We start from the raw sequence: 140,216 nt of genomic DNA on the forward strand, positions 1-140,216 counted from the left end.
TCAACTAGAGCAAGTAACCTCGAGTTTGGGCCAGACACATATTCTGGATTTACTTGAACATCTAATAATTTTTTAGCCACCAGACCAAAGATTTTAAAAAAATCTATCAAAGTTTTTCTCTATACGGGCGAAGAGGTTAGTCCTCCATCATCTCTCTTTCTTGATTTTTTTTGTTTTTTCTCTAATCTTTTATGATATCAACGTTTTTTGATACCCAACATATTCAGTGAAGTTGGTCAATCTGATTTTTTTTGTTTTTTAATTGTGATACTTAGAACCTTAATATCAATAAAAATGATTTATGAAACCCTAAAATCCAAATATTGTGGTCTACCCCTAAAACCTTTGATAGTGTTGCTATGAAATACAAGATTGTGTCATATTAATTATTATTGGATCATAATTCATATATATATATATATATATATATATATATTAGTGCACTAAAACATGGAAATTACTATTCTAAAAGTCCAATTTATTGTTGACTAATCAAATTCTGTGTTTTCTAGAAAATCTTGAAAAGAAGAGGAAAAAGTGAAATTCGGGTGAATTTTTCATGCACCACCACTTTCAACGGCACAAGTATTTCGTGAAACAATCCCAGAAAAATAGGAGCTTAAATGGAGCAACAAAGGCATTAGCCATAAAGTACAGATGCTAAGGATGCAGTTTGATAATTCCTTAAGCCGAAAATTACAAGGGAAGTCTACGGAAATCGTTGTGCAAAACAGTTGCTGCAAAGCAGAAAACTGCAGTTCAGAATCAGCTTATCAGGAACAGTATTGGAGAGCTTTTCATACAACCTTCCAAGTGGACTCTTCCAGAAAGGGTTAGCATTCCTTAAAGACATAATGTTGTAGTACAATATGAGCCCAAAAGCTAGTCAGAAACGTCATCAAGACAGCGGGAGTTAATGCTCAAATTAGGCTTCCCGAGATGGCAGAAACTATCAGCTTTTCATGAAGCTTTTTAGGAGATCTTTTCCAGCGACTTACTTGGAGTTTTTCTTGAAAGTTGTTGATCATTCTAGAAGAAATGATGTCACATAGTATGTATGAGTCGAGAACTATCAGGAAACATGGGAATAGTAAGTCAAACCCAGTCTAAGAATGAAGCTTCAGAAGCAGAAAACAAATCATAGTCAAATAAGGGTAACTTGGCCGAGAATCTTTTTTGGGAGGCTTCGCTATGTGTTTTTTTATGGTTCATGATGCAATTATGTAGGAGAGTCCTGGAACAATCTTACAAGATTATGTCAAGATTAATCCATCATATTATCTTTTGCATAATAGGCATCTCTATGCACACTTCTCTCCCATGCTTGTCACCTTAACTTTGATGACCCAAAACCACTCCAACACTCTTCATTTTCATCCTTCCCATGCACAATAAAGAGACCTAGCTGCTTCTTTCTTCTCACTTAGCCATATTTTTCTACTCTACTCTCTTTAATAGCTCATTATTACTTCCTTCTTTTTACTCCATCTCTTCCATATATTTTTCCCTTGTTTTTGGGATCTATTACCACTCTCATACTTCACCTTCATGCTTCCTACAAGGCTATGACTGTTTTCTTTGACTTCTAATTACCATTTCACATCTCTTTCTTCATTTGTTTAAGCACTTTTTCTCACAAGAAAGAGGGCATCACCCATACCACTCCATTCCTCAACCATGTTTTTCTACTCTACTCTCTTTAATAGCTCATCATTACTTCCCTCTTTTTACTCCATCTCTTCCATACCATTTTTCCCTTGTTTTTGGGATCTATTATCACTCTCATACTCCACCTCCATGCTTCTCACAAGGCTATGACTGTTTTCTTTGACTTCTAATCACCATTTCACACCTCTCTCTTCATTTATTTAAGCACCTCTTCTCACAAGGAAGAGGGCATCACCTATACCACTCCATGTGATGCCCTCTTTCTTGTGAGAAGAGGTGCTTAAATAAATGAAGAAAGAGGTGTGAAATGGTGATTAGAAGTAAAAAAAAAAACAAAACAAAACAAAACAAAAAAAAAACAGATATAGTTTTATAAGAAGCATGGAGGTGGAGTAATAGAGTGGTAATAGATTCAAAAAATAAGGAAAAATGATATGGAAGAAATGGAGTAAAAAGAGGGAAGTAATGATGAGCTAGTAAAGAGAGTAGAGTAGAAAAATATGGCTAAGGGAGGAGAGGAGCAGCTAGCTCTCTTTATTGTGAATGAAGCATGAAAATGAAGAGTGTTGGAGTGGTTTTGGGTCACCAAAGTCCAGGTGACAAGCATGGGAGAGAAGTGTGCATAGGGATGCCTATTATCCAAAAGATAATATGATGGATTAATCTTGATATAATCTTGTATGATTCTTCTAGGACTCTCCTTTATAATTGCAGCATAATAAACCTTCCAAAAACGCACAGCAAATCCGTCCAAAAAGGATTCTAGGCCAAGTTACCCTTATTTGAGTAGGATTCGTTTTCTGCTTCTGAAGCTTCCTTCTTGGACTAGATTTGACTTGCTATTGCCAAGTTTTTGGATAGTTCTTGACTCCTACATATCATGTGACATCATTTATTATAGAATGATCAACAACCTTCGAGAGAAAATCCAAGTAAGTTGCCGGAAAAGATCTCCCAAAAAACTTCATGAAAAGCTGACAGTTTCTGTCTTCTCGAGAAGCCTAATTTGAGCATTAATTCCCGTTGTCTTGATGACGTTTGTGACCCGATCTTGGGCTCATGTTATACTAAAACATCATGTCTTTAAAAAATGCTAGCCCTTTCTGGAAGAGTCCACTTGGAAGATTGTAAGAAAAGCTCTCCAAAAACGTTCCAGATAAGCTGTTCTGAACTGCAGTTTTCTGCTTTGCAACATGATACGCTTAAAAGCAAGCGCGCAATTTAACCCTGAAAAAAGTCATCGTTAGTATATGGTAAATAGGAATTGTTCTAACCGGGGATTGAGGGTACACCTGTAATTGTAAAAACAAATAAAGAATTAATAAAAGTATAAAGTATAATATTTACAAAAATATATACAAGTAACGAAACAAGGGGGATTTTAGATAGAATTTCGAAAATTAAAATAAATAAAAGAAAGAAAATGTAAAAACACATGTACAAGAATGAAACGTAAGAAACAAAGATAAAAACCAATTCTATGTAATCAAATTCGATTCAAACCCTATAATTGATCATCTAAGTCATGAGAAAGAAGTTGATCATGTGAAACATTTGAAATAAATGATTTCCCATATTTTACTTTCCTTTACTAATTAATCTAAGTGAAAGCACCTAGATCAATCCTATTAAACATGCAATCAAAGTCTAGAAAGCTAGCTAATCAACACATGTTCAACGCAAGAAGCATAGAGAAAAGTTATCAACTTAAGTGCACAACCTAGTATGAATAAGTTCACCTACTTGCAATCCCCTTCAATTGAATTCGACATTTGTCCAAAGCCTTTACTACTTGTGATTTAGGTTCACAAAACTATTAGGTGAATCGTTTACCTAAATCTAGCACCAATTACATGCAAATTCTATAAGTGTCGACCCAAATAAGATAAACATATAAAAGTTTTCTGTCAAGCAAATTCAATCGAACAGACTTACATAAGCAACTTAGAATCACAATTATAGAATTCGAAAACTTTATTTAAACATAGAAATTGGGCTTAAACTTTGCCCTGAACGTTATTGTTAACTAGAAACAAATTCCTACGAAATCAAACAAGGAAATCAAAAGATTACAAGGAAAAAGAATGAATTACACCGTGAGTTGGAGATGGAGATGGAGAACTTGAACGTTGGATCTTGAATCTTGGAAGCAAGCCTTCAAGGTGGATGATGGAGGATATGATCTTCACGGCTCCTTCTTCTTCTTCCTCTCCTTGCTTAAAAACGCAGAACTTGCAACTAGAGAGTGGAGAGAGAGAGAGAGAGAGCTTATGACGTTATGGAGGATTTTCTGAATGAAAGTGTGTTGTCAAACGTCTAGCATAGGGGGGTTTATATAGGGGAACGGCCAAGCTTCATGATCCTTCTTTTAATTTCCCAAGGAATTAATCTGATAATGCCACACAGCTTCGACCAATCACTTAGCAGCACGTCAGCTCTGTTGTGTCATCCAACCAATCAAAAAGCTCCAAAATAAGTCCATAATATATTGTTGCCGAATTTTTAAGAATTATTTCTGATTTGATTCATAAATTTCGGCCAAATATCTAGGCATGAACCTAGACAATGTATCTGGACGCATTTTGGACATTTTCTCCCTTAAATCTCTCCATGGCTTTATCCTTAATGTCCTCCCCTTGATTTTCTCTTGATTTTCACATTAATACTGCAGATTTTAATTCCTTAATTTCGGCCAACATATCTTGAGGGAATTGAGGAACGAATCTGGACTTGTTTTGAACCTTATCTTGGTGTACACACTTCACCCTTCCTTGAAATTCTCCGTTGATAGTCTCCAACGTAATCTTTTTTATCATCCTTTGATTTTCACGTTGTCTTTGTGATCTTCTCTTGATAATTCACGGCAATTAAGGATTTATTCTCCAAAAATCCCTCTTTGATGTCCACAAAACCCTAAATCCAATGGGCTTCCTCCATTTGCCGAAAATCCAAATTAATCCATAAGATTCTTGGGCCTCCATGTGTCATCTTCAAGACATAAGGTCTCCTAGTGCATCTAGGAATCTTCTCCCAACGCCCTCTAGTACTTTTTCTTTCTTTTTTTGAGCTCATTTCAGCTTGTTTGCTCCATAGGACCTGAAAATAGAAACTATTACTAAAAATAGAAACTTCCTAATAATAGTAATTTTCCTAAACAAGAAGGATTCATTTAAGGAAATAACTACGTAAATATGAGGAAATAACACTTAAAACGTCGCATTAAAATGCTCATATCACAACAACTGTTTTGCACAACGATTTTCGTGGACTTCCCTTGTAACTTCAGGCCTTCATTCATCTTAGCATCTGTACTTTATGGTTAATGCCTTCGTTGCTCCATTTAAACTCCTATTTTTCGGGGATTGCTTCACAAAGTACTTGTGCCGCCAAATGTGGTGGTGCATGGAAAATACGCCGAAAATTCATTTTTTCTCCTCTTGTCAAGATTTTCTATAAAACATGGAATTAGATGAGTCAACACTAAATTGTACTTTTAGAACAAGTAATTTTCATAGTGCGGCTGGGATGCTTGGATTATATGCCAATTTCAAGCCCAAAAAAGCTTTCTTTATGGGCCAATTTAAATTTCTTGAGTTATTGCTCCTGGTTTATCAGGAAGTGGGGATGTAGGATTATATTTGATCAATTGATCCTGATTTCCAGTAGCCTTTTCATATATCTCAAGCAATTCTCAATTATGGTACTGAATGGATGGCTGCTAATGCCAAGCATAGCAATCCGAGAAATCTTTATCTTGGTACAAACCTGCAAGTGGATACTGTAAGCCTCAATGTTGATGGTTCAAAATCTGGAATGATGCCAATGGAGCTGGGGGTGTAATTAGATCATTAGAGATACTTCTAGCGTATGGTTGGTGGATTCATGTTGAACATTGGCACTGGAGAAGTGTTGCAGGCAGAAGCTTGGAGCCTCGACCATTACAATTAGCTGTGGGATTGATATTTCTCATTTGGAGATTGAATCTGATTATGTAGTTCTCGTTAACCTGCTCTTGATGGATAATTTTAACATGCATTTTCTCGGTACCATTCTTATGAATTGTAAACAGCTTATGGCCAACTTTCGATCAGCTCGCATTTGCCACATTCACAGGGAGCGTAATGTGGTCGCAGAGCAAAAAAACAGTGTTCATAATGCTGCTGGTCTTTGCACTTTACATGAGCGTCCTGTACTGGTAACTGAAGCTCTTCTGGATGACATCATGGGAATTTCTAGACTGCGTAGGGAAATATATGCTGTGAACAGTAGGGTGACAACAAGCATCCATATCTGGACCGTAGAAAGGTCCACACACCGTCTTCAACATTGACCTTAATTAGTTTAAAACTCGGTGATTTTGTTGTTTGATAGACGAAGTGAAAATTGGCTAAAGCATGATAGACCTTTTTAAGGCACATGGACAATAAAAGGATGTTTTCTATTTCTTGTAAGAAAACTTGGCGGTGTAAGCTATAAAATGAGTCCATTTCTCTATTTACCTTCTCTGTCAATGTCATACGACGACAACACTATAGTTGTGCAACTCGGTCAAGAACTCCTTTCCTATTTTCCCACCAATCCAGACCATTTCAGCTGTTGCCATCCACAATCTCAACTGTGTAATCTACAACCGAAAGCAACAGCGCTTCCAGAAAAAGGAGAAGCAGATCGTATTTACAACTAAAAACTCATTGAGCATAAATATGCTTCATACCATTTCTCATAACTACTCGACTGTAAAACTCGTTGAGCATAAATATGCTTCATACCATTTGTCATAACTACTTGACCACATTACAAAAGTATATCCACCGGTCAGTCATTTCTCTTCTAGCATCCTCACAGAACAGTCTGTGGTATATTAACATTCAAGTTCAGACAGTCACTAACTTAAAAGCAAAATGCTCGAGGGGTTTGGGCTCCACATGTAAAGTTAAAATAGGTCTCACTGGTTTGGTAGTTGGAATGGATTTTCAGGCATCAGCTTGTAAACACTATACAAAGTCTAAATCTTCTGGTGCTAGTCTAAAGTGAACTAAGGCCCTTCTAGAACTTGTAACATGGATAATAGTCCATAATCAGATTCCCATCTTCTGGCAGCTGAAGGGCTGGAGTAGATACTTTTGATGTTTGCTTGATGGCACTCACAGAATTTGATAACTCAGTCATTTTCTGCTCCATTTGAGATTTCCAGCTAAACAACTCCTGAAACATTTCCTGTCAAGAAAGGAGCTTTTCAGTGGGGATATATAAAGTTATCCAATAAAACTTGGGATTCAGCAGTGTATGCCAGATACGCAAATCAAACTTGCCCATTTATTGTAAACATCACCTGAAACAAATGCAGGTTATCAACATCTGACTTCGAACTTGCAGTAGCAGAAGAATTAGGAGTCACATTAGCTTGATGTTCAGTCTGCTTCTCCCATTCCAGCCTAGGCACATCTCTCGTTCTGGTAGCAGAGTGAGAGCACATTTCAGCTTTATGATAATAAGGTATCAGTTGTGTTTTATCTTGTTTATTTCATTACCTCTCCAATTCAACCATTTCCTCCGCTGTGAAAATAGGGTCCTGTGATGAGCTATCACCAGTCTTTGATCCATCTGGTGGGGCTGACTGGGGATCTTGGATTATAACTTCCTCTTCATTGTTCACTGGAGTGGTATTCTCAAACCAAGGTACAAGTTCATTTCCCTGGAAATTATCCACATTGCCGCTCTCCAACCAATCTTCCCATTGCTCAGAAGCTAAAAGGTTGGTAGCAGTGTATTGCTTTTCTACTTGCATATTACTCATGACATTTGTAAATTCCACCAGCTGTTGCTCAACAGAAGCTTTCCATGTCATGAACTCACCCAACTTGTCCTGTAACCAAAAAAAAAAGTTTCAATTTAGCCAATTTAACAGAAACAAATCACCCACTCACATATTCTTCCCATCCAATATAGAGTTCAGAGGCAAAAACATATCAAAGATTTATTAACTTAAAAAAAAAAAAATTACTAGACTTTGAATAAGAGATGATAATTTATTGTTGACATACCTGCATACCCTTCCAAGAACCTAAAGCAAGTTTCAACCTTTCCTCAGTTTGAGCTTTCCATTTCACCAAATCCTCCAGCATATTGGTTTGATCTTTCTCTTGCTTCTTGGATACCAGCAGCTCCTGCATATCACTTTTAACACAAGCAAAAAAAAAAAAGTACATATACATTAGACACGCGTTTCATGATTCACATATTTGTTTATGAAGTATATATCCACCTTTTCATTTTATCCACTTCTGCCTTGAGTAGCCTCAGTTCTCCAGGAGAATCATAATGCTCGGAGGCACCACAACCTGGAAACCAATAAGGATGATGCCCAGCCTCTTTCCGAATGTCAGCCAGTTCCGCACTCTCCAACCAATATTCCATTATTCCATTGTGGTTGAACCACCGCCGAAACCGCTTGCTCCCACATGGTGTAACTGTGCCATCAATGTGCTTCAGTAGGTGGTCAATCAGCCCAGTGTCACCAATTTTTCCTCGAGCTGTCAATCTCAGATCTGTCCTGCTAACTGGGTTGGCAAAAGTTGCCTCTTTAGCCTCCAAAACATCCAACAGACTTTGCTCTGCTTTCTTATACCTGCACATATACTTGATTTGTCAGCATATATCAGAAAACACTACTAGCCGAGACAAGAACAAATTGTTTTTACAGATTTTACCTCTCAACATTCCATCTTCCTCCTATGATCTCATTTCTCTCCATTGGCCTAAACCCATGCTGCCTTTTCTTAGCACGCAATGCTGCCTGCACATCTTTAGATCTGCGGTCAAGGCACTTCCTCCTTTTGGGTTCTGGCATCTCTAGAGGTTCAGTTTTCACAGCTCTTAAAACTCCATCTTTTGAATCCTCTACCACAGCTCTTAAAACTTCATCTTTGGAATCTTCTACCTCTTCTTCCTTAGTGATGCTGGATGCAACTTGAGGATTATTTTCTTTAAGGAACACAACTCTCCGACGAACACCCCACTGTGCCATCCAGGTTAGTTAACTGAAACCGGCAGAATCTTTTTATGCTTCCCCAGTCGCCCACAACTTCAGTGCATGAGAAAGCAGATGCAAAGAGAAAGAAAATTCAGAAACTTGAAAACTCCAATCAAATTTCAAAATCAATGTCCTAACCATGAATCCACTCACTATTCAACTGCATCTAGGCAAATAATTAGGCAATCAGTCTATGCAATTGATCTCATAACCTAAACCTTCATTTACAACTCCAAAATATGATACATTTTTTTTTTTGTTATGGAATAGGATGGGGAAGCCACTGAATTACTACATTTAGCTCAGTGAACGTGCCTGAATTTGAATAGTTGCCAACAATTTGCCAATAGTTTAGGACACAGTCATCATCATATTGAAGAACAAAGTTGATTTCATTAGTCCAAAGACATTCATTTCTCGACTCAAGTCTTAAGCTCAATGGCTTTCATTGTTGACGAACACCAGCGCTATCAAACAAGACCAATCGAATTGCCAGTGACATTCATCAATTCTAATATTCTACACAAACCAAACACCGAAAACAAATCATTCAATGAAACAGACTACTCATCACTAGCTTCTGCCCCAACACAATAACGACACTAGCCTTAGACAACACCTATTTTTTGGGTAATCCACAACAGTTTTCAGCTTGCTTCCATCTTTTCTCAGCCGAGATTCAGTCATATAAATTTTCATAGACACAGAAAAATCCTTTTTTTTTTTTTTTGCGGAACATGAGACAGACAATTTTCTTAAATTCCGCTAATTTGTCTACGTTTTTGTTTTTGTTTTCTCGTTTTCGACACACAAAAACAACACAGGGACTCGACCTTTGAGTATCGACAACGTTACCAAAACGCAACATAGGGTTAAATCACACCCACATTTCCAAAATTTTCAGGCATCTCTTATTCTCGGAAAGCCAGAACGGCACCGTTTAGACCGGTGAGAGCATGAACAGACAGAGAACCCAAACAAACATAACGAAATTGGGGTACCGACCAAAATTCGTAGATGGAATGAAAAAGACATAAACAAGAAGCGGATGGTTTTCGTTTACCTGGTGAGTTTGGTCGGAGCAGAAATCGGAGGAGACGGAGTTGAGATGAAGCGAGTGAGAGTGAGAGCGAGAGTCTCAGTCTGAGGTCACCGAAAAGAAAATGGAATTATGGAAATCCTCTCTGTCTCTCTCTCTCTCTCTCTCTCCCCTAAAACCCTAACCGCCAAATTCCATTCTATTTGGTTTTTGTTTTTTTAGCTTTTTACCCCTAAATCCATTCTCATCCAAGGCCCTACTCATTCATTAGTCATTACTGACTTTGGTCTCTCTTTCCTATAATAACTTGAGGTGGAGGATAAAGTTGCAAAAAGAATTTGGGTCTAAAACACTATTAGTTCTCAAAAATAAATAAGCTGAAAAATCGATACCTAATTTCTTCTTCAAAATTTGAGGATTGCTTCATAGAGAGGGGGTTGTACATCATTCTCATTGGTGGAATCTAGCGGCGACGGACCATGACAATCACTTGGATTAACCTCAAACCCTACAAAACCCGATAACACTCTCATATTTGAATTGGAGCATAACTGTCACTCCTGGAGATAACTCAAAGTCAAAACGCGAGTAAGCTTGTTTCACTGGACTTTAGTGAGAAAATTAGTGAAAAATATAAAATTCACGACTCTTTTTATATTTAGATAGCCAAAAAAAAATTATATTTTTTATGAGAGGAGGTGAGAATATTAAGGGCAGTATTACACATGATGTCACACCATCGTTAGGGAAAGACAATAAGATGCATCACCTAAGTAACTTCACATATTCTCTAACGCATCAAGTACAAAAATTACAAGCCGTGAATGTGTGGGAGTATTGCTCCCAAAGTATTGAACTCTGATTTTGCGTGCAACATAGCTTTGGACATGAGGTCTTTGTAGGATGCATAGGGTGGTTCTGAGTTCAGTATGTATAGAAAGTTGCCTTTTTGAAGACATGTCTTGAACACTACCATATATTGTTGAGGCTCCGGCACCGTGATGTGGTTATACGCCAATGGTTAACGGATGACCAAAGCATTTTATTTTCACCTTGAAATATTTTGAATAGCTGGCTTGTGGTATGGTATTCATCTATCATCAAGACAAATTAAGACAAGAAAGCTTCAGATAGTATGCTGGACAAAGTTTGAAGAACCAACATCATAGCTTCTCCGCAAGTGTCTCCTAGAACATGTGGCACAAGGTTTCCTTATCATATCCTTTGCCTGTTGTTGCTAGTATGAAACCATCATCATGGAGAAAGGTATCCAAATGGCTTGTAGAATTCTCCTCATCAATGGCCCGGCGCATGCAATGAATAACGGTTTTGTTGTTGGAGCAGGAGATTGAGTCTCCTCTTGTTGGATTCTCTCTTCTAGTTGCTGCATTCATTGTAGGAGCAATATGGTGGCATTGATCGTTAGTTGGGGTTGCCCGCAGCTGAAAGATTTTGGTTTTTTTTTTCTTTTTAAATTTTTTTCGTATTTAAGGAGGATTAAAGGATTTCACTCCTACCCCCATGTGACTCGAACCCATGACCTGGATCTTAGGTAATGGGTGCTCTAACCACTGAGCTAACACCACTTCGTCAAAAAAAGCAGAGCCAGAGCAGTGGGTTATTTGGATCTTAGGTAGTGGGTTAATGCCAGAGCAGGTCATTTATTTGGGCTCTAGCACGCTAACAGGGTTTGGTGCTAGGCCCAAAGGATTCAGCGAACATCCCATTTGAATCACTGGTCGCTCTAGTGTAGTGCTCTGAAACTGATTGTTGGGGGCTGGTCATGGGTTGCTTTGAAAACATATATTCCAAAAGGCCTCTCAACATTGAAGTATATTATCCTGGTCCAAAATTTTAATTGAGGTTAGCCTTAAAAATTTTAGAGCTAAATGATAATAAATTAGGGGGGGGGGGGGGGGGAATACTATGATAACATTTATATATAAAAAAAATTTAAAAAGTGCAAATTTTTATATTTAAAAAAGGACTAAATACTTGTTCCCTAAAACAGTTCGGTCTCTCACCTTTTTTTTTTTTTTTTTTTAAAGGGGTTTGGAACCCAGCCAAGCTGGGAGGCTCAGCCCCACGCCTGACTTATTATATTAGGATAAGTAACATGCATCGAGGGGGACATAAAACCTTGACCTCGAGCATCATTACATGAATCTTCATAGAGTATATCCCGAATAATAACAGGTGACTCATCTAACCAAACATTAGAAAGCAAACTAAAGCTAGCAAGATGCGCTAATCTATTGGCCGCACCATTTGCTTCACTGAAAATATGTTTAACCTGAAAAGGGTGAAAATATGTCAAATATGACTTACAATCATCCATAATGCGCCCAATCTCAGATCTATCCTCCACGTTTTGTTGTAGAGCCGCAACAACTAGGGAGCAATCACTCTCTAACTCAAGAGCAGTCATGTTCTGATGGATATCAAACAACAAACCTGCCCGACATGCCTCCGCCTTCATGTGTAGAGCGGAAGAAGTATGCGGAAAGTAGAGTGCCAAAGCTGCCAAACAAACGCCATGTTCATCACGAATTACTACCCCCACACCACCGTCACCATGGTCAGCCCTATAACTGCCATCAATGTTCACCTTCAATCGCCCACTAGGGGGGTTCTACCATTTCGTCTTTACCCTCCTTACCTTAGTACCTCCAGCGATGTGGACTGAATGGTACTCCTCGAGGAGCTTGCCCACCCACTGAGCTTTTAAATTAAACAGTTTAGTTCTTATTATTATACATACATCTAAAGACCGTGAGCTGTTCCTAAGTACTGTTCATTAGGCTTGAAGTGAAGTGGCGCTTTTGCCCTTCGTTTTAGTATCAATTACAATTTGGTATTGTTTGATGGGGTTGCTGTGCAATGGATTTTTGCTGTTTTGGTTTCTTGAGTTTCTTCAATTATAGATCTTTCAAAACGCACTCTTGCGAAAGGTGATTTCACTCTTTCAGTTTGACGGTTTGGCTTTTTGTTAATCATTGGTGAGTTTTTCTTTCTTCTTAATCGTTTGTTTGGATGATTGATTGTTGATTATTGATTGTTTGTTTTGTTGTTTTAAATCTGGTTGTAGAAAACAGAAGAAGTCTTGCTTAGTTTGGGATTTGAGTGATTGATTGGGAGAGGTTGAAGGTAAGGTTTTGATTTTCGGTGTCTACCAAAGTGGTTGAGATTTGAACAAAGATAAAACAAGCTGAAAGAATCAAACTGAAATTGACAAAGGTTTTGATTTTCAATTGTTAACTGTAGCCATTCTTAAAGATAATGATAAAATTGACAGCAACATGATAATTCAGGTAAAACTAATTCAAAGAACGAATGATTCTTATAGATCTGAGTTTCGTTTGGAGAGTAAGGATTGGAGTTTTGGAAATCCGTGTTTTTGCTGTTATGTTCTTTTTTTGTTAGTTTTGTTTCTGCTGGTACATATACTAAAACTGATCGCCTGCTTCTACTATTACTAAGCCGTGTATCGGCTCGAGCCGAGCTGGTTCTTTCAAGGAATTGCCCCTATTTTTCTTTTGAAATTAGAACCTTGCCATTTGCCCGTCAACAACGAGGGTCTAAGTTTTTTTCCCTCCCTCTCCTCCCTTTCCAGTACGCAGATATTGGGTCTGATGGTGAAAGGATCTAGTTTCAAACTGCCTTCAGCGCCATTTTAAGCCTAAACGCTTCCGCTGCTAAGCAACCATCTTCTCTCTGTTGGTCTCTCTTGCTCTCGGACTCGCAATCACTACAATGAAGGACTTCTTGAATTTTTGAAGTCGCTGCTTTGAATTCGTAATTCCCACTCGATTTTGGCCTTAACTTCATAGCCTAAGGTAGAAAATCGAGTTCTTCTGAGGTAAATTAGTATGAGGCAGTTGGCGTTAATGTTCTATTCGTTATTCAAACTTTTTAGCCTAGCTATTCTGCACTACTTGCAACTTAATCTGAATCCAAGTTTGTTTCAAAGGAAAAAAAAAATTGAATTTTCCAAGGAATTTAGGGCCCTCCACTTCCAACTCAAAACAAATAAAAAGGGAATCCTATCAATTTTTTGTAGAAGGTCCACAAACGTGTTCGGACATAGGATTAGTAATTTCAATTTTTATGACTATTATCTGCTCAATAGAATTTACTGATTAGGAAAAATAATTGATTTTCTGTGATGACTGAGTCTCCGTTAATTATGGTGTTGATGAACACATTTTTATTGCACAGTAAGCATTTTCTGTTAAGTCTTTTTTAGTAAAGCCACGGGGGCGAAATAATATATTCATCACAAGCCAGAATATGTCGTTACATACCCTTCCGCTGTCATTTAGAGACAGACAAGAAGCTAGTGGTAGTACCCACAAGTGGTACGTACATATAGTCCTACTCATTGTACATTCAAATACGTAGAGATAGCGGATATCCTCCTTCGGTACTACTCCAGAGACACTAAAGAGACATTGGGTGCACAATAGTGCTTAGGTTTCTAAATACAATGAATTTATTGTAATTAGATAAAACTAAAAACATAGGGATGGGCCTAGGGCAAACACCCCAGCCCACCATAGAAGCCCAACAAATGCAGCCCAGAGAGGAGTGACCAACCAAGGCCCATCAAGGCAGCCTTGACTTGACCCGACAACCACCGCCGTTCCTGAAGCCCTGCTGCACCGAAGCATTTTCTGTTAAGTTTTGAAAAGGATTGCTCTTTGTTTAGTTTATGATGGTTGATGAGAATTGTTCTGTCTATTTCTTTCTAGACCAGTATGTGGATTCAATATTTCTCAATTAGTTGTTGAATTAGGGAATTGCAAGATTATTTACCAAGGATTTGTTCTATTTTGTAATGCAGAGAATCTTTGTTTTATTGATTGAATGTTTTGGTCTGGTTTTGTTCATTGTTTGATTCCTTTATCGTGACTATGCCTTTTCATATGGTTTTTCAGGTTTTGAACAAATATACCTTATAAGGAAACTGATCCTTGGAGAACCATTCATGGTACGTCTAACATATTCATACGTTTTGACTAAGGAAGATCATTTCTGACATTTATTGTTCTGTAATTCTGATTATTGGAACTTCCTTGGACTATATTAATGCAGGCTAGTAAGGAAAGCACTAGACTTCTAGGTTATGAGTTATGACAATGAAGAGCTAACAAGGAAACCAATAAATTGAAAAAGGTTATCATGAAAAAGAATTGAGACTGTAATTGTACAAAATTTTGAGTGGTAGAGTTTTTTTAAAATTTTTTATTATTACTTATTTTACCTCAGTTTGTACATTGTATCTTGAAATATAGGAAATTAGTAAATTTGATTTTCTCTGTTTTGTAGTTTAGCATTTAGTTTAACTTTTCAATTGCTTATATGCAATGATATGCAAGTATACGTTTTCCTTATGAAGACCTCAAAAGAACACTCATAATCTATCCTATGTATTATTCTACCATATGTATCAAAGGATGTCTATTTTAAGTTGCACACACAATGCGTGTGCGTTGGTTGCTAGTTCTCTCTAATTCTCGTGTAGTAGATCTAAAATGTCTATTATACCCCACACTTCCTCTTTTTTTTTTCCTCTCATTTTTTATTTTTCTAGCCCCTCTCTCTCTCAACTCTCCAACTTCTGCACTCTCTCTCTCATGGAGTCCATAGCGAACCTTTAGCAATCCTCGTCCTCGGTGGCAGAAGAGATGATGGAGATGGAGACCAAGCCATCATTCCCGACAAGGAGAACACTGCCAACAACTTCACATGTGGTCATTACACCGTCGGCAAAGAGATCGTCGATCTCGACCTTGATCTTTCCTGGACGTCCACAACTACTCCAACCAGAACTTTGAGCACGATTCTAATGCCTTCACTGCCGCCAAGTAGATCGAAACCCTATCGTTTCCTTCATTTTACCACCTTCACCTATCCTGCTCACCATCCCCGAGTCGGACCACTCAACTCGGACCAAGTCACCGTTGGCCCCGAAACGCGTTTCACCATTTCTCGAAAATCCAGACCTCTAATTCAATCTCTCTGACCCCGCCTTGCAGGCATGGCTAGGGTTTACGACAAACTACGGGCCGCCAGTTCTGATCCAGGCCCTGATCTCAGTGGCTGCGAGCAGAAATCGGTAATTGATATCTAATGAAATCATGTTTTCTACCTTTTTTTTTTGTCAAAGGAGGGAAAATCCATTAATAAACGGACAACTAGCCCAGAGAGATACAAACAATCCCACAAGGGGTACACATACAACAGAAACAATGGGTCCAAACATGGCCCAGTAAACAACCTAGAAAAAAAGGGCCCAGCTCAGGTCGGTGGTAACCGAAAACCACACAGAACACGTCTTCGCCATTAGGGAATACGCCGCCGTCGGAGGGCTTGATATGGATCCTTCACCGTCTTCCTTCTCCTACTTGGTAGCATGAAGCTGCAAACCTTCTATCCAACACCCATGGTGGAATCTCGGTCGATCTCCCTACACACTTGTCCCTCGAAGAGACTGGGTTATTCTAGAGTCCATAGCGTCGTACGATTTCGAGGATTTTTTTCTAGCAAAATAGAAGGTATGAGACTTGTTGCGGTTGGCCAAGGAAGGAGGAACGATTTCTGGATGTGGGTAGGGTGGGTTGAAGAAAAATAAGAAAAGGGATGGGAGGAGGATTGAGGTGATGATTCCGGTAGTGATCTTCATGGATCAGACTGGACCTCTGTGGTTGGGTTGGGAAACAAGCGGCGAAACAAGAAAACTAGACACCGGGGCTAGCTGTCCGAACTGCGAACGCACTCCCCCTACTCTCTAGCCGGCAATCAAGATCCAAAGAGATCCAGATCTAAGCCAGAGAGAAGGGGGAGGAGAGGACGAGATCTACTTTCTCTCTCTAGTTTTTAGAGAGAAGGAAGAGAGACGGGATCTACTTTCTCTCTCTAGTTTTCAGACCTGTTTTGGCACATGCCCAGATTGTTGTTTGTATTTAATTGCTTAAAGTTGAAGTCTTCAATCCTTTTAAGCCAGTTTGATGTTTTCAGTTAGAGGTGTCAATTGGGTTTTGGTGATTGTTTTCTTTGATTTTGGTACTTATTGTATCTGCCTTGATGTGGGTTTGTATCTTGGTAATGGAAAATGGCTTCCTTTTGATCATTTATGAGCTACTTTAGTGGTATTTGCAATGGAAAATAGCTTATTGTGTGATTTGTGATTCTGGGTTTTGGTTAGTATTGATTGCAGAATTGATTCAAAGTTGAAACTTACTGTGGTTGCTATGCTCCATTCTAAACAAAACTATTGTTCTTTTCTGTGTTAAAGTTTGTTTTTGTTCATGTGAATGTCAGATTGGAAGCATTAGTTTTGAATTGTAAATTTCATTTATAGTTTTGTTTTCTGCTCTTAACATTCATCAAGATTGTGTGGTAGTAAGCCCAGGTTTATAGATGTTCTTAACTGTAGATGATACCGTGATATAATTGTTTATGGATATAGTGTTTGGTTTTTAACTTTAGACCCTCTTACACGCATGATTTCTGGCTTCCAATTATGTCACTAGAATTTTGTTCTTATGTCCAATAACTGTGCTCTTTAAAGAGGTAATAGCCTACTAAACTGGACTTAAAGATGGTCACATTCAGGTCCATTTTTAAAAATAAAAATAAAGGGCTGGTGCGGCTACCCTCAAGCCTTGATTAATGAAACTGTCGAATACAAGGGGGGAAATTGAGCCTAAACCCCTGATTACAATAAGCATATAGAGAACATCCTGAAATAATAACAAGAGTCTCGACCAAATAAATGTATTCAACCAGGCATCAACTAGCAAAAAGTACTCCACTAGCTACTCTATTTGCTTTAACATAGCGGTGACATAACGGAAAGATAACTTGATATGTAACTCGATTATAACGTAGCATAATTACTATAAGCACAGCTTTCCCATTATGTTGCCGCCGGAGAGGAAACCCGACGACACTTAGTTTCATCCTGCCACTAAGAGGTTGAGACCATTTAATAATGGATCGTCGCCCCACTAGAACAGACAAGGCATATAGAGTGCACACACAGGCATTTAGCCCGACTAGCCTTACATGATACTTGCAGGGACTTATTACATGCCAAAAGCGAGACAACAGTAACCATCTATAATAAATAAAGTGAAAAACATAAAAAAAACCCACCAGCCCAAGCCGGGCCCAAGCTCAAGCAGCAATCCAGGTCCCAAGCATATCACAAGTTGCCAGCCAAGCATGGCCCAATCCCACCACCGACAGCCACTATTGCCGGATCGCCGCCCACCTCGCTCCATCCTCGCACGGAGAAACGCTGCCCTTTCCACCCATTTCCTTCCCCATGTCAAAGTCAAACGCCATGACCCAAAACAGACAGTTCCAATTGGATCCAAACCAGATCGGATCAGTCTGATCCGAGCCTTGATTAGCCGCCACGATCTCATCCTCTTCAGTCTGCCTCCGAACCTGCGACACCGCACCTCGCCGATCCTAACTCCAGCTAGCAATAGAGGAACTACGACCTGCCAGCCTCCTCGATCTCCCTTACTATCTCCTCCGATCCCTTGTGAACCAGATCGAAGGTGCTAACACAGTCAACAAACCCAAGGCCAACAAGTCCCGTCCGACGACAGCGTCACCAGACGCTCCGCCAGACGGAGAGAAGAAATTTTTTTTTGAAAACCTAGCGCTCTCGCCCTTGGATGGCTATACTATGTTCTTTTTTTCTTTTATCAGGTCCATTTTTTAGTCTTTTGAGTTTGTCTAAAAAGAGAGGTTGGTCTTAAGTAGAAACCTGCATTATCAAAAACATTTGCACCAAAATATTGATCATAACATCTATTATAAAATATCTATTCACATTAGTTCCAATCGTATTACCTCCATAAGAGATGAGATTAGTGATTTGATTATGCGTCTAATAATACTCAAAATTCATAAGCACACAATTAAAGCACCCTGTTTCCTGTGGGACGACGAAAGCTAAGGGAGGATATTTTTTGCATTTGAGAGTTGAGACTCATTGGAATATTGAAATGATTATATATTTTGGGTGATTTACCCTTTTGTTTATTATAATTTGCCATTGCTATTCTATTCGAGTACTGTGTGAATGCATTTAATGTGCTTTAACTTTCTTTCCCTTTGCTTTTTTTGATCTGAATGTTTTTCTATTATTTTTCTCTTGGGGCTCAGATGCTCTTCTTCCTTTTCACTTTCTTTTGTTTAAAGGGTCCTTGACTCAAAGCACCAAAATTCACTAAAATTATCTCACTTACCTCAGCAACAGATTTTTATTCCCAAAATAAAATCACAATTTTATCCTCAATCTAATTAATAAACTACAGCCACTACCACTCATCTCTCTCTCTCTCCTCTTTCTTTCTCTCTGCCATCTCTCTCTCTCTCTCTCTCTCTCTCTCTCTCTCTCTCTCTCTCTCTCTCTCTCTCTCTCTCTCTCTCTCTCACGATCTCGGCCAAATCCCCGCCGACTGTCCTCGTCGGCGTGGTCGCCAGTCATCTAAAACGAAGACGACAGCGAGATCGTACCTCCGATCCTTGACTCGATCTTTCACCGATTCAACAACGAGTCGTTCCAGGCGAATATTCTCCGATCGGTCTTCTTCCTTTGATTATTTCGCGAGCAAGGTAGCCAAAGCTAGGACTGTCAATTTCGACACGACCCGATAACACGACTCGAAACCCACACGAAATAAAGCGGGTTGAACCCGCACGATTAAAAAGCGGGTTGGTGGTGGGTCAACCCGCCATGACCCATTTAATAAATGGGTCGGCCACGGGTCAACTCACCAACACGAAGTGAACCCGTACAACCCGATTGTGCTATGTTTCTTCTTGAAATTTTGGACGTTCGGAGTATTTGATCATAGAATTAGATAATTTGAAATATTTCGCTTTTTAATTATTGGATTTAATTATTTATGAATTATATATAATTATTTATATTGTTCGTCTTGTGGAGTTTTTAGTAAATTTAATCAATTTATGTATTTTTTTAATTAAATGGGTTCCATTGTTAACTTTTAAATGAGTCATTTTATCTAACAAGACACGACCTATTTATTAAGTGTGTTAAGCGGGTTAGAAACGGGTAACCCGTTTAATAAATAGGTTGAGTTTGAGTTTAAATTTTTGACACGATTATTAAATGGGTTGGGTTTGAGTTTATATCTTGTGACACGACAAATACATTGACCCGACACGACCCATTGACAGCCCTAGCCAAAGCAGCAATCTACTGAACCGATCGATTGAGAGAGAGTTCATGAACAATTCGATGCTAAAAGCGTCGGCTTTTGTTTTTTTGGTTGTCTTCCTTGAACTGTTTCTCACATAATTGAAAGTTTGAATTGCCATGCGGCACCAACGTACAGTTTGAATTGCAATCCATGGCTGAACGAAGACAACAACACTAAATTGTTTTTGTTTTTTGGGAAATGAAGCTATTAAACAGTGGCCTAAATGGGCCACAAGCACGCATGGTTAGTTGACTTAGTTCTACTTTTTTCTAAGCTTTTGGCACGATGGCACTCATAGTTGCTTTTGTAAAGTATTTTTTTACCATAATTTTTTTGTTGGCACTCATGGGCAATAAAGACTCATGGGTAATACAGCTTTTATTTGTAAATTCTAGTCGCCGAGTCTTTTTTTTTTTTTTTTGGTAAACTATGGGCAGAAGTAGGGGTGGGCGCGGTGCGGTTTGGTTCGGTTTGAGGCCTAAACCGCAACTAAACCGCTTTTTTCGGTTGGCCTATATATCAAACCGCAACCGCATTACAAAAGGGCTAAACCGATTATTTCGGTTACACCATTTTTCGGTGCGGTGCGGGTCGGTTTCGGTTTGGAGCGATTTATTAATTTTAACTAGAAAGAGAGGGCCAAAATCAGGCTTATTTTTACCTAACAATTTCAATAAGGCATAAATAAATTTTGAATGCATTTAGAGTCCACACAAATCGGTAAATGTCACCCAAATATCAAGTAACTTGCAGAAAGACCATAGCAACTTATTACACACACACACCCATATATATATATATATATATATATATATATATATATATATATATATATATATATATCAATGATCAAGCAAACATAGCAACTTATTACAAACTGAAAACCTAATCAAAAATGAATTTCTTATATATTGAAAACCAACATTTCCATCAATAGAGAAATAATAAATAAATAAAATGTAATTAAAATAAATTTGGTGTGGATCGGTTTTAATCGGGCGGTTTATGACCGGAAACCGCAACCGAACCGCTTTTATACGGTTCGGTGCGGTGTGATCATAAAACGACACTGTTTTAGTTCGGTGCGGTTCGGGTCGGTAACCGTATTTTCGGTACAAGATGTCCACCCCTAGGCAGAAGGCATAGAAGGAAAAAAAAAAGTTTTATTATCTCTTAATAAATGTCTATTGGGGGGCAATAAACGTCTATTGGGGAGCAATGAATGCTTTGAATTGATGTAATCTCCTCGTTTTTTTTTTCTTTAATCAAAGTTTTATTTGTTTAATTTTTGGGAGATTAGTTCTCATTCTGGCGACCGAAAGTTCTATTGAGGGACAATAGACGTCTATTGGGGGGCAATAAACGTTTTGAATTGATGTAATCTCCTCGTTTTTTTCTTTAATCAAAGTTTATTTGTCTAAATTTAGGGAGATTAGTTCATATTCCGGTGACCAAAAGTTCTATTGGGGGGGGGGGGGGGGGGCAATAAACATCTATTGAGGGGCAATAGAGGGCTATTGGGAGACAATAAACATTTCCGGCGACCTATGAGATCTCTGACGACTTCTTTGGGGACATCCGGCGAGGTTTTCAGAGAAGTCCGGTGGACGGCGGCCGGTGACCGGAATCCGGCGACCGGCTCTGGCTCCGGCGAAGTCTCCTATGGTTTCTCTCTCTTTCACTCTCTCTATCTAAGTAACAAAGGGGTGAGGGTAAAATGATATTAAAAAAAAATAAAAAATAAAATAAAAAATCTTAATGGGGTATTAGAGAAGACCTCCTTAGAGTGTTTTGGGTAAAAGAGAATTAAAAAAACTTAATGGGGTAAGTGGAAAAAAAATCTCTAGAAATGGGGTAAATGGACAAAAACCCTTGTTTAAAAATGCTTTTGTTTCTCTTTGAAGTGTTTTTGTAAAGTTTGTTTATCAGCATTCATATAAATTTGAAGTTTGATTTGTCTATTTGCAATGATATGCTACTCAATAGATATTATGTGGAAACCATATAGTTCATTCTCTGACTATTTATTTCTCTTTTATATTAGACTGCAGTTTTGAAATTCCTTCCTGTAGCTTTAACTCTATTATCTCTTTTTTAAACTGATAGGCAAACCAAACATGGAATAACAACATCATCATTATCAGCACCATATTTTGTGCAACTACAACTAGAGTAATCACTTTTTTGAACAAGCTCCAGCATCAACTTTTGCTAGATTAACTTATAACCCTTTTGTAAAACTAGTATTTTTGCACCAGCTCCAATTGATTAGACTTCAACTAAAATGTTAAATGTATAAAAACTCTTTCACTATTTTAAATATATGTAATTATTTTCATTTTGTATTTCATCGTTCTAATTTGTTCACAAGAACAAATTTCACAAATTCCGTAGCAAAGCGCGGATAAAATTTATAGTCCAATAGGATCATTTAGAAGAAAAAAAAAAACAAAACCCAACACAAACATTTTACCAAAACAAATAGAATACCTTTTGTGGCCAGCAGGTTTTAGGGACAGAGGAACTTTCAAGTTCATGCACATTCAGAGTAATGTCTGCTCTACTCTCGTGGACCTCGGTTCAAATACTGACTGAGTAAGTATGTTACTAACTCGTTAACGTAATTAAGATGACTTGCTACCTTACTCTCGATTAAATAAATAAAATAAAAATAATTTAAAAATAAACCTGAGAGTGAAGAAGAAGAACCGAATGCCAAAAGAGAGGTAGAAAAGGGGACAAACACAATGTATTACTTAACCTTAATATGGTAGGAGTTTGTGAGCACACTACCTTAATGGTCGGAACTTTGGATCCTTATTTATTTGCATATCTGCAAGGGAAAGTGCTCAACAACTCTCAGAAATCAGATTGTATCCTGTGATGGTGTAGGTACTATGGTTAATCCATTTGACCGAATCTTAATGTAATTAATTAGATAGTAATATGGGTGGTTTGAAATAATTCAGTCATATATGAACATCAACAATCAAAATCAAAATCTGGCAAAGCTAAGCAACCCTAAAAAATAAAAATAAAAAACAAAAGGATTAGTCAAAAAAGGAAAGACAAAAACATGCTTTAGGCAAAAAGGATGCAGAGAACAGCAGAGAGAATTTGAGAGCATGAATTGTGCTTTCGTTGATAATATAAAATGCTATATAGAGGATTACAAGCAAAGAATCAGAGTCTTACAAGGAAACATAATCGTATAATAATTAAGATATCTGCGAACATATCTGTAAGACTAACCTTATTACAATTCGGACAAATAACTAGATCAGTTTGGGCCAGACACGTAATCTAATCTAGATGTCCTTAAACAAAACACTGATTTCCGGGTTTGGATATGTGCCCCGTTTTCGTCGGACCGGGTGGGTTGGGAACGGCAAACCATTCACGGAAACAAGGCCCACTGCTTTTATGAGGTCAGGTGACCTTTCCCCAGTCCAACTACAAACTACCCTCTGCCTCTGGGTTTCATTTTCAATCATCATCAGGATCACACGTCACGCTTCACGTCACGCTTTTTTGATAGGTTGGTATCGATAAGCTCCTATTTGTTGAGTCGGACAAAAGATCGTTCCAATTTTCGAGAAACGAAATTCTTCTTGTGACTCTTTTTCTCCTCCAGAGTTTTCGTCTCACTTTCACTCTTGTGCGTTTTCGCTGATCTTCTTCTTCGTCGTCTTCTTCTTCTTCTTCGTCTTCTTCTTCTCAGCATTCTGTTCGCAACAGGTACTTGTTCCTCCTCGCTTCTCTTGGTTTCTGATTTTGGGAATTTCGGATTGAATTTAGGGTTTAATTGAGGTTTCAATTTAGGGTTTCGATAGAGGATTCCAATGGTTTGTGGTTCGCGTATATACTACTGTAAGTTAGCTTTAGGCTTTTTTTTTGCGTCGCGTATACAGTTTGGTTTGACTGTTAGAGTTTCCGTTAATGCAACATGTAAAAGTGAATGCATCACATTTCGTCTGATCAACTGTAAAAATCTTCTGCCTTATGCTTGCCATGTTGATTTGGGAAAATTTGTAAGAAGCAACAATGAAACCTTTGCCTAGCGTTCAGGAAATCCTTGCCAGTGGCTATGTTCGAATCTCGAATCTTTCCGTTTCTTGTTCTAACCATCTTGATTCTCGTACTGCTCTACTTTTCCTGCCTTATTGCTGGTGTGTGGAGTCTGGTAGTATTAGTTCCTGGTTGTTTGTTTGAGAGCCTGGGAATAACAATTTTCTTTCTGGTTGTTAAGTCTCTGTTGGTGTGTTGAGCCTAGGTTTTAAATGGATTAAACTTTCAGTTGTAACTATGGTGCTGCTCTTGTTTACTCGATTACGTCTTAAATTCTAAGTGGTTGTTAATTTAGTTGGCTGATAGTACATGGTCAGTATATAGATCAACAATTTTGTGGCAGAGGCATTGATATAATACCAATTGCTTGCTCAAATTGGGTAACAAATAATACCAATTTTGCCCTCTGATTAGTTGAAATTTAGTGCGTATTGAACATAAAAAAGGGGTAGGTCCATAGTCTATACCACCATAAAGGATATAAAGATTGGATTTGTCTGTCCCCTAAGTTGCAGTTATTCTTTCTTGTTACAGTGTTTCTAATAACCTGAGCTTGTGACTGTATGAGGTCCCCACTTTAATAGTTTGCTTCTTATACAAATGTTCTGGGCTAAGCCTTCTTTATGTTAGATTCTTGTTAATTGTGCTGTATGTGTTTTCTTCTCTCAGATTTGGCATCTAAGTCTATCATTGCCTTAGTCACAAATTTCAATTGCAGCCAGTTTCTTGTTAATCCTGAATGACGATGTGAAAAGGGGGGAAAAGAGAACAAGAAATAAAATGAAAAAGGTGTTATTGATATCGGTCCCTGGGAGAACTAAAGAATGAAGAGGTAGAATCACAGGAAGAACCAAAAGCCTGTTGCTTGTAAATCTGGTTGACTGGTGAACCATGCCTTCGCTTCAGCTGTTGCAATTAACTGAGCATGGTCGGAGTTTCATTGCATCAAGGAGGTATTGATCCATCTCTGTTTACATTTTTAAGTATTGAGCGGGTTTGGAGTCTCTATAAGTCAAATCATTGGCCTCTGTGGTGCTTGCATGTATGAAACATTAATAAATTTGAACTAAAATATGGTTTCTTGCAGTAGTTTTCTTGTGCTCTTCTTCAATTGACATAAATTGTAGTTGAGGTTAGATAAGATACAAAATTGTTTGGTATCAAAACTTTGGATTAAAGGCTTAAAATAATGTTGATATTTGTATTCAATGTATTGTTGTTTCATATTAAAAATAAAAATGCATTTATAAGCTGTATCACTACATCAATTTGGCAAAGTGGTCATAATCCGTACCAAAGAAGTGCTAAAGAAGGGTGTTGCTGCATGTTTCATCCAATAGATTCTCATCTTGTAGAGACCTTTTTGATAGAGACTGGAATTACCAGGCTGGTCCATATGTACAGCGAGGGGTGTTTTATTTGCATGGCTAGCTTCATTTTGTCCAGTAATCCTGAATCCAAACACTAGTCTCTATGAGATAAAAAGGATGTAGCATAGTGTGCTGATAGAACAACTCTTCCTAGCCCTTCGCCAGCTTAGTCTCTATGCGTTGGTCTCCATAAGACCGGAAAGAGAATAGCTGTGCTTCATTGGATATGAAGTATTCAAGTATTCTACATTTGATAATTTAAGTAATAAGCTGAAGGCACTTGAAATGAAGGAATTTGGCATTGGGTATTCTAGAAGCATATTCAATTGCATCTTCTGCTGGTCATGCATTTTACAATTCTCTTCCTTTTTTGATTCCATTCCCTGCACAAAGTGTAGACTTTAGTTGCTTTTTGTTAGGGTAGACGGTGCATCCTTTGTCCATACATAAACAGTCCATCCAAGCCAAAATAAAGTAATATATACAATAGGGATGGATATGCTCACTGCATCACCACGAGAGAGGAACAAAAGAAAAAGAAAACAGAACTGCAGAGAAAAAGTTAATACTATCTGGACTACGGTAACGTTCCATTGAGTTATCTTCAATTGCCTGCAGTTGGTAGAGGAGACTGATTTGAAAATATTGGTAGAGACAGATTTGAAAAAGAGTGTTACTTATTTAGTAAAGTGACAGTATAATGCATTCAAAATATTTGCTAATTACTATAGTAGGCCAAGTTTATTTTAGTTACAACATGCTTATTTTCAACTTCTGCTCAGTGTTTGTCCATCATGCTAATATTATTACTGCACAGGAAAACCTTGCTTCTTGCTACTGGTATTGTAGTTGCTGGTGGGGCTGCTGCATATGTTCAATCGAGATTAACCCATAAAAAGCACAATTCTTTTGGTCAATATAATGGGCTGAATGAAAATAAAGTGACAGAGAATGTCGTGGCGAATGATCATAAGAAAAAGAAACTTCCACAAAAGAGAGGGGGATTGAAGTCTCTTCAAGTCCTTGCTGCAATTCTTTTGTCTGAAATGGGCCAAATGGGTGCGAGGGACCTCTTATCTTTGGTCGGAATAGTGGTAAGCTTCTGAGTTTTTTTATATTGGCCTGATCTAGGTTTTTACTTTTGATTTGCTCTTTCTAGTTTGTTGGTGTGTATTAGTGTCTATTAATCTAAATCCTGAGTATGCAAAATCTATAATAATCTTGATATTCCATGTAGGAATTGCTGTGGGCATTCCTTCTTAAAATCATATTTTGCATGCGAAGGAAATCTCAAAGATTGATCCTCATTAATACAGCATATTCGAATGTATGACTTTTGGAAATTCTAAATATCCAAAAGCAGGGTTTAATAAGTCTTGAAAGTTCTCACGTGTTGTCCACTTCATCAACACGATACCAGATACAGGGGTCAATTTCATTAATATAGTTTTATACCTACATGCGTTCATACAAGCATGCCTACATGTACATGCACACCTCTCACACAACCTTGCCCTTTTACAACCTAATACCATGTACCTGAACTTTTACACAAAGCCAGTGTGCACATGGAATGATGGAAGTGGAAAATCAATAAAAAGGTGCAAACGAAGATTTCATGCATTTGTTGATCTTATAAGAAGAAAAATACGAAGTTAGCTAAATCCAACAATTCTTTAGTTCATTGGTGCTATGGAACCCAGAATTTGGGCACATTGGATCAATCTTCTATCAGCTGTATTAACTGAAGTTCAACTGCTTGTAGGTGTTGCGAACTGCTTTGAGTAACAGACTTGCAAAAGTCCAAGGGTTTTTATTCCGTGCAGCTTTTCTTCGACGTGTTCCATTATTTGTCCGGCTGATTTCTGAGAATATTCTATTATGTTTCCTTGCCTCAACTATGCATTCAACTTCACAGTACATAACAGGGACCTTAAGTCTGCGGTTCAGAAAAATATTGACAAAACGTATCCATTCCCATTATTTTGAGGTAGTTGTTTTTACTATAACCGAGAAGAATATTAAGTCTTACTTATAGTTTGATTTGTACTTGATGCTGTGTTGTGTTTTTTCTTTCCCCTTTCAGTTGCTTTCTGTATATATTTTGTTTTCAAATGGCTATGTTTCCTTGTACGAAACGGATACAGCAACCATACAGTTTTTTATGTTTTAGTAAATATTTCGAGTCACCTGGTTTTCACTCTACTATATGTGTTGCAAGTAATATGATGGAGTTCTTGGTAGTGTTTGTTTTCATTGATGTTGTATCAATGTTGTATGGGGAGTCTAAAAGAGCTGGCTGTCTTGTCATTTATTGTGATCTGGGGACTAAGAGTCTTCAATGTTGGTTGGGTGGTTCAAAACGTCTCTCTAGAAAAATCTAGTATTGTTGTATTTAAAAGGAATTAGCCCATGCCTGTAGAAACTGAATTCCTAGACATTTTTTCATCAAAGTGTCAGATTCATACTTGCTGGGTTATTTTATCTGTCGGTGCCATTTACATCAATATGGTATCAGTAGTCCACTAGAACATTGACAAACAAAAAAAAAATTATAAATAATTTATGTAAGGACAATGCTACATCTACCACATTTGTTCGACATTTAAACCACATAATGTGGTAGTTCATATGGCATTTAAACTCCCATTGTACCAAAATAAAAAAATTAATATGTGGCATTTAAACATTGGTCTAACACCATTTAGCCTTGTCCAATATTTGAATGCCACATCAACTGCTACACATTTGGTTTGAAGTATGGTACAAGAAAATGCAGTTTATTTTGCATTATTCTATCGAGAATGAGACTTCTGAATGATTTCATTACTGTTAAGACATTCTTTCCTTACAGCTGGTTCGTCGTAAGGAAACTAAAGTTGCTCTCTGAAGTAAACTAAAGTTGAGTTACAGTGTCTAAGGAATTTTTGGTGCTTGTCATTGTAGTGTTCCTTATTATCTTGATTTGGATCCTAAGGAGGTGAAGTCCAGGGGTTGTTTTTGGTTCTAAAGATGGATTATTTGTTGAGATAGAAATAGATTTTCAGATGCTTTTCTGTACCTTGAAGTTGACATCGCCTGTTATCCTGTAGTATATATTTAGGATTGTAATCAAAATATCCCTTAAACATGCAATTTTTTTGTATTGTGATTAAGGATAAACATTTTTAAATGGAAAACGAAAATGAAAAAGTAGTGACGATATGACTTTTGTATGAGTTTGATTGCTATTATTCCTTCATTTTCATTTGAAATTAGATGGGATCTTTTATTTCTTCTATATTTTAGTCAAACAGATAATGACGCTCTGTTTGACTATGATCATGCAAATGAAAGGAAATATTTACTCTTGACCCTTTTAGTGGACCAAGAAAATAGTGCTTTGTTCTCGGTCGGCATACTGAATGTATTATATTGTTTGCCTTGCCAGGTACTTTACATTATGCTTATTTTTAATCCTGTGTTTTAATTTTACTTAATGTCAGAATATTGCATACTACAAAATGTCACACGTTGATGGTCGGATAACTAATCCGGAACAGCGAATTGCAAGTGATGTACCAAGGTTCTGTTCAGAGTTGAGTGAAATCGTACAAGATGATTTAACAGCTGTTACTGATGGTCTCCTTTACTCTTGGCGGCTGTGTTCCTACACCAGTCCTAAATATATATTCTGGATATTGGTAATTCTCTTTATTGATTGCACTATTATGTGAATCTTTAAAAGTAGTAAATAATTCATATGTGGCTGTTGCGATTGTTTGGATTCCTTTTTTATTTTATTTTCTTTTATGAACCAAATGGCATGAGGTTACTATAAAGGGTGCACGATATCGACAAAAGAGATAAGCAGTATAAATTTATATAAAAAAAAAGGAAAAAAAGAAAACACCTGGAAGAAAAAAAGAAACGAAAAGAACCCTCTGCATTCCAATCTAGCATAGAACAACAGAATCTATAGTTTGACAGTAAAAAGGCCGAGGTTCTATGGGGTTGTAGCATTGCTAGCAGTCATTTCGGTGCTTTGAATGGAAAGAAATAGAAGAATTTGAAGACTACAGAGGTGTAAGGTCGGAGGAACTTTGGTTTAGAAAGAAGTACTTGACAGCTTTATGGGCTTCTGTTTCAGCGGAATTTAGAGATTATATCACTTCTTTAATCATGAACGACTGGAGGGCAGCTGTAGTCTAGGCTTAGTTTCTTTGGGGTCCTTATTTGTATCAATAAAGAGTTTATAGTGATCTTCTTTCTAGTCTTTGGTGTTTCTTCCTTGTTGCTTGTGGACCTCCTGTCCACTCCTATTGTATCATTCTGTTGATTGATCAATAAATTTGTTTCTTTCAGAAAAAGAATTAGGCGAACAAAATTTTACCCTCCCATGTGCCACCAACTAGCCTTAGTCCTTGACTTTCGGAGGAACCATTGGAATCTAACTATCTTATTGATGTCTGTATTAATTATTAATTTTTGTAGTTTGCTAGCTAAATCTATTATATTATCTTTCAGGCATATGTATTGGGAGCAGGGGGGATGATAAGAAAGTTCTCTCCTCCTTTTGGGAAATTAATGTCCAAAGAACAACAATTGGAAGGGGAGTACCGACAGCTTCATTCACGATTAAGAACCCATGCAGAAAGTGTGGCATTCTATGGTGGAGAAAGTAGAGAGGAATCTCATATTCAGAAGAAGTTTAACACACTGGTTGGGCATCTGCGTGTTGTCCTTCATGATCATTGGTGGTTTGGCATGATTCAAGACTTCCTGTTGAAGTATCTTGGTGCCACAGTTGCTGTTATATTGATTATTGAGCCCTTCTTTTCGGGCAGTCTGAGGCCCGACACTTCAACTTTAGGCCGCGCAGAGATGTTAAGCAACTTAAGATATCATACCAGTGTCATAATTTCACTTTTCCAGTCTATGGGAACTCTCGCTTCAAGTTCGAGAAAACTCAATCGTCTCAGGTGATTTTCCCACTGCTTTTTGAAAGGGAGAAATTTGAAGTATTACTATATGAATTGCATACACAAATTTTTTGGTGTGTATGTGTATCATCATTGAGCAGTCCTGTGCCCAACTGCTTGTAATTTTTTATCCATTTTCTTTCTTTATAGTGGTTACGCTGATCGCATTCATGAATTAATGGTCATATCAAGAGAGCTAAGTGCTGTTGATGACAAATCTTCTGGGAGTAAAAATTGCTCTAGTGAGGCTGATTACATTGAATTTGCTGGGGTCAAGGTATCTATAAGTGATTAACCATCCTACCTGTTGGTTGTAGCATATTGCTGTTCCATTTGTTCTTAAAGTGATGCTTTTTTCCAGGTTGTTACCCCCACGGGTAATGTTTTGGTGGATAAATTGTCACTTAGGGTTGAACCAGGATCTAATCTTTTGATTACAGGTAACCAATTTACTCTTAAGAGTATATTTAGTTGATGTTGATTTTGTTTATTTGTTGTCATGTACTTTCAAAGTGGGTTTCTCCAATAGAGTTTTCTTTTTAAAAACAAAAGTTATATCTTATTCTTCTCTAGGCGTAGAGGACTTCGTCAAGAGTAGTGATGTTTTTGACAATGTATTGTCTTTTTAGGTGGACAATGAGCTTGCTCTTTGGTATCATTTGAATGCTTCAATAAAACACAACTTGGGACAAAATAATCCATATGGCTGACCACTGTCACCTCCCATGTGGTCTTTGGCCTTGGGATTTTGCCCCTCTATTGTCTTGAGCACTTGCTTATAGGGATTTACAGTCGCTAATTAATTTCTAGGTCAAATTTGATTTATGTCTATGGAAATCGTAGATGATACAATTTTAATTATTTCAATTTATTTACTGGTGAAATAAAAGTGCAAAGTGCATTTGTTTTTTAAACGATTCATGCATGCGTTATATGTGTGCCTTCTGCATACTTCTTCTTTGTAATTGTCTTCTTTAAAATTTGCTTGCCTCTGGGCTCAAGGTATCTGCTATTATGACATTGAACATTTTACTTAAATCTTTGTTGATGAGTACACTGATCCTGTAATTATGACATTGAAGATTTAACTTGTATTTTTGTTGATGAGTACACTGATACTGTAATATATTAAAATCTTCTGAAGGTCCAAATGGCAGTGGAAAGAGCTCGCTTTTCCGAGTTTTAGGAGGCCTGTGGCCCTTGGTATCTGGCCATATTGTGAAACCTGGTGTTGGAACTGATCTCAACAAAGAAATTTTCTATGTTCCACAAAGACCATACACAGCTGTCGGAACACTTCGAGACCAGTTGATTTATCCTCTTACTGCAGATCAAGAGGTCAAACCACTTACACGTGGAGAAATGGCGGAGCTATTGAGAAATGTGAGTTTCCCATTTTTTCTTCTTAACCTGGTCTTTTCTCTATGCGTATGCCTGTATAGAAATTTGATGGTTCTTTTGAAATGTTGTTTTGAACATAATTGTGTTCTGCTTTGAAGGTTGATCTTCAGTATTTATTAGACCGTTATCCACCTGAGGAAGAGATAAATTGGGGTGATGAATTATCTCTTGGTGAGCAACAAAGATTGGGGATGGCTAGACTTTTCTATCATAAGCCCAAATTTGCAATTCTTGATGAGTGCACAAGTGCTGTCACAACTGACATGGAGGAACGATTCTGTGCTAAAGTTCGAGCAATGGGAACATCATGCATTACTATCTCGCATCGCCCAGCACTAGTTGCATTTCATGATATAGTGCTGTCCTTGGATGGTGAAGGCGGTTGGAGTGTTCATGAGAAAAGGTTTGAATGCAAGCTTTGCTTTCTTGCATTGGAGTCATCTGTTAATAATTTTTATATTGAAAGTTGTAAATATTTGGTTATTACAATTTTTTCACTTAATAAATCCAGGGAGGATTCTCTAGTACGTAATGAAGGTGGGAGAAGTATGTTGAAGCTTTCTGAAACGAACCGGCAGAGTGATGCAATGACAGTTCAGCGAGCATTCGCCTCGACCAAAAAGGTCTGAATATATTTTATCTTGGCTCTTGATATATGGCTGTTTTTTTTTTTTTTTAAATTAACTTTGTAGTCTGTTAATTCTAGGATTCCGCAATCTCAAACTCAAAGTCCCAGTCATACATTGCTGAGGTGATAGCAGTTTCTCCCTCTGCCAAGCATAATGTTACAGTTCCGTCTTTCCCACATCTCCAAAGTGCTCCCGCAGCACTGCCATTGAGAGCATCTGCCATGGTCAAAGTACTGGTGAGTCTTTATACTATTATTTCTAATGATGTTAGAGATGGATGTTATGTGATGTGGTGCCATCTACCATCATAGTGAAAGTGGCAGATTTTTCTTTTTACCTACGATTCTGATAATTAAATTTGTGCGGATCATATTGACATAGTTCCAGCATAGGACTTCACATGCTTATCAGACTCTTGCACTTCAACTGGTTTCTCTTTCATTTTCCTTGAACTAGTGTTTAGTTGGAATTGAATTTGGCTAGAACCCGGTTTTCTTAAGCTTGGGAGTATATTAGATACATCTGGTGGCTAATCCTTGAATATGACTTGAATTTTGGATTTGTGTGGAGATAATTTGGTGATAAAGATAGTCAATCAGGTTGAGATCTAATCCGAAAAATATTTATAAAATTATATCATTGTAATTCCAGAAAAAAATCAACTTGATTAAGGATAGACTCTATATCGATTCTTGAAGTCTTTGGATATGCAGCCAAATTATGTTATAAATCATCATACTTTTTAATTGGAGTGGGGATCGTGCAATATCAGAGTCTGTGATTGCCCATCAATTATATCACTACCCCTCTTTGTTTCCCTCGTCATTTTCCTTCAAAACTTTCTGTTTCGGCCTCATCTTCTGTGGAACGCTTGCTGAAAACCCACTTATTTTTGCATAGGCTTATATTTCTTATTTCTTCTCTTTAAGTCTCTTCAAACCCAGACTTTTTCTTTCAACCCTCTTCAAACCCAGACTTGGTGATAGCTCGGTATTTGGACTGCTTGCTGGGTGTTGAGGTTTCTGCAAAATGTCCATTAAGCTATGCTTTCTGTATGAAATTGGCAGGATCTGGTGGAAAATTGTGTCTTTTCGTATTTCAGTAACACTCGAGAAGAAGCCTTGTAAAGTTTTGACATATTGCAAACTATCTGAGGGACGTGACACCATTTTTATTACCGTTTTTGTTACTCTTCCTCCGGGTTTGTAGTATCTATGATGGCTCTTTGGTCAGTATTGCTTTTTTAATGAGTTAGTGTTATTGTGCTAGTCACTGCATTTTCCTTTCTTCATCATCCACTTGATGGGACACTATAATCTCACCATCTTTATGATCCCGAAGTTAGATCTGTATTGAATTCTGACCTAACTTGCCGTGCAGATTCCCACTGTTATTGATAATCAAGGAGCACAACTGCTTGCAGTTGCTTTTCTCGTAGTATCGAGGACATGGATTTCTGATCGTATTGCTTCATTAAATGGTATTTTCTTTTCCCTACCATGCATATGATGATTTGAGACATCATATTATTGATGTGGATAACTTGTGCAGGAACCACTGTGAAGTTTGTTTTGGAACAAGATAAGGCATCATTTATTCATCTAATCGGTGTTAGCGTACTTCAGAGTGCGGCATCTTCTTTCATTGCACCTTCTATAAGGTAACTTAACTGTTCAACACTAAAAGGAGTTCTTTATGATAATTATACATCAGTGTAGTTGTTAAAGACTCATATATTTTTTTCACCCCTTCTGTTTCCATTGCTACTGTTATGTTAATTATCTTTTGTTTCGCAGGCACTTAAAAGCTAGGCTGGCTCTTGGGTGGAGGACTCGTTTGACTCAACATTTACTTAAAAACTACTTGAGAAATAATGCATTCTATAAGGTAGCCATACCAGAGTGTTTACTCCTTTTTTGTTTCCTTCTTTTTTTTTCCTTTCATTTGGGATTTGTATCATTCTCTACTCATTTAATTATGTAAATCTTCTTTGTTAGAGAATTTCGTAAAACTCCTGGCTTACAGTTATGTTACATCTTTTTGGAGGGTTAAGTTTTCGGTATCCTTATGGGCCCCTGTATGTGAGGGACTTTAAAGATCACACTCTTTCCTCTATTATTCTAGATTGGCAAGCTATGTGGTCTAGGGTTCTTTGCCTAGGCTGTTTTAGTGACAGTTAAGCTTTTTAGTCTACTGTTCTAGCTGCCTTATTTAATTTTTCTTTGGACTTCTCCGCTGCTTTGTATTAAGCTTTTTGTTTCTGCTCTGAAAAGCTGTTTCTTTTCCAAAGAAAAAAATGAAAAAAATTATCTTTTATCCATAACATTTTCAAGGAAACTAAAGATCTGAAAGAAAATGTCCCAGCTCTCCTTTCTTTAGTATCCGGCTTGCCCATATATGGTGATGAATTCATGCCAATATACTGTAGGTATTCAACATGTCAAGCAAAAACATAGACGCAGATCAGAGAGTTACACAGGACCTTGAAAAGTTAACCACTGACTTGTCGGGATTGGTTACTGGATTGGTAAAGCCATCTGTGGACATTCTTTGGTAAGATATTTTGTCTAATTTAGTATAAATATGTGCAGGAATTAGTTTTTCTTGACGTACTTTATCTGAGGTTGTGAAATTAATAGTTGTTGTTGTTGCTGTTTTTTTTTTTTACATTGTATTGTTAATCTCATGCGCTGTTATTTATAAGGTTCACCTGGAGAATGAAGCTTTTGACTGGTCGGAGAGGAGTAACCATATTGTACGCGTATATGTTACTGGGTCTTGGTTTGCTCAGGGCTGCTACCCCAGAATTTGGTGATTTGACAAGTCGTCAACAACAACTTGAAGGAACCTTTAGGTATTGTGAATTTAACTTATGATTCCTGTATTGTTGATTTTAAGCAAATGACTGAGTTTTGACGTATTTTGTAAATTAGGTTTATGCATGAAAGACTGCGTGCTCATGCTGAATCTGTTGCTTTCTTTGGGGGTGGTTATAGAGAGAAAGCTGTAAGCTTTTTATAATCATTATGTTTTTGTATGAACCTTTTTATTTTTATTTATTTATGTTTTTATTTATTTATTTTATGTATTTTGATATTGATCATGATACTGGTCTAAGTTATGGTGTGAAAGACATTTTTGCAAACGACATACAGTCTGGAACAGTACAGCAGGCCTCCAATGTAGATGTACAGCGGGAAAAGAAAACCACCACCGATTCCCAAAGGGATAAGATGACCAAATATCCCACTCACTGCCAAAACTCCTGACACTTAACTTTCTATACTCCTGAAAAAATCTTTCGATTTCTTCTCATTTTTAAGACGCTCTTTGCTGCCATAACCATGCAACCCTTAAGAGGCAACTCTTTGCTGTTTAGAATGTAACAGTACCTTGAGATAACCTGCTAACTTCACCTCTGTAAATGATCTCCACCACGAACTTAATGCTAAATGACAGTAAAGGACATAGGGAGTGGTATTAATTATTACTACTAGCCTGAACTGATGCATATGGTAGTTTTTTGTCATTGTGGCCTTGAAGCCAGAAAATGAGATAAGAGACAGGTTAACATGTGCTTCCAACTTTTTTTTTTTGTATGAGTTAAGATTTTTAGCTCTCTAATTTCATTTATGGAACAGATGGTTGAATCAAAGTTCAAGGAGCTACTCCATCACTCCTCGTCTCTTTTGAAGAAGCAATGGTTATTCGGTATTCTAGATGATTTTATCACGAAACAACTCCCACATAATGTGACTTGGGGATTGAGCTTGCTATATGCCATTGAACACAAGGGAGACCGAGCATTAATATCTACTCAAGGTAAATTTATAGTTTATTATAGTGATGCAATTACAGTAATATTTCTACCTTGCAATGAACACATATCATTCCAGGTGAGCTGGCACATGCATTGCGTTTCTTGGCATCTGTGGTATCTCAAAGCTTTTTAGCTTTCGGTGACATTCTTGAATTGCATAGAAAATTCTTGGAACTCTCTGGCAGCATCAACAGGGTTTTTGAACTTGAAGAGCTTTTAGACGCTGCACAATCTGGTACATTTTTCTTTGTTCCTTGGCAATCATATCTCTGTTCCATAATTTTCAGATTGATTTGTATCTTTACTCACTGTATGAGTGTCATTTTTATGGAGATTAAATAGTGCTCCTTGGGTAGTTATAAAGTTTCTTGGAGAAATTTCTTTACTTTTTGGGTTCTATGGCGGCTAAAGGTGGAGGGGGATTTTTAAATCCTAGCCTTGAGTGTAGGGTTAAATGGTCACAACCACTGGGTTACGAGTCTAGAAATTGTTTGTTATTCAATCAATTGATTGAATGGGAATAGTCTGTGTAAGCAATTTTGGGCCGGTTTGGGAGTATAGTAATAGGAGGATCTTTGATGGAGCTAGGTTTATGAGGTGGCACTGTAGGGTACAGATTATTATTATTATTTTTTTAATTTTTTTTTTCAGTTTCTTCAGAGTTTATAGATGGCTCTTTTCAGGCCATCTTTCACAATTGGAAATGCTGTGTTTAAGCTTTTCTTGTTATTAGTATTATTATTATTACTACTATTTTTTTATTCTTTTCCTTGTACTATTCATGTTTATCCTTGTTCATAACTTCCGATAATTATTCTATTTTATTTTTTATCTTTATTCTAGCAAAAGTAATTTTTCTTATATATTGGAAGGGTTTGACCCCTAGACCTAGGCTAAACCTAATCCATTTCCCCACCCTCCCTCCCAACCTGGGTCAACGCCAATATATATTACAATTTCTTTCTTATAGTATGGATATACCAATAGGAATTGCTATTTCATAGTGAGTTATCTTACATTTAAATCTTTCTGCAAGCGCAGTGGTTGGCTATTCTAGGGATTCTGAAGCTGGTAACTCATCATCATCTGAGAGGGAAGGTTTTCAATTTGAAGATGCCATTAACTTCTCTGAAGTTGATATCATAACCCCGTCACAGAAATTGTTGGCTAGGAAATTAACATGTGATATAGTACCTGGGAAAAGCTTGCTTGTTACTGGTTAGTATGTTACTTTTTCTGTTTTTGCTCTGCTATTTGTTTATCTTGCTATAAAATTTTACATTGGAGAAATGCAATTCTTAAAGGTCCAAATGGGAGTGGAAAAAGTTCTGTGTTTAGAGTTCTTAGAGGTCTTTGGCCCATCATGAGTGGAAGAATCACTAGACCATCTCAAGATGTTAACGGAGTTAGTAGAGATGTTGGATCTGGTTGCGGAGTTTTTTATGTTCCTCAGCGACCATACACATGCTTGGGAACACTCAGGGATCAAATTATATATCCTCTCTCTTTTGATGAGGCGGAGATAAGGGCATTGAAGTTGTATCAAGAAGGTTAATTTCTTTTTATACTATCATTTGTTGAGCTTATTATTTTCTAGCCATTTAGACATTGATATTTGCCATATTTTCGTTGAGCTATATAAGATTGCAGGTGCATTTATAAACCGCCAATGTGAAAGTGGAAACATATCTTAAAGCAGATGTCATTATTTTCTGTGTAAAATTATCAATTATTCGTTCGATGACAAAAAAAAAATGTACGCATTTCAATTAGTCTGTTTCATGGCTGTGAATATGGTTTTCTGGTCATTAACTTCATTTTAGTATGATCATGTTTGTTCTCGACTTCAACATAGCCAGACCCCTATCTTGTCATCACACAGAGCGCGCTGAAATAGCCAAATCCTATATTTTCTTCCTTTATAGGGTGTTAAACTCTAGTGTTCGTTATCTGTTGAATGATGTAGCTGTGACTGAATTTTCAACACCTTGACAGGATCACATGCTGAACCTGAATACTATTGCTTATGTATATCATAGTATTTTTTTAATTTAATGATGTTGAGGCTATTATATGAAATGGAAAAGATAAATTTGCAATTTGGTTCGTCTCTTCTCTGCTACAAAGATGTGTGGGAAATGGTGTGCACATCAGCTTATTAGCATGTATTCTGACACTAAACTCAGATAATATCCCACTATCGTTTTGAAGATTTCAACTGTTCGAACTCAGGTGGAAAATTTGCTGACAACACCAACATTCTGGACATGCGTTTGAGAACTATTCTGGAGAATGTCCGATTAAGTTATCTTTTGGAAAGGGAGGAAGGTGGTTGGGATGCTAATCTCAATTGGGAGGACACTCTCTCTCTCGGGGAACAGCAGAGATTAGGCATGGTGAGCAAAAGTAGTATCTTCAGATCTTGCTCGAGCAGGACTTTTTCTATTTTATCTCAAGGATTTCCTTGTTTTCTTGTCTGATATGATACTTTGTGTTTTACCAGGCACGCCTATTTTTTCACAAACCAAAATTCGCCATCCTTGATGAATGCACCAAGTATGTGCCATAGCTCCTCTTTTTTCTTTTCCTTTCGTCTGTCGGTTTTCTTATCTTACATTTTTTGTTTTCTTATTCCATTTTCCTTTTTGTTGAACAAATGGTAGTGCTACAAGTGTTGATGTTGAAGAACAACTGTATCGGCTTGCAAAAGACATGGGTATCACAGTTGTTACCTCCTCACAAGTAAGTACTGCTATGATTATCTGAGATGCACATTCAGCATTTTGGTGTGCTTTGAATGAACTTCATAAGACTTGGTGTATCTTTGTTTAATATGTTATTGAGTAGTTATTCTTGGAATGCCAACACCAATTGATGGAATCCCTATATCTTCTAGAAGTTTTACTCTGATCTTTCTTTTTATGCCATAATTGTTATTGCAGTCATTATTTTAACCCATGTTTTGCGTCTATTGAGTTACAAATATATCTTCTTTCATATGTTCTCAGCGTCCTGCTCTAATACCATTCCATTCCCTGGAATTACGGCTTATTGATGGTGAGGGTAACTGGGAGCTTCGATCAATAAAGCAATGAGTGACCATATGCTGGGATCTGTAGCTAACCCTGTATACTGTGTAAGACGGTCCATTTATTCGACTGGCTTTATATCTTACAAGTCACAGTAGAAGGCAAGTAGAGGCTGGTTTCTCTATCCAGAGACATGTATCATAGAGCGAGCTGTATTATGTTGCTCGTACGTGACCGGCAGCCTAACAAAGAGAAGGTGATCACGTCATTCTGTGTAGTGCATACTGTTGAATTGCAGACAATAAGATTGGAGCATACGACTGTAATCATCTCTTTAGGTGAAAGAAATCCAATATGTATAGTTCCCCCGATTTTCCCAGCATTTTGGGTTGTAAGAATTCATAGTATAGTTATAATATTTAGCCCCCAATGCAGAAAAATATAAAAAGGTGTTGGTCACTGGGCATTTCTCTGCAAGCTGTATCCTGACCTCCTGCCCCCTTCATAAGTTTACAACCCAATATTATATAGCATAGTGCCTGCAACTTACGATTCTTATGTTTTTGGGGTTATATGAATGCTCACATGCACTGTTGCTTCAATAATAATCAAGTGAGTTTCCATTCTTTAAAGTTAGTGTTGAATCGGGGGCTCTATTTTGTGTATATTTTATTTGCATACATTTTGGTCAATGAAAGTGTTTCAGGGTTTAGGATTTTGTGTTTTTTCTTCTTTTCCAACTGATTCAACACAGCGTATGAGTTGAGTCCCGGTATTTTAAATTTCAGTAAGAAGTTGAGTATGCATTAGTCATTAGGGCCGAGTCCGACCCATATTCTTCTTACTGAATATGGGTCGGATGCGGTTTTGACCCATACGCCCAGCCCTAGTGCATTCGGTCGGACCTAAAAGGAAGTAAAGAGAGAAGATCTCCATGCTTACCAAAAACAAAAGAAGACCTCCACAATTACATAAAGAAGCATGCGCTGCAGTATACATGTCGCCCATTATTATACACAAAAGAAAAGTTATCCTGCAAATTTGTAAGGAGCGTTCGGTCGGACCTAAAAGGAAGTAAACAGAGAAGATCTCCATATATGTTTACAAAAAAAAAACAGACCTCCACAATTATATAAAGAAGCATGTGACAATACATGTTTGGCCTCTATTATTATTACTAACTTCATACCCGTGTGCGATATACGTGTTATTGGTGAAGGAGAGAAAAATATGAAAATTTCCTTGTCGCCCACTTCTTAATTTTTTTATATTATGTATTTTTTTATCTTACCATGATATCATTGTAAATAATTTTTAGGGGGGTGAAATTTGCACACCCCCTTTTACATTCTACACACCCTTCACCTTTTTTTAATATTTCTTATCATTCACTATATTTATCTTCCAAAACTACCCTTCTCTCTCTCTCCCCCTCCGATCCGAGTCTCAGACTCTCTCCAATTTGGGGCTTGAGAAACGATCATAGCACCTCGCTCCTCACATTCCTTCCTCAAGAACTGGAGCAGGTCCGCCCTCGCTAGCACATCAAGGTCCACCGTGATCTCATCAAGCAGAAGCACCTAAATTCATTCACACACATTTCATCAATGTCCAAAAACGAAAATTACATAACCGAGATGAATATGCAACCTCCATGAAAGATCAATATCCAACACCTTGATCAGCTCAGCTCTCCTTTGTGGGTCAATCCCAGCTACCCTATTGATCAATTTATCAGCCGGAACATTCATCTGTATCGGAACGTCGAAACCAGCAAACGCCACGTCACGCCGCCACTCTCCGCCTAGGTACGACAGGTCGCCGAAGCCGGTGAGAGCGGTGTCGTGGAAAGCCGAGCGACCCAGAACCCGGACCATGCTGGGGTCGACCATGTGCTTGCCTCCGAGAATCCTGAGGATCATGGTTTTGCCGGCGCCGTTGGATCCAGCGAGGAGGCATCGGTCGCCGACGTTGCGGGTGAGGGAGAAGTCGTCGATTAGAGGCTTGGCGTCGGGCGGAGAGAGAGAAAAGGGTAGTTTGGGCGGTGAGGCATCTCTCCCTTTTCTCAAGCCCCAAATTGGAGAGAGAGAGTCTGAGACTCGGATCGGAGGGGGAGAGAGAGAGAGAGAGAATGGTAGTTTTGGAAGATAAATATAGTGAATGATAAGAAATACTAAAAAAAAGGTGAAGGGTGTGTAGAATGTAAAAGGGGATGTGCAAATTTCACCCCCCCTTATTTTTATCATGAAAGGTATGATGGACCATCCATTATTCGGTGAATGCACTGGAATAGTGGAATCACATGACCAAGGAAGATAGGGAGCAGTCAGAGCACTACAACAGAAAAATGACAATGGAGTAATGTCGACTATGATTCTAGGACACTCATAAGTCGGCAACCCAATATTATTATAATGCATAGTGCTTGCAATGCAACTTGGGATTCTCGTTTTTTGGGGTTACATGAAGGGAAAGGGTCCTCTCCTAAGCTCCTTATCTAGCTGAGCTTCCTAAGCTTTCTACCACAAACTGACACGTGTATATACATACATCTAATGGTTCATATTGACTCCCACACTATAAGATGCATCTAATGGTTCTAATGTTTTATATTTCCAATCCTTCAATCCTTCCTCTGACTAAGTACTGCTCCTTCGTCAGTCTTTTTTTTGGTCAGGTGCTCCTTCGTCAGTTGATCAATGAAGAAATGGAAATAAAAAAGCTGATACTCATTTGAGTTTTATCTCAGTACACACCTCTATCTCTCATCTGAAATTGAACCACAAGAAGAAGACGAAGATGGGTCGGCGGATCTCCTGCCGTTCGTCCTCTTTAATTGTTATAGCTGTTGCAGTTGAAGAAACTCACTTTCTGAAACAGGGAGATGATTGAACTGTGGAAACCCAAAACACAGTCTATGGAATTTTATCTATGTGGTGGGCTGATTGGGCAATTTAAATTGCTTAGTTTCTTGACAAAACACCATATGAGTACTACTACTTAAATTATTGTAATCCCAAAGAGATTGTAAACAGTGGAGAAAATCTGGGGGAGGTTCTTCGTGGTGGCATTGAAAATTTTGTATATGCTTTCAAAAAAAGTACCGCTCCTTCGTCTTCTTTAAGTTCAAGTCCAGGCTTTTTCAACCCCTCAGCTCTAGATCGCCTTGCTAAATTGATAGTTCTCTTTCTTATCTGTCCTTCTTTGCAAAATGAATTTCAATCTATGTACCCTTGTGTTGATGTCGAGTGAACATGAAATTTTCTTTGAGAGAGGCTTTGAGTAGCAATTCTGATCATGGAATAAACAAATCAAATCGAATCAATAGCAAATATGATCATAGTTCTCTCTCTTTTCTGCCAAGAAGCTTCAAATTCTACCGAAACACAAGAAAAATTTGCTGCCAATTGTGGCTGAACAGAGCTATGTAGATGGTGAAGTTTGTGAAGAGAAGGAGGAATCCAAGTAGAAGTAGCTGGAAGGAGTTCTAGAGAAAAGATGAGAGAGAGAGAGAGAGAGAGAGGCTAGACTTTTCCAGCCGCAGGGATTGAAAAAACAGTATAGATAGTGTGGGAGTCAATATGAACCATTAGATGTGTGTACATACACGTGTCAGTTTGTGGTAAAAAGCTTAGGTAGCTCAGCTAGATAAAGAGCTTAGGAGAGGATCCTCTCCCTTATATGAATGCTCACATGCATACTGTTGCTTCAATAATAATCATAGAGAAATCCTTTCTTTGAAGTTCACGTTCAGTAGGTGGCTCTATTTTGAATTTTATCAAGATCATGGCTAGCTAAGAGTATAGACTAACTAGTTCGCACTAGGCTTCTTGACTCTGGGTCTTAGCTCTTAGGGGTTTATAACTAGAAAAATTCTTACATACGGCAGCTGCACCACATGGTCCTGCGGCTGCCCAATCAAAACTCACCAAATTTTATATGTATACTGAAAATGCCTCTGCTTTTTAAAGTGAAATATCCAAAATACCCATTACTAAGAACCTGATTGGGCAGCCCTACCACATGTACTTTACACACGCCCTACGCAAGACTTTCTCTTATAACTAAAAAAACAAAAGAGGATGAAACAAGAAACATAACTTATACAAGACGGAACAAATCGTGAAGTCCTTGAATACAAATGCCTCCCCATGTAGACGCTTATAACAAGGTTTTAGCAAGGAGAAGATAGCAACTTAGAGTAGCAAATGGCAATAAGGAAAACTTTAGGGTAGCTAATTGGTCATTAAGCCTACACAAAATTGAGAACCCTATCTATTAAAGCAATTACCCATGCAATAGTGTAATTGATTAAAGAGTGTCCAATTCTCATTGAGAGAGAAGGCCAATAAAATGCAATTAGGCCAACCAACTAAAATGTAAGACCTTAGGTCTTGAATTACATGCAGGCATATACTCATAGTCATGTTCACACAGTCATCGACTGGCCAAAATTTTGTGGTCACTTACTATTAGATTTTTATATTAATGGTTGAGATTAAAACACTTGAAATTAAATATAAAAGTAGGTGACTATAGAATGCTTGATCATTTGGTGACCTTGTGAACATTACTCACACAAAATTATGCGATGTAACATGAGGGAAAATGTCTAAAGATTGATAGTACCCATGACATTATCTAGAAATTTTTAATCTTTACAATTACCTACATTCAATGTAATATTTTTGTTTCTGTAAATTTTTATGTTGTATCTACAAGATAAGAATATTAATAAAATTTCTCAAAAGTACTTGATATTACCTTAAAATACAGGGGTACTTGGTCGACAAAACTAAAAGAAGTTACTTTTCAGAACAACCCTTTTGAATTGAACCACTAAATTTTTTACTAAAACTAAACCCAACTGACCGGTTGGTTATGAAAACTGATGCTTGCGGTGTAATTTCTTAAGATAAACCAACAAAAACCAAACCCAAACTCAGGGTTGTTGGAAATTGGAAAATAACTCTGATAGGTGTAAAAAATTGGAGAAGATGAGTGTAAACCGCGGCCTGCGACATGATTGAAAGAGAGAATATCAGGGTCTTTTTTAGAATACATCTAAAATTTTAATGGAATAGATAAAATTGTGGCTCTATTTAAACTCCCATATTATCATATGGACCTCCCTTTATATCACAATCCTATTTGGCCCTCTTGCAAACTAAAAGAAAAAAGTTTCTAGTTTGGTCTCGTCCCCTCCCCAGAGACCCCAGTTCCTCTATCTATTTTCTCTATCAAATCAATTTAAATCAAGTTTGAGAAATCAGAAATGCATTGGTGGGGTTGAGAGGCTTAACTGCATTCCTTTCCCATATTCTATCAAAATAAAGTACAAGAGATTTATCAAAGAAAGAAGTTAGAGATTGGGTGTTGAGAAGAATAGATGCACAGCTGTCGCTATAAACAAAGTAAATTGGAATAGGGAACGTGGTTTGCTATCAATTTCAAACAAGCAACTCTTTCTCTGTCTTATGGTTTTTTTTTTTGGATAATGAGAAGTTCTTTGTCTTATGGTTTGTGATTGAAGACTTGAGGGATGAAGCACGTTTCATTGCCATTTGGGGTTTTGATCTAGTTCACGTTTGTGATCTCAAAAGCGATTTGGGGTTTTGATCTAGTTCACGTTTGTGATCTTAAAAGCATCGATCAAGGTTTGACTTCTTTCAAATTTAATTACAGATGGTTGACTAACTTGTGTTTGATAAATAGATGAATCATCGAGTTGTTTGCTACATTAGATTAAAATTAACAATTGATTTCTTCATAATGGCATCCTTGATGCTCGACGCTACATTTTTCCTCTTGCCTCTGCGTCAGGATACATCTCATGTTTTTTTCACTCTCGTTTTAGAAAGGCAGGAATGATGGAGTAAGGGACATTTAATGGTAACAAATATTGTAGGAGATTCAAATATTAATTTTAGAGATCTGAATAGAACCACCATAAATAGAGAAATTTTATCCACACATCCTAAAATACTTGATACACATCTCATTCTTAATACACTACTCAATTAATTTTTCAGTATACCATAATTCTATATACACACCCCAAAACTACCCAAACTCTCCTCAAAATTCTCTACCATATTTCTAAATACCCCTGTAGAAAAGAAAGAACTTCTCTTTTCCATTATATCAGAACCTTCAAATCAAATTTTTCCAAGTGCTGCTTTGTCTTGATATGAGGTTTAATGAATTACCATGCATGCTTTCTCTTCCTTGCTTTATATTCACCATGATGGAATGGTTTTCTTGGATATTTGGTTGTTCAGTATGTATACAAATAGTTGACCATGTAGTCAGTGATCGATCAATTTGTGTTTTGTATATGTCAGACCAACGCTAATACTGGTAACCTATTAGCCCAATCACTAAGTTTGGGATAAGAATTATATTTAGACTTGTTTGAATTACTATTTACCTTTAATTTCAAATAAGCATTTTATATCATTTTTCGTTCACCCCAAGTTCCAAAACACCCACATACCCATTTTAGAATAGTTTCAATTCAGATTTTCTCCAAAGTGTGATCCAAGGCTTTTGTTAAACGGCTTATAGTATTCTTAGGATTTTGAGTTGGAAATTTATGAGTATAACAAAGAGCATAACAATGTGTGGATAAAATGTATCCTTTAGACATACAATCCAGCGCACTCTAAACTAGTTGAAACCGAACCGATAATATCAGTTAATCAAATTTTTATTTAAAAAAAAAAAAAACTTTTTGTCTGTAAACTGTTAAGAATATCTGTGAAAACCCAACGTGATCCGATTATTCAGCCTTGATGTACAAAAAGATAAAAACTCCCGCCGTCTCTATTCTCTTTGAAGAGAGAAGACCCTATACTCAACTAATGGACAAATACTGTGCTATAGCCATCACGAATAATTATTGGCCAGCTGCTGACAGTTACATATATCGGACAGAAACAGGGTTATCTTGATTCTTCATCTAATCTCATAAAAGTCCAAGGTTGAATTTTCAGGGCAAATAATAATAATGACTCGCTGGCACTCGTTGAATCTGTAGTTGTGTACCCTTTCAATTTTTTCTGGGTGGGTTTCATTTTTTCAATCAAGTTAGTTTATCTATCTGGGTGGGGTGGGTTTTATTTTTTCAATCATGTTAGTTATCTATCTGGGTGGGTTTCATTTTCATTTCTTGAATCAAGTGAGCATCAAAGTGATTATCTTGAATGGTTAATTGCAGGAGGTAATTGATTGATGGATCCAGAAAGGAATAGCAGCAGCCAATTCCTTGTTGGGGTTGGTAGTGACCTTGAGAATTTTGATTTGTTGGAGAAGGAGACTGAGAATAATGAGAACGACAGGACATGCAGCTACAGAGAACCGCTTCTGAGGAAAAGGACCAACACAACATCTCAGATTGCCATCGTTGGTGCCAATGTCTGCCCCATTGAGAGCCTTGACTATGAGTAAGCACTTCACATTTCAAGTTTGGTTTGGAACTATTTCATTGATTTGTTACATGATCTTTGTTCCTCTTGATCGAGAGTTGTCTTCGATCTAAGCTTGCTCCCAAAGTCAATATTTGGTTTGAGTAGTATTTTGTGATTGGATCTTAGATATGTTGCTGACTTTGGCACAATTTCATCTTTGATGTTTTTAGCTTTGTGCAAACAATATTTGAAGTTGTGTTTCTGTAAGGTCTTCGTTTCCCACCTGATATTGAGTAACATTGATTTTGGGCTGATATTTGATGTGTATCCCTTTGGGCACTTGAGAACTTTGTGGGAGGACATTCTTCTCAGAACGTTGAGTTTTAACTAAGTTGTTTAAGCACATTGCAGGATTTTCGAAAACGATCTATTTAAGCAGGACTGGAGGTCAGCAAAGAAGAGTCGAATTCTGCGGTATGTGGTGCTAAAGTGGGCATTTGCACTTGTCATTGGGCTTGTGACTGGCCTAGTTGGCTTCTTCAACAACATTGCAGTCGAGAATATTGCTGGATACAAGCTGCTGTTGACTAGCAGTTTCATGGCAAAGGCACAGTAAGCCTTCTTTCTAGTTGTCTACCACCTGAATCTATTAATATATTAACCTATAACCTGTTCATCCTTTTTATACAATCTTCCGATAGTTATATCAATATGAATGTGATGTTAAATTTGGTTTCAGTGCAGATATTACAAGGCTTTTGCAGTACTTGCTTCCATGAACGTAGGTTTAGCAACAGCTGCTGCGGCTCTTTGTGCTTTCATTGCTCCTGCAGCAGCAGGTTCTGGTATTCCGGAGGTCAAAGCTTATTTAAATGGAATAGATGCATATTCAATACTGGCTCCAAGCACTCTTTTTGTCAAGGTATACATATGTTGATTTCATTTTTCTCCCCTCTCACTCCTTTTATCTGTGTGCAAACATGTAGACACATTTGCCTACAGGAAAATGAGATGAACATTATTGCAACATTTGTCCTTCTGAATAACTGCTCTCTTGATATATACTTTTACAGAGCTGAATTATCCTCTCTTTAGTTTATGTTAGAGATACTCCAAGTTCTCAATATACTTGACTGACTTTTCTTTGATAAACATGAAGCAAAGTTCTTTACATTTCTGTCTGATATTTATCATTCTGGATTGTTGCAGATTTTTGGTTCCATTCTTTGTGTTTCTGCCGGATTTGTAGTTGGTAAAGAAGGCCCCATGGTACATACAGGTGCATGCATAGCCTCTTTGCTTGGGCAGGGGGGTTCTCGCAAGTATCATTTGACCTGGTCGTGGCTAAGATACTTCAAAAATGATCGTGACCGACGAGACTTGATCACATGTGGTGCTGCAGCTGGTGTGGCTGCTGCCTTTCGTGCTCCGGTTGGCGGTGTTCTCTTTGCCCTTGAAGAAGCAGCTTCATGGTACTCTCACTCTCATAAGAATACTCGGGGAATAAAGAAATGGAAAACAGCAGAAAAAGAGAAGAGTGGAGATGCTTAGGAATGAACTATAACAATGGTGAAAGAAAAATGGGGTAGAATTTGCAATTGCAATGAGTAGGCACGTAAAAACTAGTCAACTCCCCTAAAATTTCATAATAAAACTCAGCAAGTGTAGTTTACATTGTTTTCCATGCTTCAATTACGATTCTTTGTTCACATCACATTTGCCTTTTGTTTTCTATGATTTCTTAAATTTTGCAAGCCTGCTCGAAATTTAGACTCTACTGAATTGGCTTCTCAGGATGGTATATCTTACATAAGTGGTAGAAGTGATGGTTATTCTGAACACAATATGGTACAAAGAGAGGTGAAGGGTTGAAAAAATGAAATAGCAGAGATCATTTTTTTGTTATTCTGGGTATTATAATTGTGGAAAATATTAGCATTGGGTGAATATATCTGCAATATAGCAACAATCGGGGTTTTGAGTTGTGTGTTCTCTTTACTGACATACTTCAGGTGGCGGAGTGCTCTTCTTTGGAGAACCTTTTTCACGACAGCAGTAGTTGCAATTGTACTGAGAGCTTTCGTACAGTATTGTGCTACAGGAAACTGTGGCCTATTTGGGGAAGGCGGTCTGATTATGTACGACGTCAGTGCAGCTGACGCAACATATAGTGCCCCCGATATACTAGCAGTATTACTCCTCGGTGTTTTTGGAGGAATTTTTGGAAGTATATATAACTATTGTGTTGACAAGGTCATTCGAACCTATAGCATCATTCATGAGTAAGTTCTCACAGCTCAGTTCTGACATCTGGGACGTTTACTGCGATAATGATACACTACCATATTTGTTGCTGACACAATAACATTTATTGTTTTCCCATTTCTGTTAAACTTCTCTGCTTTTCCTTAATCTGCAGAAAAGGTGCTGCTCCGAAGATCTTACTTGTTATCACCATTTCCCTATTGACGTCATCCGCTGCTTTTGGCTTGCCATGGTTTGCAAGGTGCATCGCATGCCCTACTGATCTGACTGTCACTTGTCCTACTGTTGGGAAAACTGGCAACTATATAAGCTTCAACTGCCCATCAGGCTATTACAATGACATGGCCTCCCTCTTTCTGAACACTAACGACGATGCTATTCGTAATCTATTTAGCACCGATACAACAAAAGAATTCCACATATACTCTCTTTTCATCTTCTTTGCTGCTGTTTACATCCTTGGAATTATTACATATGGCATTGCTATTCCTTCTGGACTTTTCATCCCTGTCATACTAGCCGGAGCTTGCTATGGTCGTCTTGTTGGGAGGTTGTTTGAATCAATATCTAGTCTCGACACAGGCCTCTTTGCCCTACTTGGAGCTGCCTCGTTCCTTGGTGGCACTATGCGGATGACAGTTTCCCTATGCGTCATATTGCTTGAACTTACCAATGACTTACTGTTGCTTCCCCTGGTGATGTTGGTCCTGCTTATTTCAAAAACTGTGGCTGATAACTTTAACAAGGGAATTTATGACCAGATAGTTAAGATAAAGGGATTGCCTTATTTGGAGGCTCATGCAGAACCTTACATGAAGCATTTGGTCGCAAGTGATGTTGTTTCAGGTCCATTGGTTACCTTTTCTGGTGTTGAGAAGGTAGGCTGTATACTGCATGCTTTGAGGACCACAGGGCATAATGGATTCCCAGTGATTGATGAACCACCTTTTTCGGACACTCCCGAGTTGTGTGGTCTTGTTTTAAGGTCCCATTTGCTTACTTTGCTCAACGGTAAGATCTTTTCAAGGGAAAGGATTGTTTGTGGAGAAGAGATCTTACGCAGATTTGATGCATTTGATTTTGCCAAGGCGGGATCAGGAAAGGGACTCAAAGTGGAAGATCTTGATATTGAAGAGGAAGAGATGGAAATGTATGTTGACCTCCATCCTATTACAAATGCATCCCCATACACAGTTGTTGAGACAATGTCACTAGCCAAAGCCGCTATTCTGTTTCGACAACTTGGTCTCAGGCACTTATGTTTGGTACCAAAGAGCCAAGGGGTAAGTTCCTCCTCAATTTCCTTATTTGTCTCCAAATCCATTTTTAATTTGTTTCTATAGTTCAGTAAGAGTTCCGGTGCTTATCAAACTCTGCAAGCACACATCTGAAATTGTTTCTGTTGTCTTTGTTTGCCCATGGCAGAGATCTCCAATCGTCGGAATTCTGACACGGCATGACTTCATGCCAGAGCACATTCTGGGGATCTTCCCTAATATCAAGCCTCACAACAACTAGATCAAGTGCGTTGATAAATTCAACAAAATTTTGATGGTGCAATATGTCCCTTGATCTGTTTAATGCTATCTCGAACTTATGGAGGAGTGCGAATGGGCGAGATTTTGTTTGAAGAAAGTCAATAGTTATGCATGCAACATGAACTGGATGATAATCTCAGGAATTACTTAACCCCTCGTGTCTGTTGTTTGTTGATGGGGCAATCTTCGTGGATGTATAAAGATCTTTGTAACTCTTTAAGACCTGCCATGTAGAATAGAACTGGAAAAATTCATTCCGATGCACAGCCATTATTGTACCAAGAATTTTCCTGTACGTCTCCTTTCGTGTATAGGCATTGTTTTGTACACATTTGAAAAGAACAAAATAAGATATATGGATGCTCTTGCCTTGAAGGTCTCCATTACAGTTTGAGGTTTCCATTCTCAGAGGGTGCAAGCATAGAGTTAAGTTCTATCCTCAGTTCCTCCTACACCACTCTTCCAGCTGTTCTCTTTTCTACTGGTAGCAGGTAAATGCAAAAGGAGCAATAAGTATTCCCACACCCTGGATGGACCATCTGAGAAGGCAGGCACTGCTCCTAAACCCTTCTGGACATAAAGAACTCATTTGCTGCAGAAGTCAGTTAGAAAAGATCCAGCAACGATCTATAGAAACTTTTGACACTCATAAGCTGAGTTGGAATAAAGAATGTGTACTTCAATTACGAATATCCTTTTCCTTAAAAGCTTATCCCGCAATTGCCTCCCAGTTAGAGCATATAAAAAAATGCTAAATAGTGAATCTTTTGAAAGGAAAAAAATTGCAATTATCAGGTTTAAGAGCACACAATGCCAACATTCCACTATTCACTTCATAATAGTGTTACCAAAATGTCACTTTAATAGCAGCACAGCAGCATTGTGTATTCCACACTTTGACTTGGAGAGGAAATTGCACCAAGAAAATGCCTAAAACAGGCAATGCAAAGAAGAAATGACATGGATAATACTCCAATAAGTGTCCTGTCTTTCATTTTCGTTTCAACTTCTTTCTCGGAGAGGCTTGTTCACCAGTTGTAACTTGGGAACCGGAAGTGGCAAATGTTCTGAATTTCTGAATGATTCTCCTCTCACTGATACGAAGCATCAACGAATGGTACAACTTTTTCTCTTTTATACTACAACACCTCTTCAGTGCTTCAATGTCGTCTTGTATTGAATTTTTACCATACAAGCTCTCCCGCATATCTGCAAGGGACAAGAGAGCATTACAAATAGTATTTGTCAACAACACGGCTTCACTGAACTCAGCAGTTATGTCAGACAATTTTTCAGTTTTATCTGATAAAATGCCGTCCATATGCCCATTGGAATTTCCTGTGGTTGCTAGAGCCAGATCAATCTTATCATATGCATCCTGTTGTAACAACATTATGTACAACAAAAGCAGCAGCTCATTTGGGGGTTCCCCATTAAACGAAATCTCAAAATATTCCGAGTTGTGGCTGGCACATCCGGAGTATCCTAATCTTCTCCACAAAGATAGCCTCGCTCTACGATGCTGGCCAGAAAACAAAGATGCACTCCACTGAAGTACAAGTTCCAAGTCGATATTCACAATGTCAAATGGATTATCAGGCTCTGTAAATCCATATCTATGTAGAAGTGCAGCATTTCCCAATAAGCCATATGTATTGAAGACCTGGAAGAGAAGACAAGGGTTAATACAAATAGTTTCATAGAAGCAGCATTTCACATCAGGCTTCAGCTGTGAGTTGTGTCTGGACTATGGATTTCACACGTCATTAGTTCCAAGTAGTTTAATGTTATATACTGCATTACACGAATACAGTGCACAAGGAAAATCTAAGTGGGCACATATCATGCATTTCTCATAGTCATACCTCTTGCCATAGCAATGATAAATTGAATTTTTATATTGCATTTTGCTCGAGAGAGAGGCAATGTCCAATGTCCATTCATATAGAAAGGCATTCAATTCAATTCAAAGTGCTAGTGACTAACCTCAGCTCCAACTTTGACATCTTTGACCATAACCATCTCCAAATCATCGTCATCCCCATCATCATCAGTAGCACTAGAAGCTACATCATCATTAGTACTAGCACCAACACTGGAAGTTGTACTAGTAGTAGATTCATTAGCAGACTCATTGCCTTCTTCGCTACCACTATTTTCAGTAGTGTCGGATTCACTGTTTTCAGTAGATGCAGAGGTGTTCAAGTGCACATCCTCAGCTGCCGTTTTGTGATTAAAGCTGAACCAATCAATCAATCAATGAATCAATCCCAATAACTAAACATCATCATTCATCATATTCGAAATTAAGCAACTACAGTCTTACATGTCAGCCAGAGGAACCATTCCGACTCCGTGGTAGTGATCATCAATCTGAAAAGACCTAGAAGCAACCAGCGTTCTTGCTGCCAGGTACTCCTCAAACCCGAAAAAGCTCTCAAATTGGGTCGACCCAATTTGATCCTGCAATGGCTCAATGCTCTCTTTCCAGTCCTCCAACATCACTCCTCTGTCCTCCTTCACCGTGTCGTGCAGCTCCGTCCCTCTCAGCAGCTCCTCCGCCGTCCAGACCAACGGAATGGGCTCTTGCTCCGGCAACACCGCCAGGTACGGGGCCCAGTGGGACTGCTCCCCCAGGCTCCTCTCGTGCATGATCGCCACCGCCAGGCCCAGGCTGCCGTCGAGGCCGGCGGCGTCGATCATGTCGCGTGCGGCGGTGGTGATGACGGTGAGGCACGTGGCCTTGGGGATTCTGGCGACGGCGTCGCCGACGTGGAGGTCGGCGAGGGCAGTGACGGAGAGGCCTTGGGTGGCGGAGACGGTCAAGTCGAGAGCGTCGCTGCATTGGATGCCTTCCCGCTTCATCCAGCGCTTGAAAGCCCTCACGCGCCGAGCCGCCATTTCCATCTCCTTCCCTCCCAAGTCTTCCGTTTTTTCAAACTAAGTAGAAGCAAACCTAGAGCTGGCTCAAAAAAAAAAAAAAGAAGTGAGAAATTCAGAATTTTCATAACTTTATTTAGAAATTTTTTTTCATGCCTAGTAGGCTAGTACCATTTAGTCTAGTGTTATAAATCTCTCATTTATAGATGAAAGATTGTGAGCAATAGACCAGTTGTTAACTTTGTAACTCTCTCGACCTCAAGATGAGGTGAATTAATGTCTAATTTTATTTACTAGCTAGAATATTTTGATAAAATAATTAATTGTATAAAATATAAGGTTTTTAACAAATTTCAACATTGGTCACCGACGGAATTGACGAACTGCATTTGCTTTTTAGTTTTCGCCTCAGGTTTCAAAATCTCATATCCAACCTTGGTCACACATCTCTTCTTTCTCTAATTCTATTCTTTCCCTCTTCCTCCTCAGCTTTTTAGCTGAATATTTAACGACTTCATGTTGCAATGTTAATCTCGGTTGTGTTGAAATCGGACAAGAATTTTTAGTTAAGAGTAGATTGAAAACAAGAGCTCGCTGAGCTCGATTTATTAATGGTTTGGATGATTCGTGTGTTCTGTGTGACTCAGGGGTGGAAGATACTAATCCTCTCTTCCATTCTTGTCCTGTTGTTTGTAATGTCTGAAACTTGGCAAGAAATCTTCCTCCTCCTTCTTCTGCTTCGTGCTTTGGGTTAGTTGAATTTTATTTTCCAAAATGAAGCCCCTGCTACCATAGAAGACTGTATCCTCACGTGTTGACAAATCTGGAAAGCTCGAAACACATTTTTCGATATGCGAACTTCACTCCTTATGTGCTCAGTGTTGCTGCTTCAACTGGCTCTTCCTATAGAGATCTTAACTATAGGCATTCTAAAAACCGATGTTGCCGCTCTGAAGTTTTTAAATGGAAGGCTCCTCCCTTCGACCATGTCAAGCTTAACTTTGATGGCTCGGTTTCATCTAATGGTCAAGCTGCTTCAGGCTTTGTCATACGAATTCACAGTAGTTCCCCTCTAATTGCCGGATGGAGCTCGCAGCTTGAAGTCTGCTAGTGTTCCCATTGCTGAATGCTCAGTGCTTAAAGATGTTCTTCTGGCTGCCAAAAGATTCAACCATCCCAATGTCTTGGTTGAAGGTGATTCCTCCCTTGTTATCAATTGCGTTAATAATGCTTGTGATGTTCCTTGGAGGCTCAAATCCTTGATTCATGATGTTCAAAGTATTGCTGCTCATTTTGGATCCATCACATTTTCGTACATTCTCCGCGAGGCTAATTTCTTGGCAGATACTGTAACTATGGGCCATAAACTTCCTATTTCGAAGATTTGGTTTGGTAGAGTTCCTAGTGAGGCCTCCTCGGCCTTTTATTTTGATTTACTCAACTGTGACCACATTAGATTTTATCGGAAAAAAAACTGTGACTACCTTAGATTATTTTTTATTTTATTTTATTTAAAAAGATAAAAATAAAAATAAAAACATTAGCTCACCCCACCCTTACATATGCCAGTGAGAATCGAACTGTAACAATGTTGGAATTATAACTTATCAATCGTGACTATTTTAGATTTTGTTTTATAATTTCCTTTTTTCTTAAAAAACATGGAGTCGATGAATTAATTCCTAAGAGGGCGGCTAGGTTTTCTTCGGAAAGTTTGGAGGTTCTCCTCCGGCGGCTCCCGTGCCGCACTAGGCTATTAGCCTTGTCGGTAAAGGGTGTGTGCGGCCGGGCGGGGATGTTTTGATGGTCGTTCTCCGACTGTGCTGCGGCGGTGTGGCTTGGACCTTGACAAGCTTGCAAGCCTGTGGTGGGTCTGCGTCTTCTGATCGTTGGGAGGCTCTAGCGGTGGCAGACTGGTGGTTTCGGCGTTCTCTTCCCTTGATCGACCGCGGCGACTGGCAGGACAGCGTGAGGTGGGGTTTCAACGGGCTCGTTTTGGATCGGCGTTTTCCGATCTGGTATGGGTGCTTTGGAACCATGCGGGGAAGAGGTGTTTGGGGGAGGTGGTGCTTCTTGTCGGCGTGCTGGCGCTGATGGCGGGGTGGATGGTCGTCCGACGTCTACTCGTGGCGGTGGCTAGGGTCTCATCAACGTGGTGGAGGCGTGGTGGCTGCTGCAACTTGGAGTTGGGCTAGGGTTTGAGTGCTCTTGGGTCTGGGCTTGCTTTGGGCCCAATTTTTTTTTTTTTGTCTGTTTTTATTTTGTGTAATAAAGCTCCATCTTTACTGATGGGTGCAGTGGGCCTTGGCCCTGTATACCTTGTTTCTTTAGGTTGTTACAATGTGTCCACGGGTCAGTACTGATGTACGTCTTAGGCGGATGTACTGGTTGTTTGGTGTTGTAGCTTCTTATTGATCAAGGCGGAGTAGTCTAGGCTAGTAGTCATTTTAATGTGCAGTCAGTGCACTACTTGAGCAACGAATGTAATGGGTGATCTTCGGATCTCCTAGCTTGACCTTGTACGGTCGTATGATCTTTTCGATCACAGAAATATATCTTCCTTTCCCCTCAAAAAAAAAAATTCCTTTGATCAGAAAAGAAAAGAAAAATTGCGTCAACAGGTTGTACAAGGGGAAAGGGAAAGCTGGTAATTAGTAATCACATTGGAGCCGTCTGATTCTCTAAAGAGAGCTAGCTTGGTCTTCCTCGAAACGAAACAACGAGAGCCTCCCGAGTCCAGAGTCCAGAGTCCGTCCAGCCATCGATCAACCTCAAACTAAACCCACCCTCCTTTCTCTTCCTCTCCCTCTCCGCAGTAAGAGCAAGACCATTTCTTAATTACTTGCTTCGTATCAAGTTTTGAATGCTTTTGTTTTTCCTCTCGAATTCAATTTCAGCTTCTGGGTTTTAGTTTGCTTTTCAAGCTAATGCAAGTGTGCGATTGTATCTCAATTTTTTGGGTTTTTCTTTCTTTCTGTTATAATCTTCGCATTTTTTTGTATCTGTTACTGTGCCTTTTTACAGTTTGAGCTGAAAGGTCGCTACTTCTTTCTCACTCATTTGTGTTGTTTATTTCAGGGTGCCAGCGCCAAAATGGGACAAGAGGCAACTGCACTTGAGGATTCTCCAGTTGAGTCCTTGCTGCAGGTACCCAACTCTCTTTTCTGTTTTAAGTTTTAACCCACTTGGATGCTTTCATTGTGGAAAATTCTAGTTAGGAGACATGACTTTTTTTTTTCTGTTTTTCCCCAGGCTGCAAGATATGATGACATGGAAGTCATTACGTCCTTAGTATCCGATGGTGTTTCTCTTGATTCTAAGGATTCCCAAGGCCGAACAGGTTATAATCTCATTTTGCTCAACCACTCTGTTTCATGTGACTTTGGGTTAAACTGGGATGATCTTATGAATACAGTTTAGAAATCATGCACATGTGTACAAACGGATGTTAGTGTTTGTGGCTCCTTAGTGTCTGTTGCTACTTTTTAATGCTTTTAGCTAGGTATTCTTATATCTGACTGTAATTTTCTTCTATGGTCTTCTGTTGAGTTTACATCAAGCAGCTTCTTTGTCCATTTCAATATGTGTGCATATAAACAACATAAACATTTAGTTATTTATGCACACACGAACACATACTTCTTTACATGTGAGTCTATTTATGAGTTGAATTTAAAAATTCAGATGGTGATATGAATTTTTTGTTCATTGCCCGTTAAAATACTAAGTGATGACGAACTATTTACTTATGGTTGACCTTTGTACAAGCTTAACTATGTTTGACCTAGTTACGTTGGCATCTGATTGCAGCACTACACATGGCTTCTGCTAATGGTCATCTTGACATTGTGGAGTATCTTATCAGTAGAGGAGTGGTAAGATGTACGCCTTACATTTTGTTCTTTTAATTCGATAGTCTCTGATTTATTGAACTGGTGATATTAGTTTTATTGAAGGGTTAACTGTTTATTTGGCATGTTTGTTTGTTGGATGACATGTAATCGCTTCAATATACATCATGAAGTACATTTTTGCTTCCATATTTTAGGATGTCAATTGATTGCGTTACTTGGTCAACAAACTGTGACAACTCTTGATGGATATATTTCTTTCATACAAAAGCTGAGCACTGAGGATTCATTGCTAAGAATCCATTTTAAAATGTAAACTCATATTGCTTTTGCTTGAAGAATGCTACTCAGAGAAGCTTAGTGTGTCCTACATCTATGTTTGAGACTTTGTTATCGTAACTGATATTTTTTTTTTCCTGAACTTCCCCAATTGCATTTTTGGACTGTTCAAATGATATCTAATGTTGTCTAAGGTCGATTAGGATGTGATTCTCCCAATGGGACACAACGTATGATGAATTTTTTAACTCAAGTACTTGTTGCCAAAAGTCATGGGTTGTAACGTATATTTGTTATCTTGCTGTGTTTGTTTAAGTAGTTATGATTCTGGCTGACCATCATCTATGTGGGGTGAAGTCAAATGTCTCGGAGTTAATTACAAAATTTTGTGACACTTGACTTCAAGTACTACTCCCGGTGTCACAAAAAACCATATTCTGTCATTTCGGTACATTTTCCGTCTAAGATGCCCAGAGCTTCAACGTGACCTATCAACAAGTTTATATGATTAATAGCTATGCAGTGGATGACTCATTCATTAATTATAGGAGTCATGACATTGAAAGGTCTACAATTTTTCTTCCAAATGTAAGCTTGTATGTTATAAATGAACCAATTTTTTCTTTCTCTTGTTAAGTGTAAATGAAGAAATTTTTAATTAACTGATACAGATGAACATTTTTCTCTTTGGTCAACAATATAGCAGTTAGGAAAAGAAAAAGAAAAAAATCCTAGTCTTTTAAAGGTTAGGATTGTTCTTTCAAAAAAGAAAAAAAAATTAGGATTGTTCTGTTTTGTTTGTATCTTGATACTTAAATTTTAAATATGTTATCTCTGTTCTTACAAATTCTTTCAAAGAATGAAAGGTTTTTAACTCATAGTTCTGATATATTATGAATGCTACCTTATCATAAATTTGTGGGACTTTGTGTAAGGATCTTAATGCTTCAAATGCGGAGATGAATACACCCCTACATTGGGCCTGCCTGAATGGACATGTCGAGGTAATAAATTTGTTTGCTGGATACAACTATACTTAATTTAGTTCTTTATTTATGTCTTTGCCATTGCAGGTGGTTAAGAAATTGATCTTGGCGGGAGCTAATGTAGCTGTACTAAACAGGTAAGCATTCTAACCTGTTAACTAAAGCCCTTTTTTTAGAAATATAGATGTATATACCTTTTCTTATTCTTTGGTGGTTACCTCCAGCTATGAGAAGAGCCCAATTGATGAAGCTTTGAGTGGGCAAAAGATGGATGTTATTGATGCCATTAATGAATCAGTGGCCCAAGTAGAGCTTACTGGCATCAGAGTCTCCTAGTGCATTGCAGCTCTAATGAAATGTAGATGACGAGTTTACGACAGATCCAGAGATGTTATCTTATTATCTTTTTTATTTTCTTATTGCAAGCTTGTAATCGGAAACTTTTGGTTATGAATGTAGAAGATTGCTAAATTCTAATATCTTATCATCATTTTTATTTTCTTATTGCAAGCTTGTAATCGGAAAATTCTGGTTATAACTGTAGAAGATTGCTAAATTCTAACTATTTGCTGAAACGAAGATGTTAGTCATTTCATTGATATAGCTTTTGAAATGAGTAGTGCTTCAGTGATGTGGAAGAAACGCCATGTTTTTTTTAAGGAAACACGTATGGCTATAATGGGTGGGCTCTAACGAAGACCATTAAAATGAAGATTTCATGAAGATTTTTTTAATGTTAGGTTGTAAGAATCACTTTTTGATAGGCCTGGGCGTCTGGACCTGAGAACCCGACCCGAACCGATCAAAAAAGCCCGATTTGGTTTGGTTTTGTGTTGGAAAATATCGGTTCGGTGCAAAGCTCGACCCGAGTTATAGTTTATCGGGTTGGTGTCGGGCTTAATATTTTTTGGGACCGAAAGACCGACCCGAACCGAATCATACTTCTCCACATCCTCCTCTACCTCCACGTCCACAGTAGCCAAACTCTCTTCATTCCCCTTCTTCCTCTACTCTCTCTTCTTCTCTCCTTTCGACCACAATTTCGACTTCGCCCTAGGTTGCATCACGTGCAAAAACTCCTTAAGCTTAGGATCATTAATCTCATCCTCATCCTCACTCCTCTTCTCTCCCATACCGCCACTTTTCCTAATGGCCTCTTGAGCTTGAAGCTCGGAGCCAAGTAGATCGAAGAATATGGGTTTTCGGTGAGGATGATCTAATGATGTTGATTTGATGATGGAATATATGGTAATTTGATGAGGATGATCTGATGTTGACTTGATGATGAATGGGCCTCAGATCTGGTTGGTGATTAGTGGAATATATGGTAAATAGAGAACTACATAATGGAGATTAGGGAGGAAGGAAAAAAAAAAAAAAAAAAGGAAGAAGATATGAAGTAGAATTGCAGAAGAAGTGTCGAAGAAGACGACTAGAAAAGAAAGAGAGAGTAGAAAGTAAAAGAGGGTTCTGGGTTCTGTTTTGTTTTACTTCTACCGTATAGGATGAAATAAATATAAACTTTGCACATAACATACTGAGAGCGTCTTGTGCTCTAGTGGTTGGGAGCAAGGCTTTCATGTAAGAGGTGGGGCTTTCATGTAAATTTTGTGTATATTTTGCATATTACTGGACTTACAGGCAAAGCTGGGAAACTGGATTTTGGGTCCGAAAAGCCCGAAGACCAAACCGGCCTGTTTGGGATCGGTTTCTGTCGGTTTCCATTTTTGAAAAAGCCCGAACCGGCCCGGACAGATTGTTTTAGGCTCGGTCTCTATTTTACCAAATTTCAGGTCAGGCCCGACCCGAGCCCAGGCCTACTTTTCGATCACATTTCGGCAAATCAACTGTTAGATGTTTAGATATTTATGAATATATCATTTTTGTAAATTTTTAACCAAACTGAAAATTGTTAAGGCATTCATAATCGTGATTTATCATTTATGAACGTGAAAAGTTCATGTTTGACATGTCTGGTTCGTTCATTGATTTGATCCAATTCGGTACCTTAACGATTAGTAATTTCGAAGAAAATTTTCATAAGTGATCTACTCATGCATACCTAATCAACTAACGGTTGATTTGCCGAAATGTAATCGAAACGTGTGTCTCACAACCGTTAATTAGAAAGCCATGTCTCTTGGGCCTATCCAGTTTTGGGCCTGGTTGTGTCGGCCAAGGAGGAGTGTTGCATGACTTGCATCTCCTTTTTTTTTTCTTTCTTGTCTTTGTTTTGTTGTTTGATTTTCTGCGTTTTGAATAATGTTGACCCCTTGTGGTCGTGTTTGTGGTTGATTACAATACACCGCTAATCGAGTGATGACGTTTTCCACCCGCATCAATCACAAGTATTCACTACTCAGGAGGTGGAGTTGACTTGAGCACTTGTTAATCCTTCATGGGTTCAGATCCGCTATCTAGTTGGGATGCCGACGCCATCTTACCATCGATGTTGGCAATTTGTCAAATTACAAGTCTCCTTGGTCGTTATGACCATTTTCTTGTCTAATGGTGTACTGGAAAATTTGTAACTCCATTAGAGCAAGTTCACCCGTTGAGGTCACTGAGTCAGATACTATTCACTGCTTTTTGCCTTTCATTTCCACCATCTAGGTCACTGGGTCAGATACTGTTCACTCTAGGTAAGATAATGTCAGTTTGTAAGTCATGCAATTGACCCAGAAAGTTACCTAGAGTGAATAGTATCTGACCTAGTAACCTAGATGGTGGAAATGAAAGGAAAAAAAAATAGTGAATAGTATCTGATCCAGTGACCTCAACGAGTGAACTTGCTCTTAGGAAATTATGTTCAAGCCTTTTGGTCTGGCTCTTGTGACAAGTGGCCTGTTAGCGGCTCCTGTTTGTATCGTTCATGCCACTTGTAACTTTTTCCGTATGAATGAACTTATTTGATCAAGGACACTCACTTAGCTTGCATGTTTTGCTAGTGAGATTTAAACTCATGACATCTAGAGTGTTAATTAGGCTAGCTAACCAACAAGTCACATGTCAGTGAGGCCACCAGATTCCAACTTTATTTTCAAAGAATGAAAGATATCACTCAACTTAATCCCTCGAGTCCTCTTATTAGGATTTTTTCACTAGTTTTTGTCCCAACTCCACCTTCGTAAAATCGTAAAGGACCTCTATCGTCACTTATCTTCTTCACAAGTGATACTATGTAGTTCATGAGTAATTAATAAGCTGGTTTAATCTACTCCGTCATAATGACACAGTTGGATTAAAGTTGGTTGGCCAAAACACGTACAGTCGTATACAGAAAATGTCTCCAACCTTTCATATTTCCTAATTTTTACTATTTTTTTTTAATTCTTAAAATTGAGTCTTGATGTACATAGTCTAAAACCAATCCTAATCTGTCCTTAAAAAATAGAACCTTTAAACCATATGAATTGTCTTGTTCTCGGAGGTCCTTATCGCTGTTTTGGAAACTATCGAATCCAAGACACCACTAAGTTGGATGAGGTCCAATAACATAACAAAGATTGTCTTTATCATTATTACTTTATAAAACTTATTTTGCATCACAAGAAGCTATCTTGTTGGTTACTCACTAGCAGAGGACTGAGCGTCGGGTCCCTAGATGCACTAGTGATCAGCATATAAGGGAGTGGTTTCTTGCCTTATCATAAGTTAAAGACTTATTATGTCCTTTGCTTTGTGTTTAGGTTAGTTATTATGTCACTCTATCCTTGTTTTTTTGTCAATATCATTTTTTTTCTTTTTTATTTTGGGTGCATTTTTTTGTTTTTTTGGATGACAGAAAAAGTTACAAAATGAAACTACAAACAACACCCTCCCCCACCCTCCCTTAGCTGATCCAAATGGAACGCTGGGGACACTGACATGGGTAAACAAGAAAACCAAACTTTGGGATACAAGTGATTTAGTTTGGTAAACAAGAAGCTAAATGATCAGCTACAAAGTTAGCTTCTTTGAAAATGTGTCTAAAATAAAGAGACTGAAATTTTGAAGCCAAAATCATGATATCTTTCACTAGGACTTGGATTCTCCAAGGAATAGCTGCTTATATAGCCATGATTTACCACTGCACTTACTTTTGATTGATTTCTCATTTTTATTGGTCTCGGAAATTCCGCCTCAAGGATTATCTCTGAATAATGACGCATTTGTGTCTCTTAGGCACAGGTATTAATAAGAAGTTTAGAGTTCCCTTCCACAAAGATATAAGAATAATTTTTAAGATGAGCTGTATGCAAGCCTTCCCTTAGAGTTGTAGCAACCAAAATGTTAGTAAATTCAATGCTTCTACTAGCAACAATTAAAGGATTCCCAATAGAGTTTCTAATGATAAAACCTATAGTTGCATGGTCAATTAAGGAAAATGACCCTGAGAAGGTTACCATCAAAATTTAATTTAAGAAAATGACCCTGAGACTTTAGGACAAAAATTCTTGGAATTAGCTTGAAAATAAAGATTAGCAAAAGTAACTGCAGCAAATAAAGTTTTAGACAGCGAAATAGATAAATTGTGAAACACTATTTTATTTCTGGAATTCCAAATTGACTGAAGAAGAATTAAGATTTTAGAGAAATGATCATAATTCTTCTTTAGGTTACTTATATAAGCTAACCAAGAGACTAAAGAGTCAGACCAAGCTAGAGGATTAGGAAGACCCAAAAGAGACCATACCTGAGTAGCAAATGAACAATGCATAAAAAGATGATTCATAGTCTCTACATGATTATTATAGAAGGAGCACAGATATATGGGAAACAGAATGATTAAAACTTGATATCTTATCTCTTGTTCTAAGCCTATTTCTAATTAAGATCCAATCAAAAATTTTAACTTTAGGAGAAATATTTAGTTTCCACATTTTAGTAGTGGGTTATGTGTAAATATTGAATGAGATACATATTAGGTTAGGCCCAAATTACTTGGTTATTGGCATAGTTAGTAAAAAAAGATGATGTGTATAGTACGCAAAAAATACGTACGTGTATTATTCGGATATTTTATCAAATAATTTGTTAAAAAGTTTGACAAAATATTTTTAATTAATTAAATAATTTATTTTTTAATTAAAAATATTAATTTATATTCACTTTTGTTCAATAATATGTGTAAAATACTGAAGAAAAAAAACGTAAAAATCGTGTATAGTACATGTATAATATTTTTGACTTCAAAAATATGGGAAATTTAACGAGTTCATTTGAAAAATACGAAGTACAAAAGTATTTTTGAAAAAAACATAAGTACGTGTTTTATTCGCGTATAATATGAAAAATTACTAACTATGGTTATTGGTTACTAATTTTCTCTCATGTCGGGGAAGTCATTTAACTGTAGTAAAAAATCAAAAGTGTCTTTGCACGTGCCTCTAATTTGTGATTTTTAGTTGTTGAAGTGCAGTACTATATTGATCCAAATTGGAAACATTTGAAAATATATTAGCAAAATGGCAAATTAACATGATGGAATTCAAAATATATATTTACAAAGGGCCTCACTGTTCACACGATGGGCAAATCAAGGCTCACGAAACTAAAAGGTTTCTGATCAACTAATATATGAGTTTATAAACCACGGCAAGTGGTTCAATGAATGCATTGGGTCCTCCCACGAGAACGTTTAAGATGTGGAACCCTCACGTCCTGCGTTCGAACGTTGAGTTTATAATATATATTTTTCTGGGCCTAAAAAGCTTTTAAGATACCTTGAACAATTCAAAATAAGTGCGTCAAAAATAAAAAAAAATAAAATATATATATATATATATATATATATATATATATATATATATATATATATATGAGTTTATAACTTATCGCATGATCGTCATACCAACCAAACTTCACTAACGCCAAAACAATTGGTCATTTAAAGTCAATGATAATCAAACTTGGATGGTCATAGTTAAGCCATCCAAGTTCGATAATCGAAATATGTAAAAGTAATTGGCTATATTTATTTTTTTTTGAAAAGTTTTAAATGCCATCAAATTCACGGCTTGTAAATTTTATAAAAATTCTTTATTCATTATATTTAATGTTGTTGACGAACGGTCACCAAGTAAGCAACAATCATTAAGGTTCGTATGAGGCTACTTACTGGACCTCTTGAATGCAACCTCAAAATTTTTGACTTTCGCCACGTTAGGCCATGCATCATATGGTACATACATTGGTACCAAGACCGAATTAACAGGTAAACCTGAAGAATTTTATTAGGTGTAAAAAAAAAAAAAAAAAAAAAAATTTACTGCCCAATCTGATTCATATGGTACATTTGGGGACATGGGGCCCACAGTAACGACAAAGAAAACGGTTCATATCACAGCCGTCAGTATCTTCTCAAAAAAAAAAATATATCACAGCCGTCAGTCATATAACACAGTTACTACTTGATCGACAGACAAGTACGCAACCTTTTACAACATCATCAAACGCGCGCAGAGAGAGAGAGAGAGAATTAGGGTCCTCCTTCAGAAACCGAGCAATGAAAGCTTTTGTCTGGTCGGAATTAAGGTAAATGAAGAACCCCTCTCTCTCACTCACTTGATTTCTAGGGTTTTATTGTATCCCTTTTTTCTTTTGGGGGGTGACAAAGATTGGAGCTTTATTCTTCATTTTGTGGTTTGTGCTAATCTTTTGAGCACCCCAATAATCCATAGCTTTTCCCAATTGAGATCTTATTTGAATTGTGCCAAAGCTTGATTCTTGATTTTCATTAATTGGGGGGTTCGATTCAAAGCGCATTTGGGGTGTGCGACTCAGATGTATGGTTCATGGTTTTTACTTCCTCTCACTTAACTGGATAGAGGGTAAAAGATTTGATTTTTACTTTGCTTTCGATAATGTGTTAATCGGGTGGTTTGTGCTATTTGTTCTTTCAAGCTGGATTTTTTTTTTTTCCCTTTCTTATATTTTTCGGGTGAATTGGAATTTCTGCTTTGTTAGTGAAGAAAAGTGGTTTCCTTGTATGTACTTTATTGTTGTGTAGGATATTGCTTCTGTGATAAATGGGTTATTCTGCTGAAAAAGACAAAAATGGAGAGAGGGGTTTTGAAATGCTATGCGTAATGTTTCTTCGCCTCTTCATGGAAAGTTTGATGGTGATATAGTTATTTTCAGCTATTTAGAGTTTCGAGTTTACACGCTTTTGCTGTCTGAATTTCTTTGGAAAGTTTAATGGCGATAATTGTTTTGAGCTTTATTTATTTTCAGCTATTTCTTCTATTTGGAGTGTTGAGTTTACATGTTTTCGCTGTCTGGGTTCTCTGAATGTCTTTGGAAAGTTTTACGGTGATAGTTTTTTTCTGAACATTAGTTAGTTTTCAGTTATTTCATCTACTGGAGTGTTGACTTACGCGTTTTCGCTGTCCGGGTTCACTGAATGTCTATGGAAAGTTCGATGGTTATAATATATCTGAAGTTTAGTTAGTTGCCTGCTATTTCCTCTCGGAGTGTTGAGTTTAGATGTTTTTGTTGTCTGGGTTCTCTGATGTTTGCATTTTGAATACTTTGGGTATAAATGAGAATGTTTTAGCCTCAAGAAAGTTTCATCACCTGTTTATGCAGATTTTAGTCATCCAATCATAAGAGGGTTAGGAGAAGCTGCTTATTTGTCCGCTATTGTGTTGCATACTGGTGTAGCTCCATAAGACTATAGGATCTTAAGCATGAGTGGTGCACCAAAGAGATCTCATGAAGAGAGCGGCCATTCCTCCTCTTCGAAATACCCACATGAAGATTCAGGAACATACCCCAAGCTGCCGCCATCAGTTTCAAATGAGTATCATCAACCCTATGAGATGGGTCAAGATTCTCGACTCACGAAGATTCCCCGTACAGAATCTCGCGATGCGGATAGAAGATCTCCCCTGCATTCAATATATCGAATGCCATCAGCTTCAAATGATTTGCATGTAGATCACCCTCCTGCTTCTGAAAACAGGTTGGAATCCAGAGATTCCAAGGATACTCGAGATCTTCGGTTTGAGAACCGAGACAAAAAGACTGAGACAAGGGAACCATACAGTGAGGTAAGAAGGGATACTCCAAATGCTAAGGTTGAAAAGGATGTAAGACATGACATTAGAGGGGATGATAATAAGGAGGTGAAATCTGAAAGGGAGAATTATAATGATGTTAAGGCTGACCTCAAAGCGGAAGGTTATGGTGTGGCAAGTAGTCACTTAAATTATAAAGAATCAAAAGAGTACCATAGAGGAAAACGATATTCTGATGCGCCAGTAGGAAGTACAGATACGTGGCATCGCAGTACTTCACAAGGCCATGTTGAGGTTGGAAAGGAAGTCCCCACTACTGAGGAGCGAGATCATGTAGAGGCACATGAGGCTGTTGGGGAGAACAGATATGATTCTAAAGGTGATGATAAGTTCAAAGACAAGGATAGAAAAAGGAAAGACATAAAGCATCGGGATTGGGGAGAAAGGGACAAGGAAAGAAGTGACCGTAGGAGCAATGTGCAAGTAGCTAACAGCAGTAGTGATTGCAAAGACTCAGCAAAGGAAGAAAGAGATGCAGAGAGGTGGGAGCGTGAGCGGAGGGACACTGCAAAAGATAAGGAAATACTAAAAGAGAGGGAAAGGGATCATACCAAGAGAGATACATGGAGTGGAGTAGAGAAAGATAGTTCAAATACTGAGAAGGAAGTGGGGGATGGGTCTATCAGAATGCCAGAGCATGAAACTCTGCCACCAGAGCAGAAGAAACAGAAAGATTTTGAAAGTTGGAGAACTGCTGATAGGGAATCGAGAGATAGGAGGAAAGAAAGAGATGTTGACGCTGAGGGAGATAGACCTGAAAAGCGCATTAGGAGTTATGACAAAGAATCAGATGATGGAGGTGCAGATGGTGAAGCGGCCACAGACAAAGAAAGGGAAGTTTATAATTATGGAGTTCAGCAGCGTAAAAGGATGCAACGGTCAAGGGCTGCCCCAGCAAATCGGGAGCTGCGTTTTAGATCACATACACAAGACAATGAAGGGTGTGTTTACTATTTCCCTTTTCTGTTTTTGAAACTTTTGTTGCAACAGTTGTGGCATAATGCTCAGTTTCACATTCTGAGAAGGATTGTTCTAGTTTCTTCATCTTTACTACATAGATTTTTTTTTTTTGGTAGAAGATAAACTGCTTATTTTTCTTAGAAACTTGTAGCCTAGTTACAGATTAACAACTTTCTTGCAGTAATATATTTTTAGTAATGTGGTGACAATTTTCTAATTGACAGAAATGTTATCCGTAAAAAATTTTGTTGTGAGACTTAGATGGGAGCTATATATTTTTGCTACTGCAAACAGTTTTTTTATTATCACGAGTCTTGACTAAATTTATTTGTAGTCTGACGTGATAGTTTAAATTTTCTTAGCTTGTAATCCAACAATTGTATTTAATGAAAGGAACACTTTTCCTTAAAGGTATACTCATTGTTGAAGTTAGATATCAAAAGTGGCTATTGTTAATCTTTCTTTTTTAATAAACTTCATTTTCAGCATAATTCACTCTGTTTGATGTTCAAATTAATTAATATTCATCTGTGCTATGATGGAAATGGAACTGAGTTCTTTGGTCTAATAGACAATTTAATTATCTTTATCTGTTTTATATCTTGCAGATCCCAAGGTGCGCTGTTACATTCTATTTTCGTGCAAGAGGAATTTGTGTCTTCGTGAAGTACTGTAGAATTTAACAGAAATTACTTTTGTTTATGTTCCTCACTCTACTCTGATGCATGTATGCATACTTACTATAAATACAGAGTAGGTAGCCTAATTAATGTTAGTTCATCCTCTCATTTGCTGCATTATGTATAACCGGGAAGCTGAAAGTACCATCCTCCGTTTGTGGGTGGGTGGGAAAGAGAGAGAGAGAAGGGGCGGGCGGGCCGGGGGGGAGGAAGGTGAGAAGGATTTGTCGAAGTTTATAGGAAAAATGGGGTAGAGCATAATCTGGGCATCAGGCATCTAATTCTTGGTTCTTTTGGGAAATACCTTTTCTTCACTGGATTTGGAAGTGAAAAGCATTAAAAGTAAATTTCTCATAGGCTCGTGATAGATCAGACTAAAAAAGTACCCATAAATAAGCATTCTAAGTGGCAAAACTAGTTGATTTTCCAGCCTTCTGTTGGAGATGTTGTTATGTAGGACAAATTGTCCGTAATGTTCCAAATCAGTATTAGTTTACATGGTTTGCTCCTCACGTATGCCATATGCTAACACTGCTACTGTTTCAGGTAAAGCTGAAGTATCTTCTGTTGTTTATAAAGTCGGTGAATGCATGCAAGAATTGATAAAGTTATGGAAGGAACATGAAGCATCTCCGGGTGAAAAAAATGGTGAAACCTCTGTTACTGTTCCGACACTTGAAATTCGGATACCTTCCGATCATGTTACAGCAACAAATCGCCAAGTAAGATCTCAGTTTGTTTGGACAAAATTGACTTGTAATGCAGTTAGTCATGCATTTTTGGCTCTGGTATTTATTCTGCTGTTCTTTTCCTCTTGTGTCTAAGCCTTTTGATATATTTCTGTTTGATTTTTGTCCTTTAGCAAATTCATTTACTTCATACGACAAATGTTAACACCTGTCTAGATTGAAATAGCAGCTATCAATATTTGTTTCGCCACTAGATCAGATCACATGAGAATCAAAAACTCTCTATCATATATATATATTTTTTTTTGGTCGTGCAAGCATGTGTGTGTGTGTGTGTGGTTAATAATAACTTTTGTTGCACAATTACACCTACCAAACAATTACGTTCCATATGAATGTCACATGTGGACAAAAACCAATGTCACGTGAAGAAGTCTTGAGCTAGGAACAGATCCATTATGACTTTTGTTTTCTTTCTGGAAACAATAATATCCCTCATTCAATAATGATGGGAACTAAACCGCTATGGGGGTTTTGAGATCTCTGAGGTTTAAAGGGTTATGTTTGTTTGTTTTTTTTTTTTTTTTTTTGCCATTGGTGCCTTACACATCTCGGTGGAGGGGTGTGTGTGTTGGGGGGGGGGGGGGTTGTTGCATGCAGCCTCATTATCTTTTTGTTATGAGCCTGCTCAATGAAAACAAGAAAATTAGTTAACATCAGAGACCCAAAATAATTCCAAGGAAGATAATAACACCAAAATATACTAAATAATTAAACTGTAAAAGAGGGTGAAGCCATAATGAAACTTACATAGAGAGCACAAAACAATGCAACCTCATTATTTTTTTGTTATATTTTCTTTTCTTTACCTTTGTAACGATTTGTATGCAGGTTAGAGGTGGTCAACTGTGGGGAACAGATATATACACAGATGATTCAGATCTTGTTGCTGGTATGTGTTTTTTATGATTGGAAAATTGATGTTGATTCTTATGTCATAATTTGATTATATATGTAAATCCATGTTAATATTACAATGCTGTTTTCCAGTCCTCATGCATACAGGGTATTGCCGACCCACAGCGTCTCCTCCACCTTCTGCTATCCAGGAGTTGCGTGCTACAGTTCGAATACTACCCCCACAAGACTGTAAGTCTACTGTTAGCTTATCTTTTGTGCATTCCAGAGCCATATTGTATCAATGTTTCGATGTCATTTGGATCCAACTATGCCACCCTTACTGTCAATACTGCATTGTAACTTTGGGTTGCATACTTCTATTTTGTCACTATAATTCCTTTTGTGCCAGTTGCAACATTAATAGAACTGGGAGGGGATTATTAGATCACTGGATATAGCTTATCATATTGCATGGTTTTTGGGATCAATTGAATACTGGGCTGAGATTTTTATTTTTTCATTTTTTTTTCTCACTTTTGTTTTAATAGTCAAAAATAAAATAAAGAAGGAAAAAAAAGCTTTGTTTGAATCTGATTCTGACATTTTTATTAGGTTACATTTCTACCCTGAGAAATAATGTTCGTTCTCGTGCGTGGGGAGCTGCTATTGGTTGTAGCTATCGTGTTGAGCGCTGCTGCATAGTGAAGGTAATAAGAACTTGAAAGTCTATTAATCATCCTTTTCAGATATGTGACCGTGCAATTTTTCCTTGTTTGAAGAATGATAACGTATCATAGTGCTTCATATAATTTTGAAGATACTAACTTCACAATTATGGGCTTGGATTTACTAATGCCTTACTATTTACCAGACATGTAGTGTATTGTAATGACACTGTTCTTGCACTGATGTTTCTTCCTAAATTGTTTTGTTTTCAGAAAGCAGGAGGAAGTATCGATCTTGAACCCTGTCTAACACATACTTCTACAGTGGAGCCTACTCTTGCTCCAGTTGTTGTTGAGCGTACAATGACTACAAGGGCTGCAGCTTCGGTATTGTTTGACTTCCTCTGTTTGGCGATTCTTTTTATTTAGACTTTGGTGGCACTTTCATTCTTTTGGCTCATATTTCCTAGTCCATTTTCCATTACTGCAACTACATATAAGTTAGTCCTTGAGACATATAATGTTCAGAAAATGTTTTCGATATACACCTTTAGCTGGAACCTCTTCCTTTTGAATTTATGTCCCATTTTTACTTGCCATTATCCACAGCATCAGATATGTCTACATCTTTGAAAAGTATAACTTAAATTGGTCCAAAGATTTTCATCTTTGAAACATATACCTTTATGGTTTTTGTAGTGTCAGTGTAATTTCTTTTCTCCTGAGGGGTTAAAATATATTTGAAGTTAAAAATAACTTCTTGAGGCACTTGTAAGCTTTGGAGGATGAAGAGAATATCACATTTTCTGCTATGGAGATCTTATTCTGCCTTCATTTTTCTCCTCTGCAGTTTGTTTGATTATGATAAGGTTGCACGTGTTAATTGGTAAGTAGAAAGAAATATATAGAAAAACTAATAGATAGTTATACCCGAAGTCTGACCTAATAGATAGTTTTACCTAAAGTGTGACTTATGAGTTTTACATTATTGATGCACGCTAGAAATAAAGGTAAAGTGCCTAGGAAGTAAAAATGGCTCTCATGAGACAGGGTGGTAAGAAAGCACTGTGTTGGCTCTGATATGGGTGCTTGGATGACCAATGAGGGGTTAGTAGGAATGCCCAGGCCCATGGTTTGCTCCACTGAGGTCTAGTGTTCTAACACCCTCTGGGTACCTACATAGCGATTTGGTAGTGTTTCCTGCCTCAAGATTGTAGTGTCCGGCAGACCCCAGTTTTGAGCCAGGTTCGCAAAGCGGGTTTGGGGGATTTCTGGGGTAGAGAAGCTTTGCGAGAGAGTAAGATCCGGTCAACTCTTTGGGCTTCGGTTTCTTTGGCTTTCAAAAATTATAGCTTCTCTTTTATCATGATGGACTCGAGAGGAGCACCAGTATAGGAGTTTTTATTTCTCTTTGGGTTTTTTTTGTGTGGGTTTCTTGGTTTGGGCTGGTTTTCCTATGAGTAACTGCTGTGTCTCTCTTGTATGGACTGTGGACATATTGTTTAGTGTTTGTATTTGTTCTTTGGTCAATAAAATCTGTTTCTCTTCCCAAAGGGGAAAAAAGAAAGAAAAGACAGCTTCTCTTCTTAATTTTCCTTAATTGATTGTAGACAACAATGTTCCTCTTCCCTACTTTCTCTGGATGAAGCCTTAGTAAGATAGAAGAAAGATATTTTTCAACTCTAATCTTCATGATCACTGGATGATTATATATCAGGATGCCAACCCATCACTGGACTGTGTTAAAAAATCTTTTGAAGTAAATAGTAAAATTTTGTCGCCTATAGGAATTGTAATTGCATAAATATGTTTAGGAAACCTCACTTTATATCAATTTGGATGTTATAAGTGATATACTATAACAAATTTTTCCTAGTAATGTCGAACACCATATGAATTTTGATTTGCGCTTGTGTTCCGGAAAGTACACGATGGTATAGTTTCATAGGTAGATAGCCCTTATGCATGTAATCAAGAACACACCATATGTATGCTGGCCTTCAACCTATCATATTTATTAACTTACAATATGGTTTTCATTTTCAGAATGCATTGCGACAACAAAGATTTGTGCGAGAAGTTACTATACAGTACAACCTCTGCAATGAGCCTTGGTAAACTAGAACTCTTATTTTTGAACCCTTCAGTTTAGTTGATGTTTTGAGATGTGAACACTTTTCAGATATGAACTTTTGTTTTGTTTTCTTGGTGTGGAATGCATTTGGGACAAGAATCTTATATTTCAGAATTACTCAGCTGCTTGCACATTTGGATTTGATATATGTATTAGCATGTGATCAATAAAGTTTGTTTTAATTTTTTTTTAATTTTTTAATTTTTATAAGAACAGATTGTTTAAACTGTGTATTTAAGTGTTTGCAGTGGTCTATTGGTATATTGTGTCATTGTCATTACTGTATTTTCTGTATGTATGATCATACGCAAGTTCCTGCTTATGTGTTCATATTGGTGTGATTATTAATATGATGCAGCTTATTAAGTTAGCATATATGTGTTTAGATTGGTGTGATCATTAATACAATGCTTATTAAGTTAGTCTGATTTGGAATATTGTCATTGGAAACTTCCCAACATTCGAGTACATTATAGATACAACGTTTCTGCTGTGTAGTGTTTCCTTTTTTTTTTTTTTGGCTATTTATTCCTCTCCATCAATCATTGTTGCACTTGCTTATGATCGTGCTTGCTAATATTCTCAGGATCAAATACAGCATAAGCATTGTTGCTGACAAGGGTTTGAAGAAGACCCTTTATACTTCTGCACGTTTAAAGAAGGGAGAAGTTCTCTATTTAGAAACACATTCATGCAGGTATAAATGCTAATTTAGTCATGATCTGTTACATCATATATATATATATATATATATGATTATTACGTTTTCTTTTTACTTAATTTGTATGCTACATAACATAGAAGATAGTTTACTTGTAAAAGAGGGAATTTGAAGTTTCCTCGTTCCATTTCTTTCTTAAATAGACAGCATCTCCAACAAGCTCTTCAACTTCCTTTTCAACTGTACTTTCAAGAGTGAACTTTACCGCTTCATAAAGTTGCGCCCAACTCACTCTTTAATTCCATTTATTTATTTTTTTGTCTTTAATACGTTCCAGAAAAAAATAAAAAAAACTTTGGTTCTTAAAATAGAAAAAGGAATGTTGAGGAGTGAGACTATTCTCACTAATATGCAGTGAATGTGGCCTTACACAAGATTGTCTAGAAGGGTGTTGCACACAGTTCTTTAAGTAGTCTACATTTTCTCATCTGTTGAGTTATTATCTGAAGGTATGAGCTCTGTTTTAATGGGGAGAAGATCATCAAAGCCAGTCAATTATCTCAGATGCATGAAGGTGAGAATGAGAAGAATCAGAATCATGCTTCGCATTCCACAAATGGTGAACGAAATGATTCTGAAAACATTATAGTAGATGTATTTCGATGGTCTCGATGTAAAACACCTCTTCCCCAGAAGGTCATGCGGTCAGTTGGGATCCCTTTGCCCCTTGAACATGTGGAGGTACTTCATATTGCTCTAAATTTAATTTTTAGTTTGTGCACTGTGCTCTTCCAAAAAAAAAAAAAAAAAAAGATAAGAAACTTCTCCATTTTGAAATTTGATAGAATAACGGGTTGCTGTCTTAAGAAAAGTTTCAAGACATGTCAAAACTAGTGTAAATCACCATTTTAAAAACCCTTTCTAAACAGGTTGTAGGTGATATGTTAATAAAAAGGTATAAATTTATGGACCATAGCCGTCTTGTATCACTGTATAAGACAGGCATGCGGAAAATGTATTTAATGGCCGTCCACATTTTGGTCTGTCTGGGTACAGTTTAAATACTAATCATAATTCTTGGTTTTCTTCTTTGTTAGGTGTTGGAGGAAAATCTTGACTGGGAGGATGTGCAATGGTCACAGACTGGTGTTTGGATTGCTGGAAAAGAGTATTCACTTGCACGGGTGCATTTTCTGTCTGTAAATTAGCCGTGTTTACTGTTTTCCTGGACTTGTTTGTAAAACAATGCATCTTGACTTCTTTTTTTGCTAGCCGAATTGGATGTATGGGTTTAGTATTATATTATATTGAAACAATGAGGCTTAAGTTGCACATCGTTTGCTTATTGCAGAAGGATATATCTAATGTAAGTTGTGAAAATTGGTTATGGTGCATTGGTAGTGAACCATAGATGGAAAGAAACTTGAGAAAATAATGTGTATTGCATGCAAATGAATACAATACTATTACACATGGAGTTTTGGCCTCTGAAACTTAGAGAAGTTGCAACAATTGCTGAAATTTGTGCAAATATTGTTGAAGCAAGGGTTGTTGAAAGGTGTAACTACTTGTATGCTAAAATTTTTGGAACATTGTCATCTGGGCGTGCAAATGCAGACCTTTTGAAGTTGCTTATCCGGGAGGTACACATTCTGTCTCCTTTCTTGATGAGTTCTATAGAAGAGTCCTGCCATGATGCATAAGGAGGAAGTTGGATATGTCATAGACGTCTGCTTGAACTCCACCAATGTTTTTGGAATAAGTAGAGTACTATTTAATAACCTGAAAGTCAATCCTATACGAATGCTTGTTTTACTTGAGCTACTATGACTCGTATAAATCCTCATGAAATAAGCTTGAATAGGAGACTGGCTTTCCTCCCTGGTTATTAAGCTTGATGTCTCCAAGATGGCGCTTCCGCCTTGATTTTGTTTGCTATATGAATAAAATGGAATAAAAATTCAAGCTCACTACGTCTTATAGAAGTGTGAGTTCCATCTTCGTATCTAGTAGCAACTATGCACAAGGAGAAGATGAACAGTTGTGCATCTCCAACAATGAACCATTTCATTGGTACAAGTTGGTTTGTGCAAATATGTTCATTCTGAATTTGCTGGAGCTGACCATGTGAACTGCAGTTTCTCTTTCATTGATAGTTTGAAACTCAGAAAGTCATCCATACAACATAGCCATGAAAATCTTTTCTTATGGACATGGGGAAAAACTGCTTTGGTAGAAATTAGTATCTCAATCCATACGATTTACATTTCAAATCCGTGTATTTGACTGCCTTGCTTTATGTACCACAAAAAACTCAAATGTGTACAGGAAATAAACTTCCTCCAGAAGATGAACCACAAGCCTTCTTGTTGGTGAATATCAGCCTAAAATTCAGTGTCAAAACAAGCTAGCATGATCTTCGATACCATGGACCTTGCAAAAGGAATGTAGCTCAAGCTATACCTGTTACTCAAAAGACCAAAGAGGAAATAAATGAATGGTAGCAATGGAAATAAAACAAGCAACGCGAACACATGAAAGACTAGTCTCAGTGTAATATGGCATATTACTTTAATTTAAGCTTTCAATCAATCCACACCACTTTCAATCACTTGAAACTTGAAACCATACTACTGAACGAAAAGAACTAAACCACAATTGCTCATCTTTTCTATCAGAAAAGCAAGGGTAGTTTTCCTTTTCTTTTGAGGGTGGAGAAACTTGTAGCATGCTAGCTCTGCAACAGGTGATTTGGGGATAACTGGTGGATATCTTAAGTATATTGTAACAAACTAGGGAAAACTATGTACAAGATAGAAGTGAACTAAAGAACTTCTAGTCCAGCAAATCCTCCCAAACTCTACAACCTAGAATACACTAGTCAGTGGTGGCGACCCCCATGACTAGCTAGAACGTGATCTATGATAATGTTTCAAACTGAAGTTAAGACTAAATAGAACAAGAAACTATTGAACCTGAAACTGATGACACTTTCTGAATCTCCTATGTCATTCGTATCCTTAAACCAAGAAATTTATCATCTTGTTGTTATTGACATACTTTTCACCATCGATCTCATAAACCCAAGAAATAATAGGTTGATACAGTATGTTGCCCTAAAACGTATCCTAGACCTCCATTTTTTTTATTTATAAGACAAGATATCCACTATTCTGGAAATTAGCAAAGCTACAACAGAAGAAACTAGGGAAAAAAACAAAGCAAGACAACAATAGGAAAAATGTGAGAGAACACTAAGAAGCTAAATAACAGCTGTACTCATTATAAGTTTATAACAAATATCACATACCAAACCAATGCACCAAATTCCAAAATTATTGCCAAAAGTGTCAATATTTTGTTATGAGCCTGCTCAATGAAAACAAGAAAATTAGTTAACATCAGAGACCCAAAATAATTCCAAGGAAGATAATAACACCAAAATATACTAAATAATTAAACTGTAAAAGAGGGCGAAGCCATAATGAAACTTACATAGAGAGCACAAAACAATGCAATTATTATGCTCGCAATGTATATGGCTGTCGCATAAATGCGAACAGGATCCAGCATCATTGAGACTTGCCGTTTAGGTCCAATGAGGAATGCTGTGCTGCCATACAAAAGGGTCCGAGTTAACATCCAAATTTAAAAAAGGTTCCTGGAAACTTAGCCTTATAGAATATGGACTAAAACTTATTTTGAAAAGAAGGAAAAAAAAAAAGATAAAAAGAATAAAACCACAAGAACCTGAACGAGCAGGAACACATATACTGTTACACATTATGACAAAACATCAAGGTGACACTAGTTTGTTGTCTTATCTTTAGATAAGCAGACAAGGTGTTCAAATTCTTTTTTTTTTTTTGGTACAAAGACAAGGTGTTCAGTATTGACCGACATCATTTGTTCCCTTCCCAAAACTTGCAACACAGATACATAAAATTTTAGAACCTTCATTCTAAACCATAATAATTGCATGTCATGTGACAACGATTAACTTAAGAAAATAGAGAACCTCGTCTTAAATGGAAGAATTCCTATGACATTATGCTCAATATGCAAATAGCAATTCCAATTCCCCAGCAGAAATTAGATGGTGAAAAGAAACACAAACTCGAAAAATTGCTTTCAAAAGTCCAGCCAAACAAAAAATGTGAAACTGCTGTTTTTAGGCAACAGCATCATAGATCTCATGAGAAGCAGATATACACAAACCTGCCAAGTGAAAGCAGATTCCCAAGTGTGAACGTAATTGCAAACTTGATTGGATGGAAGAAAACAAGCATCGACTGTCACAAGAAAAGAAAAGAATCCCACATATCAGTACCAAAAGAAGGACACCAATATCTATTCAAGTCAATTTTCATCTGTCCTAGCATTACCAGGGCAGTTTAACTGACCCTGACATTCAAATTTGTCAAGATCCAGAAACACGTTAAAACAGCACATACTGGAAAAATACTCTATTCTACTTTGCTCGAATACCTTCCTCACTAAAAGTACACAGATACTAATTACTCTACAAGTGAGAATTGTTGCCTAATTAGAGATCCTAATTACTGATGCCGAGTTCTAGACGGTAAGTTAAAACTCCTACAAAGGGCACAAAAATTGTTGGTTTCAAGCCTCCAACACAAGAGTTTCGATAAGCACTAACAGAAGTGCAAGAATCTAATAGCAAAAAATAGCTTTCAATGATAAAGCTAAGCACAAAAGCACAACAATCTAAGAAGAAACCAAGCACAAAGAGAAAACTATTGGATTACCAGGAGTGTACAAGTCAATCCAGAAGCCAAGCAGATGGCGAAGCCATAAAACCTCTGTTGAATCACACACACACACAGAGAGACAAAAAATCATCAAAAATTGAAAACGAAAAGAGAGGAAATGCAGATGATAGATCTGAGGGATGAAGGAGTTGAATTGCAGGGAATGGGGGTAATAATGTAATTAGAGAGATACCTGTTTGGTGGACAAGGTGCAGTTGCGATTGAAGTCGTCCATGAAAGAATCCTGGTGCTGCAGAGCAGAAGAAGAAGAGGCGGCGGCTTCTTCGTCGTCGTCGTCGGCCTCCATTCCGACGAGCATCTTCATCTTGTCAAAGGCTTGGTTGACGTTCACCTTTTCAAAGGCTTGGTTCATCTTCACCTTCTCAAAGGCTTGGCTAATCTTCTCCATTTCTCTCTCTCTCTCTCTCTCTCTCTCTCTCTGATCAGTGATCACACAGCAGCACAGATATATGAATCAACTGCAAAATTGTTCCTTACTCTACTACCGGCTCCAACAAGAACTCTCTCTCTCTCTCTCTCTCTTATTTGTGAATGAGACAAGGTGCCTAATTCTTCTTCTTCTTCTTTTTTTCACTCTTCCTTCTCGCTTTTACCAGTTCACCGTGACTATTCGTTTTTACTTTTTACGGCCGCGGGGTGGATTTTCTAACTTTGTTTTTTTTTTGTTTTTCCCAACTTAAGAGTATGGTAGCTGCCCACTAGTTGCTAAGACCTCGCTTTGTTTAACTTTTTATCTATTTTAGTGTTAAATTTCTAAATGTCTTTATTTTAATTTTTAGTTATTTGGTTTCTAATTATACAGAGAGTGATAGGAGGCTCTCTAATATTACTTTTGTTAGTTTAAAACATTCACTTTATGTTGTTGTGTATAATTTATAAATACAAAAAAAAAATTTCACAAATGGTCACTCAACTATAACTCATTCGACACTTTGGTCACTCAATTTTCAAATATATCAATTTGGTCACCCAACTATTACTTTGTCAATCACTTTAGTCACCGAAGGGACATTTTGTCTCATTTTAATCACTTCTCCGAATCATTCCAATTCATATTTCTCAATTTTCACGATTGGTTGGACGAAAATATCATTTATAATGTGGAAAATAAAGCTTCTTTTTAATGAAAAAAATTAATGGAGTGACTAAAGTGAATAACAGAGTTAAAGTTGAGTAACCAAAGTGATATATTTAAAAAGTGAGTTACCAAAGTGTCAAACATGTAAAAGTTGAGTGATCATTTGTGATATTTCAAAAACTAATATAATTAAATTCAAAACTAGCTAAAATAGAGAGAATTGATACAGACATATTTTAAATTGTTAGCCAAATAGCTATTTTAGCTCAAATTTGTCTTGAAAATAGCTAGTATCACTAAAGTTGCATGCATGCTCTATGTGCATGTTTAGCTTTTTAGCTATTGTAGCAACTCCACCAACCTCTGCAGGTTCTTTATTTTAGCTTTTATCTATATGATTCCTAAATATATAAAGCTCAAATTTGTCTTGAAAATAGTTAGTATTGCTAAAAATGCATGCTCTATGAGTATGTTTAGCTTTTTAGCTATTGTAGCAACTCCACCAATGTTATGCCCTGCATCAAAAATTTAACTTGTTACTAGTTACAATTAGTGAAAGACGATTTTACTTTGTGGGTTTCTGTTTTACCGTTTGGGGGATAAAGAGTTGACTTTTTCCTTAACCCGATGATTTAGAAAAATTTCTTGTAGAAGTTGTAGAATACGTTAAACTGAGTTCGTAGACACGTAGTTTGCCCAAATTAGAGTTCGGACGGAAAAGTTATGATCGAAAAACTTAAGTTACTATTCCTTGCCTTGGTGTACTTATTGGGGTTTCTATTTTTGGAAAGGGGGGAGAGAATTATTGCAGCAAAGCCGAGACCCTAAACCCGAGGACTTCTCTTTTTCGCTGTTCGGACCCGAAATCGAATTCCGGCCATTTCTTCGCGGTTAGACCGCCGCCGGGCACGCCACTTGTCACAATTTGATCCTTTCTTCCTTCTCTTCTATCCCATATAAGTATTTCACGTTGACATGCCTTGATTCGAGCTAATCGAAGTGAGATTATTCAAATCGGCGAATCGCCGAATTCTCGTTAGGTTTCTGATTTCTGGCGGTTTCCGGCTGGAAATCTTGGTGGGTTTTGTTGCTTGGGAGACACTGATCATTTTCCAATCCATCTTGTAGCTCAATTTGGCCAAAGGAGGAAGAATCGAAACTCAACAGTGGGATTCGCCGGATTTTTTCTTTCGGGCCGATTTTCAGCCAATTGGTTGTGAAGTGGTTGTTTGTGCAGGTACAAAAGTTGTTGGGTTTGTTGTGAAGATCAATTTGGTGTAGGTAGTGTGGCTTGGTTTGGGCTTTGGTGTGGTGGAACGTGTGGCCCACGTGCTGTAGGGCACGTGGAGGCGCATGCAGCCATTTAAAATGCTTTGTTTTAGCTTATAAATCATACCCTGCGCTTCGTGTTAGAAAATTCGAATTTAGATATTGATCGGAAAGTGTTAGTTTTGAAATTATTGGGTGTTATATTCGTTGTTGTGAATTAAATTCGGATGTTATCCTTAGAGAATTTGAGAATGTAAAAGAGGATTTGGAAATTGGTAAATCGTTGAGAATCTTGGATTTCGAGTATTAAGAATCTTAAATTGGAAAAGCCGGATTTAGGGGAAATGATGAGTAAATTGAGTTGTTATTATTTCGAGGAAGTAATTGTCGATTTTAAATTGTTCCCATATTATTATTTATACGTTGCCAATTTGTACATGACGTACTGAGCCCTCGAGTGAGGAGGATCCCAGCAGGCAATAGGCATAGCTGTGAGGCTTACCAGTGAGTGGACCTTTGTTTTTAAATTAAATTATGCATGCAGTAATAAATCTTCGATTATAGTTTCAACTTGAGATTTAAAATATTTGATTAAATGTGATTTCATTGTTATCGAAAGGAAATGAGTTTTTGAAACGTGGCTTGATGAGGAGGCTATCGTTGTTGCATGCATGCATTACCTGGTCGGCAGTACCCTCTGTTTGGCTCCAGTTTTGCTGCAGCTGGTCAACAGTCTCTTTTCTGTGCGAGCGTGCCAGCACCTTTCGGGTGCGGTCGTCGGGGGTGTCCCTTGACCTGACTTCTTTTGAGCGATTGTGGACAAGGAGAGCACCAACCTCGTCACGGGATTCTTTGTGCCTCGTGGTGAGGACTTTTGCTAAGCTTCTTCAAAATTACACAATCGAGACTCAACGTCGTAGATCAAGCAGAGCGAAAATCACTGGGAAGTGGGGAGAACTTGCTAAAGCGTGACTTTAGCTTGGCTGGTTTGCGAGGGCGTTACCCTTGCTTGGCTGGTTCCGTAACCGTTGTGGTCGCGGTACTACAGTCGGCTCCCGGTAATGGAGATGAGCTTAACCATTTTGGGTTCAAACACCCTCCAGGTAATAGTTTGGCCCGCAATACCCTCCAGACTATATTCCGGTTGGCAGTACCCTCCGATGCTTTATCTGGTCGGCAGTACCCTCCAGATGACATGAGGTAGTTAGTCAGTAGTACCATCTAACTATCTGTGGTTAGTAGGCAGTACCCTCTAACCACCGCCTCCTAGATTTCGGTTGACAGTACCCTCCGATGCGTCATCTGGCAGGCAGTACCCTTCAGATTGCATGAGATGACTAGTCGGGAGTACCCTCTAGTTATTACCACACCATGTGGTTAAAACCTTAAAGTTAAAGGCTTAACCCTATCTTCTCTTAATTAAAAAGTAATTTAAATTTAAGACTAGCTAAACTAAAAACTAGTGTCCATCAGGGTTGGAAGGAGGTGGAAATAGAGAGTGATTGTTCCATCCTTGTTGCTACCATGAATAGCCAAGCGGAAGATAACTCAGAGGTAAGTCGAATTCTTGATGATTGTAGAGATTATATGCAAGCTTTTGATTATGTTAGGATTCGACATATTTATCGTGAAACAAATAGTGTAGCGAATAGGTTAGCTCACTTTGCTAGTCTTGATCACGTTGTGGATCTTTCTTTAGTTGAGACTCCTGACTTCTTACAGGATGTTCTCTATGAGGATTTTTGTAATGCAACTATGCACGCTCGGGGTACAGGTATTACGTCCCCCCTGATGCGGCAAAATATTATTAATAATAACTTAGGCGTGGGGATGAGCCTCTCAGCTTGACTGGGTTCCAAACCCCATTATTAAAAAAAAAAACTAGTGTAGACTTATTTTAGAAGTAAAAGCCAAGATAGCTAGCAATTTGAAAAACCTCTAATTGCATTTTAGTCCATATATGTTGGTCATATTACAAATTCATGAGTTTTAAATTTTATCCCTATATTTATTTCCAAGGTATGCAAATGGCTGCAGATAGTTTCTGGAGCTCGAAAACGAAGGCAAAGTAAGAGTCTTGTCTCAGATTGAAAGGAGACGACTGCGTTTAATCGCAAATGCTGCATCCCTTGGCGCCTAAACACTGCCAGGTTTGAAACTTGTTCATCCTTTTTTCATCAAATTTCTTATCTTTCCCTCCATCTTTACTCAAATCCATTACAGCCCCATGACTGATTCCACCCTTATTGATTCTGAGACCGAGATCGAAGCCTCTCGAGGTAAAAATCAATTTGTTGTCTTCTTCTTTGATCAAGTTTTTGGTATGTCTTTCTTTTTGTGATTGCTGATATTTGGTATGTAATCTCACCCTTGTTAGTTAGGATTCTGGTCTTAGTTTTAAAGTTCATGGGTTTTTGTGCTACTTGTTATAGCTGTGCAGTTTCTTTGGTTAAGTTTATGTAGAGTGTAGCAGAAAATTTTAGGAGTTGTGGGTTGTTGTGGTTTTTTAGGTGCTGCTTGTTGATGGGTTTTTCTGGTTTCAAAAACTTGTTATAGCCATGCAGTTCCTTTGGTTAAGTTTGTCGCAGAAAATTTTAGTACTTGTTTATATGTATCTGACTATCTGCTATAGCATGGTTCGGTTTGGGACTCGGTTAGGTTTGTTAATAATGATGGAGATGTTTGGTGGGGATATCAGGTACCAGTAGAACAAGAGTGAATATGGCTGAGGGATCTTCCCAGGGGAAGAGGTTGCTGCAGCACCTTAAAGACCTACACGAGGTATATGTTTTTAGTTGTCTCCTCTCAATCTCATGTGTCTTTAAGATGTGCTTGAGCATTGGTGGTGTTGTTCACTTTGTTTTTTTTCTGAATGTTATCTCAGGAAAACAAGACACTCATGAAGCTCGTTGCAGACAAAGAGTATCCTTTTGAGATCTATATGTTCTTTTTATTTTGTGAATTTATCTCATTTACTAGTTCAAATCTGGTCTGGCACTTCTTTCCTCTGTGGTTTTGCTTAATTCTGTTCGGAAGTAAGCGTATTGAATCGTACATGATAGATTTTGAAGAGCTGAATAGCTTGAAAATCATTGTCAATAAACTAGAGAAACAAAATTTCAAACTCACCCAAGCAAACAGCCAGATGTTGCAAGAGCTACGGAGTTTGAGAGACCATGTGCAGAAAGTACAACAACCAAATTTACCACCCGCCCAAGAAATAAACCAGGTGCAGGAAGTACAACAACCAAATTTGCAACCCCAAGAAATAATCCAGGTGCAGGAAGCACAACGACCAAATTTGCAACCTGCCCAAGCAAGAGTCCAGGTGCAGGAATTAGAACCACCAAATTTGCAAGCTGCCGAAGCAAGTAGCCAGATGCAGGAAGAAGAACCTGACCTAGAAAATAGCCAGATATTGCTGGTACGTTTCTCATATAATAGTTGCTCAATGTTCAAGGTTTTGTCCAAGATGCTTGGTTTATCACATATGATTGAAAGATTCCACTTAATTTGTAGGAACTCAAATCACGTGATCATATGTTAAGTTCTACTGACGAAGCAGTCCGGGAGTGTATAGATATGATCGAAAAACTTCAAGGTTTGCCAAATAGTAACTTGACGTATAATGTGGAATTCTGGATTAATAGAGATCCTCACTATAACAACACTTTTTACATAATTTTCCTCCAGCTTTGGGCCCTCCTACTAATGAAGCAATCCAACAAGTTAAGGCAAAGCTTCAAGGTCTGTCAACGGACTCAACGTCAATTCTGACATGTCATTTGAATTTTTGGTATCTCCTTACTGTATCAACCTTTTTAGCATATTTCCCTGCAGCTTTGGGCCCTCTTACGATTGATGCAGTCCGGCAGATTAGAGTGGGGTTTCGTAAGCTTCAGAAATTGCAGTGTCCAAGGTGTGAATCTAATAACACTAAATTCAGTGTTTTGAAAGCCAAAAGAATATCTGCCCCAAGATATCACTGCAAAAATTGTAAAATGGAATGGACATTGGGGGGCGAAATAAGGAAACCTATTGTGCTTGGAGGCGTGAATAGAAGAGATCTTCTTCAGCAGCGCGTCCAACGTGTTCAGCGTAGGAGGATGAAGACTTGAAAATAGTATATATTTTTAACGTTGTAAAGTTTTGAGCTTGATATAGTTCTTGTTCCCATAGCAGATAATAATTGTTCAGCTTGGTTTCTTTCATTGAGTAGTACCAAAACAAACTAGCACTGTAAACTTAAATATGGTCGTTGTTGCATTAGCCAGTTCGACAATACTCTTTTACAATGTTCTCTGAACTTTCTAATTTGGAATTTCAATAATATTTTTTTCACCGTGTACAATTCCTACAATGAAGCCCTAATGATTTTGTGTATGCATGTGTGCTTATGAAGAAACCCTAGGAATCTCTCAATTTGAATTATCCATCCTTTTTCTTTCCTGGAAAGAATTTACAGTAAATGTGGCTTCATATCAGGTTGATGATTTGAAACAAGGGCTTTGTGGTGTGATGGATGCATCATTTATAACTGGAACATTAGCCAACTGACTTCGAAAAGTCCCACTTTTACTTTCCTGGTTTAAAAATAGTAAAATACAATCTTCAATAAGTTGACAGTTACTATCTCGAGACAAATCTTGTTTGCCATTGAAAACTGAAAATCATGATGCTAAACTTACATTCCTTGAATTCAATGTTCTTGTATTACAAGCCCTTTCGGATGCGAAATCAGCTGATTATTATCATATTGTTTGTGAAACAGTGTCCCCTATCAAGACATGTATCAAACTATGTTCACAATTGGACACAGCCAGCATCTAGTTGCTTCACGGAGACATGGAGATCATTAGTAGAAAACAATAATACAATCTAGGTCAATCAAACTGAAGCAACATCCCCGAAAGCACCGGTGCTTGCAACTTTGCTTATAAAATTTTTCGACGAAGGCAAGCCAGCAACCACATCCTCTTCGATTCCACACTCGTTTGTTCCTCTTTTGATCATGAAGTAACCATCCTGCACAACATTCACAGTAGATGACACATTTACATGTTATCGTGGCTATTTGAATAAACAATAAATAGCTATTTCAAACTGAAAAGCAATTAAATGGAAACATACATCTCCCCAGCTTCTATTCCACTGATTTGCGAGAAGCTGAAACACAAGAGTACATGGTCAAAACGTAAACTCAGAAAACTTCATGCTTGCAGAAAAAATAGTATGTCAACATACCCAATAGTCCTCCCCAGCGTTGGTTGTGCCCCACCCAATTAGCTTAACAGCATGACCTCCCAGAACTTCACCTGTAATATGCTTGTAAACTCCAGATTTATAGTATGCAAAATCCTGTAAAATGATTGCAATATTCTAAGAATCAGATCAAGCCAGCCCAGTCTTGCAAGAAAAACGTCAATATCTTGCAACGGCCACCTAACTTCCTAAAACGTAAGTACTTGCGTGACATTTTGTAATTCATTCCACATGACAGTTGACAGACAAGACCCAGGCATAAGCAATATGCATATGCTAAACAGAGAATAGATTCGAGAACAGAAATATGAAAGAACTTGCCTCATAAACGGTGAAGGCAACTTCAACTGGTCCGTTCTTATAGACTTCTGCCATAATACTGTGTGGATCAGAATGGATCCTATATGCACTGACACTGTAACGCTTTGCCCGGTTCCACATCTGGTTCCCATCTACACACTTTCTAATGCACTTTGGTGTAGGATATGCGGGCTCACAACCAGGGTGGGAACAGCCAGTTTGATCAAAGTATGGGTCACACTGCCAGATTGAATAATTATAAGGACCTCACGCTGGAATTAAAAAGTAAAAGAGAACCTCGAATTTATATGAACAATTTCAGTGCTAATAAAAAATGGAGAGAAACACAGGACCCATTATATCTAGGTAAATACAGGGACCTACACTTCTGGTAGTTAGAATATCCTAGCTTCCTATTTGTATGAACTAAGAAAAGGTTCCTGTCACAAAAAAGACTTGCAATTCTAAGAGTGAGCAGAAACAATCATTCAACAATGAAGGAGGACTGCTTTCAGGGAAGGATTGAAAATGGTCCTTAGTTGCAAAAGGCTTGCTTCTAAGGTCTGCATTAGATATCATATCAGGTAGACTTTGCTTTTGCTGTGAGGGTTAGGATGAGTGCTGATTATAATCTGAAATATATCTAACACGACTTTTGATATTGATAGATAACAGGCAGATGCTAAAACAAGGTGAAGGTATCAATGTCTTCTTCTTCTTTTTCCTTTTTTTTTTTAATTTTTTTATTTGGTTCTTCTCCATTTAGACATGCAAGATAAAGCCATCCTAATAAGATCACATATTTTAGACTAATCAAAGAAAATCAACATCAGATAGTAATTTCATAATAAGTTGCTACCTCTTCAGTGACAACACCGTGGTGGACAAAGTAACGCCATGCATAAATTGGAATTCCACCATCACAACCATTTCCACACATAAAACCACAGCACGCTAAGAGATCATTAACAGACAGAGATGTGTTCTGAAATGAAACAGAGGTTAAAATTAAACAAAATGAATATAATATATATAATGAATAATGAACGAGAGAAGCAGTGACGTTGCTATCAATGAATTTTTCAGTTACCTTGCCAAATTGGATGCAGAAACGATCTGATAGTGCTTCAACAGCAGCAAAAGCCCAACAAGAGCCACAGTGACCCTACATATTCAAAAACTTGCCTTTAATTTTTGGAATACATTTGTGTGACAAAAGATAACAGGGCATGTATACGAAAATTATTACCTGATCTTCATTAAAGAAATTGATCCAGCATTTGACATACAAATGGCAATGGCAAAGAATCAGAACCTTATGTTTTTAATTGAAAGAAACATTGATTATCAACATATAAATGAAAAGAAGATACCAACCTAGAATTCGTCCAATGGTGGTGCACTGAGACCAAGCCTCCCTTGCATCAAAACTATTTGGCAACTTCAAAGATTTCGGATGACTTACTATGGGTACACCCAACAATTCCTTTTTGGGTATTGGTTTGACTCCCAGAAGATGCATAAACTCACCAACCTGTGCAACGAAAAGGAAATCTTGAGAGCCAGGAGTCAAATGTAGAAACCAATATATGCATTTGTGAGACTGTTGAGACAAAAAGAGGAAAATCTTGTAAATTATGACAAAGAAGATGCCACTGGTTAAAGGCTTACAGTGTAATTGGAGAGGCGAGGACTCATGGCAGCTTGCCATCCTGCGTTGGGGTTTTCATTTATCTCCTTAATGATTGACTCCTGCAGGGCGATGGTGAGAGTCAAAACAACAATAGCGGAGTTTCTTCACAATTAATATTGCAATGAATGAGAAGCGGCCCATATCTGAGCGAGCAAGCAAGCAAGTCGGAATCATATATACCTGAAGAACAGGAGACTGGAGCTTACTCTGGGAAAGCGGTTTTGCTGCAACAAACTGTTCGACAGTAGAACCCATTAGGTTGTTATAATAGTAACTTTGATGATAAGTAAGATAGAGAAAACAAGTCAATGGAAGTCATGAATCCAACCAACTCACATAAAGCCTCAAACACTAAGAAACTTATAGTATCACAAAGAAAAACTTACTTTGCTCTTATGACTACTGAATCGAACTTTGATAAATTTACACATGATTTCACAACTCGTCATAACACACAGCTTAGGAAGGTCTCTACCTTACAGATTCAAATTCCAGGCACACATGACTTGATATTAAATTTAGCAACTACAGTTTTTGCAAAAGTAATAATATGCCTTGATTATTTCTTCAATAAAATCCTAAATCAGTAATCTCTCATATCAATTTTGCTGAAACAAGAGATTCAATTAGAGTTTACTACATGATAAAAAAATAAAATTTACTGCATGGTTTAATAGTTACAGAGACTCAAAACTGTTGCGTCTGATATGATATGATATGATTTCAAAGGGCAACAGTAAAATAGGAAAATGAAAATAATGAGGTTGGCAAAATTGAAATAAATTCAGGTCAGAATATAAAAGAAAGAGATCGGAGGATTGGATTAGATGCGAACCTGCGAAACGGCCCCTAAAAGTAGGAGCAGAGCCACAAAAGAGAGCTTCGCCATCGTCGTCTTCGTTTTTTGGTTGGGTTTGGTGCCTATGACTATGAAGCTTGGAGGTCTCTCCTCTATTTATGGACTTTTATCCTAGAGTGGTTCCTTGTTGGAGATATTTTAGTATTTTATTATAATTAGAATTAGAATATTGGTAGTCGGATAATGACAGTGACGGAAAACGAAAGCCAAGGGAGAAGAAAAACAACCTCTACAAGTCACAATTATTGGCGGGATTAAACATTTTCTCCTTTTTCTTTTTCTGTTGTGCACGCAACAAACGACGTCGCTGTGGATTGGACGCCGCAACTATACACACGGAACCAATCCGTAAATAGATACCTGCCTGCCTGCCTGCCTGTTTCGGTTGGTCACCTTTTCTTTCTCTGTGGTAGATTTTATTCTGTGGGTTAAAAACGAAATGGTAAAATTGTTTTCAGCCCGGCACGTGTCCAAGGACACTCGTGTGTAAACCTGGCCTCTCCAGTTTTATGTCGGCGCAAGCAAACACGAGTTATATCAATCCTACCCAGAAATTCTTGGGTACATTTAACAGTTGCGGTTCATGTATAGCCTACAATCACCAGTCATCGGAATGGTGAAGACTTCTTGCATTAGCACTCGGCACCCTCAAGAGCATTTGGTACGAGGGGTATCCAAGTCCATTGCATAGTCTTTCTATTGTGTATACATCAAAAACCTAAAGATGGATTTTCCTACCAAGAGAAGGAAAAAAAAAACAGAGAGAAGAAACATTTCAATGAGGATAAGGATAGCACCATACCATGGTTCAATAACATACCCATCAACGCTAAGCAACCACAATATCCATACTACTATTTAGATGGTTGCTAATTAGCCTTTTGCTTTCTGTAAAACTCTGTGAAGCTATCATCAACCAGAACACACAAGTTTTCAAAAACTGCCCTAAAGTTTCATTCTGACTAGTTGTTGCTGGTTCTCTCCACCCTAAAATGCAGTCTCTAGTTATATCTCACCCCTCAAAGTTCGCAGCTGCTTCAGGCTGAACCTTGGAGTACTTATCCATGAGCTGGGTTAATTTGGCATCGAAATCTTCCTCCAGACCGACCTCCTCCTCCCAGTGCCTCCGCTTCATTGCAGCCTTGTTCTCTCCATGAACTTTTATCAGCATGTCCCTCTCTGCCACAAAATCCTCCATCTCCTTCTCTTGGCACTGGATGAAGTTGGCAATTTCCACCAACCTACAACCATAAGGAGTATGAATCAAACAAAATCAGAAGCATGGGGTGACTTTTCGATTTATTACCAGCATAGCAATCCTGGGTATGTGAAGGCTGTCCACCATATTCTTTGACAAAACTAATTTACCTGTCAAGCGAAGGCTGGCCATGTGACTGCTTCACCTTCTCACGCTGCTCCTGCTGCAGCCTCTCAAAACCTTCTTCCTTAGCATCCCTTGATTCATGAATGATTTTGATTTGGTCTTTGAAAAATTGTTCTTGCTCATACATCTGCTCACAAAAGTAAATACATAAAGTAAAACCATTTCAAACAATACAAAAGAATGGTTAGAACAATTTCAAAGCCCACCACAACATCACAAAATAGTCATAAACAACCTAGATAGTCTTTTGTCAACTGTAGCTCAAACCACATCACAAGTTTGAATCCTATTCTTGGGGTGTAATCAAATGTCACCATATAGAGCATTACCTCTTCCTTAGTTTCTTCATGTTGGGTTTTGGTCCTGTGTCTTACAATACGATTTTCCTCTGTTGTTTTGCGGAGCTTCTCACTAACAATACCAAGAGACTCTTCAAGAGCTTTTGCATGCCTCTGTTCTTTAACAACCCTGTTCTTCAACCAGATAAGCTGTTGATTGTCCTCGCTCATTTGCCTAAGATCATTCACAACCTTCTCCTGATATGACCTCATCTCAAACTTCAGCTTGGCTTTACCTAAATAGTAACAAAAGATGTCATCCACTTACCTTCTAAAGGCAAAGCTGCTTCCATGGGAAAAGAAAAATGAAAAAAAGAAAAAATCGAGATTTCCAACATCCACATAAATAAAAAATTTGGATCTTAATTGCAGAAGTAATTCTAAAGCATCAAAGTTACCATGTGAACTAAAGAGATCTGAGATAAAATCTGTGACTAGAGCCCAGAATACGGGACGCGCAACATACAGTGAGAGAGAGAGAGAGAGAGAGAGAGAGAGAGAGAGAGAGACCTTGGGAATGTTGGTTAAATATATCCAAGTCATCTTTCATTGCCATGTACCCATACAGTTGACGCTGCCCTCCTGGATGAAATAAGACACGACTACTACGATCCCAAGCATCCCTGTCTGTCCTTTGCCCTATAAAATGCCTGTGCAGACGCTCCGCCTCAAAATAACCTCTTGCAGATGACTCAAATATTAGGAGACTCATGCCACGGTGCCCCTGTGGTCCATAAGAGTGTCTAGCCCTCACAGCAGCATACGAGCTGAAGTAGTCAAGCAGCTCTTGATTCCCCATGCCTATCCACTGAAATTCAAAGAAAGGGACAATGAAAACCAAAACAAAACAAATAAATGAATATTTAGCAATCATTACAGCAATGTGAACCTGTATTTGTGACAATCAGATAATATAAAATAAACTTTAGTATGATCTAACTTTAAAGCAAGAAAAACTCAATCTACCTTGTCGTTATCATCCTGTTCAAGCCAGGTATTCATAATAATAACCATTGGTGGCCACACAATTTCATGATCCTTTTCCTCAACTGTTAGACCTTTCCATTTTCCAAATGCTTCACCAGCAGGTACAACTGTAGTTCCCCTCCTCCGTAACTCCTCATCCAAAAGTTCAGCAAGCTCTCTGTGGAGCCTCGCCCTTATTGAACCTTTAGTCTTCGCATGGGTCATGAGGGGCTGGAGCCCTCGGTACCAGTCAATGGCACCAGGACCCTTTTGGCAAGCAGGACAGTGCCACTGCCTCACAGGATCATTAATCTCCTCAATAGTTAAGCCATCCAAAACCTCAAAAAATTTCTTGAGCAACCGATTCTTCTTTCTAGTTCCATGGCTCTTTACACTTGCATCCGAGTCAAATTCATCAGATAGATCATCATCAGAATCACCATCAGCATCAGATAATTCATCCCCATCATCATCCACATAGTTGTTCTTGTCATCTTCAGGACCCTTAGGTTGAGTGGAACCAGCCCTAGACTGCCAGTTCCATCCATGGTCCAGTGGGGGAGGAATTACATGCTGCGGGGCCACAGACCTATTATCAAAACTCCTAGCAGTAGACTGCTGCCAGACATTTCCTCTCCCAGCCGATTTTCTAGAATCAGCAGCTTGTGATGTCCAGGCATTCCCAGCAGCCCGTGCTGATCCACCAATGCTCCGCATACTTGGCTTCTGAGCATCTTGCTGTCCCCAAGATTTAGAAGTAGAACTTTGAGAACCCCATGATTTTGCAGTAGTACTTCCAGCCCTGTTCTTCGATTTCCTGCCAACTACCTCCTCCCAGTTTCCATCATCTTGCGTTGAGCCCAGGTCAATTTCTCCTATATCCTGACTCAACTGCTCAACCTTAAGGCTATTGACTTCAGAGACATGCTTTCCTTTGGGATTGCCACCACCTCGACTTGAACTCATCCTACACAGCAATTATTTTTTACAATCATTATTTCAGATTGAAGTCATGATAACAACATTTAAACTCTAAATGTACAGGATCAGGGCGATACAAGTAAAACACACAAAAACAATATATATATATATATATATATATATATATATATATATAATAGTAAAAAGTAAAAAGTAAAAAAAACCCTGTCTGTGCTCTTTCCTTTAACTATCAACATAAACTAATATGACGCTATACATTATACATTTCAACAGATAGACTAAAAAGTATCAATGAAGCTAGAAAATCATAAGCAGATAAACGCACATCACTCAATATACTAAGCCAGCTTTGAATTACAAGTTCCAATCAAGTCTGAAAAAGAAAAATTGTTCAAAACGAATATGAAATCACATGAAAACTTAAAATCCAAGAAAGACAAAATATAGTTGTAGCTACCATTAGCAAAAACTGAGTGTCTGCATCCATTTTCTAATGCAGAAACATAATGGCGAACACGGTACAACAGATGCATCGGAGAGAGTTCATTATTTCACTTAAAATCATGATAATATTTGAATAACACAGAAAATGCTGTTTGTGCTATTTCTTTGAACTATAAAAATAAGCTAACAGGACAGCATAATTTCAACAGTCCAACCCTAAAATGATCACAGTAAGTCATGTTACTCAATTTACTAAGACCACTTCAAACTGCAACTTCTATAAACTCTAAAAACACTGGAAAAATAAATGTTCAAGGAAATATGGCAACAAATGAAAATTTTAATGTCCTAAGAAATATAGGCTATAGTTTTGCATCAATTTTTTCCTACTTTTCTAATGCAGCAAAATAATGGGCAATATGGCAAAACAAAAGCCCAAGAGAGTTCATTTGAAATGACAAATCACAACACTCCACATTACCTTGATTTCTTTTCATAAACCAATATATATATATATATATATATATATAGACTACAAACTGCTAACTAATCCTATTAAACTGATAAACTCTTCAGTTGTTGAGTTTTTACCCCACATCTGCCTTGAGTTTCCAAAATACAGTTCAAGTTTTAGATACTTAACCAAATTCAAACCACAAGACCCATGAACAAAATGAATTATTCAAGTCATCTATTACATCAAATGAGTCATAGAACTCCTTTATTCAATCTCCAACATGAAACTTTTATCTCTTATGTCATATAAAATGAAATAACATGATAGATGTCCAGTAGATTTCGTATTGTCACCGCATTGTTTCATCCTTCCGATAATATAGAAAAACCATAAAACCAAAAAAAAAAAAAAAAGAGTAAACCCTTAAAAATTACCTAAATCTTTTATACACAGGCACCTAGATAGTACAGAGACCTTGATTGTCAAACATAAAACCATACGAGATAAAAGAAAAACTCTTATTTTACGAACCAAACAAAAGAGAAGAATAAACCCTAAGAAATTTCCCAAAGCCTTTATACACAATATGAAAGATCTAACATTCTGGAGTGAGAAAATTGAATAAAGTTCTCCGAGAGAGGAATTCAAAGAAGAAGAAGAATCCACATTTCACTCCGCACAAACGATATGCCAACGAAAGGAGATAAGACTGAAAATCACATATAGATTCACAAACACATACATATCTGGCTATAGATAGAGAAAATTAAACTAGTCTTATCTTAAGAGAGAGAAATGCAGACGTGGTAGAGAAGTTAAGAGAAGAGAAGCTCGATACCTGAGAGAGAGAGAGAGAGAGAGAGAAGCTGATCGTCGTCTTAGCAAGGGCCGGTAACGGAGACGTACGCTATGATCTGCCGGAGACTGACAATCACGCGCCTCTGAGTGTGAGCCAGTGAGAGAGAGACTGAGCGAAAGGACAACGAGTAAGAAAAGCGTGAGAAGGAAGTCTTCACGAGACCCAATGCCATTTATTGGGGGAGTCAGGCCGGATTCCAAATAGGTATTAAACCTGATTAATTAACTTTACCAATTTTATTTCCAAAAATTTCGTGCGGTGCTTTTTCGAAAAATTATTCTCTAGTTCCGGATAGTGATTCAGGTTAATGTTATTGGTTCATATAACATGTATTTATTGGTGATGGTTTCTTTAATTTAATTTGTCTTTTTTTTCTTTTCATCTCCACAATAGTTTTTACTAAATTTGAGTGATATTGTTGACTCAAATTACCACATGACAATGCCACCTGGTTCCAGTAGAGGCCTCTGAATTACTATATCATTTTATGTGGTTCCATTGATTTTCAAAGTACAATTTATATGGAATTCAATATAAATTGAATTGCGTATAACTTTCAATATTAGGGTATCTCCGGCCCCTTTAGTCAAAAGTCATATGTCATTTCAAAATTAGATACCCCTAATGTTATTACTATTCATTTAGATTTTGCATCTCCAACTCATTAGACCTATATTTATTTAATCATTTTAGACAATCATTTAATTACAATGTGAATTTATATAGGGAAAATAATATAAAAAAATGTCATTTATACATGTTTTATGTTAGATTAGGTTACACAAATTAATTCACATTAAATCACTCTATCTCCTACTAACATGACCAAAATTACACTCATGTCATTCTCTCTCTCTCTCTCTCTCTCTCTCTCTCTCATGTCTCTCGTCACCGTTTACATCCAGGAGACTCTCTCTCTCTCTCATGTCTCTCGTCACCGTTTACATCCAGTCTCCTGGCTCCACCTTCTTCTTTTGCAGCACCGTCACCATGGCTCGACCAGAGCCCCGTGGTAAGCTCCAGCTCACCACTGACACTGCTCCTCTCTCTGCCAAGATCAGAGTCTGGTGTCGAGGACCTAACCATGCCACCCTATATGGATATCACTGTCGAGAAATAAATTGAGTTTTTGGCAGTGAAGGTTAAGGAGAATCTGTTCAATTTTATGCAGTCGTTTTGTGGTGTCAAGGGCTCCAAGCTAGTGGTGCCCATGGATATATTAGATGGATGGTTCAAGAAGTTTCAGGAGAGGGCTAAGCGAGACCCCAAGTACTTAAAGGGCTTTGTTTTTTTAATGGAAGTCTTGCTTAATTACTTTTTCAACTCTCTATCAACCTTTCTGTAAACTCTGAATCCTACCCACTGAATCTGCCATACAATTTTCTTAGCTTCTTTTATGTCATTGGTTTATGTCACAGTTCATGGCACAAATCATTAGAGTCACGTATCATTGGTTCATGTCACAGTTTATTGGTCCATGTCACTTTTCGAAACCCCAGGTGTCTACTGACCAAGTCACTGACTAATTGTTGATCAAGTCACTAACTAGGAATGTCACAGTCCATGTCACAGTTCATGCCACAGTGTGAACCATCTGAGAAGAAACTTCAATGCATTCATCAACTACATCAACTTCCAGGATCTAGACATTAAACCCGTCAACTGGAGCTTGTTTCCACAAGCACATGTGGGTCATTATAGTTTCTCATATCATCAACATTGCCTTTCACATGCTTATACGGATTCAGTGACCCAAAAACATAAGACCTGATGAAGACACAATCATATCCCAATTGCATCATCAATCTAACGTCTACTGAAGTCACAATGTCTCCATAGGCAAATTAGGCCACCGAAAAGAGACGTTATCAGCGACGTCCTGCCAATGTGTGGCCTTGAGGTTGCCACGACGGAGGGAGAACCAATTGTCACTATAGGAGTCGATAAAGGCAACGGTCTTGACGTGGGAACAGCACGGAGGAGAGAGGCGGCGCCGGAGGCTAAGTGAGCTGCGGCGAAGTGGGGAGCACGAGGGGGACGACTTGTGGCGAATCGGAGTGAGGGAGCCATCTTAGGGAGAAGAGGCCATGGAAAATAAAGGGAATAATATGAAAAATGGTAGAATTGGAATGAAAATTTTAACAAATATATTACAATGACATGATTTAACATTATATTTAAAATATTGTGGACTATTTTAACGTGGAGAAGTTTGGGTGATTAATTTAACATTAAGTTGTCTAAGATGGAGTTTCTTATAATTTTTCAATTTATATATCTACATAATTATCTATACTATTATTAAGATAATAGGCTTTGTTAGCAAAAACTGAAAATTTAGACAGATTTAACCCTGAAAGATTAAAAAACTTTGAAACTAAATTAAATCACAAGGGTAAATATGACAATTATAAAATATATTTTTATTAAGAAATTAAAAAGAAATGAGCCCACAAGCCCCAGTTTTCTTTCCCACTATTTTCTCTTTACAATAACTGTTTTATTTCATTTATTTTTCTATTTTCTTAAAAAAATAAAAATAAAAAAAATTAAATCACAAGGGTAAATATGACAATTGTAAAATATATTTTTATTAAGAAATTAAAAAGAAATGAGCCCTCAAGCCCCAGTTTTCTTTCCCACTATTTTCTCTCTGCAATAACTGTTTTATTTCATTTATTTTTCTATTTTCTTAAAAAAATAAAAATAAAAAAACTATCACACATGCAGAGTATGTATTATGAATACTAGTTTTATATAATACAACTGTTCAAGTAAATCCAGAATATGTGTCTGACTCACACTCGAGGTTACTTGCTTTAGTTGAAATAGGGTTAGAATTAGAGATAATCTCAGAGAATCTTAGAGATATCCAATTAATGTAAGATTACGTTTCCATGTACAACTCTGATTCTATGCCTTGTAATCCTCTATATAAAGAGACCCCTATTATCAATGAAAGTACAGCAAATTCTCTTCCAAATATCGATTTCCTAAAACATGTTATCAACACGAAGTTCTAAACCTGAAACCCTAAAATCCAAAACCCTTAAAAAAATAAAAAATAAAAAAAAGGAGGAAGAAGGCGTGGCCCGGAAGTAGAAAGAAAGATAAGGAAAAGAAAAGAAAAGGAATGGGCCCAGAAGAAGAAAGAAAGAAAAGGGAAAAAAAGTGGGCCCAGAAGATAAAAAAAAACGAAAAAGGAAGCAGCCCACGTGCTGGGCAGAAGAAGAGAAAACCGCAACCCAAGTCAGAAGAAAAGAAAAAAAGGGGCCCCGCAGCCCACATTTTAGTCAAAGGTAGAAGAAGAAAAAAAAAAGCACAAAAGGAAAAAGGAAGGGCAACTTAAACGATTCCGGCCAACCACCGCTAAGATCTGGCAACTTCCGGCGACTTTTTCCGACAATTTTCTACACTTTTCAAGGTATGTTTTAAAGGTTCTATTAGTTCCCGTTTTTGAAGTTTTTTTTTATTGTTTTTCCCTTCCTTTTCCTCAGGGACTTGCAACCTCCCTTCTTCTAACCTCAATTCTTCTTCATAGGGGAGACCAAAAGCCGAACTGTAGGGGTTCGTGCTCACTCCAAGATTGGAGCTTGTAGAGTCTTCCAAACTTAAAGTTTGTTGAGAAGTTATGATCGACCACAAACACATCATTGTTTCGATCTAATTCAATACCTCTTGGAATTGAATTTCTTGGAAGCGACTATGCTCATAAATTCTTAATTTCTTGGGAGCGACTACACTCAAAAATTTTATATGTTTTCGTGGTAGCCTTTTTCGCTCTGAAACTAACACTTTTTCTTGTTCTCTTTCAGGATGAGTAACTTGAACAAACTAGATTTCGTTCTATTGGGAACAACTAGCTCTGGATATCACAAGTGGGTTCGTGATGTCTGCCAACATCTCAAGGCTGATGGAATCCTGGATACGATTCTCGAGCCTAGCCAGAACGTGCTAACTGTGGAGCAAACTCAAGCTTTGGAAGCAAATAGAGCAGCCTTGGAGGCAAATAAGGCGAAAGCCATCATTCTAATGACTCGTCATATGGATGATTCGCTCCAGTACGAGTATATGAATGAAGAAGACCCCAGAAGGCTGTGGGTCTTACTCGAAGAAAGATTTGGCAAAGTCTGAGACTCCCTGCTTCCTGAGCTAGAAGTGAGATAGCATAGCCTCCGCTTCTATGATTTCAAGTCAGTTATTAACTACAACTTAGAAGCACTTAACATTAAATCCTTAATGGAATTCTGTGGAAAAGATATCACAGATGCGATGTTGATTGATAGGACTCTTTCTACCTTCCCCGTCTCTGCTTTGATAGTTGCAAAGAACTATCGAATCGATGTTACTGCAAGACTGGTCACAAGGTTTCATGAGCTCATTGGAGCTATGAATGTTGCTGAAAAACATGACAACATCCTTGTGAAGAACTATAGTTAGAGACTCGTGGGAACAGAGCATATTCCCGAGTCCAATTATAGTCGCGCCCCTAAGGGAGGGCGCCAAGAGCAAAACCCTAAATCTAGGGAGAATTCTGGATGTTTTGGTCAATATTCTTGCTCTAATGAGGAAGGTAACCGCCAAAATAGGCGGACACGGAACCAAAGAGATCAACGTGGAAAGAGAGAAAGAGACAACGCCTCTAGCCATGTTGGTGGTGCCACCAACACTAAGAGTCATCCAAATGACACTTTCAAAGCATCTCAATCAATAGAGTCTGAGCACAGAGATGTATGTTCTCGATGTGGAGTATCCGGTCATTGGGCACACATTTGTAGAGCTCGTGAAAAAATTATCACCGCCTACAAAGCATATTGTGAAGCAAGATTTGTAGAGCTCGTGAAGAAATTATCACCGCCTACAAAGCATATTGTGAAGCAAGAGAAGCTCACTATGTGGAACAAGAAGATCAAGAAGATGATCTAGAGTGAAGGGTTGAAGACTTTAAATCTAGATGAGATCAATAGATCGCCAATTCTATTTAAGTCTTTATTTTTCTAAGAGATGTAATAGACAATTGCCATAGACTTTGTAGTAAATGCCATTGGTTTAGTTTTTCTTCACATAGGCTCATCCAAAATGAGTATGATGTCTAGGAAAGTTTGAGATAAGTGGTACTTAAGCGAGCTTTGCTCCACCGACATCTCTCTACTCACATGGTTATATTTATTTTGGAGTTACCGAAAGAAGTCAAACGACTACCTTTGTTTTGCATTAACTAGCATTTTGATCAGATTCTCTTAATGGTTAAGAGACAATGATGTACATCGTTGGTTTATGAATAAAATTTCGAGTTCTTTTCCTTATGACTCCATTTTAATTCTAAGCATATTATTTTGTGACTATGATGGCTGGGCCATCAATATTAGTTCAAGGACATGGAATAGCCCAAGTTCCGGTCCCCTTCCCAAATGGCACCTTGATTACTGTAACAGAAACTCTCTACGCTCCTAGGGCAAATCACACCCTATGAATAGCCAACAGATTCCATATAGAGAACGAAAATGAGTTCTTTTGCAATACCTCTAATAATTGCGAACGAAGACGCATCTTAGAGAAGTTTATGTGTCGCTTTAGTGGACTAGAATGTCACTATTCGAGCTATTAAATCCAATAAAGTTATTAGAGAAGATCTCTTGGATTTAGACACATAATGGCCTTGTCACGACAGGATAGGTCATCCTAGTCATGATGATCCGTCTACTAAAGACTTCACACGGACATCCATTCTTTCGAGCGAAACAAAGCACGAATCAAAAGTTGATTCCTAGACTAAGTGTGACCGTCGCTGTTGCCTCTGGTGCCGCCGTCGTCCACCACAAGCCTAGGGCTGGCACAGTCCTTATCCATGACTCCATGGATGGTGTCCATCATGGTGATGGTGCCTCAGGTGATGCTGCAATCACCAACTTTGCTTCAAATAGTGTTTTAGACGCTTAGGCCCAACCAAAATTCTCATTAGTTACTTCCAAGGTCTCTCGCTCGTTTTACAAAGCCCGTTCCTGAGGGAAATTAGGACTGAGACCGTCCTATACAAAAGATATGATCATACTCATTCTGTTCTTACATAGAATCAGTGGGGATTATGTGGACTGATTCAACCAACTTGCGGACATTTAAATATCTCATGATGTTGGTTGACACGCAAACACTCTGGTCACGTGTTGTGCCATTGTCCACTTGTAATGCTGCTTATGCTACACTCCTAACTAGGGCTGGGCACGGGCCGGGTCCAACTAAAATTTTATTGGGCCCGGGACCAGCCCGTTTTTTACGGTTCGGGCCCAAAGCCCGTTTTGGCACCAACAGGGACCGACCCTTTTCATTTCGAGTCGAGCTTCCGGGCCCAACTCCATTTTTCCCAACTTTGAAGCTCGAGATGGCCTACGATGTGCTACTGATTTGCAGAAGCGTCAGATCTACAACTTTTACTGCGAGGAAGGACTGAATGACATTGAGTTTGATTTGTTGGTGCCACCGCCGAGGAGGTGGAGCTGGTGAAACACAGAAAGGATTCATCTACACAATTGATTGTCACCCAAATTAATTACATTGGTGAGGAAGAAGAAAGATCCCAAAATCCAAAAAATAAAAAGAAACTGTTAGATGCGTTGATTGGTCCATCAAGGGGCCATGTGAATTAAGAGTTCAAACAATACTAATAGTAATTATAGTAATCAAACTTCGAACCTACTCAATTGTAATGGCGGCGGCGGTGGGAGTAAGATCATGAGAGAGAGAGAGAGACCATGATTGAGAGTTTTATAGAAGCCAATGCAAGTACAGAGTAACCGATAGCTGCTGCCGTCTTCGCTATGGCGAATATGGCAAAGGAGTCTCGATTGAAGATTAAGGAGGAGGCGGCTAGGCTGCAGACTCGGTTCAGATCGTGAAGATTGAAGAATGAAGACTAGTCAATTAGGTTTGGGTATTTGATTAGAGACTCTAATTCAATGAGTCTGATCATATGATAAGGATTTTGAGCCTTACCTTATAACCAATAACATATGGACATCTGTCTCTTTTATGTCATACAGGCCTTGCAGGCTTTTTCCTTTCTGAAAATCAAGGCCCGGGCCTGAACCGTTTTTTTAATACCAAGGCCCGGCCCGAACCGTTTTGATGAAAAAAAAAAAGGGCCCGGCCCGTACGGGTCGGGCTTTGACAGGCCAGTCCGGGTTTACGGGTTTTTGGGCTTTAATGCCCAGCCCTACTCCTAACACATATCACATGACAACCGGGTCACTCCTTAGATCATCATATTCAGTCAACTGGACTTGACAATGCTAGAGAATTTATATCGAAGACTTTCGATGATTCTTGCATTGGGACTTATATTGGACATCATATTCCCATAAACACACCCAAATAATCTTGCGGAAACTACTACGATGGTAGCCCAAACATTGATAATGCGCACCAATCTCCTTAAATCTACTTGGTTTGATGCAATTTCGCATGCAACTATGCTAATTAGTCTACGACCCACCGCTACTCAAACAATCTCTGTGTTACAGCTAGTGACTGGGGACAAGTATCTTGTACTTACGCATATTTGAGTTTGCCAATTGCGCCACCACATCGTACTATGATGAGTCTTTTTAGACGAATGGGCAACTAAGTTGGATTTAAGACTCCAACAAATCGTCGGCCACTTAATGCCCTTGTAAGGCGATCTTCTTACCGCTAAATTTGCGGATTGTCACTTTGATGAGACAGTCTTCCCATCGTCAGGGGGAGATAAGAATACGGATGTTCAGCAGGAACGACAGGAATTGTCGTGGTCTATCTACTATATCTCATCCCAATCCCCACTAAAGTGACGAGATCACACATATCTGCTGCAAATATACTTGCAAGGATGGACGTCCCTATGAGAGGACGTAACGCCATCCTACACGGAAGTAAGCATAGCACCAACACAATAGAGAGTGACACTCTAGCGTTATAGGTCATGGCCCTAACTAGGATGCGTGGGAGGCCCGTGGGTTCGAAGGATACTTTGGCACAACCCAATCCTTGGATCATCGACACTCAAAATCAGTCTCATGAGAATCTTCCAGAATATGGTTATCGTTGGGAGATGCCTCAACATCAGAACCTATTCCTGAGAATAAAGAGCTCTATGAAAATTACAATAGTGTACATGAGACGTGGGATATAAACTCCATCATGATTGATGATGTATTCGCGCATTTCATTGCGCATGAGGTTGTTGAGTCCAATGATATCGAACCACGCTCCATTGATGAATGGATATTGATGAATGGATGCCAATGTACAGAAATTTGGCCTAAATGGAAAGATGCGATCCAAGTTAAGTTGAATTCTCTAACAAAGAGGAAGGTTTTCGATCCAATGATGCCAACACTTCCTATACATAAAACATGTTGACTAATGGGTCTTCATTAGAAAGCGTGATAAGAAAATGAGATGGTAATCTCGCCTTATGGAGCAAGGCTTCTCACAAAACGCCCTAGAATCGACTACAATGAGACATATTCTCTCATAATGGATGTCTTTGCACTCCACTACCCTGTGAGTTTGGTAGTTTCCGAATAACTGAACATGCAGCTTGCAAATGTGGTCACTACGTATCTCTAAGGGGATCTAGATACGGAATATACATGAAGGTTCATGGTGAACTTTATTTACCCAAGTCAAGTGGCTCTAGACTACGGAGCGCGTTTACAAGGAGGTTGAAACACTCACTAAAGTGACTACTTGATTGGGAAGAGATATGTCAACGTGTTTCCATAACAAGTTTCGAATTTTATCGCGGTTCATGTTGGACATGATTTTCATTAGAGGCCTTAAAGAATTAAGGGATACCGCTGAACACTTGAAATCCGATTTCGAGATGAAGGATTTTGGGAGAACACAATTATGTCTTGGTTCAGAACTTGAGGATTGTGTTGATAGATGCTTAGACATTTTGACAAGGTCAAGCCTTCAAGCACCCCCATGATCATCCGTAGTTTTGATCATGAAAAGGATCCTATTCGTCCAAAGGACGATGACGAAGATGTGCTAGAGACAGAATTGTCTTACTTAAGTACAATAGGCGCATTATCGTACTTAACTCAATGCACAAGACCGGACATCTAATTTACCGTGAACTTGTTAGCTTGATACAGCTTTGCTCCAACGCGACGCCATTGGATTTGTGTAAAAGATATCTTTCGGTACTTGAGATGTACGATTGATATGTGTTTGTTCTATCCCTACAGAGAGACAATGAATTCGGACCCATCATATGTCAAGAACGCCACCAATAGTGGTCTGCGTTCCCTCTCCCCATCCCAAAACAACATAAGTGTTTTGGAAGGTTTTGCTAATGCTGGATACCTCTCTGACCCACACAAACGTCATTCTCAAATTGCTTAAGTGTTCACCATGGGTAAGACCACGATATCTTGGAGGTCTACAGAATAGACCCTAGTCGCTATATCTTCGAACCATGCAGAGATTATTGCTCTTCACGAAGTGGTTCGTGAATGTATATGGATTGGATCCATAATTATGCAATTTCAAAATAATTGTGGTTTGAAGTCTACCATAGATGAGCCTACAAGTATTTATAAGGATAATGCTGCTTGTTTTGAACAAATGAAGCAAGGCTACATCAAAAGCGACAACACCAAGCATAATCAGCAACAATAGACTCTCTTCAAGATCAAAGTGAACTAGGTTCGATCTGAGGACAGTATGACAGACTTGCTCACTAACTCATTGCCTAAATTCCACTTTCGAGAAACATGTTGGTAGCATCGTTTGCAGAAGTTATCTGAACTCTCATGACCGTTGTCATCAGGGGGAGATGCAGACATCAGGGGGAGATGTCTACATGTATGGTCTCGAAATGTGAAGGGTGTGTTGTGCTCCTTTTCCCTTCGACCGAGGTTATTTTTGTCCCACTGGATTTTTGTTACTCGGCAAGGTTTTTAATGAGGCAACGAGAGGAGTACCACGTTTGGGCGACACAAGGGGGAGTGTTCAAGTAAATCCAGAATATGTGTCTGGTCCACACTCAAGGTTACTTGCTCTAGTTGAAATAGGCGTAGAATTAGAGATAATTGCTCTAGTTGAAATAGGCTTAGAATTAGAGATAATCTCAGAGAATCTTAGAGATATCCAATTAATGTAAGATTATGTTTTCATGCATGTACAACTCTGATTCTATGCCTTGTAATCCTCTATATAAAGAGGTCCCTATTATCAATGAAAGCACAACAAATTCTCTTCCAAATATTGATTTCCTAAAACAATAACAACATTAATATATCAGATTTTTAGAAATTTTTCTTTTACTTTTTCAAGTCTTTTCGTTTAAAAATTTGTTACTTTAGTTTTAGCCGTTGAATCTAATTCATCGCATTTTTTTGACCGTCAGATTAGAAATAAAAGATATATATATTCATATTTTTATTTTTCAGAACAAACGAATCCAAGCCATTTATTTTGAAATGAATAAATCTGAACTGTTCGATTATTGATCGTTGGAGGCAGCTCAACGACTCCAGACATGTGGGTTCCATATGTTGCCTTCACTATGCTTTAGACCTTTTTCTTTTTTTTTTTGTCCTTAGTGCAAGTGCATTTTTCCCTCCATCTCTCTAGCGCGTCTCTCAACTCACTCAATTATTTTAGTGGATGCATGATAGGGCCCCTGTCGTGTCCCCCCAAGCCAAAATGGCTTTCATCCTTCAATCATTAGTCAAAATGACTCGAGTTTTGACGAAAAAGTCATTTTAACTCCACATTGGATTGGGATAGAGATGTGGGTTAGGCATTTTGGCTTTTAACTAAAGGGTTGGAGTTTGCCTTATCATACAAAACTCTCTTACAAGTTATTATAACAAATAGTACTTGAACTTATCTTTCATCTTATCGATGGTACTTGAACTTCAATTTTGATCATAATCAGTTCTTGAACTCTTCGATTTCATTTTGAATGGTACCAATCGCTAACTTCCGTTAATTTTCCGTTAAAAACTGACATGTGCATAGCACATGACCTATTTTCAAGGATAATTTGACGAAATATCCATTAAAATAATTTTGTAAATTAGAAAGTCCTAAGTAATATTTTATCAAATTTTTTTGGTTACATTTTTATCAATTTGTATGTTAATAAAACGAAAAGTTCAATTAAAAACAAAAATAAAAATAGAAATATATAAGTGAAAATGAATGATTTTACAAATTTATCCTTCAAAAATCAGTCACATACAAGGCATGTGCCATCTTTAAACAGAATATTAATAGAAGTTCTGTTAAAATAAAATGACAATTGGAATTGGTCTACTCATTTCATTTCATAGTCCCTTTATATAGGGATAGAATTACAACGGAAACATCAATTACATTAAATACATTGAATGTTGATTGATCTATAATTGTGCTGATTGATGGTAATCGCTGATTCCTTGATTCCCTCTCCGTTAGTCTCTTTGACGAAGGCACATAATTTGTTTTTCCTTTAACACTCCCCCTTGTGCCAAGTCAAAGACGAAATGGTGCATAAGTTGTTGCCTCACTAAAAACCTTGCCAAGTAACAAAAAACCCTGTGGGACAAAAAATACACCTTGGTCGAAGGAAAATAGCACAACGCACCTTTTACATTTGAGTATGACATGTGTGTGTTAGACTCCCCCTGACGTCTACACCTCCCCCTGATACTTACATTAATCAGGGGAGCTTGGAAAGTCTTCGTATTCCTATGCTTTTCACATGTTTCTCAAATATGGCCTTAGGCAATGATTTGGTGAACAAATCTGCCACATTCTCCTCAAACCTTACTTGATTCACTTGAGGAGCGCCTGTTGTTGCTGATTGTAGAAAAACTTTGGCGATATGTGTTTTGTATTATCACCCTTGATATATCCTAGCTTCATCTATTCGATGCAAGCTGCATTATCTTCATACATGCAAGTAGGCTCTTCAGTGGTAGAACTCAAACACTAGTCCCTCGAATATGTGTAATGATAGCTCTTAACCATATACACTCACGAACCGCCTCATGTAGAGTGATGATCTCTGAGTGGTTCGAGGAGGTAGCCACAAGGGTTTGCTTGGTTGATCTCCAAGATATCGCCGTGTTCCCAATGGTAAATACATAACCAGTTTGGGAACAACCTTTATGTGGGTCAGAGAGGTACCCAGCATCAGCAAAACCAACCAAAACGTCATTTGGCGTTTCGGTGTAGTGAGTGGCGCTTTCGCCATCAACATTTACTTTAGGGATTGCAGTTCCATCTGCAGTCCCTCTTGTCTCTCTGTAGGAAATGAATAGTCCCAAGTCAATGGTTCCTTTTAGGTATCGAAAAATGTTCTTGATACCATTCTAGTGACGCTGCGTTGGCACTGAGCTAAATCTAGCTAACAAGTTCACTGAGAATGCAATGTCTGGTCAAGTACATTGGGCTAAGTACAATAATGCGCCTATTGCACTTAGATAGGGAATTTCAGCTCCCAACACCTCTTCGTCATCTTCCTTTGGACGAAATGGATCTTTCCTTGCATCCAAACTTCGACCGATCATGGGAGTGCTAGCAGGATGCGCTTTGTCCATGTTAAATCGCCTGAGCATCTTTTGGACATACGCAAACTGGTGGATTAGTATTCCACAAACTCAGTGTTCTAGTTCAAGGCCTAGACAGAATCGAGTTTTCCCAAGATCCTTAATCTCAAATTCGGATTTCAAGTAGCTCGCGGTTTCTCTTATTTCATCAAGAGTACCTATTATGTTCATATCATCGACATATACTGCTACAATTGCAAATCCGGAACTTGTTTTCTTTATGAATACGCAGGGGCATAATTCATCGTTCTTATATCCCTTCCCAATCAAGTAGTCACTTAGACGGGTATACCACATCTGCCCGGATTGTTTCAATCCATAAAGTGAGCGTTTCAACCTAATTGCAAACGTACTCCGTGGTTTAGAGTCACTTGACTTGGGTAATGTAAGGCCATCAGACACTTTCATATATATCTCTGAATCTAGATCCTCATAGAGATATGCAGTAACCACATCCATGAGCTGCATTTCCAGTCCTTCAGAAACTACTAAGCTAACTAAGTAGCGGAACGTTATAACGTCCATTACGGGAGAGTATGTCTCCTCGTAGTCAATTCCAGGGTGTTGTGAGAAACCTTGCGCCACAAGGCGAGCCTTGTACCTCAGGACTTCATTCTTCTCATTACGCTTTCTAACAAAGACCCATTTATGTCCTACAGGCTTTACACTTGGTGGGGTTAGCACTACAGGACCAAATACCTGTCTCTTTGTCAGAGAATCTAATTCTGCCTGGATTGCTTCTTTCCATTTAGACCAATCTGCTCTTTGTTGACATTCTGCAACAGTGCGTGGTTCAATATCATTGTGCTCTATGATTTCTTGAGCAACAGTGTATGCAAATACATCATCAATGTGTATGGAAGATCTTTCTATCAACTCATACGCACTCTCATAATCCATTGAGATTTCTTTGTTCTCTGGAATCATTTCAAACATCGGAGCGTCCTCCAGTATTGATTCATGGACATAACTATAATCAGAGACAATCTCATGAGAGGGATTCTCTACATTGATGATTGATGGGTCAGTTTGTGCCTTACTCGCCCTCTTCTTCCTTGGGTGAGTGTCAATCGAACCAAGTGGCCTCCCCCTCTTCCTTTGGGGAGCCACGGCCTCAACCACACCTCCACTAAGTGTGGTTGCAGCGCCTCTATCTGCGGCACCATGCCCCTTGTTGGGGACTTCTAACCTTGCAGGCATATTTCCAGCTAGTATATGTGATCTCGTCACTTTTGCGATATCAGTAAACGTATCAGGCATCGAATCTGCTACGTTCTGAAGATCGATTATTCTTTTCACTTCACTTTCACTTTGTGAAATGCGGGGATCAAAATGAGACAGAGTGGGGACAAACCACGACAATTCCTGTCGTTCCCTTAGAAAATTGCTTATCTCCCCCTAACGACGGGAAGACTGTCTCATTAAAGTGACAATCCGCAAATCTAGCGGTAAAGAGATCGCATGTCAAGGGTTCCAAGTAGCGGATAATTGTTGGGGATTCGTATCCAACATAAATACTTAATCGTCTCTGAGGACCCATGTTGGTGCGCTGTGGGGGCGCAATAGGCACATATACTGCGCAACCAAATATGCGTAAGTGTGAAATGTCAGGCTCATATCCAGTTACCAACTGGTACGCAGAAAATGGTTGGCTAGCTATGGGTCTGAAACGAATAAGTAAAGCTGCGTGCAATATTGCATATATAACCCCATGCAGATATAGGCAGGTTGGTGCGCATAACCAATGCCCTAGCCACCATCTGTAGCCTTTTGATGGTGGCTTCTGCAAGACCATTTTTGTGTATGCACATGGGATACAGGATGCTCTACATCGATCCCAATAGACATGCAATAATCATCAAATACTTTTGATGTAAACTCTCCAGCGTTATCAAGCCTTATAGACTTGATAGGGTGATCAGGGTGGTGAGCTCGTAAGCATATAATCTGTGCTAGGAGTTTTGCAAATGCAGCATTTCTTGTGGACAATAAAACGATATGTGACCAGCGTGTCGAGGCATCCACCAGAACCATAAAGTACTTGAATGGTCCGCATTTTGGATGGATAGGTCCACAGATATCTCCTTGTATTCTTTGTAAGAATGGAATGTTTTGTTTTGTATCTTTAGCATAGAAAGGTCTCGATCCTGTTTTTGCTAAAAAGCAGGCTTTGCAAAACGAGTGATGTGCCTTTGAAATAGTCAATAAGGCATAATGGGAGGGAGGTAGTGCTTCTGGTACTTCAGAAGACAATGGCTGCATTTGAGCAATACTAGGACCGACACCTTGCAGTGTGGCGGATTTTTCTCCCATTTTATTTTTCACTCGAAAGAAGGGATGTCCGTGTGAATTCTTTAAAATATGGATCATCATGTCACGACCGGGGTGCCCTAGGCGGTCATGCCAAAGCCTGTATGAGTCAGTGTCCCACATTTCATTGTTTGTGACAGCATATGATTCAATGATCTGAATCGTAGTGAGGTACAGTCCACTAGATTGACTCATAAGTTTCTCTAAAATGCGTTTCCTTCCACATTCATTAGAGGTAATATAAATGTATTCAATTCCATTCTCACAGTGTGTTTCTACATGATAACCGTTGGCACGAATGTCTTTGAAACTTAACAAGGTTCGATTAGCTCTTGGTGCATATAGAGCGTCTGTGACTTTAAATGTTGTGCCATTAGGCAGCAAAAATTTGGCAGTTCCTCGCCCTTTTATTACTTGTGATGATCCAATCATCGTAGTCACAGAGGAATTATAGGCTATTAATTCAATGAATAATTGCCTATTCCTTAATATGGTGTGGGTAGTCCCACTATCAACTAAGCACTCAAGTTCTCCTCGATTCATTCTTGGTATCGAGTAAATAAAACGATCCTAGCGCACGCGCGTGTTGATGTAGGCGTGCGTAGCGACGTTTTTGGACTTGAGAACTGTGCCGCTTCCGCTCTTTTTTTTCAGCAGTGGGCCGGGTCTTTTCTTTTTCTTTTCTTTTATTTCTGTTTTTTTTTTCTTTCTAGGCCGGTGGGGGGGGGGGGGCTTGTTTCTATATATATATATATATATATATATATATTTTTTTTTTTTTTTTTTCTCTGGGTCGCAAGGCCTCTTTCTTTTTTCTTTTTGGGCCGGGTCTTCTTTGGGTTCTTTTTTTTTTCTCGTCTTCTGACTCTCTTGCTAGAGATCTGGCCGCCGGCGTTCAAGTGGCTGGGCTACTGTGGTGGGCAAGCGGACCGGTTGGGCTGCGTAGGCGGGCCGGGTGGGCTGTTGCAGCAGCGATGGATGGGGGCGCTGTGTGCGTTGGGCGAGTTGGCCGCACGGGGCTGAGGCGGGGATGAGGAGCAACAGCGATGGGATCTGCGCAGTGTTGGGCCGGATCGAAGGCAGTGATGCGCAGGGCTGATGGAGGCTAGAGATTTTTTTTTTTTTTTTTTTTTTGAATTGGCGGCAGAGAAGAAGACTTTTTCTTCTTAGGGTTTTTTCTTGGTTTTTTTTTTCTCTCGACGGAAAGAAGAAAGAGACTAGAAAATTATGGTTTTTTTTTTTTCTTTTGGCTATTGGCTCTGAACGTGCTGATAACGTGTTAAAGTAAAATGACAATTGGAATTGGTCTACTCATTTCATTTCATAATCCCTTTATATAGGGATAGAATTACAACGGAAATATCAATTACATTAAATACATTGAATGCTGATTGATCTATAATTGTGCTGATTGATGGTAATCGCTGATTCCTTGATTCCCTCTCCGTTAGTCTCTTTGACGAAGGCACATAATTTGTTTTTCCTTTAACAAGTTCGCGATTGGTACCATTTAAAATGAAATTTAAGAGTTTAAATACTGGTTGTGATTAAAATTATAGTTCGTGTACCATCAACAGGACGGATGATAAATTCAGGTATCATTTATGATAATAACATTTTTCTTATTCTCATCATTGTATGATAAGGATGGCTATATCTTTCAAAAACATCATCGCTATGACTCAGGGTAATTGTCAAATTATCAATGTTAAACTACATGAACCATTTCATAACATCGTGCCCTAAGCCGTCTCGTGCCCCTCAAAGCTTGAGTTGGGTCCCCCCCGCTCCCCCCCTCCCCCCCCCCAAAAAAAAAAAAAAATTGTCAAAGCCACCTCTTTATGTTTATTTATAATACTTTTATTCGATGGATAAAATTAAGATTTAAAATTTTATAGGAAAAGATGGATATTGAGCAACTCTAAAGCATCTCTATAAAAAGGAGCTTCAAACCTGCTTATTGACATTATCAATGGTACATGTGCAACACCTTGGTGTATCAAAATGCTTGTTTAAGATATCAAGTTGTTACCTTCTTCTTTTGAAGTAATTCATTTCAAACACGTTCTTAAAGAGGCTAATTTTGTAGTCGTTGTTGTTATTGCTAATTAAGGACATTTATGTGAACCTTGTTGCTTTTTGGTCAAATTCTCTCCCCATTCCCATGTGATCAATATTCAAGCTTGATTAGATCCGGCCCGAAAGCACTCTCACGTACATGTTGAAGATTACCTCCCGGAGAAGGCAATCTGCTACAAACTGATGCATATCAGTCCCACATCAAAAACAAAAATGAGGCTCTACTTCAGCTCGCCTATAAAAGGTCTCTCTCTCTCTCATTGATGTTGCGCATTTACTCTTTGCCTATTGACATTCTATCAACATTAATACATAAATTGACTTAGGCATTGGAGAAGTGAAGGCCGTTCACACAATCTCCCTCTTGACACCCGTGTATTACATTTGACAGGTGGCAGCTCCACCCTCCACTTGCCTTAATCGTGACCATTTCGCCCGATTCTGAGATGGGTGATAGTTGTTCCCCAAAATTTCAAAAGAAAATGACCCGAAAATTCTTAAGCTTCTAGAGTTCTAGTTGTGTCTAGAGTTGATGGAATGGAATGTTCCAATTCATGAACAATCAACCAGAACTCCAGAAGTACACCAACTGAAACGGATTGTCTACCGAGGTGAGGGCATTTGGAATTTCTTTACTTCAAACTGGGAGTCTTTGCATTTTCCCTGTTTCATGGTGGTTATTGAAGTATTTTGTTGAAAAAATAATTTAGCGTTCCTCTCATATACCCACTAAAAGAACAAGACAAATCATCTCATACAATAAATTACAACACAATGCATTCCTACTGTAACAAATACCGAACATAGCTCACAAGGCTCTCGGGAAATTCACAAGGCACGCGCCTATATGCCCAATATAATGCACACCCCTTAACAATAACGAAAAAAATATACCAACAAGGGCAGGAGTCGGACAACTATTCCATTAAAAAAGAAGTCCTTTCTTTTTCTTTTTCTTTCTCTCAACAGCCTGCACGAACCAAAATATAGGTGAAATCCGATGCCAAGGAAGATGATGAAACAAAATTACGATCTCATGACTTAATTGAATTACAAACTTCTTTGAGGATATGATCCGACCAATAGGTTAAGGATAAAACAGCAAAATCAGTCACAACAATCGGAACATTATGACAAAAACATTGCAAAAATTACTCTGTTCCCTTCATTTTCCCAAACTGAATACAAAATAAGTTGTAAACCTGCGATTATTTTCTCTTATTAAAGTGAAAAAACCAAACATTCTTACAATCATAACCAAAACCACAATATCACAAACCACTGTAGGGTGTTAATTAGAGATATAATCTATACTCTGTTTTGTAATACACTCAAAACCTCATATTTTTATCAAAACCAACATATTTTACAAAGCATCAAACATAGATTCTTCCCATGTTCTTTTACTTCATATGCTTGGTTCTGTTTCTATAATAGTTTACTCCATAACCCCAAAGATGTAACTGTCAATTTGCAGAGCATACAAAGATCTAAGAAGGTATACAGCATCAAAAAGTGAAGGTGTCATTCAAATACGGCTCACCTACTAGAAGAAAGTCCAAAGAAGGAAAATTACACACCATGAAGTCCCTAAATAACATCCATTACTTGTATGAAAAGAGAGTAGAGGTACACAAGACATGCTGTAGAAGACATCTAACACAAAAATGTTGTTACTTCTCAATGCTAAGCAATTTGTTCTTTATCATTCATCTAACTTGCTTTTAATGCACCTTTTTTTTTTTTTTTTCCCTTCTTCCAATCATGGTTTCTTCTATATCAATCTATTTCATAATGTATCTCCTCTGCTTACCTTTTACCCACTCTTTACTTTCAACCAAGAGATATGCAACGGAATTTGACTCACAACTATGACCATGTTTCTTCATCCAACAAGGAAAATGTTGGGAAAAAGCTATGTCTAGTTCACATCCTCTCTGTATGACACTTCTCTAGCCTCAAACTGGATTTCCCAACTACACATATGTCAATACTGGCTATGTTTCATTCTAACACACGTCTAAATTAGAAGCCAAAAGAAAAAAAGAAGAAAAAAACTACAAAAACAAAGTTCCATGCCATTTAAACAAAGAGAGAAGGTTGGGGATTGAAATGATTTACCCTTAGGATAAATGATCTCAATGTGAGCACAATCGTATCTCTAGCACTGCAAAAAGGAGAGGAACAAATAAGTACGGCATTTTATATCAGGAGGGTTAAAAGAACAATAACGCAACAAAACATTTGATCAACATAATTACAAAAAACATCCAAATTACTACTAGTCCACTACCAACTCACTTAAAAACCCATGAAATCAATATTTTGTTAAACAACCACATCCAATCAAAGTAAAATAATATATTAGAACCATGGCATATACACCTATGAATTGGGATGCATGACAAATATAACAAGTTTATAACTCTATTCAAGTACCAGATAAACAACTCTCTGCTTTCTGCAAGCTTTGATAATGCATTAAAAGAAATCAGGAACATGGCAATTTCTCCTGTATCCAGGTTTACCACTGAAAGCCGGTGAAAAAGTTTCTAAGTTTCTCTTCAGGGAAATAAGCAAAGATAGATTTAAAGTTTTTTTTTTTTTTCATAAACAAATATAAATAAAGTCCCATTGGCAGTAACTATTGTCCAATTGAGTAAAATAAATATTCTTCTAACTAAAGGTAGGTTGTAGAACATATGAAAATGAAATTACATGCAGGACCAAGGAGCTAGTGAAACTAGTATAATCCACGATGTAAGTTGGACACATGACTAGAGACTAATCAAAGTCCATGATTGGTCTACCTAGTTCTGGGGTAGATCCAAGGAAATACAATTTCATATTTACAGAAAGACAAACAATGGAAGCTGCTTTTTCCCCCCTCCCTTTTGCATGGAAACCTTAGTTGCTTACCAGCTATAATCTGCCTGGTCATTGTCTGTTTTTAAGAGATGCTGACTACCACCAGAACCAGTTAGCACAAACTCTGTAGGGCTTCCATAAGGAATTCCAACCTAATAGATGAGAGAAAAAAGATCAGTGAAATAATGTAAGAACCACATGCAACAAAATCATGAAGATACTAATCCTCAATAAATCAGAAGCAAATTATTTAGTTCTAAAATCAGTAAATGGTCCACTGTAGTATCCTCAACCCCCACAATTACTGCAACTTAGAGCTAAACAAGCCTCCATAATTCATGTAGAACATCAGAAAGATTAACAAGTAAGACATCATACAATAGTTGTCGGAGAAAACTTTTCATTGATTACAGCACCACTGGGTTCCGTACGCTTAATACTGTAACTGTCCTTCTTAATGGCCAATATAGCAGGTTCCCATATATCAAGATATCCTGTCTGTAAAAACAAAACACACATTAAAAAAAGAAATATAAACTTCCATCTAAAAACTAGCTAAACATATAAGAATACTCCGTAAAAGTTAGAGATTTTCTTGTATAAACATACCGCCTGATAGATTTTAAACGAAGAATGACCTTGATAATAATTCTTCTCTATCTGACCTTGCATTTCAGGATCTGTGAACAAGGGAAAAGAAAGAGTATAACAACCACAGGATTTTGCATTGAGTGATATTTATGAAGAAAAGGTAACCATTTAATACAAGAAAAAAGACGGGATTGTGGATACTGGATAACGTTTGGCACTAGGTGGTGTTATTAGGGGTATGTTTGAAATCAGTCACATTCCCCACAGTGATTAATGGAATACCAAGGGTAAGTTTGGTGCCTCAAGAAGGTTGGAGGCAAGGTGATCAGTTGCCAATCTTTGTTTTCACACTTGCAGTAGAGGTGTTGAGCAGACTAATGGAAAGAGCCATGAGAAACCAGTTGGTAGAGTTGGAGACCGTAGAATCCACCTTTAGGGGTTCTAAGCCTCACATAACATTATATTACCTATTGGGACATTGCCATGGCCCCAAATTGGTTTTAGGTGGACACTCTAATTATAACATGGTATTAAAGCCAGGTTTATTATAGACATATTACAATAAGAGCATCCTCCCAAAAACTAATTGGTCAAGGCCCATGGGTGGAGGCCCCAAGTTGTGATATTATGCTAAAAGGCTTATACTTATCAACGTGGGGGTTTACATTCCAATAAAAGCCCCCCTTACGTGAGAACACACATTTGCCAAACACATGCACCAAATATTGGGTGATATGGAGCACTAATTCCCACTTCGGGAGTTGATCGAGCCCCCACATGATTGGAATGAATTGGCTGGCTGCTCTTCCACGGTGTTAGAATTAGATGAGAAAATCTTAATTGAGTGACTATTCTTCTGCATCTTGCATGTAGGAACCAAACTAGACTAGGAAACACATAAGTTTTAAAAAGTTCTATAAGCATTAATTGGCTGTTTAAGTAATCAACCTCATCTCAATAATAAATATCTTCATCAAACTCTTGCAACAGGTAGAAGCGCTGCAAACAGGGAGACAAATGGCAGAAGTTTCTCATTTGCAATCCGCAGATGATAAACTCTTCTGTACTACATGGGATGAGGGAAAATGGGGCATGATCTTTTCTTTTTCTTTTCGCTCGGTATCAGGCTTCAAAATCAAAAGCCTTGCAAGGAATTAATAAGGATATAGAGCAACTAGCTGAAGTTTTGTTGTGGAGTGGGATATTGATTAATATCTTTGTCAACATCTTCCAACAGGTAGAAGGGCTGCAAACGGGGAGACAAATGGCAGAAGTTTCTCATTTGCAATTTGCAGGTAGTACAATCTCTTTACTTCAGAAGATCAGAAAAAATGGGGCACAATGATAAAATTCTGAAATTCTTTTGCACTCAATATGAGGCTTCAGATTCACTGAAGCCTTAGAGGCAATGGAAAAAGCAAAAACCAACTGACTAGCTGGATTTTTGTTGTCGGCTGGGATTGTCAGCCTCGATATAGAGTTTAAAGGGTACTCCAAGAGCTCAATCCTTTATGAGGCTTCAGATTCACTGAAGCCTTGGAAGCAATGGAAAAGGCAAAAACCTGAATTTTTGTTGTCAGCTGGGATTGTCGGCCTCGATATAGAGTTTAAAGGGTACTCCAAGAGCTAAATCCTTTTGTGTTTCTCATTTTCAAAATGCTCATGTGTTAAGAAGTATTAAAACAGGAAGCTAAGTCCTCAGTGCCTCAGATAATCCATGCTTCACATTAATCACACTGTTGGCTATCTAATGTGTGTGTGTTGTAGGTGCGTGTGTGTGTAGGTCCGTAAAAATTCCAAGCAAGTCCCTTAGGGTATGGATAAGAACGTTCAGCAGTTATGGGTATCAAACCTAATCTCTGACCCTTGTGAGATGAAATACAAAACCCATAAATAAGATATCATATATGAAAGATGAAACAACAGTCAAGCTGGTATGTATATTTATATAACAATGTATCTTAGTCAAAATACTTACCACAGACAATCTTTTTGTTCTCATTTGCAAAAACCTTTACAAGCTCTCCCTACAAACGAAAAGAAGTTACCCAACAAACAACAATTAATACAGTCACAACGGAGACACTTGGATTCAACATGTATTTAATTAAATCATTCGAACACTTATAGCACGACGCAGAGGATTGAACAAGTGATGAAAGAACCAAAATCTCATGATACAGAAATATGAGGACAATTTAGAAGTTTTGGCCATAAATGGAAATCTTGCCATTGAAGATTGAATTATTGATGATAAAATGGGGAAAGCTGCCGTTATTTTGTCCCTTCTGAGAAGTATATTAATGACAAAATAGCACCAAAAATATTGCAATTTTAGACCTTGGTGCCACATGATTCAGAGGGGATAAAGACCAACGTGATTGCTTTGTTATTCTAAGGTGACTAACTGCCAATTAAACAAAATTATTCTAGATAGATACATCGTAACTTTCTGTGCACAATGATTGAACATCAAACTAATTAGCCACCTCATGAATTTCTTTCATTTCAAGCCTCACACTGGGAATTCTAAAACCTTCTTCCCCCATCCCAACTGAAGATAGAGGGGCTGGTGTTGGGGGGTGGAGAGAGAGAGAGAGAGAAAGGGAAGAGAGAGAGCTTGCAGGGAGGACAACCCACATTCACCAGACATTACCCTGACATCAAGATACACAAGCCATCTCTTTGTAACTATAGTTGAGACAATACCTTGCGATTCCTGTTATCAAGAGGCTGGACTTCAATAGCAAGATATGTATGAACATCGTCAGCAGTAATTAGATAGTTTGGTTGCTTTGCTCCTATCATCAGAAAGTCAGGAAAACTTAGAATTGACATGATATAGGGAAAAGCAAAAGTAACCAACATCCATAATGTAAGAGGAAAAGATCAGTACCCTCGATATAATTAACTGATCCATCTTCCATATGGCGTACCCACTAAAAAAAACAAAAGACTTATTAGTATTGTCCCACATTAGTTTAGCCATAGTGTTTGTGGGTGAGGGAGTGGATGATGTTGAGGACTCTGAAGGTATATTCAAAACCACACCTCAAAATTGCAACTGGTTGTCCCATTGATAGAGTACCCGCACGCTTGAAGTTCTCTCCCCGGAAAAGCTTCTCCTGAAATTTGGAGGTTCTCGATAGCTGGTAATGGATCATCATCTGCAGCTGCATATTGCAACATGTTAGGTTTCAAAGCATCCAGTTCACTGCTAAGACGAATAAACAAAGTTCAAGGGTAGAATGGATCATGACCCTCAGAAAATGAAGAAGACGGTTCTTCCAAAACTGGTGGTAGAAAATTATGATACGAGGAGCCGGGGTCATCAGGTGTTGTTGTGTAAGGAGTGTTTCCTGGACTCCAATTGGTTGCCATTTCTCTCTCATTTTGGTTTCCCTCAGGATCTTGATCATCAAGCTCTGTGTTCCTGACAGGATCACGAAATGTGACCTGTTTATTGGTGGTTTCTTCACTATAACGAGTTATTGGTGCATCACCTCGAGTAACATCAAGATGAGTAGGTGTATCTTGTGCTGCAGAATTCCTAGTAAACAATTGAAACACTTGAGTGAGAGACTGCATTCTAACTTCAAAGCAATTCACACATTATATGGCTTTAATTCTAGGTAATAACAAACAGTCTATATATAACGAGGAGAAAATTTCACTCATATTTCAACATTTTGTGAATAAGTGAAGACAAAGAATGAAATCTTAAAGCACCCAATATTTGAAATGTTTAAGCTTTTGAGAAATAAGCTATTCGGAACTGATATGATGCAAAGTTTGTTGGCTTGATGCTGCTTGGCCCTGTAAAGACCATAAATTGGCTGTCAAACTTGACGGGATTCATGGCTTTTTTATGCATGACACTCTAAATTTCCAAAGGTCTATCAAGAAACAATAACTGGTTCTTGACGCATGAGTACTCGATCAATTAGTGATCTTTGCTGATTCACCAGCTTATAATCTTGTGTTGGGCCTCAGGAATCTCGGACCCCCCCACTGCACTGGTATTGTCCCCAACTCAACTACCTAGGTCTAATACATTGTTAGGACCAACATAAATGGTCAGGGTAGGCTCCATGGACCCATCCACGTGTGGAATATCATCCCAAAATGTTGGTGCAATTCAGTGATGATACATAACCGACACTTCTTGTGTTCTTCAATGTCAGACAATTGTGTTTGGTCCACATTCCTTACAATGAGTTTCTAGAGTGATTAAGCTCACCATAGAGATCATACTAAAATGACGCTTAGCTTATAACATTACCAAATGGCTGGAGTGAGCTGAGAATATCCAGTAGGGTGCTTTGCCTCTGAAGTGAAATTCTCACTGACTTTGGCAAAGGGAAAAAGGCTAACAAAGGGAAAAAGGCTCTTTGGGATTGCAGTGTTTTGTAATTGGGTAATTTGGATGGAAAGGAATAAATGAATCTGAATATGATGGAGTGGGGCTGGAGGACCTTTGGAAGAAATTTAGGTTCTTGACAGCGGCTTCAGTTTCGGTTAAATTTAAAGACTAAACGTTCTCCACTCTTTTTCTAGACTGGAAGGCTATGGTGGTTGAGTTTTTACGTTTTTGACCTAGGGTTTATCTCTTTTCTCAGGCTAGTCTTGTTGTAGTCTTCTGTGTTAGTTTGATTTCCTGCACTAGCGGTGAACTTGTCCATGGCTTTCTTTCTTGTCTCTAAGTTGATCAACATTTGTTTCAAAATAAAATAAAATATCATTGAGTGTTAATATAGCAACATATAATGTTTGCCTACAGGACCCAAAAAAAAAAGAAGAAGCTCAAGAACAAAGACAAACATTTGCCTGATTGAAGGAGGTCCTAAGACAAAGAGGAACTTTGATTGTAGGAGGTCCTGGGTTAAAGTCTTCAATCCCCATTCCTACTTATATGTTGATTTCATGGTACAGGGCATTTACCAGCCTTTGCCTCTCCATGAGGGCAGACGACACATGAAGCCCATCCTATGTGGGATCTAGTGGTTGTCCAACAAAACAGAAGGAGTAGACTAGCTTTACTCTCTCCTTTCACCATTTAAAGGATAAAAATCCTCCTTCACATCCCCCCGCACTCCTTATTAACCAAATTGCAAGTTGCTTCACAGTTTGGAAAGATTAATTCTATGAAAGACTTTCCAGAAGTTTCAGTAGAAGCTGAAATAACAACTTGGCACTAAATTTCCAAAGTAAATCATGGAGTATAGCAGAGCCTTTCATAGTTAGCACTAGTAAGGACCTAACTGATAGACAAACTCTAAGACCACCTACAAACATTTGGGTATGATGGATGAATTAGGATCGAAAAACTGAGTCTTTCATCGGGTTTCAATAAGATATTAAGATGCATGCTGGACCATAATTCATCCATACAAGACCAATGAACAATAAAAATCCAATGAAATCAGAACCCACCAACAAATGCAGATGGTTGTAATGTGTATTCAGTTCACAGAAGCAGTCTCCATTTGACCAGGCTCACCTGCTAGCAAAAGGTGAATACCTCCCCAGGTCATTGGGTTCCACATTCCTATTGACAACACCATCCAAAGCACTCTGATCACGACCCAATAGATCCCAATCCCTGGTAGTCTGAACATCAGAAGCAGAAACGGGTGCTTTTCCCTGGGAATATGTTTGCTGAGGAACCAGTTCAAGCCCATTTTTGTTCTGCTTGAATGCATATGAACATGAGAAGTTTTTTATGACATGATAAGAGGAAGAACAAGAAGACATGAACATACTGAAGTTGTCAATACTGAACCAAGAGAGTGAGATGGTGACTGCATGGGAATGTTAGAGTTATTCAACTCTGAGTTCCAAGGTCGTAAATGATACTGTGACTCCTTTAGTTTTGTCTGTTACAAAGGAATATACATATCCAAATAATCAATTTTTGTGGAAAAAAGAATGTGATTCATAAAGACTTATGATAGCATTCCAAGAGAAGGTCTAACTTTAAATATTTAGCCCATCAAATTTCCAATACATACCTCAGTAAGAAGGAGCTTTTCTTGCAAATGTTTAAAAAGAACCTGTAAAATAGCAGAAGATCAAAACACTAAACTTCATGCATGCAATTTAGAAGTACTAAATCTGACTTGTTCAAGAACTGAACTCAATTCCATTTGTTTCCTTTCTTTTTTTCCTTTTTTTTTTTTTTTTGGGGGGGGGGGGGAGAGAGAGAGAGAGAGAACAAGGTACTTCTGCAATCTGCAATTATAAAGATTTCTTTACCGGCTAGCATGATAAGATTATGTTGCATTATTTTTAACATTCAACAAATTGAAAATGATTTATGAATCCCACTATATTTTCCTGTTATTCATCCTGAGACATGAATAGTCTTTAACATATTATACTAAAGTTCCCCGGTTGACCTTGACATTGCTGACAATTGATTGGGCATCAAGAACGGGTGGCTGCAAAGAGTACTCTGCAAGAAGTGGCAGCAAGGATGAAACAAATGTCGATCTCTCTTGCTGTGCATCCTGACACAACAGAATCAAAACAAAAAAGTATTCAATTAAGCAAAACAAGACAACTAACAAGTTTGTAGGTTTTCATAACAAGAGTGCACCAGAAACAATGGAGCAAAAGCAAAGCACCTGTAATGCATATGTGAGGCGTATATTTTCCTCAATTATGTCTTGTCGGTAAGATAAAGCTTTTGATGCAGCATCAACAAGATCCTGTTGCTGTTGATCAAAGGCCTAGTAGCAACAAAACACAATAAGAAAGAAATTATATTTATATGATGCCCATGTACCCAGAAAAAAAAAAAAAAAAAAAAGGTGGAGGGGAGAGAGAAAGGGTGCAATGTAAAATTGTAGTAAAGAATATAAACAAAATTCTGCCTACCAGACGCATATAAGCAATGCGCTTCTCCAGAACATATTTTTCATTGCGTATTTGTGCTTCCTATTAAAGATTCATAGTACTAAATATTAGTCACTTCAATCAACAAGGAGTTCAAATGGCATATAAGTCTGAAACAATTCAAAAATAAATTCCGCTGCCATGTCAATATCGAAATGTCATATATGCCTTTTACCTTTACGGAATAATCAGACAGATGTTTCCGTAATTGCATGATCTCTTCTTCATGTTCATGAATCTTGACAATAAGATCCTAAAAAATGTAAATTTGGTCCATCAGAAAGTAGATGTAAATTTAGTCCATAAGAAAGTAGACCTTAAAATAGAAGATGAGAAAATTAACATCTAGTATAAATATATGGCCATACCTGCTTCCAGAGGCTTCTAGGATTTAATTCAGTTATAGGCATCAACCCTTGTCCAGAAAAATTGAACCTTGGATCATATTCTCCTTGCGTATTAAACCTACGGCAAACACAAAAGCTCATCTAAATTTGTTCAGATAAGTATTCAGATATGTAAACACGAATGCTTCATTGTCCCCATTTGAAGTGAAATACCTTCCGGGAGAGAAGGATGTTGTGGATGGTGAAGATAAGTGAGACAAGCCAGCATTATCCGCAGGCTGCTGACTACCCGGAAGTTCCTTCATTGTTCCATTGATCTTGCTGCTTGAGGAGTGGGTTTCCGCATTACTTTGTAGAGGAGCATCAGCCCTTGGCTTCAGACTCTCTTGGTGTAGAACTAGTGTACCAGATGGATCAAGTACAGAAGTATTGACCGCACTCCTAATCCTATCTTCTTGACTACCGACAGGGGGAACCGGACTACTGACAGGGGGAACCGGTTGATGAGCTTCATAAGATCCTTGGACGCGCTCAGACCAAGGATCATCGGAACGCGGCCTTTGTGCTCCCGATTCCTCTACTTTCTGCCAATGTTAAAATTAAAAAAACACAAATGCATGACGAGGGCATACTATTACTGATCCAACTTGACGAAGAGGCATCAACACTACCAGACTAGAGTATAATCAATGAACCGGAAATCCGATAGAAGAACTACAGTTTGACTGGATAAAGACTGCAGTCTAGAGAAGCAATCCTTTTGTACTGAACTTAACAAGCTACATCATTATTCTGAATTCCGCCGTACACTAGTTGAATCTATCATTCACCACTAATTTTCTAGAAATGAACACTAAGACAAGACAAGAAATTCCAAGAAATAAGTAAAGAAAAGGGGAAAATCTCGAGGACTCACATATCTATCGAGCTCAAGAATCTTGTTCTGAAGCTCAGTCCTCAATCGGATGTTCTCTTCCACCTGTTGCTTAATCGTGGCCTCCGCAGCTTCCACGGCCTTCATAACCTGAAACAAGCTGCTATCATTGTTGTTGTTGCTGTTGTTATTAGGGGAGCGAATAGGATCACCGGCGCCGCCGGAAATCGCCAGCCCGGAGAATTTCTCAGCGAATTTCCGATCGTAACCGTTCTCCATCGTCGTCCTCTCTCTGCGTTTGGGCTAGGGCTTCTTGCTCGCCTTCACTCCATTTGATTCGATTTCGTCGTCTACTGCAACTCTGCTCGTAACTACTACTGCCTGCTGGTGGTGGTGACGGCTTCAGTTCCAATCTCTGAGAATTTCAATCGGAGAAGAATGGTAGTGGTGATAATGGAGCCAAATCCAACAGAGTGTTGAGAAATGAGAAGAAGAAAAATACTACACAGTTTTCTCCGTAAAGTCTCTACCCGTATCATTTAAATATCCTTCTTTTTCGTTTTAGAAAAAATTGGTTTAAAATTTTGTAATAAACAAAAAAAATTGGTTTAAATTTTGTAATAAAAAAAACTGGATTAAATTCTTAAAAATTTGAAGTTTTGCACTGCAGGTTTTTTAAATAATACATTTCACCTACTCTACTTTTTTTTTTTCCCTAAATAAATGCTCCACAAATTTATTTTTTATTTTCTCTTAGAGGAAGCTTTTGAACAATCTCAACTTCACTTCCCACTCTATTGTCCCCTCATATTGGCTCTCATCTACCTTCGATAATGTCATGAAATTCTATAAGAAGATAAATCAATAGCGTAACGCCCTTCAATTTCGAAAATTTGTTAAAATTCCTTGAGCACAATTTATAACACTAGCATTCAAGTTAAACCACTTGAACCAAAATTCAAATTTTCAAAATTAAGGGGCGTTACAGAAAGTGGTACCAGAGTTTTTAAATCGACGAAATTCAAAAACTTTGAAAGCACTGCTCTAATACCACTTTCACCATGGGTGCACCCCTAAAATTACTAAGGGCACCACCCTATTTTCCTTTTCTCAACTAATATTACTACTCACCATAATAGCCACTCAGTTACCTAATTCCACGTTTGGTAACCAAAACTATCGAAATGTCGGAACTTAGGACTCCAGTTACCCGAGGAACGGAAGGTTCGCGACTCTCGGAGTACGTGAGGAAAAACATCTGAATCCAGGTAGGGGATTCGAGACTCTCCTCGATTAGTGGTTTTATTATATTACATTTGTATAAAATGATGCATGTTTAGTCCATGTAGTTTGGTGGACGTTAAAATGCAATGCGTACTGACCAAACTGTGAGAGATGTGATGGCTTGAGAGCGAAAGGTGGCACTGACTTCCTTGGGTTCGATCCCCTTAACCTCCGAAGGGTTAGTTACGCTGGTCGTCCAGGTATTCCGATCGTAATGACGGGCCCGGTACGTGTGTGTAACTAGGTAGTGGACGCTCTCGCTACGATTACCTAGTTATAAATTAATTTGAGTTAAGGTCGTGTAGTGGGTCTATGGGACCGGCCATCAGGTAATACTTGGATTTAGTGCCGTATTTATTTAAGCATCATGCATTAGTTTTCAAGTTGAAAAACATTATAAAGTTTGTCGTTCCTTGAAATCTTTAGTTTAACCATGTTTTCATACTGGGATCCCAAAAATATATTTAGTAGTTTCAAATCTAGTCGAGGTAGAGTTCCTGTAGAGCAGCGAGGACGAAAGCTCACCCCTGCAACAATGTGGACGCAGGTACTGTGCACTGGTGACAGGACAACAACGGACGGAGCTGGGTGTGCGGTACAAGTTCGGTAAATCATCGTTTGGACTTTATTCTAAATTCTATTTCTCGAACTTTGTTTTCCGGAACTTGTTGGAAGTGAGTCTTGTGTCAACCTTTGCTAAACCTTATTTCTTGAAGTTTATTATTCATATCAAGTTCTAGACGAACAAACTGAGTAGTGGTTTAAAGATTTCACCTCAAAATTACTTGTAAGCTCCGCTATACGTTTACGAATAATTTATTAAACAAAATGTCTAGCGGCTCTCTAGGATGTAAATCGAGCGTTCGGTTTATGTTTTAGAGACTCGCAGCACTGTGAAGTGCTTAAGATGATGAGGTGCAGCTTGGGACGTTACAGAAAGTGGTATCCCTGTTAAAATATCGAAGTTGGGTGAAAATACATTCCATGTAGCTACATAGTAAAACTATAAAAATTTCAAGAAATTCAGTTTCGACTTGGAAATTATTTTGAGATATCAAATTTTTGAAAATGATTCAAAGTTTGCCGTAAAAGCACAAGCTACAAGTTTTCAAATAGCAACTCGTCAATCAAATTATTTTATGATTTTTGTAAGAGACAACCAAATTGTATTGATGAATTTCTCTCTCCCTCACATCATACCTATCAGCAAACTTGCTTAGACATGTTGCTAATCAATCCTCGATCCTACCCATCTAGACAATCTTTTTTTTATTTTTAAATTAGGGTATTAAAATGTACAAAAGAATAGAAAAATTAAAAGAAAAGACCATGTGGCAGTTTTTTTGCAAATTCTTGTTGTTGTTTTAGGAAATCGAAATTGGGAGAGAAATTGTTGTGTCTTTCATTGTTAATAAGGGTCTCTTTATATAAAGGATTACAAGCATAGAATCAAAGTTGTACATGGAAACATAATCGTACAATGAATGGATATCTACGAAGATATCTCTGAGAATATCTCTAAGATTAACCCTATTACAACTCAGACAAGATATCTCCGAGAATATCTATTTGATGTAGCCTTACTTCATTCGTTCAATACAAGCAGCATTATCCTCATAAATGTTTGTAGGCTCATATGTGTGTTGAAACGAAAAAATTCACGCATGCAATTACAACGAGGCCCGACCACCGCAGGAAAATATGAGCGCTTTATTTAAAATTAAAAACCTCAAATTAAAAAAGAAGAAGAAAGAATGGACGAGATTGATAGCTATTGAAACTCTAAGCAAAATAAAAAGCTTAGAGTCATCAAGCTGGCCTATATTGGGTTTCACAAAAATGTGTTAAGACTCCTAGCTTTGTGAAGAGTCTAGATAACAATACAATTGCAAAGATAAGATCGAGTTGTAGCCTTTGCGGGTTATTGGAATACAAGTTCCCAAACTATTTCAATTGTAGTGGAACTCCAAAACCCTCCAGGTTGATTAGAAGTCAAACTCATCACCAGTTCACTATATAAGTGCTACATGAAAAGAAAACAGAGGGAGAATGAAAGGAACACAACAGTGTGAGGAGGACCGTGATGAAGCAGATGACAGCAGCCGCGGAGAGGAAGAAAGCAAGAAAGAAGAGGGTGAGACTTTCACCGATCTGCACCATTTCCTTTGCTATTCTCAAATGATGCAGGCCTCTAGTGATATGCAGTTGAAGTTGGACGAGCAACAGAGACGCCAACACAAGTGATCATTTGGACTAATCAATCAACTCCCTTATGGAGAAGTGGGCCATGGGATAAATCAAAGTTCATCGGCCTCTTAGATATGGACGATCGATATCTTAGTGGATTTAAACTAGATGAAAATGTAGAACAAGGAACGCAGTATTTCTTTTATGAATTATTTGGCACTCTTGCAGCATATCTAGACGTCTCTTTACAGGGAAAGTTGAAGCTTATGTATGCACCAAATGGTAGGGACTGGTCACTCTACTGCGATACACAGAAGAACCCATATGACATCTATGGAGCATGTGGGCCTTATGGGGTCTGCAATGTTTCTGAATCTCCAATCGGTAACTGTTTGAAAGGGTTTATACCAAAGTTAGACCAGGAATGGAGCAAATGAGACTGGACCGGTGGGTGCGTAAGGAAAACTGAATTGTTCTGTGAGAGAAACAAATAAGAAGTCAGTACCATTGCAAGGAAAAAAAGATGATAATGATGATGGGTTTTGGAAGATCACACGGGCGGAAGTACCAGATTATCATCAGTACATTACATCTTTGAATATTGAAGACGAATTCAATGACTGCAAGATACAATGCCTAAATAATTCTCATGTCCAACCGCCTGAACATACTAATTCCTCCAAGAATGAACCTACCATTACGATGATTGAAGGAAGATAAGCGCTAGCAAATTGCTTGCTATAGCGTAATCTCCATTTATATCTAGTTATATGTATATATTTTTCGTCTATTTACAATTTCACTTTATATTTACTAATGAGCTTGTTTACCTATCAACGTATTCTCACCTTCCACTTTAATAATTAATTTGACTCTTTTATAGGATATATGTTTATGATATTGATCGTGTAACGTCCCGAACCTGAATTCACCGGTTTACTAGTCATTTGGACGGTAAACGACCTTTACTTTCACTTTTACTGTCGTTTCAGTACTTTTAGTGGCCCTAAAAAGTTGACTTTTCATTTGGGTCAAAATTTGAGGAAATTTTCTTCATAAAAATCGTAGAGGACGTTAAACCGAGCGCGTGCATATGCGGTATGTAAAAATTGGAGTTCGTATGCCGAAGTTATAAGCGGAAAACAAAAGTTACTGTTCATGGTAGATTCGTATATATTTGAATTTTTACTGTGGCAGCCGGTAACTTTTTTTTTTCCTCTCTCTCTCCTCCTCCCCCCGCGTTCTCTCTCCTCTGCAACTCCGGCCATCTCGCACGTCCGGCCACCTGCGAGCGAACCGTGGCCACCGTTCGCTTCCTCTCCTCCTCATGGACATGCCTGCGGTGATAGCTCGCCGAGTCATGGCCGGAAAATGAAGACCCAACGCCGAGAAACTTGCGGTTACTGTAGCAGAATGGTCAACGCCGATTTCTTCCCATTCCGGCCACCTCCGGCGACAAAATTGGTCGATCAGAAGCGGCTTGAGACGTAGATCATCCTCCCCAAAGCTTTTGCCGAGAATCGAAACGTGGAGGAAAAATCGAAGGTTTGAATTTCTGGGTACTATTCATAAATCTGGGTTTACTGTTTTCTTAATTGTTGAGGCAGTTGTAGTTGTTTTCTGGCTTGGTGGTAGTTGAAAGAAGTGTTAAGGAGGTTGAGATGAAGCCACTGCCAAAATTTGGTGGCCATTGGAGGTGGTGGCCAGCGGCGCGTGGACCCCACGTGCCGCCACTGTAGGTGGCGCGTGGAGGCACGTAGGGCAGTTTTCTGGCTTCGATTTTTAGCCTATTAAATCCTATAATTGATGTAGAGCTCGTAAATGTGAATTTGGTTGGAATTGAAGAAAAGTTGTGTTGATTACTTGATTATGAAATTTCCGGAATTTAGAATTCCATTATCGATTTATGAGAATCCGGCTGTCGGATATCTCTCGGTTCTGCCTTGGAACCTTTAAATTAACGAATTAGTATTAGTGGTATAATTTGGGTTGAATCCGAGAAGAAGTGGAGATGTGATTATGAGGATTTGATTTTAGGAATCGTATTAAATTGTTGAATAGTTATTCACGGAATATAATTGTGTACAAGGTGATGTACCGAGATATTGCTCGACGAAGGAACTCGTATGCGTGATCGCCTAAATAGTACTGTGAGTGGACTTTTGTTTTTTAGTAAATGATGCATGCATTTAGTTCTTAAAGTATGTTCTATTTAATTATCACATTACATTTCGAGCATATGATTTAATTGCGGAGATTGATTTCGCTTTATCTCATATAATTGCTTTCGTTAATGATTTGTTTCCGAAGTTGGTTATGATTTTTTTAATATTATTTGACGAATTATTTATTTCTGAGGTGATTTCCGGAATTATACTATTTAATTATATTTCTATTCGTCAATTTGAGATTTTTAAAGGATTTTCGAAATGGGATTTCGATTGAGTTATTTTCTTATTTATTTATCGACTTTCGGTTTTGGCATTGGGAATGCATTGTTGATGATTTTGGAATTGGTTTTGTTTCGGTTTACGGAGATTATGTTTTATTATTATTTCTCACCTATTTACTTTGAACTTGAGATTATCTTGGCTTGTGGGACACGTCGTTGGAAATTCATTTGCTAGAGATGGGGAAGCCTTATGTATTTATAGATTTATTTGGTTTTCGGATTTCTTTTGCCATACCTTGGGTGATTATTTATCATGCTAGCATTGAGTCCGCCTTTGTGGCGACATGATGGGATCACGGAAGCCCGTCCGCCTTTGTGGCGCTGGTTACTGTCTTTGTGACAGTAATACTAAAGCCCAGTATCCTAATCGCCACACATAGTGGCGTAAGGGTATATACGGGAGTATATGAGAGTACTTTAGCCTGAGAGGCTATCACCCGAGCCTGGGAGGCTCACTTGTATGGCTATCATCTTCCCCTACTTATTATATTATTTTTTGACTAGCGGGGCTAGTCCGATTTTCCTTAACCAGCGGGGCTGGCTTGCATTTACGATATTCTCGATTTTAAAGATAAATATTTTACCATTGTTGCATGCATCGAGTTTTAAAGGAATAAATGTGGGAAAGTATAAAGTCCCTTTTACTTACAATTATTTATTTTTGTCCACTCACTCTAACGTGTTTTAAATTACTTTCCCCTGGGCCCTTCGGTTTCAAATACCCAGTTTGCAGGCGAATTAGTGGAGGTCGGGCGTACATGGCATTTGAGGCATAATTGTCACTACTTCCGCATTGTAGGATCCCTTGATCCTTTACTCTTCTTTTTATATCCTTGTGTATTAGTATTGCTCTGATAATCTTTGGGATTAGTATTGTTAAGTTGAGTTTTGTGTTTTGAGAAAGTGGAGTTGATAGTAATTGGGAGCAGGGTGGCTCCAGGAGTATAAGGTTGGTTTGCTTGAAGTGTTTTGTGCGATTTACAGGTTGTGGGTAGTCCACTTTTGGGGGAAGTTCTACCAAATTCTTGGTAGAATTCATTCTAAGGTGGGCCCCGCAGGGCCTCTTTGGGTTTTAGGGTGAAACCCGGGGCGGGTCCTGTCAGATTGATTCCAGAACTGTATATCCATTTACACAAAATGATGTATGAATGTGGCAAAAAATTTTTTTGAAGGAAATTGAGTGTCAATCCATTAATAGAAAATGCGGATTGACACAGTAACCACATAAAGCTAACATAAGCAGCCCTAGAGCAACCTACATAAAGGTAACATAAGCAGCCCAAAAGTAACCAGTAACCTGACAATACTATTAGAATTTTTTTCCAAGCAATTCAAGATCCAACCTTAATTTATTCGTAAACCTTATGACCACCCTACGTAGAGGGGGCTTCCCCAAGGCTATCAACATCCTCATAAGGCACAACCTGTTCTACACCCTCTATGGGCACTTTCTTCTTCTTTTATTTCCTGAAACTCCTAGTAATCATCAAGTCCGAGACTCTGGGTCCAACTTCAATGATTTAGGCTGGGCGCAGCGTCGACTTAACCTTGTTCTTGCTACCCACTGGTCAACCCAAATTTCTTTTCTTTATCGGAGACATCTCCAAGCCACCACTTTGCGAAGCCAAAGCTAAAGAAGGCTCGAAATCTAGTTGAACTGGCACAAGGGGAACTAACTGTTTCAACTGTTTAGAGTAAGTGATGTCCTCCTCCAATGCAGACCTCTTCGATCTGAAAATAGGAGCGAAAGCCAATTCATATGACATACATTGTTCACTAGCAACAGCAAACAACAAAAGAAATTGTTGGCCCGAAAGGGATCCGCTTGGGCAGCCCAATCCTCAGTCGTACTGCCCGACAGCTTTAAGAGCAATTGTCCTCTAGGCAAGAAGGGGTTGAGCACCATCTATTGCACCATGATTCATTTGGTACTACTTCAAAAGATTTGCTAGAACGCCTAGATAAGACGTTTAGGGTGCACAAAACAAAGTGTATAGCCCCCCTTAAAAAATAGGGAATTATTGAAAATAAACAAAGCTAAAAGTATCTAAAACCTATAGCAGCCCACAAGACCCAAATGAAAGCAGCACCCAAAACCCAAACATGATTGGCCTGTCCCAGTTCAAGCCTCCACCCCTCTGCAGAAACTGCCGCACGCAAACGGAGTGTATCTCCAACGCCACCGTCGCCGGGAGTGTATCACCGCCGCAACGCCCACTATGCCAATAATGCCTTCAGACGACAGAATTTTTGTTTTCTGTCGTCTGAATTTTTTAAACTTCTTCAGACAACATATAAATTAATTATGTCGTCTGAATAGCATGAGAATCCATACTATTTCAATTTTTTTCATCTTTTCTGTAAGTTGAAAAAGTAAGACGACATATAACTGTCGTTTGAGAAAACTAATAAATTTTCGTTAAAAGCTGAAAATTAGGACAACATTTATATGTCTGTTGAGACACAAAAAAAAGTTCAAAAGTTCAAAAGTCCAATTGATAGGTGGTCGTGGTCTGTCAATAAAAGTTGGAGGCCAAAGCAACAATATACATATTTATTTGGCTACCAGATCAATCAAGAAAGTTAATTTTAATTGTTTGATCAGAGGAGTTCAAAGCAAAAGAAACGGGAGGTAGGCCAGATTAAGTGTGATTGGTAAATTAGTCTCTATGATTATCTCTTAAGGAAGAGACACAGTAAGCCGACAAGAAACAGAGAGTTGGGCCTTAGCTATATTTATTTCATTTGAACTTGTAATCTTATCAACAAGTATTCAAACTCATATGGATGCATGAGTTGGCATGAGTCGGTCAATGAAAGAAGAAAAAGCAATCAGCCAAACGTGAACTAAAGGCAACAAATTTTGGATAATATCCACCTCTTACAAACTCGAGACCGAGTCAAGGTGAAAGATATTTGCACCAATCCAAAGTTTGAATAAACAAAGAAGCTACTGGCTCAAGCTTCAAACGTGAAAATTGGAGTTTGTTGCTGATGTGATCATCTTCAAAGTGACTTCAATTTTGAATTCAAATTGCAAGTTATCTGTATCTTTAGCCAACCGTTTGGGTTCCTAGCTGCCTATAAAAAGGCTCAACCTCAAGAGCAAAGGGGCAGCGGAGCATAAGCAGAAAAGGCTAGAGAGAGGCAGCAGAAAAGGCTGAGGCAGCAGAAGCAACAAAAACGAGGAACACCAAAAGGGAGAGAGCAGAGAAAAAAAAAAACAGAGAGGCTGCAGGCAGTAGAAAAGGCTAGATAGTAGAAGCCAGGGGAAAAAAAGAAGAGGCAAAAGCTTTGCAACACGCAAGGCCAGTAGCAGCGAGACATTAGAGGGAGAGAAGCAATTGGGAAACAGAGTGAGATTCAACCCGAGCCCAAACGTTGCAACCTTTATCTAAGACATTGCAGTGGAAGAAGCAGCTCCAAATAAATCACAGGTATATGACCAATTAATTAATTGCCACCTGAAATCTCTGATACTTTCTTTTATGGTACAGTCAAAAGAAAGAGGTGCTTCTCCCATGTTCTGCCCTTTTCAGCAATTATGTCTTCCGCTACTTTCGTCCTCATAAAACTCTGCCATCCGCCAACGTGTTCTGGGCAAGACAAAAATTTGACATCAAGTCTTCATTCACCACGGCGGCGTCTTCCATACTTGCTTTGTCTTTTGATGCTTATATGCGGTGCGTCTTGCATATAGGTGGCAAAAGAAAAGTAAGCTGTTCACCCTGGCCATCGATCAACGTGTTATGAGCAAGACAAATCGTCGACATCAAGTCTTCATTCACCACGGCGGCGTCTTCCATACTTGCTTCATCTTTTGATGCTTATATGCGGTGCGTCTTGGGTGGCAAAAATGAAGTGAGCTGCCCACGGTCTGACAATAAGAGGAAGACAAAGACGTCCAAAGGAAAGACCTACACCATGACAACCCGGATCGAGGCAATGCTCTTCTGGTGACCGCTCAAGAGACATAAACCACACCAGCAACATGGTGATCTGTAAAGCTCAGAGGCCTAATGATTGATGGTCAGCCACGACAAATTTGGTGTGACTCTCTGGTGTCGACGGCCTAGCCAGGCATAAAGCCCAGATTGGAGGAAATAAACATTCTCCAAAAAAATACAAACTTTGCAACGCAGGTCTTTCAAAATGAAGGAAGTCAAATTGTTGAATCAATCTGCTAGAAGACATTGCCGCTGCATACAAAGTATGGAAGAAAAGAAAAGAAAAGATCGTGCACAGAGGAAAAGTCGGCAAACAAGTGGAAGATCAAGTTTCAAAGCTCCCTCAAACTACTGTCAACGGTGAGCTGAGAAGTAGTTCATTCCTTGTTTGAAGAAGTTCAAAAGCTGCTCCACCGCTTCAAAGTGTCATACAAATATGAATAAAAATTATGAAACACAACACATATGAGACTTGCTACTTGGACTATATGGTGTTTGTGCACGTGTCTTCTTCCTTGACAAAAGAACGATGCCCAAACAAATGATTCTGAAGCAAACCAAATTTGCTTCTTTACACATTAATTGATGTGTGTGATTAATGTGAGGTCTTTTCCAGATTATTCTTATGACAAAGGCATGTGAGAAGTGATTAATGGTGAAGGTAATATCCATCTTGTGGAGCAATGCCAATCAAAATTGTCACAAACAATAATTAAGTAATGGAGCACAATTTTCCATTAATTAATTCAACTCACAGGGTTGCACGTCGAAAAGTCTGCAAGCTTCAAACAAGATGGCATTCGAAGGTATCGGTTTATTGGGCCTCCTAAATAAATATTGGAAGCAAGCCTAATTACATCTCCGATCGACTCAATTTTCCGCACGACGAGGACTTAAATCAAATGATCAGAAGCTTCACCAAAACTGGGTGTCGACTCAAAATGAAATGAGTCATGCCTCCTACAAAAAAAATGGAAGCAAGCCCATTGATAGAGGTCTACTCCAAATCTCTAAGGCCTAATCACAAAGCTCGGCATGACAAGTGCCCAAATCAAGTCAGCGGACACTCTACCAAATTGGGTGTCCAAAAGAAATACATTTGACGGGTTCAAGAAAATATATATACATCCGTCGAACACAAAAGTCGGTACAAAACCGAAAACCCAAATACAACGAACTACAGTGGTTTGATCCCTTCAAAGGGTATGTAGGCAGTCTAGCGACCCACTAGATGCAACCGCAACTCTAAACAGAATTTCTGACTCCACCAGTCAAATTCAACCAGTCCCAAATGAATCATTGACACCAGTCAAATTCTCCCAACACCAGAAAAATCAAATTCATGCCCGAATCACACAAATAAAGTCCAAACCAAATTCAAGGGCTTTAGACACTTTCCCAAACACAAATTCAAAATAAATGGGTCATCTACCCATTTAAATCTCAAAAGCCGGAACTACATGTGGTTTGATCCCGCAAAGGTATGTAGGCAATCTAGAACCAAATCTATCTAGATGCAACCGCGTCCTATACACAAAATCGAATCCCTGGTCCACTTAAACCAAATTCGTCCCAAACACTACTCTTGAACTACGAGTGACTTGATCCCTCTCCAAGGGTACGTAGGCAACCCATTCAAATATCTGGGTGCAGCCGCAAAAACAAACAAACACACATCCCATCAATTGGTTTCTTCATAAATGGAATCAAAGGGTGTTTCCCTGTAACAAGGGATTGTAATTAAGAGACACATTCTGTCTTGAATGGGTCGAACCCGAAATAATAAAAACTCTATTCACTAAATGAATACGAGTGAAATTATGTTAGGTGACATTTACGCTCACTGTGTGCAATTTTCTCTCAACAGTGTCGTCTCAGTAAACGGAGGATTAATAGTATGACCTAGTCTGACCAACACTTTTTGGGCACAATCAAACCTATTCACCTCTTTTGCCCGCACTTAGTTAAAATTTTTGAAAACTATTACCTTTCTTTCCATGGCGCCTCTCTCGACCTAGCTAGCTTGTTTTTCCTCCACACAAACTCATCAATTCTTTCCTGTTAGCTAAGAGAGGGTCTGGATAGAGAAGAGACAGAAGCTACAAGCACTTCCCGAGTTCCCGAGCTGGATTTTGGATAGAGAAGATCTGTTAGCTAAGTAAGAAGGATAGTCGAATCTGTTGACACTTTTCTTCGATTTGAAGAAGGAACGGGTCCGAAGAATTCATTCACTGTTGTTCATTGGTAAGCCTCTTTCTTCGTCGATGTTAGGGTTTCAACTTTGGTTTGGTTTGCGTTTTAGGGGCGATTTTGGGGTTCAGAAGTTTTGGGATTTGCATGTAATTGGGTTTATGAATTTGGGAATGGGGTTTGTTCTTCAATTCGATTTGGGTGTTTTATGGGTATCAATTTACAAGCTGAATTGGATTTTAGGGTTTTCTTCGATATCTATTTGGGGGTTTAGAATCTTAGGGATTTGCATGCAACTGGGTTTATGAATTTGGGGATGGGGTTTGTTCTTCAATTCGATTTGGGTGTTTTGTAGGTATAAATTGACAAGCTGAATTGCTGAAAATTCGATTTGGTACTGGGATTTTGTAAAACAACAAAGACTAATTTGCTGGAGAGATATCTTGCTCTATTGATCAGTATAACATATATACAAGAATACAGCTTGATTCTAGGATACAAAAAAGGTAAACTATTCTAGCCCTATTAAGGCCTAATAACATAGAATCAATGTGATGAATCAGAGTGAATGTGTTAAATGTTGACAGATTATACTAAGCTAATTTTGCTCTACTTTCCAACACTCCCCCTCAAGTTGGAGAGTGGATATCCTGCACACCCAACTTGCGAATCATAAGCTCGAAGTCCTCCTTGCCAAGAGCTTTAGTTAGAACATCAGCCAGTTGATTTCCAGAACTCACAAACCGTGTCTCCACTGAACCATCTTGGATTTTATCCCTAATATAGTGACAATCCATTTCTATATGCCTTGTACGTTCATGAAACACTGGATTTGCTGCTATATGTAAAGCAGCCTTGTTGTCACAATAGAGCAATGCCGTTTCCTGGTGTAAAATCCCCAAGTCTTGAAGCAAATAACGTAACCAAGTCAATTCACAGCACGCTCCTGTCATAGCACGATACTCTGCTTCAGCTGAAGAAAGAGAGACTGTTTTCTGACGTTTCGACCTCCATGAAATTAAAGAAGGCCCTAGGAACACACAATACCCTGTAGTAGACCTTCTTGTAAGTGGACATCCTGCCCAATCTGAATCACAAAAAGCTCGTAGCCGAAGATCACTATTTGAGGAAAAGAACAAGCCTTGACCAGGAGCTGACTTGAGGTAGCGTACCACTCGCAAAGCTGTCTCCCAATGAGCTTTTCGAGGCTGATGCATAAACCTGCTTAATATATGAACAGGATATGTAATATCTGGCCTTGACACTGTGAGATAAATCAATCTTCCAACCAAACGCCTATACTTCTCTGGATCTTTGAGTAACTCAGTCTTATCTGACAACTTTAATCCACGTTCCATGGGTGTCTCAACAGGGGCAGCACCCAATAATCCTGCATCTTTTATAATTTCTAACGCATACTTGCGCTGACAAATAAATATCCCTTTCTTAGATGCTGAAACCTCAATGCCAAGAAAATACTTTAAACTGCCAAGATCTTTCAAACGGAATGTTTTATGCAAAAATTTCTTGACATCAGCTATACTCACAGGATGATTGCCAGTAATTAATATGTCATCAACATATATCAATAAGACTGTAAAAGACTTGCCTTGCCTCCTGTTGAAAAGAGAGTAGTCTGCTCTAGATTGCACAAAACCAGCAGACCGAATAACTTCTGAAAATCTAGAAAACCACTGCCTGGAAGCCTGTTTCAGACCGTACAAGGATTTATGCAACCGACAAACCAAATGCTCCTCCCCCTGTCTCCGGAGCCCAGGCGGTGGAGACATATAAATTTCTTCATCCAGGTTACCATGGAGAAAGGCATTGTTGACATCGAGTTGAGAAAGGGACCAACCACGAGACGCAGCTAAGGCAAGGAGACAACGGACTGTAACAATTTTAGCAGTAGGAGAGAAGGTTTCTTGATAGTCAACACCTGCCAACTGCGTGAAGCCCTTGGCCACCAACCGGGCCTTGTATCGTTCAATGGAACCATCAGACTTGTGCTTGACTTTATAAACCCATCGACAACCAATTGGGGACTTCCCGGGGGGCAGCGTGGTGAGGGTCCATGTACCGTTGGCCTGCAAGGCCTCCAACTCTGCTCTCATGGCATCCCGCCATTCGGGGACAGCAGCCGCCTCAGAATAGGAATTGGGTTCATGAATGGCACTGAGCTGAGCAACAAAAGAGGAGTAGGCAGGAGTGTAACGATGATAAGAGACATAATTTGCCAATGGATACCGCGTACCTTTGGAAGGACCTGGCGGGAAGGAGGGCGATTGGTAAGAGCAAGCATTGGAGTGAGGCTTGGAGAAGTCGATATCGGCGAACCGAGCAGGCGGCGCAGTGGAGCGGGTGGAGCGACGGAGAGGCGGCGGGTCGGAAAGAGCTTCGGGTGGAGGTGAGGGAGGAGGAGACGGAGAAGATGGTGGGGATGGTGACCACCCCGGCACCGGGGACGACAGAGGGGTAGGAAGAGGGAAGGACGACGGAGGAGGGACGAGCGGTGGTGGAGCAGGCAGCTTGGGTCGACGGGAATACTGGCGAAGGGTGACGGGGGGCCGGACTGGTGGAGGCGGAGGTGGTGGTGGCGGTAGCTGACAAGATCGTGGGTCTGGGATTGGCTGAGAAGGTCGCGTGTCTGGGGATGGCTGAGAAGAAGAAACAGTCGTGGGAGGCATCTGGGAGTCAAAAGTTGAGTCAAAAAAGGAGGGAGAGAAAAGTGGAACGGGGCCTGGGTCATAGGCCAACGGGGCAGAAGGAAGAGTGGGCTCATGGGAGGCATAAGGAAACACAGTTTCATGAAATCTAACATCTCGACTTGTAAAAATTTTCTTAGTCGATAAGTTAAACAATTTGAAGGCTTTTTGACCGACCGGGTAACCAATGAAAATGGAAGGAATGGCTCGGGTGTCAAATTTATGAGTAGGGTGCACATTAGTTGCATAAGCTAAGCAACCAAAAACGCGAAGATGAGAAAAAGAAGGCGGTTTTGAGTAAAGAAGTTCAAATGGAGTTTTGTAAGAAAGGATGGGCGAGGGCAAGCGATTGATTATATGGACGGCTGTGAGGACACACTCCCCCCAGAATTGTGGAGGGAGGTGAGCTTGAAATTTTAAAGCACGAGCCACCTGTAGAATATGACGATGCTTGCGCTCCACAACCCCATTTTGTTGAGGCGTGTAAACACAAGAATGTTGGAAAACAACGCCATTATCTTGAAAAAAAAAGCGAAGTGAAATAAATTCACTACCATTGTCGCTTCGGAAAGTTGTAATGCGAGAGTCAAATTGAGTGAGAATGTGAGCAAAAAAACGCTTCAAAAGAGGTTGTGTTTCATCTTTGTGCCGCATTAAGAAAACCCAAGTAAATCGGGTGAAGTCATCCACAATAGTAAGGAAATAAAAAGCACCAGAAAGAGAAGGGTGTCGATAACGACCCCAAATATCACAATGAATTATTTCAAATGGTCTGGTAGAAGAAATAGAACTAGAACTGAATGGTAATCGACTCTGCTTAGCCAAGGGACAAACATGGCAAGTATTATTTGGCTGAATGGAAAAATGCAAGAAATTCTTGGCTATGTGACTTAAACATGGAGAGGAGACATGACCCAAGCGATTATGCCAAAGATTGGTAGAGGAAATGGCAAGGTTGCAAGAGGATCTGGAAGAAGTGGTAATGGAAGGCCTGGTTCGTTCCGTCGCTAGTGCCACCAAATAGTATAGGCCATCAAGTTGTTTACCCAAACCAATGCACCCAATGACCGACATCTCCACAATAAGAACATTGAGGTCGGCCTCTACCTGAACCACGTCGTCGATCACCATCAAAACGATGTCCTTCTGGTGCGCGATCTGGGCGAAAATTTGGACAGAAATCCAGGCGGTCTTGTGCTCGATCTGGGCGATAATTTGGGCGGAAATCCGGCTGCTGATTGGGGCGATCAGATCTCTCGAATCGTCCTCCTCTAGCTAGGATCGGATTGGGCTTGATGTTCCTCACTGCCATAGCGGCGCTAGAACTGGATTCGGTTGAGGGATGAGAGTCGCTGATGAGCCGCTGCTTCTCTTCTTGTGTGACAGCGGCGTATGCTTGGCAGACAGTTGGAAGAGGATTCATGAGGAGGATTTGCCCGCGAGTTGCACTGTAAGTCTCATTCAAACCCATCAAGAATTGCATCAATTTCTGTTGATCTGCCTGTGCTCCATATGCTGTGTCTGAATATGTGGCCAATTCATCCCATAAGCCTTTCAATCTTGTGTAGTATGTAGAGACAGAGAGTTGTTCTTGTCGTAGGCTAGCAATTTCTCGCTGTATCTCAAAGATGCGAGGCGCATTGCATTGAGAAAATCGCTCACGGAGGTCTTCCCAAACCTCATGAGCAGTAGAATAATAGATAACACTGTCTGCAATTTCTGGGTTGACAGTATTAACAATCCAGGAGTGCACCATGTCATTACACCGCGACCATGTCGCATAGCCTTCCGGATCCGCTTCTTCTAAGGGAGCCTTGATTGAACCGTTCACAAAACCGAGCTTGTTCTTGGAGTTTAAGGCCAAAGTCATAGCCCTTTTCCAACCAGAATAATTATCTCCATTCAAAGGTTTAGAGACTAGGACTAGCCCTGGATGATCTGAATGATGGGTGTAATAAGGATTAGAAAGGTCTGATTTTGACATTTCGGATATAGGAGGATTGGAGGAATCGGCATGTGATTTTCCGTCGTCTTTACCCATGTTGGTTGGGTCGGTGAGAGACTAGAGAGCAAGCTACACGAGAAGATAAAGTGCAGCAGGGAAGAAGAAGAGTCAGGATCTAGTCCTGCTCTGATACCATGTAAAACAACAAAGACTAATTTGCTGGAGAGATATCTTGCTCTATTGATCAGTATAACATATATACAAGAATACAGCTTGATTCTAGGATACAAAAAAGGTAAACTATTCTAGCCCTATTAAGGCCTAATAACATAGAATCAATGTGATGAATCAGAGTGAATGTGTTAAATGTTGACAGATTATACTAAGCTAATTTTGCTCTACTTTCCAACAGATTTTGGATGGTAGCAGCAGGCCAAGTGGTGGCACACTCTACTCAGTTACTCTTCTTTTGGTCTCTCTTCGCATCCGAAGTCCATCACTCAGTCTCGTGGTCTCTCTCTCTCTCTCTGCTTATTGTCCTTGGTATTTCATCTCTCTAATTCTCTTCACCTTCTCTTATCAATTCAGACACACACAGTCACCAATTCATGAAGGTCCTTCTCTTTCATGTACACATGTAATTACTGGGTTTTTAGCATCTCGGTCTTCATAAAAATGGCTTCTGTTGCAACACCCCAATCTAGTGAGAAATGGCTTGGCCAGGGACACCATTGTGGAAGCGGCAGGACCTGATTGCATTATTTCGGGTCAAGTCACACCTGTCAAATTACTTGGTCTCAAGGTAACAAAAATGGAAGCTAATTTGGTCCATACTAGCTCTCATGAGTTTTGTACTTCACAAAATTGGTCTAATAGCTTAGTAGTTCAGGTCAGTTTGTGTGTGTATTTGAAATTATTGTTGTTCTGTTTCACTATTAGTTTAAGCATTGTGTTGAGTGTCTGCAATTTTGGTGGCATATGCTAACTAGATGAAAATGAAATGGTTGCTGAAAGGTTGCTACCTTTACGTTCTGTGAGTTTAAAATGGCTGGCTTTTCTGCTCGGACACCAATATTGTTCATTTGCC

The 140,216-nt window shown here is 38.5% G+C and overlaps 12 protein-coding genes across 20 annotated transcripts; 5 read left to right on the forward strand and 7 right to left on the reverse strand.

The window, feature by feature from the left end:
• Positions 1-6,359: 6,359 nt before the first annotated feature.
• Positions 6,360-9,975, reverse strand: LOC133722441 (protein DYAD). Its single transcript, XM_062149337.1, has 7 exons — positions 9,765-9,975; positions 8,379-8,752; positions 7,934-8,296; positions 7,713-7,845; positions 7,200-7,534; positions 7,001-7,121; positions 6,360-6,885 (listed from the first exon to the last, which is right to left on the reverse strand). The coding sequence occupies exons 2-7, from the start codon at positions 8,693-8,695 to the stop codon at positions 6,715-6,717; spliced, it is 1,440 nt and encodes a 479-aa protein (XP_062005321.1). The 5' UTR covers positions 8,696-8,752; positions 9,765-9,975; the 3' UTR covers positions 6,360-6,714.
• Positions 9,976-23,527: 13,552 nt separating this feature from the next.
• LOC133723339 (ABC transporter D family member 1) lies at positions 23,528-39,983 on the forward strand. 2 transcript variants are annotated; one of them, XM_062150148.1, is made up of 26 exons: positions 23,528-23,728; positions 24,728-25,011; positions 26,246-26,522; positions 27,194-27,418; positions 28,914-29,111; positions 29,935-30,389; positions 30,540-30,666; positions 30,751-30,829; positions 31,534-31,772; positions 31,889-32,193; positions 32,302-32,413; positions 32,497-32,655; positions 33,800-33,899; positions 33,971-34,079; positions 34,216-34,306; positions 34,848-34,972; positions 35,124-35,273; positions 35,353-35,425; positions 36,061-36,241; positions 36,316-36,474; positions 37,281-37,457; positions 37,544-37,789; positions 38,472-38,635; positions 38,743-38,795; positions 38,903-38,981; positions 39,248-39,983. In XM_062150148.1, exons 2-26 carry the CDS (start codon positions 24,950-24,952, stop codon positions 39,332-39,334), a joined length of 4,032 nt encoding a protein of 1,343 aa, XP_062006132.1. In that variant the 5' UTR covers positions 23,528-23,728; positions 24,728-24,949; the 3' UTR covers positions 39,335-39,983. The 2 variants fall into 2 exon arrangements, with proteins under 2 accessions (XP_062006132.1, XP_062006133.1); XM_062150149.1 differs by having other exon boundaries at positions 24,777-25,011.
• Positions 39,984-40,319: 336 nt separating this feature from the next.
• Positions 40,320-41,347, reverse strand: LOC133721267 (ABC transporter I family member 20-like). The gene is made up of 2 exons (XM_062147834.1): positions 40,945-41,347; positions 40,320-40,848 (listed from the first exon to the last, which is right to left on the reverse strand). The coding sequence occupies exons 1-2, from the start codon at positions 41,188-41,190 to the stop codon at positions 40,666-40,668; spliced, it is 429 nt and encodes a 142-aa protein (XP_062003818.1). The 5' UTR covers positions 41,191-41,347; the 3' UTR covers positions 40,320-40,665.
• Positions 41,348-46,175: 4,828 nt separating this feature from the next.
• LOC133719819 (chloride channel protein CLC-c) lies at positions 46,176-50,861 on the forward strand. 4 transcript variants are annotated; one of them, XM_062145995.1, is made up of 8 exons: positions 46,176-46,333; positions 46,488-46,713; positions 47,089-47,289; positions 47,422-47,599; positions 47,887-48,149; positions 48,690-48,959; positions 49,097-50,225; positions 50,368-50,861. In XM_062145995.1, exons 2-8 carry the CDS (start codon positions 46,502-46,504, stop codon positions 50,458-50,460), a joined length of 2,346 nt encoding a protein of 781 aa, XP_062001979.1. In that variant the 5' UTR covers positions 46,176-46,333; positions 46,488-46,501; the 3' UTR covers positions 50,461-50,861. The 4 variants fall into 4 exon arrangements, with proteins under 4 accessions (XP_062001979.1, XP_062001980.1, XP_062001981.1 ...); XM_062145996.1 differs by having other exon boundaries at positions 46,247-46,356; XM_062145997.1 differs by lacking the exon at positions 46,176-46,333 and adding an exon at positions 46,346-46,402.
• A 380-nt stretch (positions 50,862-51,241) lies between these two features.
• Positions 51,242-53,462, reverse strand: LOC133719820 (ribosomal lysine N-methyltransferase 3). The gene is made up of 3 exons (XM_062145999.1): positions 52,807-53,462; positions 52,467-52,719; positions 51,242-52,143 (listed from the first exon to the last, which is right to left on the reverse strand). The coding sequence occupies exons 1-3, from the start codon at positions 53,385-53,387 to the stop codon at positions 51,472-51,474; spliced, it is 1,506 nt and encodes a 501-aa protein (XP_062001983.1). The 5' UTR covers positions 53,388-53,462; the 3' UTR covers positions 51,242-51,471.
• A 2,514-nt stretch (positions 53,463-55,976) lies between these two features.
• LOC133721290 (uncharacterized) lies at positions 55,977-58,980 on the forward strand. The gene is made up of 7 exons (XM_062147863.1): positions 55,977-56,175; positions 56,439-56,507; positions 56,613-56,700; positions 57,171-57,235; positions 58,426-58,494; positions 58,564-58,613; positions 58,701-58,980. Exons 2-7 carry the CDS (start codon positions 56,454-56,456, stop codon positions 58,810-58,812), a joined length of 438 nt encoding a protein of 145 aa, XP_062003847.1. The 5' UTR covers positions 55,977-56,175; positions 56,439-56,453; the 3' UTR covers positions 58,813-58,980.
• Positions 58,981-64,852: 5,872 nt separating this feature from the next.
• On the forward strand, positions 64,853-74,561 carry LOC133719744 (uncharacterized). The gene is made up of 12 exons (XM_062145914.1): positions 64,853-64,992; positions 66,046-67,477; positions 68,105-68,112; positions 68,723-68,898; positions 69,757-69,817; positions 69,916-70,014; positions 70,378-70,472; positions 70,704-70,817; positions 72,477-72,544; positions 73,151-73,261; positions 73,735-73,966; positions 74,323-74,561. Exons 2-12 carry the CDS (start codon positions 66,147-66,149, stop codon positions 74,431-74,433), a joined length of 2,406 nt encoding a protein of 801 aa, XP_062001898.1. The 5' UTR covers positions 64,853-64,992; positions 66,046-66,146; the 3' UTR covers positions 74,434-74,561.
• A 792-nt stretch (positions 74,562-75,353) lies between these two features.
• LOC133719743 (uncharacterized) lies at positions 75,354-78,556 on the reverse strand. The gene is made up of 6 exons (XM_062145913.1): positions 78,191-78,556; positions 77,995-78,048; positions 77,444-77,517; positions 76,721-76,838; positions 76,536-76,594; positions 75,354-75,688 (listed from the first exon to the last, which is right to left on the reverse strand). The coding sequence occupies exons 1-6, from the start codon at positions 78,404-78,406 to the stop codon at positions 75,610-75,612; spliced, it is 600 nt and encodes a 199-aa protein (XP_062001897.1). The 5' UTR covers positions 78,407-78,556; the 3' UTR covers positions 75,354-75,609.
• Positions 78,557-82,364: 3,808 nt separating this feature from the next.
• On the forward strand, positions 82,365-84,725 carry LOC133721760 (uncharacterized). Of its 4 annotated transcripts, XM_062148473.1 has the most exons (8): positions 82,365-82,515; positions 82,589-82,644; positions 83,064-83,146; positions 83,250-83,287; positions 83,402-83,789; positions 83,885-83,966; positions 84,059-84,112; positions 84,206-84,725. In XM_062148473.1, the coding sequence occupies exons 2-8, from the start codon at positions 82,593-82,595 to the stop codon at positions 84,481-84,483; spliced, it is 975 nt and encodes a 324-aa protein (XP_062004457.1). In that variant the 5' UTR covers positions 82,365-82,515; positions 82,589-82,592; the 3' UTR covers positions 84,484-84,725. The 4 variants fall into 4 exon arrangements, with proteins under 4 accessions (XP_062004457.1, XP_062004455.1, XP_062004456.1 ...); XM_062148471.1 differs by having other exon boundaries at positions 83,250-83,789; XM_062148474.1 differs by lacking the exon at positions 82,589-82,644 and having other exon boundaries at positions 82,371-82,515.
• A 274-nt stretch (positions 84,726-84,999) lies between these two features.
• Positions 85,000-88,600, reverse strand: LOC133721761 (cathepsin B-like protease 2). Its single transcript, XM_062148475.1, has 11 exons — positions 88,456-88,600; positions 87,801-87,854; positions 87,599-87,679; positions 87,305-87,461; positions 87,177-87,181; positions 87,018-87,092; positions 86,787-86,912; positions 85,949-86,167; positions 85,610-85,723; positions 85,496-85,531; positions 85,000-85,390 (listed from the first exon to the last, which is right to left on the reverse strand). The coding sequence occupies exons 1-11, from the start codon at positions 88,507-88,509 to the stop codon at positions 85,253-85,255; spliced, it is 1,059 nt and encodes a 352-aa protein (XP_062004459.1). The 5' UTR covers positions 88,510-88,600; the 3' UTR covers positions 85,000-85,252.
• Positions 88,601-89,239: 639 nt separating this feature from the next.
• LOC133721759 (protein SUPPRESSOR OF GENE SILENCING 3) lies at positions 89,240-94,014 on the reverse strand. The gene is made up of 6 exons (XM_062148470.1): positions 93,849-94,014; positions 91,168-92,134; positions 90,712-91,009; positions 90,193-90,437; positions 89,848-89,990; positions 89,240-89,720 (listed from the first exon to the last, which is right to left on the reverse strand). Exons 2-6 carry the CDS (start codon positions 92,131-92,133, stop codon positions 89,492-89,494), a joined length of 1,881 nt encoding a protein of 626 aa, XP_062004454.1. The 5' UTR covers position 92,134; positions 93,849-94,014; the 3' UTR covers positions 89,240-89,491.
• Positions 94,015-111,530: 17,516 nt separating this feature from the next.
• On the reverse strand, positions 111,531-122,954 carry LOC133720646 (uncharacterized). Of its 2 annotated transcripts, none has more exons than XM_062147056.1 (20): positions 122,462-122,954; positions 121,759-122,129; positions 121,567-121,663; positions 121,374-121,451; positions 121,181-121,240; positions 120,928-121,032; positions 120,700-120,810; positions 120,313-120,354; positions 120,064-120,177; positions 119,802-119,989; positions 117,562-117,851; positions 117,353-117,468; positions 117,198-117,240; positions 117,011-117,102; positions 116,280-116,328; positions 114,320-114,390; positions 114,089-114,208; positions 113,762-113,862; positions 112,964-113,009; positions 111,531-111,812 (listed from the first exon to the last, which is right to left on the reverse strand). In XM_062147056.1, exons 1-20 carry the CDS (start codon positions 122,696-122,698, stop codon positions 111,768-111,770), a joined length of 2,376 nt encoding a protein of 791 aa, XP_062003040.1. In that variant the 5' UTR covers positions 122,699-122,954; the 3' UTR covers positions 111,531-111,767. The 2 variants fall into 2 exon arrangements, with proteins under 2 accessions (XP_062003040.1, XP_062003039.1); XM_062147055.1 differs by having other exon boundaries at positions 117,353-117,474.
• Positions 122,955-140,216: the final 17,262 nt, after the last annotated feature.

This window comes from Rosa rugosa, chromosome 7 (assembly GCF_958449725.1).
Source record: "Rosa rugosa chromosome 7, drRosRugo1.1, whole genome shotgun sequence".
Lineage (NCBI taxonomy): Eukaryota > Viridiplantae > Streptophyta > Magnoliopsida > Rosales > Rosaceae > Rosa > Rosa rugosa.

What these genes read in the sequence shown, in the direction of transcription:
- LOC133722441 (XM_062149337.1), bottom strand. Translation starts at nt 8,695, where the DNA reads ATGGCACAGTGGGGTGTTCGTCGGAGAGTTGTGTTCCTTAAAGAAAAT. An exon ending in GAAGTGGATAAAATGAAAAG is followed by an intron (nt 7,846 to 7,933) that starts GTGGATATATAC and finishes TTGTGTTAAAAG; the next exon opens with TGATATGCAGGAGCTGCTGG. An exon ending in GAAATGGTTGAATTGGAGAG is followed by an intron (nt 7,122 to 7,199) that starts GTAATGAAATAA and finishes CTCTGCTACCAG; the next exon opens with AACGAGAGATGTGCCTAGGC.
- LOC133723339 (XM_062150148.1), top strand. Translation starts at nt 24,950, where the DNA reads ATGCCTTCGCTTCAGCTGTTGCAATTAACTGAGCATGGTCGGAGTTTC. An exon ending in CTGCCATGGTCAAAGTACTG is followed by an intron (nt 32,656 to 33,799) that starts GTGAGTCTTTAT and finishes CTTGCCGTGCAG; the next exon opens with ATTCCCACTGTTATTGATAA. An exon ending in TCGTATTGCTTCATTAAATG is followed by an intron (nt 33,900 to 33,970) that starts GTATTTTCTTTT and finishes TAACTTGTGCAG; the next exon opens with GAACCACTGTGAAGTTTGTT.
- LOC133721267 (XM_062147834.1), bottom strand. Translation starts at nt 41,190, where the DNA reads ATGATCCTCAGGATTCTCGGAGGCAAGCACATGGTCGACCCCAGCATG. An exon ending in GGAGAGCTGAGCTGATCAAG is followed by an intron (nt 40,849 to 40,944) that starts GTGTTGGATATT and finishes GAATGAATTTAG; the next exon opens with GTGCTTCTGCTTGATGAGAT.
- LOC133719819 (XM_062145995.1), top strand. Translation starts at nt 46,502, where the DNA reads ATGGATCCAGAAAGGAATAGCAGCAGCCAATTCCTTGTTGGGGTTGGT. An exon ending in AGTTTCATGGCAAAGGCACA is followed by an intron (nt 47,290 to 47,421) that starts GTAAGCCTTCTT and finishes GTTTCAGTGCAG; the next exon opens with ATATTACAAGGCTTTTGCAG. An exon ending in CAAGCACTCTTTTTGTCAAG is followed by an intron (nt 47,600 to 47,886) that starts GTATACATATGT and finishes GGATTGTTGCAG; the next exon opens with ATTTTTGGTTCCATTCTTTG.
- LOC133719820 (XM_062145999.1), bottom strand. Translation starts at nt 53,387, where the DNA reads ATGGAAATGGCGGCTCGGCGCGTGAGGGCTTTCAAGCGCTGGATGAAG. An exon ending in ATGGTTCCTCTGGCTGACAT is followed by an intron (nt 52,720 to 52,806) that starts GTAAGACTGTAG and finishes TGATTGGTTCAG; the next exon opens with CTTTAATCACAAAACGGCAG. An exon ending in ATGTCAAAGTTGGAGCTGAG is followed by an intron (nt 52,144 to 52,466) that starts GTTAGTCACTAG and finishes CTTCTCTTCCAG; the next exon opens with GTCTTCAATACATATGGCTT.
- LOC133721290 (XM_062147863.1), top strand. Translation starts at nt 56,454, where the DNA reads ATGGGACAAGAGGCAACTGCACTTGAGGATTCTCCAGTTGAGTCCTTG. An exon ending in GGATTCCCAAGGCCGAACAG is followed by an intron (nt 56,701 to 57,170) that starts GTTATAATCTCA and finishes ATCTGATTGCAG; the next exon opens with CACTACACATGGCTTCTGCT. An exon ending in AATGTAGCTGTACTAAACAG is followed by an intron (nt 58,614 to 58,700) that starts GTAAGCATTCTA and finishes GGTTACCTCCAG; the next exon opens with CTATGAGAAGAGCCCAATTG.
- LOC133719744 (XM_062145914.1), top strand. Translation starts at nt 66,147, where the DNA reads ATGAGTGGTGCACCAAAGAGATCTCATGAAGAGAGCGGCCATTCCTCC. An exon ending in AATACTACCCCCACAAGACT is followed by an intron (nt 70,015 to 70,377) that starts GTAAGTCTACTG and finishes CATTTTTATTAG; the next exon opens with GTTACATTTCTACCCTGAGA. An exon ending in AACCTCTGCAATGAGCCTTG is followed by an intron (nt 72,545 to 73,150) that starts GTAAACTAGAAC and finishes TAATATTCTCAG; the next exon opens with GATCAAATACAGCATAAGCA.
- LOC133719743 (XM_062145913.1), bottom strand. Translation starts at nt 78,406, where the DNA reads ATGGAGAAGATTAGCCAAGCCTTTGAGAAGGTGAAGATGAACCAAGCC. An exon ending in GATTGACTTGTACACTCCTG is followed by an intron (nt 77,518 to 77,994) that starts GTAATCCAATAG and finishes TTCTTGTGACAG; the next exon opens with TCGATGCTTGTTTTCTTCCA. An exon ending in AATCTGCTTTCACTTGGCAG is followed by an intron (nt 76,839 to 77,443) that starts GTTTGTGTATAT and finishes TTTGTATGGCAG; the next exon opens with CACAGCATTCCTCATTGGAC.
- LOC133721760 (XM_062148471.1), top strand. Translation starts at nt 82,593, where the DNA reads ATGACTGATTCCACCCTTATTGATTCTGAGACCGAGATCGAAGCCTCT. An exon ending in CGAGATCGAAGCCTCTCGAG is followed by an intron (nt 82,645 to 83,063) that starts GTAAAAATCAAT and finishes TGGGGATATCAG; the next exon opens with GTACCAGTAGAACAAGAGTG. An exon ending in TATGATCGAAAAACTTCAAG is followed by an intron (nt 83,967 to 84,058) that starts GTTTGCCAAATA and finishes ATTTTCCTCCAG; the next exon opens with CTTTGGGCCCTCCTACTAAT.
- LOC133721761 (XM_062148475.1), bottom strand. Translation starts at nt 88,509, where the DNA reads ATGGCGAAGCTCTCTTTTGTGGCTCTGCTCCTACTTTTAGGGGCCGTT. An exon ending in TCCAGTCTCCTGTTCTTCAG is followed by an intron (nt 87,680 to 87,800) that starts GTATATATGATT and finishes ATCGCCCTGCAG; the next exon opens with GAGTCAATCATTAAGGAGAT. An exon ending in GGAATAGAAGCTGGGGAGAT is followed by an intron (nt 85,391 to 85,495) that starts GTATGTTTCCAT and finishes AATGTTGTGCAG; the next exon opens with GATGGTTACTTCATGATCAA.
- LOC133721759 (XM_062148470.1), bottom strand. Translation starts at nt 92,133, where the DNA reads ATGAGTTCAAGTCGAGGTGGTGGCAATCCCAAAGGAAAGCATGTCTCT. An exon ending in AACAGGATGATAACGACAAG is followed by an intron (nt 91,010 to 91,167) that starts GTAGATTGAGTT and finishes TTTGAATTTCAG; the next exon opens with TGGATAGGCATGGGGAATCA. An exon ending in ATGAAGAAACTAAGGAAGAG is followed by an intron (nt 89,991 to 90,192) that starts GTAATGCTCTAT and finishes TTTTGTGAGCAG; the next exon opens with ATGTATGAGCAAGAACAATT.
- LOC133720646 (XM_062147055.1), bottom strand. Translation starts at nt 122,698, where the DNA reads ATGGAGAACGGTTACGATCGGAAATTCGCTGAGAAATTCTCCGGGCTG. An exon ending in GCCTCACATATGCATTACAG is followed by an intron (nt 120,811 to 120,927) that starts GTGCTTTGCTTT and finishes CTGTTGTGTCAG; the next exon opens with GATGCACAGCAAGAGAGATC. An exon ending in CAACCAGTTGCAATTTTGAG is followed by an intron (nt 117,241 to 117,352) that starts GTGTGGTTTTGA and finishes TGTTTTTTTTAG; the next exon opens with TGGGTACGCCATATGGAAGA.